At 48.3% G+C, this 137,424-nt stretch overlaps 4 protein-coding genes, 1 long non-coding RNA gene, 1 other non-coding gene and 3 pseudogenes across 6 annotated transcripts; 4 read left to right on the top strand and 5 right to left on the bottom strand.

Annotated features, from left to right (window-relative positions):
* Positions 1-206: 206 nt before the first annotated feature.
* On the top strand, positions 207-278 carry TRNAS-ACU (transfer RNA serine (anticodon ACU)). The gene has a single exon. It is a non-coding gene; the product is annotated as a tRNA-Ser (tRNA).
* Positions 279-1,467: 1,189 nt separating this feature from the next.
* On the top strand, positions 1,468-2,430 carry LOC144118705 (protein D1-like). The gene has a single exon (XM_077651552.1). The coding sequence runs from the start codon at positions 1,646-1,648 to the stop codon at positions 2,297-2,299; it is 654 nt and encodes a 217-aa protein (XP_077507678.1). The 5' UTR covers positions 1,468-1,645; the 3' UTR covers positions 2,300-2,430.
* A 14,513-nt stretch (positions 2,431-16,943) lies between these two features.
* On the bottom strand, positions 16,944-18,293 carry LOC144118333 (uncharacterized; annotated as a pseudogene).
* Positions 18,294-18,295: 2 nt separating this feature from the next.
* Positions 18,296-20,084, bottom strand: LOC144118330 (uncharacterized; annotated as a pseudogene).
* A 3,454-nt stretch (positions 20,085-23,538) lies between these two features.
* On the bottom strand, positions 23,539-78,685 carry LOC144118706 (membrane metallo-endopeptidase-like 1). Its single transcript, XM_077651553.1, has 15 exons — positions 78,526-78,685; positions 69,613-69,678; positions 65,528-65,652; positions 64,243-64,489; positions 56,213-56,311; positions 52,625-52,705; positions 50,140-50,249; positions 46,239-46,300; positions 46,110-46,164; positions 44,505-44,572; positions 42,000-42,115; positions 39,207-39,281; positions 38,288-38,395; positions 36,636-36,715; positions 23,539-23,820 (listed from the first exon to the last, which is right to left on the bottom strand). Exons 1-15 carry the CDS (start codon positions 78,631-78,633, stop codon positions 23,673-23,675), a joined length of 1,548 nt encoding a protein of 515 aa, XP_077507679.1. The 5' UTR covers positions 78,634-78,685; the 3' UTR covers positions 23,539-23,672.
* A 1,195-nt stretch (positions 78,686-79,880) lies between these two features.
* Positions 79,881-92,227, bottom strand: LOC144119801 (uncharacterized). The gene is made up of 6 exons (XM_077652338.1): positions 92,205-92,227; positions 90,679-90,761; positions 87,701-87,880; positions 84,523-84,606; positions 81,131-81,339; positions 79,881-79,910 (listed from the first exon to the last, which is right to left on the bottom strand). Exons 1-6 carry the CDS (start codon positions 92,225-92,227, stop codon positions 79,881-79,883), a joined length of 609 nt encoding a protein of 202 aa, XP_077508464.1.
* A 2,578-nt stretch (positions 92,228-94,805) lies between these two features.
* On the bottom strand, positions 94,806-106,060 carry LOC144118704 (uncharacterized). Its single transcript, XR_013312114.1, has 3 exons — positions 105,972-106,060; positions 97,492-97,547; positions 94,806-94,912 (listed from the first exon to the last, which is right to left on the bottom strand). It is a non-coding gene; the product is annotated as an uncharacterized LOC144118704 (long non-coding RNA).
* Positions 106,061-112,391: 6,331 nt separating this feature from the next.
* On the top strand, positions 112,392-113,038 carry LOC144119800 (uncharacterized; annotated as a pseudogene).
* Positions 113,039-115,713: 2,675 nt separating this feature from the next.
* On the top strand, positions 115,714-116,962 carry LOC144118703 (uncharacterized). Its single transcript, XM_077651551.1, has one exon. It carries the CDS (start codon positions 115,913-115,915, stop codon positions 116,960-116,962), a length of 1,050 nt encoding a protein of 349 aa, XP_077507677.1. The 5' UTR covers positions 115,714-115,912.
* Positions 116,963-137,424: the final 20,462 nt, after the last annotated feature.

Genomic DNA, 137,424 nt, shown 5'->3' with positions numbered 1-137,424 from the left:
CCTTGCCGCGGTGGATCAGTGGTTAGGGCGCTCGACTACTGATCCGGAGTTCCCGGGTTCGAACCCGACCGCGGCGGCTGCGTTTATATGGAGACCAAACGCTAAGGCGCCCGTGTGCTGTGCGATGTCAGTGCACGTTAAAGATCCCCAGGTGGTCGAAATTATGCCGGAGCCCTCCACTACGGCACCTATTCTTCCTTTCTTCCGCCGCGGTGGCTCAGTGGTTAGAGCGCTCGACTACTGATCCGGAGTTCCCGGGTTCGAACCCGACCGCGGCGGCTGCGTTTATATGGAGACAAAACGCTAAGGCGCCCGTGTGCTGTGCGATGTCAGTGCACGTTAAAGATCCCCAGGTGGTCGAAATTATTCCGGAGCCCTCCACTACGGCACCTCTCTCTTCCTTTCTTCTTTCACTCCCTCCTTTATCCCATCTCTTACAGCGCGGTTCAGGTGTCCAAAGATATATGAGACAGATACTGCGCCATTTCCTTTCCCCAAAAAACCAATTATTATTATTATTATAACTAACAAACCTAACAGATGATAATAATAATTGGTTTTTTTTAGGGAAAGGAAATGGCGCAGTATCTGTCTCACATATCGTTGGACACCTGAACCGCGCCGAAAGGGTCGGGGTAAAGCAGGGAGTGAAAGAAGAAAGGAAGAAAGAGGTGCCGTAGTGGAGGGCTCCGGAATAATTTCGACCACCTGGGGATCTTTAACGTGCACTGACATCGCACAGCACACGGGCCCCTCGGCGTTTTTCCTCCATAAAAACACAGCCGCCGCGGTCGGGTTCGAACCCGGGAACTCCGGATCAGTAGTCGAGCGCCCTAACCACTGAGCCACCGCGGCGGGGCCCTAACAGATGGGCCACCTGCGTTTTAGTGACGCGGACGGACAGGACGCCGCTGTTCTCGTCAACGGGACCCTAAAATACTATCAAATTAAACCTAGTCGGAGCTGTAGTTGGCAGAGTTTCGTCGCTGAATGCTTTTTAAATACATTGACAGTTTTTTTAGCTGTTAATGTCTGCTGCACCAAGGAAAATTAGCTGTTCATTAAATTTTTTTATTTCTAGCCTGCACCGTTGGTTAAAATCTGTAGTGGGTAGTAAACATAAATAACATTTTTCTCACGTCCTGGTCGCAAGTGATTTCCAGCGAATTCTCATTTAGTTTTTCTTTTTTCTTAGCATGAGCCATTGTTGCTTTGAGCCCTCAACAGCATTAGCAGCACTGAGAACAAAAAAAAAAAAAGAGAGCGGCAACACCAAGAAAATCAATGCGAACTATCCATTCACGATTCTTTACCATGAAAAGAGTCTGGCTGCAGTTAAATCTCCGTAAAAGGCGCGCCGAAAAAAAGTTTATTAGCAATCCACATGCGTTGTCTAGAAACTCATAACAGCCCAGATAGCATAGTGGGCTCCGGCGCAGCTGTTATTTGAAAAGCTTCAGGAAGAGCGCATTAACTGCACCAGCAACCGACGCCAGCTTCACGGCAGCGACTGCCTCGAAGACGCCTGGCGGAGAAGCTGAGGTGAATTCGCGGCGCTGTCGGCAGCATTACTAATCTGCAGCCTCCTCGCGGTAGGTCCTACCGCAGGTTCTCTGTTGTGCACTAGTGATCAAGGTACTTGAGGATGATGCCCGTTCTGCCGTCGACTCTGCTCCTGTTGACATTGTGGAGCGGTACAGAAGCAGAGGCGCCTAGCAGCAAGCCTGAGCCCCCGTCGAAATCCAGGCAGGGGTTGAACTCTGAGGATGACACCTGGTTGAAGCCGGTCTCCGAGGATGTGTGGAAGACATCGGAGCTGGCGTACGACCTCTCTTTGCCCGATACAATTTACGGCGAGCTCAAAGTGAGGTACGGGGACATGACGGTGGCCCAGGACACTATGGTCATGCCCACCGCTACATCGGAAGCCCCAGAGGTCAGCTTGAAAGGTGCCGTCAACTGCATGCCACCGTTCGCGCTGGTCATGGTTGACCCTGACGTGCCAAGTCGCGAGCAGCCCACGGAACGCAGCAGGGTACATTGGATGGTGCTCAACGCCAACAGCACGGAGAGGCTGCACGAAGGCGAAGAGGCGGTGCCTTACAGCGGTCCGAGCCCGCCTGAGGGAACGGGACCCCATCGCTACGTGTTTTTGGCGTACTGCCAAAGTGGCAAGTGGGTGTCGAGCGACGACATTGCGCCGAAGCGAAGGAACAAATTCGAGTTGGGAGATTTTGCAGCGAATTTGGACGCTGGTAACGCATTTGGAGGCACGTTCTTTTACGCAGAGAACGCCTGAAAGGTAACCTTCGAACCAGTACGGCAGGAATTTATGAATATGGGATGAAAGCTCCGAAAGTTTGCTTAGTTGAAGACACCTGTTGGCTCATTGGTGAACTTTGATGAAAGCAGGAAAATGCAGCCAGTAATGTGAATGACGATAAATAAATTTGATGAAAACACATTTCAGTCGCAGCGTTTTTTTTATTGTGTCAGCATCTCGTTCAGCGCTATTTCTTAGCGAAATAGCCTGAGCGTTGCAGAGCCGTTCCGGCGTCCTGCAAATAGATTTTAGGGGTTTAAAAAAAGCCCAATTAAACCTGACCGCAATATAATGTTTATCTCGAAATAAATTGAAAATAATTTAAATTAGTTTGGTTTGCGGGGTTTTATCGTCCCAAAGCGACTCAGGCTATGATGAACGCCGTAGTTAAGAGGTCCGGAAATTTCGGCTGCCTTGGGTTCTTTAACGTGCAGTGACATCACACTGTACACGGGCCTCTGGAATTTCGCCTTCATCGAAATCCGGCTAATTTAAATTATTGCTTGTGATTGTGTAATTTGCGCCCGGGCGTTTAGGCTTATTGTTGGATTTCCTTACGCTGTACTTACGCTATACGTACGTTTTAATAAACCCCCGCCTTACATTTGGTGGAGGTGCTGGGTTACAGCCCTGGAATTGCGCAACCGTACTCTCCCGCCACCTGCGATGCCTCACGACGTTGTGACATTCCTTGTGTGCTACGAGGTACATTCCTTGTGTGTGCTACGAGGTACATTCCTTGTCTGTGCTACGAGGTACATTCCTTGTGTGTGCTACGAGGTTCCACGTTCGACGGCGCGGCGTAGACGGAGACCCAGATGACAGGCATCATCAATTACCCAGCCATGCTCGTTGAGAGTGACAACCAGAACGAAGGGGTCTAAGCCCAACCGGACCCAACCGGACCCGCCGCCGCCGCCGCGGGGAAACAGGCTTTATCCTCCCCAATTGGCGTGGCGGTTCCAGGGGCGGCCCTCCCGGGCACATTCCAGGACAAGGGAACTGTCAGCGATCCAGAGCGCGCCTTACCTTGAGGAGCGAGTGTCAGTTGATGGATGAAGAATGGAGGCCGGTGACCCGCGGGAACTGTCAGCGGGCCAGAGCGCGCCGTACCACAGCCGACGCTATGCGCTACCGCGAAGACAACCTTCTTTCCCTCGGACTCAACACGTGAGGGGGGCGAGACAATAAGTGCGGTGGTATGTTTGTGCGCCCAAGTGAAAGCCCTAGCCCCCCTCCTTCCCCTCCGGCGTGGACGTCCTAACCCTAGGGAGTGTGGAGAAGAGGATATAAAAATCGAGAAGCAGTACGGAAGAAGCACGCTCAGGACGACATCGTTCGCCAAGAGGGCCTTCAGCGCCGAAGCCCGACGGCGTGCAGCTTCTGCCAGCAACCGCTCGAGCCCAACTCCGGAGCCACTCCATCGCCCCCATGAAGTCGTCGGCACGTAAGCTCGGACGCCCCAGCCTCTGATGTATAATCTTAATCATGTGTAATTATTGAATATACCTGTTTGTTTAAACTGAGCCATACGGTGTCTCTTTGCCTCTCCGTCCCGTGTGGACCTGCGCATTATGGGGGTCATCACACTGGTGTCAGAAGTGGGGTCTCAAAAGCAAATGTCCTCTGAATGCTGCGACATTCATGACTTCAAAATTGTAATCAAAAGGGAATCACGGGACTGATTGTGGGACTTTTACGCCCATTTGAGAGGCTTGAGGCACCGGAGGGCTTGAAAAAAAAAAGTCTTTATCTGAGGGAGCTCCCACTCCACAGCCGTCGCTCGGAGCAAGCATGCTGGCATTAGGAAGCGTCATTCCGACGTTTACGGGAGATAAGACAGGGGTTCCAATCTGCGATTTCTTTTCCATGCTAGAAGAGATTGGGAAAATGGGGGGATGGTCCGATGCTCAAATGCTGGGAATGGCGAGGTGTAAGATGGCAGGAGCTGCTCATGATTTTGCATGGCGAGACGAAAAAGTAAAATCCACAAAATCATTTGCGGAATTTAAGAAGCTCGCGTTTGAGCATTTTGACACTGAACCACGTCACGTGCGAGTACAGAGGTTCCGTGACGCCGGACAGATGGTAGGGGAGGACGTGCGAACGTTTGCGTCGCGGCTTCAGCGCTTAGCGCGCGATACGTTAAGCAGGGAGGAGGAAGGAGACCAGCTTAAGAAGAAATACGCGGAGGATATACTTAAAGAGGAAATGACCGCTTTGTTCGTGGCTGGTCTGCAAGAACCCGTGCGCCGGTTCGTGCTCTCGCGCAAGCCGAGCAATTTCGACCAAGCCGTGGAGGCCGCATTGGATGAGGAACAAAATGAGGCGTTAACGACAGCCGCAGAGAGAGTACGCGTCATAGAGAGAGCGGTGCTCAACCCTGAGGTTGCTCTCTTGACAGAGCGGTTAGATCGCTTAGAACAGCTGCTATCTCAGCAGGTAGAATGCCAGGTTGAAGCGCGCGCTCAACAGCGCCCATTCGCTGGAAACCGGAGACCGCCACAAAGCTACAGGCGCGGTATGCGAGATTTTGAAGAAATCGTATGCTTCGCTGGCCAGGGTCGCGGACACATCGCCAGGTTCTGCCAAAACGTGCGCCGTGGGGAGCCACAAAGAGAAGCAGGCGAGACACGCCCTAAGCAAGCCTACAGCGGGGCTCCAGATACCGAGACAAAAAACTAGATAGTCCTCCCCAGCCTGAGGAGCGTGGGGAGGGAGCAGTAGATGATGAGGTGGTGGTAGTTTGTGTGGCCGACGAGGCATGCCCTGTTGTGCGTTGCAAGTTAAATGGTTGTTGTATGGAATTGTTGATAGATACGGGGTCAAAGGTGACATTGCTTAAGGAGAGCAGTTTTAACACGCTTCGAAGGAAGGGGGACCGCGAGGTGTTGGAAGCGTCTGGTGGTATGGCAACCAAATTTGTAGGCATAACGGGGGATCCTCTTGGCATAAGTGGACTCTACCGGTTACACTTCTCTCTCGGCGGAATTGCATTGGAGCACCCCTGCTACGTATGCCCGGACACGGTGTCTCTGCCAAACGGAGTGTCAGGTATATTAGGGCAGGATTTTTTGAGAAAAGGGAAGGTAGTAGTCTCATTCTCTGAGGAAGAGGTTAATGCGGGCGGCTCAAAAGTTCCGTTTTTGAACAGGAGAGGGGCTGAGATTCGCATTACCGATATTGACACCCGTCAAACAGTGGGATCATTGGAGAAGGTATATTCGCGGGTTGCCGTCCGGCTGGTCGAGGAGGCGGTCGTCCTTCCTTGGTCGGAGCACATTTTGTACGCGTTTGTGCCTTCAGATGTAGAGAGCGGCGCCGTGGGAGTGCTTGAGCCGGTCGACTCTCTCAGCAATGGCCTGAAGGCAGCCGCGTGCCTCGTGACAGTTAATGACGCCCACAGAGTGCCCCTACGGGTGGTTAACTGTAGCCAGCAGCCACTGAGCCTTCCCAAGAACAAAACATTGGCTTTCTTCACCTCTGCGATAGAGCAACGTGAGCCCAGCGATACGGTACTCGCAACTGTAGAGCATGCTAGTCCTTCGGCTGCTCCAAAGGTGTCGTTCGATCTTTCTCACGTAAAATCCAGGGAGAGGGAGGCTCTGGCTGGTTTGCTGAACGACTACTCGGAGGTATTCGCCGCGTCCAACCTGGATTTGGGCTGCTGTGGCGTTATAAAGCACAGGATAGAAACCGGCACTTCATCGCCCGTTTACCAGCGTGCGTACAGGATTCCTTACTCCCAACGTGAGGAGATGGAGCGGCAGGTGCAGGACCTGATTGATCGCGGCATTGTCGAACACTCAAAGTCACCCTGGGGAGCACCAGCACTATTGGTGGAAAAGCCAGATGGCTCGTATCGATTGGTAGTGGACTACCGCAAACTAAATGCCGTAACTCGCATCGATCCATACCTCATCCCCAATATACAGGAGACGCTTTCTCAGCTGGGCTCTGCCAGGTACTTCACGGTAGTGGACATGGCGGCGGGATTCTGGCAGATAGCAATGGATCTGGCAGATGCCGAGAAAACGGCATTCAACACGCCCTCAGGGCACTATGAATGGAAAAGAATGCCGATGGGTCTGGCCAACAGCCCTGCTGTCTGGCAGAGAACCGCTGATGTTATCCTGGCAGGTCTTCTGGGGAGGCTGTGCTTCGTGTATATGGATGACATTATCATATACAGTGACAGTTTTGAGAACCATTTGCGCGATATTGAGCAGGTTTTGGTGCGACTAAGAGGAGCGGGTCTCAAGCTGAAGCCCTCTAAGTGCCAATTCCTCAAAAACGAGGTGAAATACCTCGGGTACGTTGTTTCAGCTGACGGCGTGCGACCAGACCCTGAGAAACTAAGGTGTGTCTCGGATTTTCCATCCCCGACTAGCGTCCGCCAGGTCCGGCAGTTTCTCGGCCTGATCGGTTACTACCGAAGGCACATAGAGGAGTTCGCCAAGCTCGCTAAGCCGCTCACCGCCTTAACAGCCAAAAATGTCGCCTTTCGCTGGGACGAAAACGCGGAGAATGCTTTTGGGGCCCTGAAAAGGAAGCTAATGAGTGCACCGCTGTTGCGCCACCCGGATTTTTGTTTGCCCTTCGTTATGGCCACAGATGCGTCAAAGTTCGCAGTTGGTGCCGTGCTATCTCAGGTTATCGAGGGCCAAGAACATCCCGTTGCTTTTGCTAGCCGACAGCTGAGCCCCACAGAGCAAAAGTACGGAGCTACGGAAAGGGAGTGCCTCGCCGTTGTCTGGGCAGTAAAGCACTTCAGATGCTACCTTTACGGCCGCAAATTCAAGCTAGTCACAGAGTGCCATCCTCTGAAATGGGTGATGAGTGTCAGGGACCCTAGCTCGCGACTCGCTAGATGGAATCTACACCTGCAGGAATACTGCTTTGAAGTTGAGCACAAGTCAGGAAAGACACATCTGAATGCTGATGCACTCAGCCGCACAGCTGCCGTGGCAGCTATAGATGAGTTTGTCCCCGTAGTCGACCCCGCCGAATTACGCACAGAGCAGTGCAAAGATCCTGACCTGAAGCGAATAATCGAAAGCTTAGAGGGCGCACGGTCTCACCCCGAACAGCTAGGTTATTTCATTGACAAAGACGGCACCCTGTGTCGGCGCACGAGGCCAACCAGGAAAGGGAGATTAGAGAAAACCGCTTGGGAGAGAGTCGTCATACCTCGGTCGTGGACAGAAAGGGTTCTTCGTGCGTTTCACGATGCGCCATGCGCCGGTAATTTTGGCGTAGCGAAGACACGCAGGCGTGTGGAGCGTTTGTACTTTTGGAGTGGCATGCGATAGGATGTTAGAGACTACTGTGCGAAGTGTCATTCCTGTCTCGAAAGAAAAACACCCAAGGGACGAAGACCAGCTCCAATTCAGCCGTTCTCTGAGGTTTCGGCTCTCTTCGAGCGGACAGGTATGGACATAATGGGCCCATTGCCCACGACCACTTCCGGAAACAAGTACATTTTAGTATTTGTCGACCACCTTTCAAAATACGCGGAAGCGGTAGCACTCCCAGATCAGAAGGCAGACACGGTTGCAAGAGCATTTGTCGAACAGATCGTGCTCCGACATGGACCCCCGAGGCAACTCTTGACAGATCGGGGAACGAACTTCGTGTCGCAGCTAATGAGGAGAGTTTGCGAGCTGCTTAAAATCGCTAAGAAACAGACAACACCGTACCATCCGGCTTGCAACGGCGCGGTGGAGCGACTGAACCAAACCGTGGCCGGGTTCCTGTCGCATTTTGTTTCGCGCGACCAGCGGGACTGGGACTTGTGGCTCCCGTATGCAATGTTTGCCTACAATTCCGCAGCACACGAGAGCACGGGCGAATCGCCATTCTTTCTTCTCTACGGCCGAGACCCGGACCAGCCTAGTGAAGTGCCAGAGGGCCCCCGTCGTGTCCCATACGCTTCACTGGACGACTATAAGGTGGAGCTAGAATCGCGCTTGCAAGTGGCGAGGGACATCGCAAAGGAGGCCTTAAAGAAAGCGGCGAAGCGCAGGAAGGAGGTGCACGATCGCAGTGCTAGAGACGCGCCGTTTAATGTGGGGGACAGCGTGTACATTGAAAACTGCCAAAGGCAGATTGGGCTAGCTCGTAAGTTCCAGACGAAGTGGAGAGGACCGTGCGAGGTTGTCGAGAAGCTTTCTCCGGTAAACTTCAGAGTCCGAGACGTGAACCGGCGCTTGATAAGGATACACGCAAATCGCCTCAAGTCGGCACCGGTTCAGTATTCACGAAATGAGGAAAGGGAAAGCGCGGATTTTGATGGGGACAGAAGTGAAGCGGAGCGCGCAGATAGTTCGCAAGAAACGCCCTCTCCTGCATTTGTTCGGCAGGCGCCAGAGGTGACGGCCGGAATGCCACCGGATTTACTTCATGCATTGCTAGAAGAAGAAGCGCGCGAGGTTGCCGCGCAGATAACGCCAGGAGAGGCTCCTGCCACGAGCCCTCGCGAGTCCCAAAGCAGACAAAGGGTCACAGACTTACTTAGTATGACTCATGAAGGCCGATATCCGCTGCGAAATCGGAAAGCTAAGTCGGACTAATGGTGTAAACAGAGCGGAGTTGTGAACTGGTCAGAATTGTGTAATGCCGCAGCTCATAACATTGCTATATGCGTATGTGTTAAGTTATCGGAGTTAGTAGTTAAACCTTTCTGTCATTAAGTAACACCTTCACAGGAGAGCATGCGGAGCGCATGCAGAACCTGCCCTACTTCCTTTCGTTATCTATATTTTTGTCTGTGCCGTGATCGTGCTAGAAGTGGGAGCTCCTTTGTAACTGTGGTAAATTTATTTCGTCCAGTTTGGACTAGAAAGGAGAGGCTTGGGTGCTGAGTTTCATGTTTATCTGTAAAAGAAGATCAGTGCTGCCCCTGGAGACGCCAGTTATGACAGCGGAGGCATATGGTGTTGTGCAGTGGTGTTGAGTGCAGCGAAAAGTGTTTTGTCGGACGCACTGTGCGAGGCGATTCAGAAAGACAAGGGGAGCTGCAGGGACTCAAATGTTCGGAGAACATTCTTCTGGAGGGTGAGCGAGTGTGACATTCCTTGTGTGCTACGAGGTACATTCCTTGTGTGTGCTACGAGGTACATTCCTTGTGTGTGCTACGAGGTACATTCCTTGTGTGTGCTACGAGGTTCCACGTTCGACGGCGCGGCGTAGACGGAGACCCAGATGACAGGCATCATCAATTACCCAGCCATGCTCGTTGAGAGTGACAACCAGAACGAAGGGGTCTAAGCCCCAATCGGACCCAACCGGACCCGCCGCCGCCGCCGCGGGGAAACAGGCTTTATCCTCCCCAATTGGCGTGGCGGTTCCAGGGGCGGCCCTCCCGGGCACATTCCAGGACAAGGGAACTGTCAGCGATCCAGAGCGCGCCTTACCTTGAGGAGCGAGTGTCAGTTGATGGATGAAGAATGGAGGCCGGTGACCCGCGGGAACTGTCAGCGGGCCAGAGCGCGCCGTACCACAGCCGACGCTATGCGCTACCGCGAAGACAACCTTCTTTCCCTCGGACTCAACACGTGAGGGGGGCGAGACAATAAGTGCGGTGGTATGTTTGTGCGCCCAAGTGAAAGCCCTAGCCCCCCTCCTTCCCCTCCGGGGTGGGCGTCCTCACCCTAGGGAGTGTGGAGAAGAGGATATAAAAATCGAGAAGCAGTACGGAAGAAGCACGCTCAGGACGACATCGTTCGCCAAGAGGGCCTTCAGCGCCGAAGCCCGACGGCGTGCAGCTTCTGCCAGCAACCGCTCGAGCCCAACTCCGGAGCCACTCCATCGCCCCCATGAAGTCGTCGGCACGTAAGCTCGGACGCCCCAGCCTCTGATGTATAATCTTAATCATGTGTAATTATTGAATATACCTGTTTGTTTAAACTGAGCCATACGGTGTCTCTTTGCCTCTCCGTCCCGTGTGGACCTGCGCATTATGGGGGTCATCACAACGTTCAACATCAAGCCATGCAAGTGGGCCCAGCTGTTACCTGCGCCGGCTCCCTTCGCCAACGGGACCCGTCCATCTTCAGCGGGAACGATGAGCAGGATGTCGAAGATTGGCTCACGTGAGCCTTTACAACCAATGGGACGATGCGAGAAAACTAAATAACGTAATTTTTTATCTCACCGGCGTGGCTAACCTGCGGTATCGGAACCACGAGGTGCACATCAGAACTTGGGCTGCTTTCAAGACAACCTTCTCCGAAGTGTTCGGTCGTCCTGCTGTCCGGAAACTCCGCGCCGAACAACGCTTGCGCGAACGGCCTCAGCAGGCCGGCGAATGTTTCACAAGTTACATCGAAGATGTGCTTGACCTATGCAAGCGTGTCAACCTCAATATGTCGGAAGCTGACAAGATTAAACACATTTTGAAGGGTGTTGACGACGACGCCTTTCAGATGCTGGTAGCGCGCGACTTGCGCACCGTTGCTGAAGTCGTCACCCTCTGCCAAAGCTTCGAGGAGCTGCGGAAGCAGAGGCTCCCGACTCGACAGCACCCTCGACAGGTTGAGTCGCTTGCTGGACTGACACCAGCACCTGACACCTCATCGCTGCTGCTACAGATCAAAGACTTTGCTTGGGAAGAAGTGGCGCGTCAGCTATCTCTTCTGCCGAGCCCTACAGAGCGAGCTCCGTATTTGTTCCGGCTCTTCAACACGCCATCCAAGAGCAGGTTGCCGAGGCTCTTCCACCCGCCCATCCGCCACCACCTGTCGCCGCTCCACTGACATACGCCGACGTCGTCGCCAGACCTCGACCGCCTACCTATCCTTTGCCTCCAATACCTGCGCGAGCGGCGGCTCCTCTTCCGCCGGCTTCGCGAGTCAGCAATCCCTGGCGCACCATCGACAACTGGCCCATCTGCTACAATTGCGGCTTGCCTGGTCATGTGGCCCGGCTTTGCCGTCGTCGTCTCCCAGTCTACGCACCACCTCCGCAAGCTCCCGCGTAGTTGCCTTCCACAAGTCAGTACTCCGGGCCTGCTGAGTCGCCGCCAAGTCGTCCTTTTTCTCCTGACCGTTCGGCCCTTTCTAGATCCGTTAACCTTCACCGAGGCGCCGCTCCATTTCTCCTATGCGACGTCGCCCCAATACTATTCAGGAGGAAAACTGGGTGCCGCAGTTCCTGAGGCGAGAACTGCGTTCCCGTCGAACTTTCAGAGGCCTCGCATGTCCCCTGCTAATCCGATCGAAATTTCTGTCGAGGGCATTTCTGTCTTGGTCGTCCGCAACGTATACTGCTCGAGTTCTGATTCAGGACTCCCTCTACACGATGGGATTCGTCGTGCTGCCTTCCGGTTCCCATCCTGTTATTCTGGGCTGGGATCTCCTCTGCCACCAAAAGCTATCATCGATTGTGCTCGAGCGGAAGTCGGGTTCTCTTCTCTGCCCAATCCTTTGCTGGACGCTACTCCTTCTGTTGCATGTGTTAAAGCCCTCGCCGCCGAAGACATCGACATTCCCCCATGCTCACCCTTTCTTGTTCGCCTTTCTTGCAATTCTAACGGTGACGACTTTTAGTCTCTAACCCGTTTTCCTGCCCTACCGCTCTGCGCGTTGCTGAATGCCTCGGCAGTGTGTAGCCCATCGCATCTCTGCTCACCCGCGAGGAGGCCGACTATACGCCGCCCCTCGCCCTGAACGCGCTCAGGCCACCTGCATGCCTCTACGCCTGACCCTCTTCTATTTCATTGCTCTTGCGCTCCATCGACGCCGATCTTCCCCCGCCGCAAAGAACACAGCTTCTCGCCCACCTTCATCAATTTCGCTTTTCCTTCGATGCTCACCAAAGCGCCTTGAGCCGAACTTCCATCGTCACCCACCGCATCCACACTGGTGCCCACGCGCCGGTGTGACCGCGCCCCTATCGTGTGTCTCCAACCGAGCATTAGCCTATTACAGAGCAGGTGTACCAAATGCTTCAAAACGGCGTCATTCAGCCCTCAAGTAGCCCTTTGGCATCGCCTGTTGTCCGTGTGAAAAATAAAGATGGCGTCATACGCTTCTCTGTCGATTACCGCCGCCTTAATAAGATTACGCGCAAGGATGTCTATCCCCTTCCACGCATAGACGACGCTCTGGGCTGTTTGCAAGGGGCGGAGCTCTTTTCGTCCCTCGATTTACGTTCTGGGTACTGGCAGGCCCCCATGAAAGCGGCCGATCGCCCCAAAAGAATATGTTGGTCGCGACGAAACATACCGGCCGTTACATAAAATTTTAATTCTAACCGCACTGCTAGCCACGAGGCATCCGTCGTCTCTCCTGAGGAGAGCAAAGTCAACCTGTTCCTCCGTGATGCTGATGTGTGCAATAAGATGCTAAGAAATTTAGGTGATGAATAATTAGACTCTTAACAGAATATATTGGAGAAGTTCGGAATTAAGGTAAGCTTCCAGAACAATGGAAGACAGCCAACATTATACTCTTACCGAAGTCGGGAAAACCCCTGCAGCTAGACAACCTAAGGCCAATTTCCCTTACGTCATGCGTAGGGAAATCGATAGAGCACGTCGTGCAAGCAAGTCTGACGGGCTTCATGCAGCAAAGCAACCTGTGGCCGCACGAGATGGTCGGTTTCCGGCCACACTTGTGCACGCAGGACGTGATGCTTCCACTTAAACAGAACATCATAGACTCGCGCTCCAGAGACGCGAAAGTAATTTTGGGACTAGGCCTCACAAAAGCGTTTTTAAAACATGACGCGATCCTCCATGGGCTACACGAGCTGTGAGTGGGGAAGAGAATTTACGAAGATATCAAGGACTTCCCATGGGGCAAGAAAGCCTGTATGACATTCCAAAGCTTAGAATTATCCCCCCCCCCCCCTTTTGACCTGGGAAGCATGGGCACGCCGCAGGAATCGGTATTGTTGCCGTTTCTATTCGACGTGGCAATGAGAGGCCTCCCGAGCACATTAGATGAGCTAGCAGGGATAAATTTCAGCATGCACGCGGACGATAAAAATCTCTGAGTCAACCGAGGGAGTGATGCACACACGGAAGAGCGGTTACAGGCCAAAACATATAGAGTAAATGAGTCCGAAAGAAGCAAGGACGCCCCGCTCCAGTAATGTATCGCGTGTAGACAGGCCACAACAAAAATAGGGTGGGGCAGCCAAAAAAGAATGTAAACCAATAGGCCCCTGCCTGTGCCACTTAAGTATAACAGGCTTAACCCAATCGTAATATAGATGAAAAGGCCCGAAGGCAATGTTGTGCTTTTGCCACCCGTAGGTGGGAAAATAAGAAAAATGAGGGGGGAATGCTACTAAGCGACCCACAGCCGGGGGTGCGGGTCGGGGGAGACTCCCCTGATCTTCCCTGGGACGTAGCGGAGGGGGTGGGACATAGGTTGTGGGAATGGGAATGAGGGAAGGGTTGTGGGTAATGGGATGGGAACTGGGGACAGCGAGACATTGACCCTCATTTTATCATTGCTCGACTCCTGTCTGGTCAGGACAGGGAGGGCGTCGATGTTGACCAATGGTGCGGCTCCACTCACGGGATGCCAGACCACCCAACGACGCAACAGCTCCGACCCGGAGCGGGAATCCTAACAGAGGCAGCTGCCTCGGGCTCCTCCACGACTTTAGGGGTCCGGTTCGGACTTGCGAAACGCTGCCCAGCTACTAACCGTCAAGTGCTTTTCGCGGTTTTTCAGACTCCGGAAGTATGTGTGGTGGATCCAGCCAATGGAATTAGCTTCCCGGGGTACCACCTGTGCTTCTTGCACTTATTTCCTCCCCTAGCTTGCTCCACACCTACTGAGGAGGGAGTGTTCAGGGCCGGGCTGACCAGGCCACAAGCCAAGAACCTGGCCGAGGGTGAGATAACCCGGGCCTACTCCACCGCTACTCCAAAACTCCGACGGTTTTCGCATTGGTCGTACTAAGGTCCCCTGTACCTCGGCGTCCCGCGCTCCGGCCTCACGGCCCCGCGGTCAGCCATCCCTGGCTGCTTCCCCGAGGACATCGCTCCGGAGGAGCCCTTCTGCTGAAAACCCCCGCGCGGACCTGGCCTCTCCGTGAACAGAAACCGACGCGCCAGCCGGTAGCCGCGCACGCCCCCGCGTGCAGAGGCCTTTTGATTTTCGAGCGCTTTTCGAGCCAAATTCCTTGAGTCCAACCTGATTGTGAAACCAGGCATGCCTCCGCACTGGCACCGGACCTCACGTGCGCGACTGGCCCACACAGTCGCCTGGGAGTCGCTGCCACTCCCATGGGGTTTTGCATCCCCAGAGGACGGGTTCCGGCAAGCCCATCCCCACCGCTGGCGTTGCATCGGAACAAAGCCTAGTAGCCGAAACCACACCGGCCCGTATCCGGTGGAAGGGGGGGGGGGGCACGAGCAGGCCTCGCGTGTTCACCGCAAGTCACAACTTTTTGCATAAAATCCTACACACCGCCGATGTAAAGAACGCGGGGATATTAAAATTAAGGTGGCGGACATGCGTGTGCTAAGCTAAATGTGCATAAAATAAAGATTTTGGGTTTAATAATCCAATCCCATGGCTACAACGGGGAGGTCCTTACCAAGTTGGAGCAATACGCGATGCGTACTGCAGGCCTCGATCATAAGACGAATCGCGTTGAAAGGTAGGGGAATGAAAGAGAAGAACTTGCGGAGGCTAATACAGGCGTACGTAATTAGTAGAATTAGTTACGCGACGCCCTACTTAGATTTAAAAGCCTGAGAAAGGAGAGGAAATAGATACTCTCATTCGAAAATGTATTAAAGAGCCACTAGAGCTACCCATGGGTACCTCGATAGAGAGACTGCTTGGGTTAGGGGTACGTAACACGTGAATAGAAGTAGTGGAGGCGGTGCGCGCCTCTCAAATTGAGAGACTCAGCACAACGGAAACAGGCAGGGTTTACTAGCAAAAGTGGGAATAAATCCCGGAAGAGGGATTGAAATGAAAGTTGAATTCAACAAAGAAAAAAGGAACGCCTTGGTGGACCCCCCTTACCGAAAAATATGCACCCGGAGTTCAATGTAGAACACAGGGCCAAGTGAGCCGAGGCTCTATAGGTGAGGTTCGGTAATATCGAGAAAGTGGACGCAGCGTATGTTGATGCGGCGGGTGGCAGTAGCTTAATTCGGTCGTGAACGGCCGAGGTGGAGTGTACTAGAAATGCCTGTAGGTTGAGTGGCCCGAGCGTGGCGGCGTTTTCGAGGCGCGGCATATGGAACGAATAGAAGGCGCTGCGAGCAACCTGGCTTGGTGCAGCCGACCTTGCAGCCTGCGGCGTCGCACGTATTAGTGCGTTTTGGTAGAGTTGCGGTGGCAAACTAGGTTGTACATAAAGGACGTAAGTTTACAATGACATTGTCAAATCAAACGATGAGCGGTTCGGCGCGCTAATCGGCTAAGTGTCTCCGGTTGTCACCTAACTACTGTCATGGGTGCTGCTTGGCTGGAGCGTCTGCTACGGTGACAAAAGTTACGCGTCTACGCGCAGTCTTTCTTCTTGGTTTAACCGTAGTGGCAACCCAGACGAGTCTTGTTGCAAACGCAAGTTTGAATTTAATGTGTGTAGGAAGCGGAAGCTACAAGGACTGGCAATTTGTTTTATGTCGGCTACGTAGTAGGTCGTGCGCCATGCTACCCTGGTTTACACGGCTGTCGCCTTTCTTATTATGTCGTGCCATGTATTATTACTTTTATTATAGCACAGTTTAAATAAGTACGGACGAAAATTTGCATGGATATACTTTAAATAACAGTCTGCATGGTAACAGGCTAAATGTGCCCGAGATGCAATCAATTATTGTCGAGGGAATTGCTTGGTCGGAGCGTCTGCTGCGGGGACGGATTACGCGCTGCGTAATCACTACTCCTAACTTGTTCCGACCACGGTGATCACCTAGACAAGTCTGTATCGATAACGGCATCATGTTGAAAATGGAATGCGCCGAAAGTCCAGCAATGACAGGCGTTCCGTCGGAACTGTAGAAGCTGGAATTTACTCGACCGTCGCCTTCTTTGTTACGCCAGTGTACAGCACTGAGTCCAATACAATTTAAGCCTAGTGTCGAGCGTGAAGTAACGCGTGAAACCACGTAACATCTCATTCCGACCGCATCAAACCTTGTAAGATGTTGGTGCTCTCTTAATGCGGTGGCTTAATTAGTTTTACGTTTCCGTCACCAACCTTTACACTTTCTCAAAGGCCTAATATGGAGGCCGAATTTATTGTTTTAATAAATATTTATGCTAATTCAACTGAAAACATTCATTAAATTCAATCACAGAACTCCATTTTTATTGACTGTTTCACAAAGCATAAGCAAACCAATGAACACCACAAACAGCATGTGTATTTTTCAACATAACATCAGCATGTGTAAAAAACACACCTAAAGTACCACAAAGAAGCATTTTGTTACAATAGAGTGAGTAATTACATTTCAGAATGTTTAAAATGCAGAAGATTTTCCATTGCAAGATAAGAGACCTGGGAAAGAAAATGGGATATCATACATTGCGCATAAAACAGTTGACAGCATTAACAATTCTCTGAAAGAATGTGCATGGGTAAAAATACAAAAGCAATGTGGCAGCCTGAATGGTAAACAAAACAACAAACGAAGTTACACACACCTACGTATTTTCAGGTGCTGTAGTATCTTGCGCCACTCTTTTTCGGCCTTATTTATTCCCTTCACGAAGAAGTGCAAGCGGGTGACAATATAAAATTTCACTATGCCGGCATTCACTTCAGCCTCATCCAGAATGCAGCCAAGACTCCATTCTTCAGCCTTAACCAGAGCAAACACATCTAAAATGCTTGCAGAGTGAAGCTTATTCACACTGAAGCAGTCAGTGAGTGCACTTTCCAAGTGGCTTACAAAGTAAAACAGCTGCTTTGACGGCTAGAGCAAACCACCTTTATCAGAGAAAAGTGTCAACCCAGAGCATTCACTTCTTTTGCCCTCTGCTGTAGCTACAAGAAGAGAACAAGTTCACGGCCAGACTTTTTCACACATTTTCTGCTAACATGTCCAGCCATATAATGTACTAAGTGGGCATCACTGCCTCTTGTGACAAGGCTGGAGTGCTCAGTGGGGAGACACTCACAGGCAGCACTTTCAGCCCTGGTGAGATTACCTTCAGAAATATGCCCATATATTGCTTTAAGCATGTTTGTATCCTCACTACAGTGTGCATCTGTCGTGTCAAGAAGTGATGTCAGTACCAATGCTTCAAAAATTGTGCCATGAACTGGTTCGGCTAGGCTGTAGAAGCTTAGACTGTTAACAGAAATCTAGAATTGCTCAAGGGTTGGGTGATCATTACACCCTGATGACTGGCGAACAGCACCAAACAAGTTCTCAAAGGGATCTTGGCTGAGTGTCGACATCATTAGATATTGGTAACCAAGTTCCTTGGTGACATAGATTTGAGCAAGCAGAGCACTCTAGAAATAATAACCCTCAGGCCGGTAGCTGTTGGCTTGCTCAAGAATTCTCAACTGTCGATAGTGTGCTGCTCCCACTTGGGGATGTAGTCGAAGAAGCCCGAGAGCACAGAAGTAACATGTGAGTGCGGCCAAAGGGCTTCCGACCTGAACCGTGATGTCATGGATTTAATGAGTTGATTCATCATCCTGGGAAAAAAAGATTACTACAGCGATCAGAAGAAATTGATTCGAAAATCCCTGTAAGGCTACTGGATGGCACACGGAATCTAAATATTTCACTACCTGAAGAATGATTCCGTTCCATCGATAGCCCCCTTTCTTTAACTTGCCTCGAGTTTATCCTAGTAGTGGTGCAGGCCCCGCAGAACCAAGTCGCAAAACGTTGGAAAGCCAGTGAAACTCTCATTTGTTTCGAAACCATTCGGGTCAAGGTGGCTGGTGTTTAACGTTGGCATCGCCTTCAAGGTGCGTTGTCTTTGTCAAGATTGAATGTTTCCTGGACAAAATAGACAGACACCATGGCTACACGGATGGTGTGCATATTCGGGACGAGTAAACTGACCAGTTTACAAAGCCTTGCAGCCGTACACATTTCTCCACAGAAAGATGGTCGGAAAGTTTCATCTCGTCGATTAAGATGCCACAATGACGGTTGAATTTGTCCACAGTGCTTGTTTTTTGCTTCAGCGTTTCGAGAACTTTGCTGCAAAAAGCGAATCCATTCCTGTACGAAGCAGTGTGCTTCCTAAGTGTCGCACCGCCAGGAAGAACAACGATGTTATGTCTTCTAATATGTCTGTGCAGCATTGGACTCTTCATGTTCATCAAAATGCACTCAAACATCCATTGATTTGTGAAGTGCAGTCCATTGGGGCTTTTTGTTCTTGATGCATCAAAACAATGCCGCACGGTCTCCTGCTGCTTCGGTGGTAATTTAGAGATTTTTCTCCTTGAGTACATCTTCTTCCACTACAGCATTCTGGGCTCGCATGCTTTCAATTTGGCCTTTTGACTCAGCACCTTTTTGGAAAGCCGCCGGTGGTTTTGCAAAGTCGACCTCAGCTTCTGGGAAACTGTTTTAACCCGTTTGCGTCGATGGCTCTTCAGCCAGGAGAATCTCGGGAGGAGAACTTTTCGCAGGCAGCGACAGGGTAGGTAGGGCACTCCTGGAAGAAGATGCAAGTGCCATCTTGTTAGGAAACAAATATGCTGCAACAAGGGACCGCTAATAAATTAACTGAACCAGTGCATCTGTCTCTAGGCGGGAAAGGCACTATAATTGTACGATTTGATCTCTATAACAGGAGGCAATGTTTGCAGCTTTCACATCTTTTTGAGCCCCCTACGGAGGTATACATGAAGATAATGTGCAGGTCCATGCAATTGATAGTTTATAAAAGAAGTAATACCTACCTTTCCTTGCTGTTGTCACCATGCATTTTTTGCTGGGAAAGTGCCCTGCTCGACATCTGTTTTTTTTTGTAGAATCGATTTGGTCAAGTCCTCTATCACAATTGCAGATGGATAAATAGCACTAGGGCACGTAACTAGACCTGAGGCATGAAGGAGTGCTTCTTCCGCTTCCCTCAGAGTTTTTACAATTCTTTGAAAACCAATTTTCCCCCGAGAAATGTCTTGAAGGAGACATGCTGCATTTCATCGAGACTAAAAAGGACCACCCTGTCCGAGCGCACCGTTTCAGTGCGTGCCTCGAGGTGTGTGAGCACGTAGACGGTTCCTTCGAAGTTTCCAAAATGATGTACGGACCACGTGGCCGACGGAGTGCTGAGATTATTCAAATTTCCCGCATCAATGTTTGGCGAGCCCATCACGTAAAGTGCATCGACTCTCTTCCCTCTTCTTTTCCTGTCTTGCACCATGCAACTGTTCAAACGCCTCCCGTTTACGAGATGCACGTTCGATCGGGGCTGTCTTGATGAGGTACTTGGGGGCATTTGGCAGTATTGTCGGCATGGCATCACTCGCAAGCGCCGGCACTGGGGGCATTTGGCAGTATTGTCGGCATGGCATCACTCGCAAGCGCCGGCACTCCGCGAGGAATCCTAACTTCTTTCCTGGCCACCATATGCACGTACTCACGGAGAATATAGCGCTCCTCAAAACTTAGTTCACACACAGCAAATTTTTCATCCAGCGGTTTGTCAGCACGATGCAGCTTCTTTTCCCATACCTTCCTACGAGCTTCATCCTTAGGAACGCCGAATAAAGAAAGTTTCCTAGTGGGCTTAACACCAGCGTAGCCGGTGCGACAGCCAGGCGCATAGGAGTACCGATGCCGGTCCGTCGGCATACTAACCACATCACAAGCACAGCCGCGCGGTGAGGAAATTCCACGCAAAAAACAACGTACGGTGCATCACAATCGTGCGGCCATCGGCACTTCTTTCCGACTGGGACCCGGTGCTTCCCAATCCACCTCGACCGCAGCGCCCCCGCACCAGCTTTCCATGAGCCGAGCGCCACGCAAAAGTAAGGGCAGCGGCGGGCGTTCGCGGCACTCAGCCTATTTCTTGTGCACTCTAGCCGACGGGCTGCAGTCTCCACGGCAGCCATCCGGGGCCGCAACATAAAGACTGCGGAGGAAGTTGCTATAGCGCTTGTGTGTGTAGGAAGAAAAGCAAAATTCGTACTAAGCGACGTAAGACTGTTATTCCAAATTTTGGAACATGCACGATCTTACCGGAGGCGGCCAAGATGCTTCGCCAACAGCCCTGCGATTCTAAAACACATAGACCCAACTTTTTCGGGGTACTGTAAATTTTGTGAGTTGTGGCAGACGCATATCATATGGTATGGGCCTGCCAGAAAAATTCGCGAATAAAGAGAGGAAATCAGCCAACGAGAGAGGGCTGGGAGGCGACCTTGTCCGGCTGCTTGGACCTGGAGTCCCAGGAAGCTCTGGTACAAAGAGCGCGGGCAGCGGCTACTGCCAATGGTGTCCCGGAATAAGGACTACCACCCAGGCACGGGAGTGGTGAAACTCTCCACTCTCCTCTAAAACCCGCCCCAGTGCATTGAATAGTTTTACCACCACCACCACCACCCTTTTAGTTTTTCAGGTGACCCCAACGAGTTCTACCAGGCCATCTGTCGCAGCTCCCCATGCGGAAACAGTCTAGCCGCGACGGTGGCTCAGTGGTTATGGCGCTCGGCTGCTGAGCCGAATAACGCGGGTTCGATCCCTGCCGCGGCGGCCGAATTTCGATGGAGGCGAAATTCTAGAGGCCCGTGTGCTGTGCGATGTCAGTGCACGTTAAAGAACCCCAGGTGGTCGAAATTTCCGTAGCCCTTCACTGTGGCGTCGTTCATAGCCTCAGCCGCTTTGGGACGCTAAAGACCCATAAACCATAATCCAATCTTTTCATGTCCATGTTCACAATCTTTCCACTCTCCCACCCCTCGGATTTCGTTCTGCTGGCCTGGAGCATTTATGAGAGTTTTGGAGGCAAACCAGCGATTCCTCTTCAGCAGCTTTCCCGGCTGGTCAACACATTTAAACTTCACGTTTATCCCCTTACCCCACTTGTCGCATTACATCTTTGTTCTTCAGCAGCTTTGCCGGCTGGTCAACACATTTAAACTTCACGTTTATCCCTTTACCTGAGTTGTCACCTTACACCTTTGTTCTACACCGGAGCTTGCTCCTAGGTGCGAAGGGCCTATTATACCCCATTAATGATAAACGCTTTACCTAGACGAGAGCAAGCCATCTTGTCGAAACGCCGGCTAAGCACCACCATGAAGCTCCCTCCACCATTGTTCGCTCTTTTTTCGTTCTAATAAGAACAGTTTATAAACTTTTGCCAGTAATTTGTAATGCAATGAATTACTTCCGTCCTCTACAAATTAATAATGTAATAATTAATTTGTGGTGTAGGAAGGTATTAAAATGCCCCACTGTTCTTTCTTTCGGCAATGCCTCATTCCTTCGTACGCACCTGGGAAGCAGGACCGACGCGAGGAAATTTGGGGGAAGTTAAGGAGTCTGCAACTACAAAAGAATTGAGTGAGAACATGAGTTCGAGATCGCCGGTGCCCTCTGTTGTTGGCTCGCCGCCTGCGGATACATGTCCAACATTCTTGGACAGAAATTTTGAATATTGGAAGCTGTAGGGTACTGATACGGAAATATTTTCTTCTCTCCGTCCCTGCTTTATCTCTTCCCTTACGGCGCGGTTCAGGTGTTCACTCAGATGTGAGGCAGATACTGCATCATTTCCTTTCCCCAACAGCCACTTTAATTCATTCTAGCGATATGCACTAAAATCTTCGCTTTGTAGTGTTAACATCGCTCGCATCGAGTAGTTAAGCGTGTCATAGAAAACTAAAAGGAGAGCGTTTTTGACGATAGCAAAAACGTTATTAGCAAAAAGAATGCAAACCTGCCGACGTGAGACCTGTGGATATATTGATTGTTATAATGAAATCTTACAAAAGATAAAAATTGCGTTCATAAACACTTTCGTATCCAAAATTGCTTTTGTCCAGAGTTGTTAGGTATGTATGAGAGGCAGGAAGAACCCAGGAGAGCACATGCCGCAAGCATCCCTTAAGCAGCAAGATTAAAGGTAGAGCATGTGGCGCAGAAGAAGCAGATTAAAAAAAAAAAAGCCAGGTGCGCGGGCAGAGACACTCCCGTGTTTTCGTCGCCCAAGGGTACACCGGTGCCAGATTACTCTCGTCGCCAGAGAAGGCTGGAGAATAGCCAGCAATGCGCATGGCAGCAAAATTCCTGACTGCAGGCTGCCGGAGTACATTCACGGGACTGCCGCAGGAATGAATAACCTGGTTTGCAGTCTTCAAACGGTAGAGACAGGTTCTGTCAGCAAGGCGTTCTGTCAGCAATGACGCCGTTCGCCTAACAACCCAAAATAAACTAACCCGAACTAAGTATCAAATACTCAACAGAACAGATTCGCTATATTCTCAATAATTTTTCACCGGATCAAACTTACATAACAGGGCCAGAGGTGATGCAGTGGCTCCGGGCCGGTAAATGCGAAAAGGTCCATCATTAAAGACGCTGCTCGCAGTTTACACTGGCCTTCATGCGACGGTTCAAAACGAAAATAAACTTACGACAGAGCGCCACTGCCGTGTTCTCACCGATGCGCACTTGCGCCACATCGCAGCGGCGGTTTGGCCAAACGGTCTGCCTCCGTATAGGCAGCGCGCTGCTTGACGTTTGCAAACAGACGAATGGGTTCTGCTATTACCTGGCTTTTATTATATCCAGATGAGATGCATCCATTCCACTGAACCAATGAGGTTAACGTGAGCTTGCCTCGGTTCATGTTTCGGTGACGTTGCTGAAGGAACGACGGCATCGTGTTCATTTTTGCTCATTTTTGAAATTTTTGTACCCGGCAGTATACTTCGGGACAGAACATTTAGCAATGTTTAAAAATGCACTGGTTGTATGTATTTATCACGGACGACAGGATAGACTGCAATTCTTACATAGAGCTACTTTCCTGGCACCACTGACCCGTCCAAAGCCGTGTCTAAATCACTCAATGAGATTGAATTAATTTCTAACAGAAATGTCTTGCACAGCATTACATTATTTTATTGATCTCTGCTCTATTGTTGGTATTCTATTGTATCTTTCATGCTGTAATCAGTTTTTCTACTGCGTATCCGTAGATATTAAACTTCAGTTCCCCCCTCTCTCTCTCCTGCATGAGCCCCACTATGAGTGCACTATGGGAAAGTAAATATGGACATGAATAAAATGAAACCTCATTTTGAAATTAAAAGGAGGAGCATTTTTTTCGCGCATATCACGATTAGAATCTCTTCAGTAAAACAACAAAGTAAAGCTGAGGTCAAGGAACTCTAGCTGGAGTGAAATGTCGTTATTTATGCGTGCAAACGGCTATTTAAACAGTATGCCAGAAACTTCGTGATGCCTCCTAGCTTCATATATAGAGCAGTTGAATTTCTTGGCCCCGCTCATGCCGTCGGTGCTTTTGCAGTTGAAGGCGTCGGCGAACTCCCGAATTGTTGAAATGGACTTCGTCAGTCTGCAACAAGAGGACAGGAAGGCTCTCAGCTGCCACTGAAAAGAAATGACTTCTGATGGGACGGACAATAATGTGCAGACTGAGTACGAAAAACTGAATCGTGCAAGTACGAATGGTAATTAAAACCTGGTTTGGTTTTTACGTAGTTAAACATAGTAGACGTGCGGAAACGTGTTTAGCGTGTTTGGATCCACGTTTTGCTTTGCTGGATCGCCGGCACGTCTGGTCTGGTGACGACATTATACTCAGGATAAGTTCTGATTGAGTAAGCTGATGTGATTTGTTCGCGCCGCAGATGGAAGTTGGTGAAGACGATGATGTGCATTGCACAGCACGAGACTGTGTTGCAGTTTAACACGAGAAGTGATCGGCAGCGGCTAGAGCATAGTGGTCTCGTGTAGTGGCCAGAGACGCTGATCCGTTCGCGCCACTGCGGGTTCGATCCCCAGGCGCGGCAATGTTTTATTGCGAAAGCACTATATCAATGCGTAAACCCCGAGCAAGATCTCGCAAAGTTTGTGGCTTTTTTTCAAGTGAAAGAAACAAATAAAAATAACTCAAATGTATATTCCCGACTGGAATTCGAACACGCGGCGGCGCGAACAGGTCAGCTTCGCTGGCCATTGCGTGAGAGCTCTTGGCTATCGCTGCAGCCAGACACGCCTCCTGTTAAAGTGCAACATACTCTCACGCACTGCGTAGCACATCGCCTTATTCATCAACTAATGCTGCTATCAAAATAATATTCGCGCTTTGAGCTATGTGCCACTGGTGACAGAGATGTCCACTGCATGCATGCGTTGGCGTGGAGAATGCTGTGGCAGAAACAGGTGAATGCAGCAATACTCGCAGGCTTTGACATTTCTGCAGAAACGCGGCGCTGGTGGATAGGCCGCCGGCGTGCATTGGGTAAAAAGTTGAAGGCGCTCATAACTGGTGCACTGGGTAAGAGGAAACATCACGTTTTTATGGACGTGATCGTGATCTCCACCTGCAAACACTGCGCTTTCGTACAATATTTTGTACTAAGGAACGCTAAACTACCAGTCATTTTTATATTAATTTTATTTCTGGATGGCCTAAAGTCGCCCGCAAGGTCAAGCCAAGGTCCAGCCTCGCACGAAGTGAGCCGGCTACACTTCGTGAAGTACTTGTTTCGCACTAAAACAGAGCATTGCAAGTCAGTGTTTGTGCCTTTCAATTACTCAAAACAGGCCCTAGGGAACAGCAACATAGTTCAGTAAGGGCTAAACAAAAGCGAGATGCATAGCTTGAATATGTATCTCAGCATACAACATGCAGCATGAAGCAAAGCACGGCTCTCGATAGACAGTCGCATTTACAGCACAATATTTTCTTTTCGATGAGAAAAATAACTGGTCATGACACCGCTCTCTTAAAGCGTTCTCAACTGTAATTATCGGTTACAGCCATTATTACATTGATTTCTGCTCCTAAAATAAATACTTCACGCCTCTAGAGATCTCCCAAATACTTCATATGTTTTATTTCTAATTTTGGTTTGCGCCTTTCAAATCCAGTGAACAATGGGCAGCGAACAAAGGAGTAAAATTATCGACTTCAGCTAACAAAAGAAAACATGCATAATACTGCGCCTGCGGGAAGAAATATTCCTGGAACAACACAAACGATAAACAAGTGCACTGCGCACCTTCATTGGTAGGTCAAGCTTATGTCTTCTAAGTGTGTCGCATAATATTTGCACATCTTTGCTACAGTACATGGTGCTGGCGATATGTAGAACGTATACTGATGAAGCAAGTTTTAGTCTTAGCTGGTTTGCATAAAAAAATGGCTACTACTAGCATCGCAGTATTCAGCTAAAAAAATCAACGTTGGAGGTTTCCCCTAAAGCAGTCCAGCAGAAGGCGGAAGAAGCATGGTTATGATACCAACATCTTCACTTATTTTTTGTTTGCAGGTCTGAAAAGAGGAGTCTACATGACGCACAAATTACCGTAAAACCGTGGTCGACACACGAGTACAACCTACAGACTACGCAGCATAGTGATTTACGTGCATGTTTAAGTTGCTCAGATATTTCACTGTAACTCGTAAAGTATGTACGTTATTTTCGAAATGTAAAAATTGCTAATTTCAGAAACGCTTTCCATTGTTTAGGGACAAAGATGCAGGGCGCTGGTTTTCAATTATCAAACACTATTCGGCTGCGCATAGAAGCGCCGTTATACTTGGTTCATAGCTACAGCCTAATAAAAAAATGGACAGAGGGCGTGAATGCAGAGGCGCAATAAAAAAAAGGCCATAAAAGATTGAACAAATACTCCGTGGAAAGATCGCAACTTCCGACTGAAGAAAACTGGCTATGGCTCAACTCATCTCAGCCAAGGTATAAAGAGCCAAAGGTCTGTTAAGCATGATTAGAGACGGTTTAGCTTTGGTTCATGTTTATTTTTTCAAGACATCAACAATAGCAAATTGTTCCAGCGAGAGCAAATGACGCGCCAGAAGTCCAAGAGCGAGCGTCCAAAGCGGCGGTTGGCGTAGGGGCGGTCGTGACTGTCAAGCGCAAGAGCGAATCACGTGACAAATCACATGCCACAAATGGCGAGGAAGAGTGACCGAGCAGCAACCAGCGCAGCGGCGGACGTGACTGCCAAGTGTAAGAGTGAATCACGGGACACATCACATGCCACAACTGGCGAGAAAGAGTGACCGAGCAGCAGCCAGCGCAGCGGCGGACGTGACTGTCAAGCGCAAGAGCGAATCACGTGACAAATCACATGCCACAAATGGCGAGAAAGAGTGACCGAGCAGCAGCCAGCGCAGCGGCGGACGTGACTGCCAAGTGTAAGAGTGAATCACGGGACACATCACATGCCACAACTGGCGAGAAAGAGTGACCGAGCAGCAGCCAGCGCGGCGGCGGACGTGACTGTCAAGCGCAAGAGCGAATCACGTGACAAATCACATGCCACAAATGGCGAGAAAGAGTGACCGAGCAGCAGCCAGCGCAGCGGCGGACGTGACTGCCAAGTGTAAGAGTGAATCACGGGACACATCACATGCCACAACTGGCGAGAAGAAGTGGCCGAGCAGCAGCCAGCGCGGCGGCGGACGTGACTGTCAAGCGCAAGAGCGAATCACGAGAAAAATCACATGCCACAAATGGCGAGAAAGAGTGACAGAGCATCAGCCAGCGCAGCGGCGGACGTGACTGCCAAGTGTAAGAGTGAATCACGGGACACATCACATGCCACAACTGGCGAGAAGTTGTTGCCGAGCAGCAGCCAGCGCAGCGGCGGACGTGACTGTCAAGCGCAAGAGCGAATCACGTGACAAATCATATGCCACAAATGGCGAGAAAGAGTGACCGAGCAGCAGCCAGCGCAGCGGTGGACGTGACTGCCAAGTGTAAGAGTGAATCACGGTACACATCACAGGCCACAACTGGCGAGAAGAAGTGGCCGAGCAGCAGCCAGCGCGGCGGCGGACGTGACTGTCAAGTGCAAGAGCGAATCACGAGACAAATCACATGCCAAAAATGGCGAGAAAGAGTGACCGAGCAGCAGCCAGCGCAGCGGCGGACGTGACTGCCAAGTGTAAGAGTGAATCCCGGAACACATCACATGCCACAACTGGCGAGAAGAAGTGGCCGAGTAGCAGCCAGCGCGGCGGCGGACGTGACTGTCAAGCGCAAGAGCGAATCACGAGACAAATCACATCCCACAAATGGCGAGAAAGAGTGACCGAGCAGCAGCCAGCGCAGCGGCGGACGTGACTGCCAAGTGTAAGAGTGAATCACGGGACACATCACATGCCACAACTGGCGAGAAGTGGCCGAGCAGCAGCCAGCGCAGCGGCGGACGGGACTGTCAAGCGCAAGAGCGAATCACGTGACAAATCACATGCCACAAATGGCGAGAAAGAGTGACCGAGCAGCAGCCAGCGCAGCGGCGGACGTGACTGCCAAGTGTAAGAGTGAATCACGGGACACATCACATGCCACAACTGGCGAGAAGTGGCCGAGCAGCAGCCAGCGCAGCGGCGGACGTGACTGTCAAGTGCAAGAGCGAATCACGTGACAAATCACATGCCACAAATGGCGAGAAAGAGTGACCGAGCAGCAGCCAGCGCAGCGGCGGACGTGACTGCCAAGTGTAAGAGTGAATCACGGGAACATCACATGCCACAACTGGCGAGAAGTGGCCGAGCAGCAGCCAGCGCAGCGGCGGACGTGACTGTCAAGCGCAAGAGCGAATCACGTGACAAATCACATGCCACAAATGGCGAGAAAGAGTGACCGAGCAGCAGCCAGCGCAGCGGCGGACGTGACTGCCAAGTGTAAGAGTGAATCACGGGACACATCACATGCCACAACTGGCGAGAAGTGGCCGAGCAGCAGCCAGCGCAGCGGCGGACGTGACTGTCAAGTGCAAGAGCGAATCACGAGACAAATCACATGCCAAAAATGGCGAGAAAGAGTGACCGAGCAGCAGCCAGCGCAGCGGCGGACGTGACTGCCAAGTGTAAGAGTGAATCACGGGACACATCACATGCCACAACTGGCGAGAAGTGGCCGAGCAGCAGCCAGCGCGGCGGCGGACGTGACTGTCAAGTGCAAGAGCGAATCACGAGACAAATCACATGCCAAAAATGGCGAGAAAGAGTGACCGAGCAGCAGCCAGCGCAGCGGCGGACGTGACTGCCAAGTGTAAGAGTGAATCACGGAACACATCACATGCCACAACTGGCGAGAAGAAGTGGCCGAGTAGCAGCCAGCGCGGCGGCGGACGTGACTGTCAAGCGCAAGAGCGAATCACGAGACAAATCACATCCCACAAATGGCGAGAAAGAGTGACCGAGCAGCAGCCAGCGCAGCGGCGGACGTGACTGCCAAGTGTAAGAGTGAATCACGGGACACATCACATGCCACAACTGGCGAGAAGAAGTGGCCGAGCAGCAGCCAGCGCGGCGGCGGACGTGACTGTCAAGCGCAAGAGCGAATCACGAGAAAAATCACATGCCACAAATGGCGAGAAAGAGTGACCGAGCAGCAGCCAGCGCAGCGGCGGACGTGACTGCCAAGTGTAAGAGTGAATCACGGGACACATCACATGCCACAACTGGCGAGAAGTGGCCGAGCAGCAGCCAGCGCAGCGGCGGACGTGACTGTCAAGTGCAAGAGCGAATCACGTGACAAATCACATGCCACAAATGGCGAGAAAGAGTGACCGAGCAGCAGCCAGCGCAGCGGCGGACGTGACTGCCAAGTGTAAGAGTGAATCACGGGACACATCACATGCCACAACTGGCGAGAAGTGGCCGAGCAGCAGCCAGCGCGGCGGCGGACGTGACTGTCAAGTGCAAGAGCGAATCACGAGACAAATCACATGCCAAAAATGGCGAGAAAGAGTGACCGAGCAGCAGCCAGCGCAGCGGCGGACGTGACTGCCAAGTGTAAGAGTGAATCACGGAACACATCACATGCCACAACTGGCGAGAAGAAGTGGCCGAGTAGCAGCCAGCGCGGCGGCGGACGTGACTGTCAAGCGCAAGAGCAAATCACGAGACAAATCACATCCCACAAATGGCGAGAAAGAGTGACCGAGCAGCAGCCAGCGCAGCGGCGGACGTGACTGCCAAGTGTAAGAGTGAATCACGGGACACATCACATGCCACAACTGGCGAGAAGAAGTGGCCGAGCAGCAGCCAGCGCGGCGGCGGACGTGACTGTCAAGCGCAAGAGCGAATCACGAGAAAAATCACATGCCACAAATGGCGAGAAAGAGTGACAGAGCATCAGCCAGCGCAGCGGCGGACGTGACTGCCAAGTGTAAGAGTGAATCACGGGACACATCACATGCCACAACTGGCGAGAAGAAGTTGCCGAGCAGCAGCCAGCGCGGCGGCGGACGTGACTGTCAAGTGCAAGAGCGTATCACGAGACAAATCACATGCCAAAAATGGCGAGAAAGAGTGACCGAGCAGCAGCCAGCGCAGCGGCGGACGTGACTGCCAAGTGTAAGAGTGAATCACGGGACACATCACATGCCACAACTGGCGAGAAGTGGCCGAGTAGCAGCCAGCGCGGCGGCGGACGTGACTGTCAAGCGCAAGAGCGAATCACGAGACAAATCACATCCCACAAATGGCGAGAAAGAGTGACCGAGCAGCAGCCAGCGCAGCGGCGGACGTGACTGCCAAGTGTAAGAGTGAATCACGGGACACATCACATGCCACAACTGGCGAGAAGAAGTGGCCGAGCAGCAGCCAGCGCGGCGGCGGACGTGACTGTCAAGCGCAAGAGCGAATCACGAGAAAAATCACATGCCACAAATGGCGAGAAAGAGTGACCGAGCAGCAGCCAGCGCAGCGGCGGACGTGACTGCCAAGTGTAAGAGTGAATCACGGGACACATCACATGCCACAACTGGCGAGAAGTGGCCGAGCAGCAGCCAGCGCAGCGGCGGACGTGACTGTCAAGTGCAAGAGCGAATCACGTGACAAATCACATGCCACAAATGGCGAGAAAGAGTGACCGAGCAGCAGCCAGCGCAGCGGCGGACGTGACTGCCAAGTGTAAGAGTGAATCACGGGACACATCACATGCCACAACTGGCGAGAAGTGGCCGAGCAGCAGCCAGCGCGGCGGCGGACGTGACTGTCAAGTGCAAGAGCGAATCACGAGACAAATCACATGCCAAAAATGGCGAGAAAGAGTGACCGAGCAGCAGCCAGCGCAGCGGCGGACGTGACTGCCAAGTGTAAGAGTGAATCACGGAACACATCACATGCCACAACTGGCGAGAAGAAGTGGCCGAGTAGCAGCCAGCGCGGCGGCGGACGTGACTGTCAAGCGCAAGAGCGAATCACGAGACAAATCACATCCCACAAATGGCGAGAAAGAGTGACCGAGCAGCAGCCAGCGCAGCGGCGGACGTGACTGCCAAGTGTAAGAGTGAATCACGGGACACATCACATGCCACAACTGGCGAGAAGAAGTGGCCGAGCAGCAGCCAGCGCGGCGGCGGACGTGACTGTCAAGCGCAAGAGCGAATCACGAGAAAAATCACATGCCACAAATGGCGAGAAAGAGTGACAGAGCATCAGCCAGCGCAGCGGCGGACGTGACTGCCAAGTGTAAGAGTGAATCACGGGACACATCACATGCCACAACTGGCGAGAAGAAGTTGCCGAGCAGCAGCCAGCGCGGCGGCGGACGTGACTGTCAAGTGCAAGAGCGTATCACGAGACAAATCACATGCCAAAAATGGCGAGAAAGAGTGACCGAGCAGCAGCCAGCGCAGCGGCGGACGTGACTGCCAAGTGTAAGAGTGAATCACGGGACACATCACATGCCACAACTGGCGAGAAGTGGCCGAGTAGCAGCCAGCGCGGCGGCGGACGTGACTGTCAAGCGCAAGAGCGAATCACGTGACAAATCACTAGCCACAAATGGCGAGAAAGAGTGACCGAGCAGCAGCCAGCGCAGCGACGGACGTGACTGCCAAGTGTAAGAGTGAATCACGTGACAAACACACATGCCACAAATGGCGAGAAAGAGTGGCCGAGCAGCAGCCAGCGCAGCGGCCGACGTGACTGTCAAGTGCAAGGGCGAATCACGTGACAAATCACATGCCACAAATGGCGAGAAAGAGTGGCCGAGCAGCAGCCAGCGCAGCGGCGGACGTGACTGTCAAGTGCAAGAGCGAATCACGTGAAAAACACACATGCCACAAATGGCGAGAAAGAGTGGCCGAGCAGCAGCCAGCGCAGCGGCGGACGTGACTGTCAAGTGCAAGAGCGAATCACGTGACAAATCACATGCCACAAATGGCGAGAAAGAGTGGCCGAGCAGCAGCCAGCGCAGCGGCCGACGTGACTGTCAAGTGCAAGAGCGAATCACGTGACAAATCACATGCCACAAATGGCGAGAAAGAGTGGCCGAGCAGCAGCCAGCGCAGCGGCGGACGTGACTGTCAAGTGCAAGAGCGAATCACGTGACAAATCACATGCCACAAATGGCGAGAAAGAGTGGCCGAGCAGCAGCCAGCGCAGCGGCCGACGTGACTGTCAAGTGCAAGAGCGAATCACGTGACAAATCACATGCCACAAATGGCGAGAAAGAGTGGCCGAGCAGCAGCCAGCACAGCGGCGGACGTGACTGTCAAGTGCAAGAGCGAATCACGTGACAAATCACATGCCACAAATGGCGAGAAAGAGTGGCCGAGCAGCAGCCAGCGCAGCGGCGGACGTGACTGTCAAGTGCAAGAGCGAATCACGTGACAAATCACATGCCACAAATGGCGAGAAAGAGTGGCCGAGCAGCAGCCAGCGCAGCGGCGGACGTGACTGTCAAGTGCAAGAGCGAATCACGTGACAAACACACATGCCACAAATGGCGAGAAAGAGTGGCCGAGCAGCAGCCAGCGCAGCGGCCGACGTGACTGTCAAGTGCAAGAGCGAATCACGTGACAAATCACATGCCACAAATGGCGAGAAAGAGTGGCCGAGCAGCAGCCAGCGCAGCGGCGGACGTGACTGTCAAGTGCAAGAGCGAATCACGTGAAAAACACACATGCCACAAATGGCGAGAAAGAGTGGCCGAGCAGCAGCCAGCGCAGCGGCGGACGTGACTGTCAAGTGCAAGAGCGAATCACGTGACAAATAACATGCCACAAATGGCGAGAAAGAGTGGCCGAGCAGCAGCCAGCGCAGCGGCGGACGTGACTGTCAAGTGCAAGAGCGAATCACGTGACAAACACACATGCCACAAATGGCGAGAAAGAGTGGCCGAGCAGCAGCCAGCGCAGCGGCGGACGGGACTATCAAGCGCAAGAGCGAATCACGTGACAAATCACTAGCCACAAATGGCGAGAAAGAGTGACCGAGCAGCAGCCAGCGCAGCGACGGACGTGACTGCCAAGTGCAAGAGTGAATCACGTGACACATCACATGCTACAACTGGCGAGAAGGAGTGGCCGAGCAGCAGCCAGCGCAGCGGCGGACGTGACTGTCAAGTGCAAGAGCGAATCACGTGACAAATCACATGCCACAAATGGCGAGAAAGAGTGACCGAGCAGCAGCCAGCGCAGCGACGGACGTGACTGCCAAGTGCAAGAGTGAATCACGTGACACATCACATGCTACAACTGGCGAGAAGGAGTGGCCGAGCAGCAGCCAGCGCAGCGGCGGACGTGACTGTCAAGTGCAAGAGCGAATCACGTGACAAATCACATGCCACAAATGGCGAGAAAGAGTGACCGAGCAGCAGCCAGCGCAGCGGCGGACGTGACTGCCAAGTGTAAGAGTGAATCACGGGACACATCACATGCCACAACTGGCGAGAAGTGGCCGAGCAGCAGCCAGCGCGGCGGCGGACGTGACTGTCAAGTGCAAGAGCGAATCACGAGACAAATCACATGCCAAAAATGGCGAGAAAGAGTGACCGAGCAGCAGCCAGCGCAGCGGCGGACGTGACTGCCAAGTGTAAGAGTGAATCACGGAACACATCACATGCCACAACTGGCGAGAAGAAGTGGCCGAGTAGCAGCCAGCGCGGCGGCGGACGTGACTGTCAAGCGCAAGAGCGAATCACGAGACAAATCACATCCCACAAATGGCGAGAAAGAGTGACCGAGCAGCAGCCAGCGCAGCGGCGGACGTGACTGCCAAGTGTAAGAGTGAATCACGGGACACATCACATGCCACAACTGGCGAGAAGAAGTGGCCGAGCAGCAGCCAGCGCGGCGGCGGACGTGACTGTCAAGCGCAAGAGCGAATCACGAGAAAAATCACATGCCACAAATGGCGAGAAAGAGTGACAGAGCATCAGCCAGCGCAGCGGCGGACGTGACTGCCAAGTGTAAGAGTGAATCACGGGACACATCACATGCCACAACTGGCGAGAAGAAGTTGCCGAGCAGCAGCCAGCGCGGCGGCGGACGTGACTGTCAAGTGCAAGAGCGAATCACGAGACAAATCACATGCCAAAAATGGCGAGAAAGAGTGACCGAGCAGCAGCCAGCGCAGCGGCGGACGTGACTGCCAAGTGTAAGAGTGAATCACGGGACACATCACATGCCACAACTGGCGAGAAGTGGCCGAGTAGCAGCCAGCGCGGCGGCGGACGTGACTGTCAAGCGCAAGAGCGAATCACGTGACAAATCACTAGCCACAAATGGCGAGAAAGAGTGACCGAGCAGCAGCCAGCGCAGCGACGGACGTGACTGCCAAGTGTAAGAGTGAATCACGTGACAAACACACATGCCACAAATGGCGAGAAAGAGTGGCCGAGCAGCAGCCAGCGCAGCGGCCGACGTGACTGTCAAGTGCAAGGGCGAATCACGTGACAAATCACATGCCACAAATGGCGAGAAAGAGTGGCCGAGCAGCAGCCAGCGCAGCGGCGGACGTGACTGTCAAGTGCAAGAGCGAATCACGTGAAAAACACACATGCCACAAATGGCGAGAAAGAGTGGCCGAGCAGCAGCCAGCGCAGCGGCGGACGTGACTGTCAAGTGCAAGAGCGAATCACGTGACAAATCACATGCCACAAATGGCGAGAAAGAGTGGCCGAGCAGCAGCCAGCGCAGCGGCCGACGTGACTGTCAAGTGCAAGAGCGAATCACGTGACAAATCACATGCCACAAATGGCGAGAAAGAGTGGCCGAGCAGCAGCCAGCGCAGCGGCGGACGTGACTGTCAAGTGCAAGAGCGAATCACGTGACAAATCACATGCCACAAATGGCGAGAAAGAGTGGCCGAGCAGCAGCCAGCGCAGCGGCCGACGTGACTGTCAAGTGCAAGAGCGAATCACGTGACAAATCACATGCCACAAATGGCGAGAAAGAGTGGCCGAGCAGCAGCCAGCACAGCGGCGGACGTGACTGTCAAGTGCAAGAGCGAATCACGTGACAAATCACATGCCACAAATGGCGAGAAAGAGTGGCCGAGCAGCAGCCAGCGCAGCGGCGGACGTGACTGTCAAGTGCAAGAGCGAATCACGTGACAAATCACATGCCACAAATGGCGAGAAAGAGTGGCCGAGCAGCAGCCAGCGCAGCGGCGGACGTGACTGTCAAGTGCAAGAGCGAATCACGTGACAAACACACATGCCACAAATGGCGAGAAAGAGTGGCCGAGCAGCAGCCAGCGCAGCGGCCGACGTGACTGTCAAGTGCAAGAGCGAATCACGTGACAAATCACATGCCACAAATGGCGAGAAAGAGTGGCCGAGCAGCAGCCAGCGCAGCGGCGGACGTGACTGTCAAGTGCAAGAGCGAATCACGTGAAAAACACACATGCCACAAATGGCGAGAAAGAGTGGCCGAGCAGCAGCCAGCGCAGCGGCGGACGTGACTGTCAAGTGCAAGAGCGAATCACGTGACAAATAACATGCCACAAATGGCGAGAAAGAGTGGCCGAGCAGCAGCCAGCGCAGCGGCGGACGTGACTGTCAAGTGCAAGAGCGAATCACGTGACAAACACACATGCCACAAATGGCGAGAAAGAGTGGCCGAGCAGCAGCCAGCGCAGCGGCGGACGGGACTATCAAGCGCAAGAGCGAATCACGTGACAAATCACTAGCCACAAATGGCGAGAAAGAGTGACCGAGCAGCAGCCAGCGCAGCGACGGACGTGACTGCCAAGTGCAAGAGTGAATCACGTGACACATCACATGCTACAACTGGCGAGAAGGAGTGGCCGAGCAGCAGCCAGCGCAGCGGCGGACGTGACTGTCAAGTGCAAGAGCGAATCACGTGACAAATCACATGCCACAAATGGCGAGAAAGAGTGACCGAGCAGCAGCCAGCGCAGCGACGGACGTGACTGCCAAGTGCAAGAGTGAATCACGTGACACATCACATGCTACAACTGGCGAGAAGGAGTGGCCGAGCAGCAGCCAGCGCAGCGGCGGACGTGACTGTCAAGTGCAAGAGCGAATCACGTGACAAATCACATGCCACAAATGGCGAGAAAGAGTGGCCGAGCAGCAGCCAGCGCAGCGGCGGACGTGACTGTCAAGTGCAAGAGCGAATCACGTGACAAATCACATGCCACAAATGACGAGAAAGAGTGGCCGAGCAGCAGCCAGCGCAGCGGCCGACGTGACTGTCAAGTGCAAGAGCGAATCACGTGACAAAAACATGCCACAAATGGCGAGAAAGAGTGGCCGAGCAGCAGCCAGCTGTCAAGTGCAAGAGCGAATCACGTGACAAACACACATGCCACAAATGGCGAGAAAGAGTGGCCGAGCAGCAGCCAGCGCAGCGGCGGACGTGACTGCCAAGTGCAAGAGCGAATCACGTGACAAATCACATGCCACAAATGGCGAGAAAGAGTGGCCGAGCAGCAGCCAGCGCAGCGGCGGACGTGACTGTCAAGTGCAAGAGTGAATCACGTGACACATCACATGCCACAACTGGCGAGAAGGAGTGGCCGAGCAGCAGCCAGCGCAGCGGCGGACGTGACTGCCAAGTGCAAGAGCGAATCACGTGACACATCACATGCCACAACTGGGGAGAAGGAGTGGCCGAGCAGCAGCCAGCGCAGCGGCGGACGTGACTGCCAAGCGCGAAGCTATGCCGTCGATGAATAAGATCGAGGCAGTTACCACGGGCGATTTTGCACATGCGGCGTGCCAGACGCTAAAGGTCAAACTAAGAGCCAGATGACGTTTAGGCTCAGCATGAGAGTAGAGCTATTCTCTGTAAAAAGTGACCTGAGGATCCTCCTAACTTTCCGCTGTCCATGGTGCCCTCTAATTCCCACCTAACTTCGTTTTGCGTGTGCCTGGTTAGAAAAGGTGTCAACGAACTCATACCCACCTCAATCGTGCTGGCACTCCTTGCTGAATCAAGATCTCCTTCGACACCTCCGGTGGTCCCGCAGAAGACTCGCATTGAGACTGAAAACAAAACAGGCAGCGCCGCAGCTGTATTATGAGATGATGGTGTCGCTAGCTTTAGTGATAGGAATTCAGGGTATGAGACCGTTGTCTCGCTTACTGGAAATGAACAAAAAAGCGTGAAATTTCGAAAATGATCAATGAAATGCTGACTTTTGTTCGCAATTGAAGCTTAAAATACCAGCTTTGACATTGGAGGTTGCAATTTTAACATCGGAGGTGGGTCCAAAATAGCCACCCTTTCAGCGGAACTACGTAAGAGAACAGCTAGCGCTTTCTCGGGAGCGCGAGGAGCATGCTGCGGAGTGGAGATAAGCCTTGTACTTCACAGCGATAATGTCACAGCAGTTAACACAGATAGAAAAAAGTGGAGTTCAGTGGCAGCTTGGCGCATTTACGCCAAATTCGTATAAAATTCATGCAGTGCCAAAGAGCTGCCGGTCAAACTGTGCATGGAATGGTATTTAGTTAACCAGAGCTCATGTACTTGTACGATTAAATTGGCATAACTGCTTTTACTCTGCTAAATTTGGATCAATAAATATATTTATCCAACCTATACTACACTTGCAATAATACACAGTGTGTACTCGGGACGGCGCAAAGGGCACTCACGAACCCTCGCGAGAGTGTGGCGACAGGTGAACGCGAAGGAAATTTATCAGGGACACGTAAATACATTATTTGTTGGTGGTGCGATAGCGTAATAAGCTGTTGATGCCTTTACCAGAAGGAACGTTACTTACGGTTTGGTGAAGTCTCCAAACCAGAATCAACATGACTTCTGGTACAGGCATCAATAGATTGCAATGGTATCGCATTACCGACTCACAATGTAACTAGGGGTCCTTGTGAATTGTTTCTCTTCACGTTTTCCCGTATTTTGTCACTGGCATTATTTTGCCACTTGCACTTGCGCTGCATGGAAGGAATGCGAGCAGCCCGAGGACTACATATTGTCCGACACGAAGACAACCTATATGCACCGTTGACTATGCGATAGGAAGGAAGAAATTACGGAAGACAGGCAGCAACTGTGAGGAAGCAGTGACATTAATTCGCTATCCCTAAGGTATGCGAGCGCCCCTCTATAAGCTAGTGCTCGTAAACACACTACTCTTGGTTAGCAGATATGATTCTGTGCTCAAAGCCATTCTATCGTTGGATCTACCGAAGTTTTCCGCTCTGGCTTAGCAGAGCATCGTTTATGGATTATGCACGCTGGAGACTACAAGCCCAGTCGGAAGCAAAAGACGAAAACATAGTGGTGCTCGGCTGAAACTTCATCACGGTGTGTATTGTCTCTTCTTAAGGCACTCTAGCCTGCGCTACAAGCAGACAAGCCAGTACTGACACCTGGGTTCACTAGCTACACACGTCCTGGTGACGGTAGAATGTAAAACTATAGTGGTAAAATTGCCATCTGCGGCACTGATCCGAAGAAAAGAGAATAAAGCCGTTGTAACAAGCTAGGTTTCCAAACCCTCTGCTTCATTTGTGTTTTACTGGAGAATAGCAACACTATTAAAGCGACAGCTTGATAAGCATCAGCTAGGACGCTGCTGTACTCACCTCGATGAGGAAGAAATAAAAGAGATGCAGTTGCCGATATCGACCGAAGCCTCTCTCCCAAAGACCTGGGTCCGTCCTGCTGATCTTCGATTTTATCACCTCGTACATCTGTACAAATGGAACAAATTACGCGCCAGTGCAACTATGTAATCAAGAGGCACCTACACTGGAAAGGTTCTGTTACATGACTGTCGAGGACGTCATTTGACACTGCTACTACAGATCTCAGTGCAAAGCATCCCCCAAGGTTGGTTCGTTCCGTGACAAATCGGTTTGCGTGCAACTTTGTATTGTCGAATTCATAATTATTCTTGAGAAAACGTAACAGTGCGGACAACTCCAGTTCGCGACAAGCTCAGAGAGAAATTTTAAAATTACAAGTGTAGAAATAAAAATGAATTCTTATTTTCGATGTTCCAACCGCCAAGTCTACATTTTACTTGCAACGTGAGCGAATATGGTTTGTATTCGTACAGTAGGCGTTACGAATCTTAAGTGACCATTGTTGTTTTCAACGGCACGACGCCGTAAATCGGGGCAAGGAGGCCAAAATCTTCCCGCATCACCTGTGAACCGGAACACGAACGTCACTATATACTTTTTTACGATCAGTAAATTATATGGCGTTATTTCCGGTGACCAGTGGTTCTTAATGTGGAAGTGCACTAAAGATTAGATTGTCCCTTTTCTACACCTTTAAGAATGTTCTTCGCAGACATTTTCAGCTGCAGGATCTTGATTCCTGCTTTGCATGCCATTCGCATCAACTTTTGCACGCTACGTTGCTCGTCAGTGTATACGGCACTCTATAACACTATTAAAGGTTACTCAGTGAGGCTACGCAATGCAACACAAAGGTTACAATGCGCTTCAGCCTGCTGGGTAACGCACAACTTGATTTATTCTCAGGGAGCCATACCTGTTGCAACGGGGCAATCATCGCGACTTCGGAGAGCAGGGGTTCTAGTATGCCCTCCATAGCCTGCTGCGCCACCTGTAGAGGAGAAATATTGTTTGCTGTATCATCTTGAGAGGCTGTTAAGAGGCGATAGATGGGAAGCGCTCGTATGCGATGTGTATCCGAATTAACGCATTGATAATGTCGATTTCTGTAATGCCCAAGCATTTCTTGCGCTTCAATGGCGTGTAGAAGACCTGCCATCGAAGCCTGTCCGCACGAAAATGGCCATTCGAAAAAAATCACATTCGGCGGCATTGCGGTTCGAGCCCAGGCCCTCTGTGCGCCAGGCGGGTACGCAACGCATACGCCACGAAGGGTCTTTTTTTGTCTTTATTGCTATACGCCACGAAGGGTCTTTTTTGTTTTTATTGCTATACGCCACGAAGGGCCTTTTTTGTCTTTATTGCTATACCCCACGAATAGTCGTAAGTATTAGATGGGCACGAAGTGAACGCATTGTGGTGTGTACGACGGTAAGGTTAGTTGAAGATGTGTACTGATGTCAGACAACAATTACTCGCGAAGAAAGTTGCTGAAGTAATCCAAGGGTCAAGTGATAAGTGTCACGTGACAACGATGACTTGACTTGCAAAAAGAGTTGTTGATGTTCGAACGCAAATGCTCTCGCATTTCTCCTATGCAGAAAACTGCGGTGCTCTACATTTTCTTTATAAGTGCAACATGATTACTTATACAGGTTTTTTTTCACATTGCAGACAGGTAACGCTGCCAGGTACTTTAGGCAAATATTACTGTCTTCTTTTTTAGTTCTTGCTGAATTTTGTTCGTTCTATTGAATCGCCGCCTCTTGGGGCCAGTATTGGCCTTTCCCGAGATGAGTTTAGGGGAATCCTCGATGCTCGTGTCAAACCTCGGGACAAATAGCACATTCAGTTGATTGACACCATACACCTGCGGGTAGAAGACACATGCAGCTGTCTTTATGTCTTTCAATTAGAAAACTATGTTGTTCCAAAGACCACTACCAACTTTTTGAAGTCCATCTGCCGAATGAGGTTACCGCAGATCAAGCGGGATTCACAGTCATGCACTCCACTAAGACCAACTTTTTTTGAGCTGTGAATATTGCGAAAAGAGAGACTAGAATTCGGAAACTGGAGAGACAGGCGCATTTAATCTTTGAATGGAGCTGAGTTTTACATTTTTGCAGATGAAATGTTCTGGATTGGCTTTTCAAGAAATTATGTTTTTAGATTTGCTGTCTACACGCTGTCTAGCAGCTAGCTACACAAGAGGTTCAAAAGAGGTCATCACGAAGGTACTGCCTCTCTGCTACGTAGCTTGTACAGCTTCATAACAAGAAGATTTATCTGCTACTTGCTGTGGAACTTTACTATCCGTTATGAAGCCCGCTCCTATGAGTCCTTTCTTTTGATGTGTTACTGTTAAGGTTGACATTCAAAGACTTTTCGGCTTCTCCGTAACGAAATTCCCTGATTGGTCGAGAAGGCTGAGGCGTCATCACCAGAGCGAAATTTGAAAATCTGAAGACTAGAATGTTCGAGTATTTTTCATTGAATTTTCATACGGAATTGCGCTAAATCGGTCAATATATCGTAATGCACCCATTTATCTACTTTGACGAACCTTAATCCACCCACATTTCATTGAATTATCATATGGGATTGCACTAATCCGGCCTAATAGATCGTATTGCACCCATTAATCTACTTTTATCTACCTTAACCCACCCATAAATTTCACTAATACACATTATTCCACCCCGCGATTCGACAAATTCACCATGGTCCACGCACTAATCTCACTGTTAAATCTTAATCTATCACTAATTCCAACTAATAAATCTTAATTTTATTTTCTGATAGCAACGGTATTGACAAAAGCTGCGCGCAGTTTTGAGCCTACACACGCTCAGAAAGAAGTAACAGAAATCGACATGTCAATTCACTATACATGTGGTGTTGCGAAAAATAGACATCGTACTTTACAAGACAGCCACTAATGGCATCGCAAGCGGCGTAGGCTCCCAGTGGCTCTTGCATCCGGCTGCCGATCCCTAAGGTCAAGGAATCGAATCCAGACCGTGACGGCTGCGTGTCGATGTCGGCTAAAAATGCAAAAGACGGCCGTGTGCTGCGCGAAATCTGTCTTCAGGCGGTCGAAAATAATTCAGAGCCTTCCACTACGGCGTCCCTCATGGCCAGGCTTTCGGACGGTGAATTCCGCACAGCTTAAACGATCCCATGTTGATGCACGCCGACCGATTATCTCAGACTACTTTGGTGTTTGTTATTCTTCAAATTGCTCTCTGTTTTTTGTGAAGAGCGATAGTAGTTTGCATGACACTTGCAGTCACGGATGTGAAAGGCAATGTGGCTTACCTCCGCATACATGTGCACGTTTCTGCGCATGAAGATGGCGACTCATGTGCGTGTTCATATGCATGGACATCGTCTCCGAATAGTGGAAAGAATACGGGGTGCGATGTATAACAGGTGTGGTGCGGCTTCAAGCTTCTGTCAGCTTACGCCTAATTTATAAATTGTGTTACGAAAAAGTAATATTTTTCGGGGGAACAGAAGGTGCTCCCACGACCTATTATCTTCTTCACATTACGTGTGATGTCGCGACTGCACGGCTATCCTATGTTACAGGTTGGATAATGGCAAACGCTGTTACCTGCTCTTGTTATACTATGTTCTAGGTCGGCATAATGATAAAGCATGTCAGTCAGAATCATGGAGAAAAACAAAACAAACAAGGGCTTACCTCAAAATTGACGTCACTTAGGATTTGTGCATAAAAGTGAAACATGCACTTCTCCACATCTGAGTAATTTGCAGCTGTGTCATTCGTCCACGATGTCTTATTGCCGGACAAAAAGCCTGAAAGTGAGGGTGTCAAGCGAGCGTATCAGTGACACAGGCTGTTCTTCATGAGAAAGAGTTTTCAACTCAGGGAAGAAACCGTACATTTCATTCGGCCACTTTAAGCATACATTTGCTATATAATCGAAATCTTGGTGTGGTTAAGCTGGTTGCTCAATAAAATTAAGACCCCGCGGAAATACGAGGATGCTGCGATGGCGTAGAGGTAGAGCATCCGCCTGCCGTGCAAGAAGATCGGGCCACGAATCACGGTGCCACGCAGTTGTCCACGCATAAAAAAAATGCACCTCGATGGAATGGTATAAATGGCCTGGCCTGAAGCGCGGCCTGGAAAATGAAATGGAATTGAAAATAAGAGGCGTAACGTTAAAGGACAAAAAGAAAGCAGAGTGGGTTAGGGAATAAACGCAATTAATGACGTCCCAGTCGTAATGAAGAAGAAATGGGCTTGAACGGGACATGTGATGAGAAGGCCAGACAGCCGGTGGTCGTTGAGGGTAACTTGATGGATACCAAGAGAAGGCGACCAACAGAGGGCGACAGGAAGTTTGGCGGGCGGATGAGGTTAAGAAGTTTGCGGAGATAAGGTGGCCGCACTTGGCACAGGACGGGGTTAATTGAAGTGATTTGGAAGAGAGGTTTTTATCCTGCAATGGGCGTAGCCAGGGTGATAATGATGATGGCAATAAGAGGACGATGGAGAAACACAGGAAAGGTAAAGAAGTAGTGGTGGATGTGCAGTGCTAACGATGAGGGTTTTGTGTTTCTTTGTTGTCCCAAGTTTTTCTCGTGGCTTTACATTTTCTAAAGGTGCAACCATAGTTTTCAAAACGAAAATTGGTTACAACACACCTAAGCCGGTGTTTCAGGTTTTCCTAATGCCTGTCGACAGTAGAAACGCCTCTCCGTAATGTTCTGTCAAGATCATGACACGTAATTCAGTTCCAGCAAAGAGTTGCAAATAGGTAGGTATGCATGAGGACCACATTATTTTTCCTGTTAATACGCGAAACGTACCTGAAGGCCGCTTAAAGAACGCTAGAAGAAGACACTTGAATGGGACAAGCATTCGGGAGAGTCGATATTGCATCATTTTTTTTCTGTAGTGCGCTCCTACACAAGGACGGAACACGAAGGACGGAAAGGGAGGCACAGAAGGTCTCCCTTCAAAGACGCCGAACGATCGTTCCTCGGTGGGCGAGTGGTAGCACGCCCGGCGCACTTTCGTTTTCCAGTTGTTTTTCCTTTCTTCAGAGACATTACGTAATGGTGGTGGATTGACATAACGACCCTGTAGGCCACTGAGGAATTGTTTAGTGAGGTAGTCACTGGTGCTCTGTGTAATCGTTGTGGGGTGGTGTGTTTCCAAGGTAAGAAGATATAAAGTGGCTTGCAACAGGATAGCACCATGCGCCACACCAGTTTCGCGATCATAGAGAATATTGCATGTTTTAGAGCTGGACTTTTCTACCACGCCAATCGTACTTCTCGCATTAAGTGCCTTCAGACTTCGACCTCTTTTTGCCCATAAAAGATGGAGAACGAGGACAAAATTTTCCAGTGTAGAACGCTGTCGCAAGGTAGGATATTTGCATACACACCACTGTCCAGCTAATTCAGACGCGAGTGTCAATTCTTCCCATATTAGCCGGAAGAAAGCCAACTGGAGCGTTCTGTTGTTGTCGTGGCAACAGTGTTCAGAAAAAAACAACAAAAAAAACAATTTATTCGCGAGTAGAATTTGAGCTTTCTGCCCGCGAAAACAGAGCAGCTTCGTTGTCCAGTGGCTCAGATAATTCGGCCACCTCTGCTGTGTGTGGCGCAGCTTGCGTGCAGATGATTTATTTATATTTCGCGGTCCATTATCGTACAGTGGACAGGGTGCGCTGAAGTATTGCAAGCTCATTAAGAACTCAAGTATTCCGATATCTTGAGATCCAGTATTTCTAACTGGACTTTTCTACCCCTGGGATCGCAGCTGCAGGAAAATGCCTTGCCTATGCTGGATCCAACTTTCACTATCACGCCATACGGGCTCTGGTTGTTCACTGGAGAAATGCAAAACAAATTGCGGCTATTATGCGGAGAAAGACTTTGTGTATCTCAAGCTTTGCTTTGTATTGCTTTATGAAGTCGATATGACGATAAATAATACGCACTGATTTCATAACGTAGCTAAGCGGGCAAAAAGGAAGCAAGCTGAAGCCGCATTCAGAACTAAACAATAAACCTAATATTGTCGGGCGTCCTCACATGGCTGCGTATCGCGCTTAGAGCAGCGCTATATAGGGTCGACAAAACAGTAGATTTCTACTTGCAACTCTTTGCAGTGGCATCGTTTTTTTTTTTTAATTTGAAGAAGAACCAGAAATGCAAGGCTACTTACTGCTCTTCAAGAACACCCGAACCATTTCCCGTATGACATCTGGCAATATCTTGAAGATGTAAAATATCCTGAAAAGGAAGGAACAACAACTCCTGTGAAGCGTCTTCACTTTCTTGACAGACTGCAGTCTTAATCACATTCGCGAGTTTTAATACAAAATCATTACTAGTCCCATTACGTAAAAAACCAGCGGCGTGTGTTATTGGGTGTAGTTACAACCGGAACAGAAAATCCTAGCGTTGACAAAAATAAAATAAAATATAGGGCGACGCCATCAAGCGCTCGTATGACACACCAAGCCGAGCACCGCCATTTACCCCGCACTGGCTGGCCTAATTGGGGAGCCAGTTGTCCATACTATATTCGTGCCAAAATTACGAACCGTTTGCCGTAACTCGTACCGGGTGGTGGCATACCATTTATCGTTGCACATAGCTCACATGTGCTAGTCAAGTTCGAGGCTAGCTTGCGACATGGATTCGAACTAACAGGGCATGCACTTTCAGTTCTATGCCTTCCCGGACTGTATGCCTCTCCCCTTGAGGCGCGGGTGAGGTGTCCGACGAGATGTAAGAATTTACAGCGCCATCTCTTTTTTCAAAAGCCAATTTTAGTATCAAAACTGTGAAGCAACCGTTCGTCGTACAGCCTTCTGGGTGGTGGAATACGCTCGCGCGTGTGTGGGTGGGTGGGTGTCAATGCACCTACGTACAGTAATGCTTTCGCATTCCTACACGTAAGAAGTCTTAAGTGTCTCGGCGGAAAGTTTCATTATAGAATTTCTTTTGCACAAAAAAAGGCTTAATCGGCTATTAGAGATAACTATTAAGAAATTGAATTGAAATTATTTTCGCACATCACGTGCACTTGTTGACGTTCAAGGACGGACCAAAAGCTGCTATCAAAAGTTTGAAAGTGTCTGATGCCTACAAAGATCCTGTTGACCGCTAGCTTTTATATTTATATTCTCTGCTGAGTTGCCAATCTAAGCAACAGTGAGGAACTCTTGCACGTGCTTAGAGTGGAAATTTGAGTAGGAACCCATATCCATAAAACATCAGCGTCGAAGACGAGACAAAAGCGAAAGCCAGAAGAAAAAGTAAAATAATTTCCCATTTCTATCACAACTATTTGAATGAAGCACATGATTGACAGACTAAGATTTTTCACTTAAGAGCGTCTGCCATGGCACTGCCTGCTAGGAACTCACGAACGCGAGGAACCCTCCACTACGGCACCTCTTCCTTTCTTCTTTCACTCCCTCCTTTGTCCCTTCCCTTACGGCGCGGTTCAGGTGTCCACCGAGATGTGAGATAGATCATTTGCCATTTCCTTCCCTCAAAAACAACTAACGAAAAACACAACAAAGGAACACGGCTTCTGGTTTTGACGTACTTAATTACAGACAACTCTGGTTTTCAAAAAAAAAAAGAAATCATGCGTGCAGTGAAGCGCTGAAGTAAACAGAAATGACCTCCCCTTACAGAAGTTTTCTGTCGCCCCGATTGAGCAGTCTCTCTCATTTTCCAAGTCATTAATATTAAATTTTACGGCAAAATTCAATGTAGTGTTGCGCCAATACTCTTGGGAATGTTAACGACTTACTTCGTCTCCTGTCTCTTCGCCTGTAATATCTGTCCGAACAGGCCCATAGGAACGTCTGGAACAAAGAAACACACCAATAGGACTTTCTGTCTCATGAAGCACAAAAATACGAGAGCATTGGACACGCACATAAGGAGTTTTTTTCCGGGTTGTAGCTGGCCGCAAATTCGAAATTGGATACAACTGGAAGCCTGCAAAAGAAAAAAAACCAATAAGCAGGAGCAGCGCTGTTGGTTCAAGGAATGCTTTGAAGTAGGCAGTAAAAATTGACAAGTTCATGAAAAAGAAAATTCGAGAGGCAAGGTGAAATGTTCGTTTCTTACAAACGAAGGACAGACGACAGCTAAAGACGCTGCGCATTTTCCAAACTTTAGTTGTTTGAAAATGAAGCCTTTTTTGGAGCCAGCGCAGTAGCGGCGGCGGCAGAAAGTTAGGTGGGCGGCTGAGATTCAGAAGTTTGCGGGCATACGGTGGGCGCAGCTGGCAAAGGACAGGATTAATTGGAGAGACATGGCACAGGCCTTTGCCCTGCAGTGGACGTAGACAGGGTGATGATGACGATGATTTGGAGATGGCGCCTTTTCGAATCTTCGACGGAATAGGGGTGAGCAAGGGAGCTGGTAATAACCGCTAATGCCGGGCTGGTCATATTTACTAGTTGGTAAACTTGAAAAATTATTCTGTATTGCGCTTATTTTTTGAAAGGACCCTTTTGATAATACTGGAATGACAATTGCTTTAACGTCAAGCAATTAATTGAGCACAGCCGGCAAATAAGGTCGGCTGTGCATAATGGCAACAAAAGTAATTAAAATATGGGAATCGGCAACCAGTGAAGAAAGCGTGAAGTTGCAAAAACGATCAAGAAGAAATAAAGCCCAGTGAAAGTTGTTCTAAGGTTTCAGCTAAATTACAATGCTGCAGTAAATTCAGCTGGCAAAATTTAAAGCAGAGGAAAGAGCAGAAGGAAAAACAAAAATTATCCAGTTCTCCAAAAGAGAGAAAAATTTAAAACCTGTATTACAGTGCACTGTGTCTAAATAACAAGTTCCTTAGCGGCATCGTCTGTGGTACCCGGCGCGAAAAATCGCGAGCGAAAGAAACAAGTGGCGGTTTAACTATGTCACACCGAATGGTCGAACGATAGCTATTATTGCTAGTCCCTCACGAGAATATTGTTAAACAACATACTTTGAATTCCGTTTAAATGCCAAGGCTACGCAAAGGTCAAACCAAGGTCAAGCCAACAGTACGACTCAGGTCGAATTAGGCTGGACATGGCTAGGTCCAAATCGAAAAAGGAGAAATTTTGGGGTATGTGGAGGCCAAATTTTGTTAGTGACCCGTGTCAAATTTGGACATTTTCATCCTGATGCCCATTGTTAAATTACTCTTGACATCGATTTTGGTCCAAATCGAAGGAGGTCAAATTTCCAAGGTGAGCCAATTTTAGGAGTGGCACGGGATAAATTTAGAGACCACTATCGCATAGAGCATATTCAAATTAGCCTAGACATCGATTTCGATCCAAATCGAAGCGGGTAAAATTTCGAAACATCTCGGCCTCAGCAACTACAACCGGTCGCCGATGGAATTTCGGCTATTGGGGTTAGTAATGCTCTCGCATTAAAAGACTTTCTTTCCGAGGTGAGATATCGATTTCTGCGCAATACGAATCCAAATAAGACGATTTCATTTAGGTGCACTTCCGTACTGCAGCAGGCGACGCGAAGCACCGCCTCCTGTCTCCTGTGCGCATGCGCCTCATAGCTTCGATGCGCTGACGCTCCGCCGAGCGCGGCCAGGCTTCGAAGTGTTCGCACATATTTTGGACGGCCCTGTACGTTATAGAGTTGGTAAGGCCTCCAAAACCTTAAGATTTCTCCGTCGAAATACGCGTCCCTTTCCACAAGCCACCCGAGAATTTCTTTACAAAACACATGTAAGTACGGTCAGTTCTGGGCAATGCTAGCACAGTATTGGACCCACCTACCACAGATGATAAATAATAGCTTGAGAAAGTGCGGTCCTTGGCGGCTCGATATGTACTTGTTGAGTCAATCATCGTAACATCAGTGCGACAGTAGCTAAAAAGGTTCTTGCTTGAGAATCATTAAACCATTGCAAAATCAAGGTAAAGCCCAAACCTTCTATAGCATATACTACTTCCATATTTGCATTCCACGCGAAACATGCATCTTCAAACCATACTACGCATCCGCACGCCTTGATCATGACCAAAACCACGCGGATACAAATGCGGGACGCCTGCATACAGCAATTATTTTTCCTTAAAACCACTCGTCAGTGGAACCGTTTGCCAGCCTTTGAAACGGCTCTCGTATAAAGAAACGTTGAATTCCTCTTTGAGTCAGGTCACATCGTTTCATCGTCAGATTAGAAGCTCTTATCTGTGCGTAACTGCGATGCTTCGTATGTTTCGTTTTTCACAGTGTATTACACTTTGTTTTCCTCTGTGCGCAAAATACTAGCCTGAAATACACCTTAGAAGTCATATTCCATTACTTGAACATTTACGTGTGTACTGAATTGATATGTGAATATAAATTTAGTGTGTTTTTTTTGGGGGGGGGGACTACTCAGTTGGGGCTTTATTTACCATTAGTTCTGCGTAAACATGTGTACTGCGTTGATGTTTGTTATTCTTTTCGATTATTTTCTACATCACGGTGCCGCTTTTACCTTATACGCGACATTTTTTCTTCTTCCCTCAAACTAACTACCTTTAAAAAATTAACGCCGCAGTAGAAACACCTTCTCGTAATTTACTGTTCTGTGAAATCCTTCTCCTCCAATGACGTTAACTCTTTAAATATTGGGCATGAAAAGGCCATTCAACACATATTGAAATTGTTTGAGAAATGTAATGAACGGCGCCTACATCGCTGAAATGTAATTAGAACTTTAAAATTTGGTGAGAAAATATATTTGGTGAGAAAAGGCGCCCGTGTGCTGTGCGATGTCAGTGCACGTTAAAGATCCCCAGGTGGTCGAAATTATTCCGGAGCCCTCCACTACGGCACCTCATTCTTCCTTTCTTCTTTCACTCCCTCCCTTATCCCTTCCCTTACGGCGCGGTTCAGGTGTCCAACGATATATGAGACAGATACTGTGCCATTTCCTTTCCCCCAAAACCAATTATTAATTATTAATAAATTTTTACCGTACGGTAGAGGAGCGAATCACACACATTTTAGGACGCCTGATAGATATCGAACTACATGCATACCTTTACGCGCATGCAATAAATAAATGCTAAAATGCAAAATCAGACCTTCACTTACTCATGATGCTTTAGGCTCGATGGAATTTTATTCCTTTCGACTAACCCTAAGGGTTAGTTTCCAAGTAAGCTATAACTTTCAGCAGAATCTCTGCACTTCTTCACTCATTGAGCTGACCCAAATTTTCTATATATTGATAAGTACCGAAATCTCTTTTCTAGAATACTATTAGGACCTGACATGCTTCAGCGAGCCTTAAAGATGACTCTCCTGAGCCATCTTTAAGGCTTTAAGCGCTCGTTAACCTGTTTTTGCGTCCCTTATTCTGTCCCTCGTCCGGTATTTTGCGCTTCCAACTTTATAGTTTAATGATCGCCTCTGGTTTGGTTTGCTTTATGAGGGTTTAACGTCCCAAAGCGACTCATGCTACGAGGGACTGGCATGCGCTTATTTAATGTGAACTGACAATCCCACAGTACACGGGAATCAAGAATTTCGCCTCCATCGAAATCCAACCGCCACGGCCGGGATTGACCCCGTGTCTTTCATGTTAGCAGTCGAGCGCCATATGAGCCACCGCGGCGGCTCAGGTGTCTTCCGGAATTTGTTACACCTGTATCGTGCGTGATTCGTTGTGCATTACAGGGTTAAAGGGAATGAGCCAGGTGGGCTTTTTTCCGTTTGGGCATTTATTTTTGTTCAAGCTGGTTAGCGACGGTTATATGAGAAACGTTTTCTAGGTATTATAAAGCGATACAGCATGACTACCTGGGGAAAGTACTTACATAAGAGGTGCTTTGCCGGTCTTCAGCTCACTCTTCGAAGCATGGGCGCTGCTGAACATCGCCTTCACGAAATGAGTTATGGGGTCTTCCATAAATAGATTAGGCTTATACTGCAAAGGTAAAGAGGAAACCCATTCTACCAGTTTTTTTTTTTTCACTGATAGGTTGAGATACATGCCACTCTTCTACTACAGGAAGAAACTGTCCTCTTATCAACTGAAGTCACACTGCTAGGAAAGAACAACACACTCTTTTATTCATGTAAGACGAGCATCTTTTGCATGACAAGTGATTCGTTTGTTGCATTTCTTGACTTTGGGAACCATTCGTTCTGAAACATCGAGATAATTTGCTAAATATATTCCAGATATGAAGCCGCACTCCTCTACCGCAAATTCTAACGCATATACGAGCACCGATCTGTGAAGTAAGCAAGATGTGCTGGCCCTGCAGTCGCCGGGTGGGAGAAATAGCTGGGAGAACGGCTTGTAGGAATGCATGCGAACAAAAATTTTAACAGCAGCGTTTTAAATTCGCAGTGCAATCGTAAGGTCCTCCCTTCGTTATCGAAAACCTAATGCATCTTGAAACAGAACGAGCAGTTATAGAACGCTACTTCAAAGCAGTAGTATTAAAAAAGCACAAAATATGCTTCTCGATGCTACGCCACAACGTCTAAGCGCCCGGTAAGCTGGCTGTTTATCCCACTGTACAAGCCTCTCTCATATTCCAACAACTGCCCCGTGCGCTACGTTTGCTTGTAAATAGAAAAATATTGTGGGACTCCAAAAATAATGAAGAATAAAGTGTCCCTGCCCGTACGACTAAGTATAACGGGCTTTGCTTGTAAATATAGTCGTACATTCTCGACAGCCTAGAAAGCTAAACACGGAAGGAAGTCCTCAAACGGCAGGCCGGGAACACAAACACTTAAAAGGTTCAAATTCGCTATACCCTCTCAGGTAGCGAACAACTGAACTTCCTCAAAGCACCAGGGTACAAATTAGGGCGCAACCAGTCCCGAAACGCATGTATAAAGATTTCAACGAGGGCACGAGAGAAGCAGAATCGAAATACCTATCCAAGCGCTGAGATAATGGGCAAGGTACATTATGCGTAGACGGAGGAGGCACCGCGAACGGGATACCCGCAATATAAATAACAACGCCCGAAGGCTCTCATATTAGCGGCGAAGTGATCATAGTGGAGAATGCAACGGAGGCGTTAGAGGCAGCCACAGTCCTAGCCATCTGTTGGAATTGGAATACAGTAGTGACGCCCGACACTCAAACTGCAATGCGGAATTTCAGCAGAGGGGGAATTGGCGTGCCCTGCTGGAAGATATTAAAATAAGCAGAACCGAAACATGCATTACTTATCTGGACCACTGGGCACATGAACATGCCCGGGAACTAGGCAGCCACTTCTGAGGCTCGAGCCACATTTTTCCAAGCCTTGAGTACGCAGTCGTCATACCCTCTGGACAACCCTGAAACCGTGCGACCAAGCTACGTAGACTTCACAGAACATTATAGGTCCAGCAGAAGAGCTTTTTCCATGCCTAGCAAGAATCTCAGTAAGGGAGGATAACTCAGAATTAGGAGAGTAAAAGCTAACACTCTGCCCAATACCGTCATTATGAACAAGTAACCTACCGACATATATGATCCGGACTGCCCCTTATGCGGAGAACAGGCACAATATTTCACATGACTTGGCTATGCCAAAGAAACTTCAATTCAGAAGAAACGCTTGACGCAACCTGCGAGCGTTGGGAGGCCACCCTACGCAACAAGAACCGTTATGTCCAGAAGAACCTGGCGCAGAGGGAACTAGTAGCGCTTCAGGCCATTGGGCTCACGGAATGAGGCGAACCAACTTTTAAGCTCCCGATAAATGTTTTCCTCCTTCTCCCCAAACTGCATGATGAGCGAACCATGCAGAGCTTCAGACGGCGGCACAGACGGCCCCCCCGGCCGCCTCCGCTGAGCGCGAACGCCTCCTTTGTCAGTAAGCATGGTTCTGGTCTGCGAGTTCCAACGTGTAAGACATGCAAGGGGCTCTTTTGGTCTCCTTTCAGAGCACACATTATGTACAGCATACCCAAGAATTCTGGAAAAAGAATTTTTGAAAGGGAAAGAGTTTATGAGCGCATTTTTTGCATGTAAGGTAAGACTTCACTAAAACAATCAATATAACCGCAGATCTCCCGTCGGCTGGCTTGCATTTTTTTGCTATTAACGTTTTTGCTATCGTCAAAAGCATTCCTATTGATTCTTTATAGCAGTCTGATGGGAGCGATGGAAACCCTGTAAAAGAAAGGATTTGCCACATATCGGAAGAATGGATAATAACCTTAAATATTGCTACACCAGAATGTCACACTTCTTCAATAATCAAAATTTTTGCGTGAGAATGTTGCACACGGGTACTTGGAATGGAACCGCCAACGGAAAGGAAGGCTGGTGCCTCAGCAGTTACTCACGTCGCACTTCAGTTCCTTTGTAGTGCGTTTCCCCTCCATAAACGAGTTGGGAAATATTAGCGACACTTCCATATTTGTGATCTGAAATCGAAAAAGCAGAATTAGGGCGCTAGGATTAACTTTGCATTTTGTTTTGTGGGAGCATGAAAACAACGCGCTAGGTGAAAGCTGCGTAAACTTAAGCTAGCCGTGGAGACACAATAGCCGAAAAACGGTCGACACGTTTATTTTAAATGAGTGCAGCTGTGTTTGAATGAGAATGAGCGCTGTTAATTAAGGCGAGGTGAAAATGAATCGGAGAAAATAGTCGCAACTGTTAATTGAGGATGATTTCTGCAAGAACGTGTCTGATTCGTTTCCTATAATGTTCGGCAGGAGGCAGCCGTGTTCAGACAATCTTCTTTTCTCGTTAAGCGCTGATAACTATCACAGCATCAGCATAATTGGTAACACGCCAAAAAGAACAATATAGAAAAGACAACGTGCACAGAAACGTAGAAATAACTTGGGAACAATGATCAGGTGCAAAGGCTAATCTTTGAGGTGAGGTTATTCTAACAGAGGAGAGCAGACATAATATATGTGACCAGCACTATATGCTTGGATGTATCCTTAATTATGAAGTTAAGCGTCACGACGTGATACCTTGGCAATGAGAAGCACTGCAGTGTATTTGGTTTCATTTCATTGTCGGATTTCCAAACGTTTTCAAAAAGCTTGAGCATCATCCCACTCGACCAGATGGAGTTCCAAGAGCTACAAACGGATGGTTTGAGCATGATTTCGGACACCAAATGATCATCAAATAGCGATCTGGAAGCATGTTGCAAAATTCGCCCGTAGGAACACGACTGCTGGTGGAACTCGCACTGTTGTTGCTTCGGCAGTTGCTGAGTTCAGCCGTACCAAAGGCTGACGAGATGGATAAACACCGTTCTAAGAGACCTGCCCATCAGAGAAACCAGACTCTATCTGGCTCAGAGTTCTCAGGGCAGGCAAAACCAGTGGCATTCATACATTGGAATCGTCCACCGTGTAAAAATGGATATGGCGAGTTCTATAGGAGCACAGTTTTAAAGGAGTTTTGTAGGAGCAGAAGCGTGAAAATAGATCGTGTGATTTTTACTTTTTTCCCTCCACGTAAAGAATCTGTCGTTCAGGGGTTACGGTTCGGAAACATTTATCGCGTATTTAACAAACGCTCGACAATCCTCAACAGGAGCCATAACCTCAGAAAAATGCTCCGATGCAACTTCGTAACGAGTTTTTGGAACAAATGTACCAAAAAAAACAATAACAAATAACAGGCAGAGATATGCCCTTTGTGCTGTCTTATATTGGTGCGTTTTTTTTTTTGTACAAATGGCAGTGACTAGGCGTTAATGTAGAGCAAAAATCAGGGTTCCAATGGTTGGCCAAGGCTTTTCAATGACTTAATTAAGCTGTATGTGAGCGACACTATATGGTGAGCGACGCTGTATGGTATTGATCCCTTTGTGGCAGTGCCAAATAAAGAACGAGTTGTTTGCAGAGCAAGGCTCCTTACGTGGCAAGAGAGGGAGAATATTCCTTCCCAAGCGTGCGATGAGTTTGAGCCTGCATTTGCTAGACCATGCATCAGATCACGCTAAAGAAAATTATGCCGCCACCATCTGGAAGACGTTGAAGTAGCGAGCGTAAGCTGTTTGGTTGTCGACGTCTTGGATGTATAAGTGGCGTCTCCAATCAATCACCAATTGCGCTGCTATTGATTTACTATGACGGCCGCCATTTTGAATTTATCGGTTACGTCATCAATTGGCGGTCATCTTGGATATATCACTGACGTCACCAATCAGTCCCCAATTTAATATATTAATGACGTCTCCAATAAATCACAATTTGGGTTGCTATATCGATTTACTATCCGGGCCGCCATCTTGAATTCCTCGGGCTTAACATATATTATTTCACGCCAAAGGGAGGTGGTGGCAGACCCCAAGAAATCGAGAAACGTGATGAACAAGAGGTTTTGCTCTTAAAAAACACTCCAATGCTACAGTACATGTGCCATACCCAACAAATGAAACGCGAAGAACCAAAATGAAATGTCAACCTGTTATCGCTACTACAGAAATGCAAGCGAGTACGGCTAACAATTCTGAAGGACAGTCTTGGCGTCTTCGTAAAGACGTTAACTTCATTTCTTCCATAATAACGGACTGGAGTAGCTTGCCATCACACATTACTACTGAAGTTACCTTGCAATCTTTTCAAAATTTGTTGTAATGAAACGGTGTCCGCTAGCATTTTTGCATTGCATATTATAATATTATGTGAATTATACTATTTTATATCAACTGTGCCGTGAAAAGGTGAGTATACACTCTATACAAATTTTATTTGTATCCTTTGCGATTTCATTGAAGTGAAATATTAGAATCCACGCTTCTACTTAATTCGCTGTTCTTTTATTTCTTGCTGTATTTTTGAAGTATATGCGTCGCAACAACTTCCTCCTATGTAAAACCGTCGCACAAGGGCCCTTAAGGGCACTGTAATTAAGTAAAAAATAAGGGATTGAGTTTCCCCAGCCTGAGATCTTCTGATGTCGTTGTTCGTGTTTCATTCTATTGTTCGAGTTTTATTTGTTGAGCAAAGTACTTTCAGCAGTTGAGAAGGACTGTGATTTCGATCTGGGGAGGAAACCTTCACGCTGCTAGAAGAGCGTAAGCAAGAACCGAGCAATAGTATCCGCTGGTGAAACCAGCAGAATGTGAATATATAGGTGACCTAAGTCGCACCGAATATATTAGCTGTCTTCTCTGTGCAGCAGCCGGCATGTATAGTAAGCGCAACTAGTAAACACTGAAACAACGAGTGAGTCCACTGACCCCATTCCGTCTACTTAGTGAAGATGGTGACCACTGATCCGGATCATAAGAGGGAGATAACTAGAAGAATAAGAATGGGGTGAAGCGCACACGGCGGGTTCTCTCAGTTCATGAATTGCAATTTACCAGTATCCCTCACGATAAACGTATACAACAGCGGTATCTTACCGGTACTCACCTTTGGGGCAGAAACATTGAGACCAGTGAAAAGGGGTTCAGCTTACGTTAAAGGCAACGCAGCGAGCAATGAAAAGATAAATGGTACGTGTAAAGTTAAGAGACCGGAAGCGGGCAGAGCGGGTGAGGGACCAAACGCGAGTTAATGACATCCTAGTCCAAATCAAGAGGAACAAATGGGCTTGGGCAGGGCATGTAATGCGAAGGCAAGAAAACCGCTGGATCTTAACGGTAACGGAGCGGATTCCAAGAGAAGGCAAGCGTAGCAGGGGACGGCAGAAAGTTCGGTGGGCGGATGAGATTAAGAAGTGGGAGGAAAATACGAGAGGCCTTTGCCCTGAAGTGGCCGCATTTAGGATTATGATGATGATGACGACACCTCATCAAGGAATTCCGCAGAGTGGAAGGCCTGGCCTTCTCGGGTGCACTAGCTGCACTGCTCATAGTTTGGCATGATGCGCAGTCATCTCTCCAGCATTAAATTTGTGTTAAGCATTTCAGTTATCTCTCTCTGAATAGAACGCAGTGGAAGAGGTACCTTTTCCTGGACAAGCTTCACTTCGTTCTTTCCCAACCAGGACACATTTTCCGCAAAGAGTTTCATCGTCGTCTTCAAAGGTTCAATCCACCATGTGAGCTGCACGAGAAACATGTTCAGAGAACCTGCTGCATGACAGTCGAATAAACACGAATACAAACTGGTTATTGTGTTCTTTCTAGGCGTTCAGTCGTCGTTGAGCACGCATATCGCTCTTGTAGTAATCGAACTTCGGCTATGTATCAAGGGGAACTGCGTAAGAGCAAAGCTGCCCTGCAATCATGAGGCTTTGTTGGAAGGCGGACTTGGGGCAATTCAGCCTTGAAAGGCTGACTTCACAAATTCACCAACGCCAAAGATTTGGCAGGCCCGTTCACCTCTTGTTTGCCATCAAAAAATGCTACGTATTGGGATTTCATGGTATATTCTTCTTCACGACTACTACAAGCAAGTACCTGAGATTTATTTCACTCGTGGCGCTGTAGCAGACCATATTTTCGTTGGATTATTCGCAGTGCTAAGCCATATTTCAGAATCATGACGTTTGTTTCAGAGTGTTGATGAATTTCGTTTTTGAGGAAATGTTTGAACCACACTGTCAACGTTAACATCTGCGCAGTTTAAAAAAAGGAATTTTGTGCGGTTTTGTTCTAATTACTGCCCTGCACATAAGCTGAAATGCGAGGAAATCCATTGCACAGTGTTCAGGATTTGTCTAATCGCAGAGCAAACGCAATTGGTTCAGCTTCATAGCGTTTAACGTCCCAAAGCGACTCAAGCTATGAGGGACGCCGTAATGAAGGGCTCCGGGTAATTTCGATTACCTGGGTTTTTTAAAGGTGCACTGACATTGCACAGTACACAGGCCTCTAGCATATCGCCTCCATCGAGATACAAGTGCCGCGGAGGGGATCGAAGCCGCGCCTTTCGGGTCAGCAGGAGTTTGTTGATGTTTCCGGAGCCCTTCGCTACAGTGTCCCTCATAGCCTGAGTCGCTTTGGCACGTTAGGCCCCACGAAACCATGACGATATACAAAGCGAAAGCTGTCAACGTGCATTGTGTTCATTGGCATTGCCAACGTTGCAGACGCCGATGATTTTGAGGAAAGGGAGGGCACATGTGCTATGCTCTTAGCGGGTGCGCCGTGGCGGAGGTTATAAGCCGCGGAGCGGCCGCTCGCTTTGGGAGAAGGCGCAATGGCGGAATAAGATGCATCTAGTGGCCGCGTGTATAACAAGCGGCATCCTCAGAGCCTACGGGAAGCTGATTCTTTCGCCCCGCGGTCATTGCCTGGCCTGAGGCTGCCCATCTACTAAGAATGTATCGGAGGTACGTAAAGAACGTCTCGCCAAGCGTCTTCATCTTCCACTAGCCGCGTCTTCTTCTTCTTCCATTGCACCTTCTCCCAAGGCGAGCGGCCACTCCGCGGCTTATATCCTCCGCCACGGCACAGCCGCCAAGAGCATAGCACATACTTAGTGAGGCGCATAGCTAAGCGATCGCTGTAACTTCTGTCTTGAGAAAGGACAGGCTCTGTCCGAAACGTCGACTCAAAATAAATATATGGTTAAATGAAGGGTTTCTCAAATTTCAGGCTGTCCGCACTAATCTCTTCTGCGCATACAATGAATTAATATGAATGGCCGTGTTGCCACGCTGTGGTGACAAGCGAAGTGCATAACCAAATGGCCGAGCTCGGTAGACTGCGAATGGAGTCAGGGGATTCATCCTCAAGAGCTTTCACGTTCCGACAAAGGGCCATGTATAGCGCACGAGTTTTTTATGCGGATTTTGTTGGCCTTTACACGGATAGGTATGAGTGCCTGTCTTTAAGTCTCAAAAATACCTTACACTCCGCTCGTTGCTCGAGATTACTACTTTCAACCCACATGGAGACAGAAGATGTAAGTATATTTACATCAAAATGAAAAATATCTCACCTATTATAACTGTTGCTCGTTTTGGAAGAGAGGGGTGTTTTTTAGCACTCCCATAAAATTGAAAGTTGGTTTCTAGATAAAAGAAAAGGCGCAGTATATGTGCCACATCTCGGCGGACACACGAAACGCGCTGTAAGGGAATGGATAAAGGAGGGACTGAGAGAAAAAAGAGGTGGCGTAGTGGAGGGCTCCGGAATAATTTCGACCACCTAGAGATCCTTAACATGCGCTGACATTGCACAGCTCACAAGTGCCTTTTGCTTTTCGCCTCCATCGAAACGCGGCAGCCGCGGTTGGGTTCGAACCCGGGTACTCCATATCAGCAGCCGAGCGCTCTAACCGCTGAGCCACCGCGGCGGGTAAACAATTCCAGCCGCCATTACGGAGTTCGCCAATGGCAGTCCGAAGTCTACGCACCGCGTTGGCTAATTAGGGCACTCGGCTACTGATTTGGAGCACCGGAATACCCGGGTTCAAACCCGACCGCGGCGGCAACGTTTCGATGTAGGCGAAACACGTTATCTCAGTGGTAGGGCACTCGGCTACTGATTTTTTTTAAATTGGTTTTTGGGGAAAGGAAATGGCGCAGTATCTGTCTCATATATCGTTGGACACCTGAACCGCGCCGTAAGGGAAGGGATAAAGGAGGGAGTGAAAGAAGAAAGATAAATAGGTGCCGTAGTGGAGAGCTCCGGCATAATTTCGACCACCCGGGGATCTTTAACGTGCACTGACATCGCACAGCACACGGGCGCCTTGGCGTTTTTCCTCCATAAAAACGCAGCCGCTGATCCGGAGTTCCGAGTTTCGAATCCGACCGCGGCGGCAGCGTTTCGATGGAAGCGAAACCCATAGGCGTCCGTGTGCTGTGCGATGTCAGTGCACGTTAAAGATCCCCAGGTGGTCGAAATTATTCCGGAGCCCTCCACTACGGCACCTCTTTCTTCCTCTCTTTCACTTTATCCTTTACACCTTCCCTTACGGCGCAGTTCAGGTGTCCGCCGATATGTGAGACAGATACTGTGCCATTTCCTGTCGCCCCCCTAGAAAACCAACCAAAACGTTAACCCGCTCGTGTGCTGTGCGATGTCAGTGCACGTTAAAGATCCCCAGGTGGTCGAAATTGTTCCGGAGCCCACCACTACAGCACCTCCCCCTCTCTTCTCTCAGCCCCTCCTTTGTCCCTTCCCTTATTGCGCGGTTCAGGTGTCCGCCGCAATGTTGACAATTACTGGGCCATTTTCTTTTGTCAAAAGAAATGGGATTGGAAATTTGTGTTTGGGGAAAGGAAATGGTGCAGTATCTGTCTCACATCTCGGCTGTCACTTGAACCGCGCCGCGAGGGAAGGGATAAAAGAGGGGGTGAAAGGAAGACGTGTCGTTGTGGCGGCGGTGGAGGAAACGCTTATTGCCAACGATGATGTAAATGGTGGGGGCGAAGCCCCCTTCATGTGACTTGGGTGCTCCTTCACTGTTAGGAGGCACCCCTGCAAAGCGAAGGATAGCCCTCGGAAAGAAATCCTTCTCAAAGCACTGGAGATGAGCCGGCTCTGGTCTTGAGAAATTTCGGTCGTAGGAGTCTCCCAGTAAGACTCCGCCGCGGGCGGTGAAAGGGGATGAGGGAAGGTGGGGCATGTGAGCAGGGTGTGTTGTGAAGTCTCCTGGTTTGCTGCAAAGTTTCAGGACGAGCGGAATTGGTCTGGGTATCGTTCATGTAGTAGTATGAGGTGGAGGACTCCGGAATAATTTCCACTAGCTGGGGATCTTTATCGTGCAGTGACATCCGAGAGCACACGGGTGCCTTTGCGTTTCGCTGCCATTGAAACGCTGCCACCGCGGTCGGGTCCGAACCCGGTAACTCCGGATCAGTAGCCGAGCGCCATAACCACTGAGCCCCTGCGGCGGGTTCTCCCAATAGTTCACTTTGTAAGTGGCCCAGGCTCCGGAAATTTAAAATTGAAATCTTGTTTCCTTCCCCAAACGACCAATATTCAATTTTCAATTTCCGAAGCCTGGGCCACCGAAAAAGGGAACTATATAGCTATGCGCCGTTCACCCGCCGCGGTGGCTCAGTGGTTAGGGCGCTCGACTACTGATCCGGAGTTCCCGGGTTCGAACCCGACCGCGGCGACTGCGTTTTTATGGAGGAAAAACGCTAAGGCGCCCGTGTGCTGTGCGATGTCATTGCACGTTAAAGATCCCCAGGTGGTCGAAATTATTCCGAAGCCCTCCACTACGGCACCTCTTCTTCCTTTCTTCTTTCACTCCCTCCTTTATCCCTTCCCTTACGGCGCGGTTCAGGTGTCCAACGATATATGAGACAGATACTGCGCCATTTCCTTTCCCCCCAAAACCAATTATTATTATTATTATTATAAGACTGTCTTATTCGCTTCCTGCACGCGTGTCCCAGCACTCTCTCTCTCTCCGTGATCTTGAAGATGGCACGCCGCGCGTGCCATCTTGAAGGAAGGCGAGATAGAGATGCCGTAGTGGAGAGCTCCGAAAAATTGGCAGTGGCTGAGCTCGGCTATGCCAGGATATACGTAGCAAGAGGTATACACGTTTCCCTTGAAGAGCTTGTTGCGGTCACTGTATGCTTAGAAATGAGAGACATTGGGTATACACATATTTTATTCATTTTGCTTGACAGAGACTGCCCGATGATCTGTGAAGCAGCATGCAGCGGTCACAATTTTGTCGATACAGTGTTTCGATTTGGTAGAGCCTCTTTAGTATACAAACTCTATTGTAGCTCCCCATTGTGTAGTCTGGACGTGAGGGTCCAAACGTAAATTAAAGTCAAACTTTTCTTTCATACACTGGCTATGAGAGTCCTGTTTCCTGTTGAAATCACCCAAATTCACACACACCTGTGAAACCGTGCCGTAGGCTGGTATACCACCTCAATCGTCTGCTTGACAGATGTTCCCGGTGCCGCGTTGACTCCTTGGATTATACTGACGCTTTCCAGAAGCCGAACACGGCAGGCTTCACCATTATTCACCGCAATCGAAGGGAGGTAGATATCTGACAGCAGTGATACCTTGTTTCACGTACACACAGACTCTAACGTTCTTGTTTAGTTCAAGCCAACTGCCAGGCGGCAACCTCAGGATTGGAAGAGTTAATCTTCTCTTTTCTATACCACCGTTTATCAGCGGCTGGACTCTCCTTCTCTGCATGCATGTTAAACGTTGGGATACAGACGCCCACTACATCTCTGCCTTTTATAATAATAATAATTGGTTTTTGGGGAAAGGAAATGGCGCAGTATCTGTCTCATATATCTTTGGACACCTGAACCGCGCCGTAAGGGAAGGGATAAAGGAGGGAGTGAAAAAAGGAAGAATAGGTGCCGTAGTGGAGGGCTCCGGATTAATTTTGACCACCTGGGGATCTTTAACGTGCACTGACATCGCACAGCACACGGGCGCTATAGCGTTTTTCCTCCAAAAAAAAAAAACGCTAAAGCGCCCGTGTGCTGTGCAATCCTGCGCATGCGAGGGCTGGTTCGGGTGATAGAGCGGCGTGCGGCCAGGCGGCGACGAAGAACGCGGAGCAGCTTTTGGCTCTCCCTGGTTACCATGGTATCGGCACATGCGCACAACTGCTCATCCGCGCGATGGCACGCTCGGCTTTGACGGTGCAAACGGGCGCGCAGCAGCGGCGACGGCGAAGCGCACGCCGCACTTTGCCCCTCTTCGGTTGACATGGTAATGGCGCATGCTCCACCTCGCCTCTCCCATGTACTGCGAAATGCTCGACTGGTAGCCTAGTGTAGCTCCCTCTACAAAAAAAATTGATATGGATTAGCCCAGCTAATCCAGGATATACAAAGCGAAAAGCGAGATTGAGGTCTCCACTGACCCACGGAGCCGGTTTTGCGCCTTTCATTTCGTGAAATGAACGGAGTTTGCAAAGCGGTCAACGCCAATGAACTCTATGAACGCCGTCGGCTGACTTGCTTTGTTTGGTTTTTGATCCTTTTGCCGCCGTTTAGCAAGGCGTGCCTCTCGTGATTCTGGCGTTTCAGCCGCTTGTCTATACTTGCACTTTTCATATCTTCGCTGCTTTTGAGCCAACTCCCACGCTACCACTTCTGGGTCTTCTTCTCCCCCTTCCATGGCGAAAGGTCAGACGACGGAGGCAGCCCGCGGTGGCTACGACGGCTGCGGCAGCAGCGACCACCTGCGCTCCGCGTGACGTTACTCGGTTTCGCGCATGCGCAGCTGTGACAAATCTGTAGTGTGGCTCACGCGAAGTCCGGCGTTGACGAGCCTAGTGAAGCTTTTCGCTTCAAAACTTAAAAGGCACGCGCGTCATTAGTGTTACTTTGAAAATCGCCGGATGGTCGAAATTATTAACGCGACACCGTTAAGGGCCCCGTGTCGCAGAAAAGCTGGAATTGTCGGCGTCGTCAGCGTTGGCCGTGAGCGAAAAGTCCCAGAAGTATTAATAAATAAAACCGAGTAGGTAATTGGTCAAGTTGGGGAATCAAACCAGGGTATCCCGAGTGCGAGACGAGCACGCTAACCACTCCGCCACGCCAGCTCGATGGTTTCGAATGAACAAAGGCGCGTCTAGCGTATACGATGTTGTTTTGAAGCGAAAAGCTTCACTACGCTAGTCAACACCGCGCTTCACGTGAGCCGGCGTATGTCGGAGCACGAGTGACGTCACGCACGTGCAGGTGACCGCCGCCGTCTCCGCTGCCTGACCTTTCGTTTCTCTCTCTCGCTCCCTAGTCACTACGGCCACTAGTAGCACCGAGCCACTGGTGTTCCGCCGCAGCTCAGCGCCACGCCTTTACTCGAAAATCCAAATTTCAGTTTTCTCTTTCTTCTTTCCTTCCCTCCTTTACTCCTTCCTTTACGGCGCGGTGCGGGTGTCAACCGAGATATGCGATACTGATACTGTATCTATGGCAGATGCCGGGGCTAGCAAAAATATTTTTCTTCCTTTTTACTATCATTTTTAATAAAACCACTACCACCACCATTTCCTTTCCTCAAAAGCCAAATAAAACCAGTGAGCTGACGGCGTTCATAGAGTTCATTGGCGTTGACAACTTTGCAAAGGCCGTTCCTTTTCACGAAAGGAAAGGCGCACAATCGGCTCCGTGGGTCAGTGGAGATCTCAATCTCGCTTTCGCTTTGTATATCCTGGATTAGCTGAGCTAATCCACATTAATGTTTTTCCTTCCGTTACGGCGCGGCCCGGGTGTCCACCGAGAAATGTGAGACAGGCATCATTTCCTTTCCTTAGAACCAATTTTCATTTCATTTTACTTCCCTTACGGCCCGGTTCGTGTGTCCACCCAGATATATATGTGAGCTAGGCGTCCTTTACTTAAATGGTCCAACGGGCCACGCGTCGCGCCCAAGGGGCGATGGCGTTCCGTGGACACCATGGCAACGCTGCAACAGGCTGTCGCGCCTCACGTCTCACTCAAAGACGAAGCTTAAGCGTCCTCCAAATATTTAATGCAAAAGCATTACTACTACTGATCCGCAGTTCCTGGGTTCGAACTCGACCGCGGCGGCCTCTGTTCGATGGAGGCGAAACGCAAAGGCGCCCGTGTGCAGAGCGATGTCAGTGCACGTTAATGGTCCCCAGGTTGTCTAAATTTATCCGGAGCCCCTCCCCCCTCCACCTACGGCACCTCTTTATCTATTCTTTCACTCACCTTTCTCCCTCCCCTTACTGTGCGGTTTGGGTGTCCACCGAGATAAGTGAGACAATTACAGCACCGTTTCCTTTCCTCAAAAGCCAATTTTCCATTTTCAATCACTGGGGCAACCCGTATTGGGGAAATGCGAAAGCGCTGCGTTGCCGCGACATTGATCGCTCCACGGCGACTTTTGTGACTTTCTCTGCGTGACTTTGGTGACTCGAAGCGTGCGTTGGCCTTGAAGAGGATCTCCGTGAGCGCTCGGAGCGAACTCACGCACCTCACATGCGTTCCGTATTTCCAGGCAAAATTCCGCGTTCCTGGCCACTTATAGCCTAGTGTAGCTTTCGCTACAAAATACGGCGCCACGCTCCTGTCGACTGAGCAGGCGGTGGTGTTTTTAGGCAGCACTCACGTTCTTGGTGACGTCAGCCAGGCTGGTGGAGTTGGCGAACACTTGCGCCAGCAGCGAGGGCACGCCTTGCGGGCATGTGTACTCGCTGCGGCGCAAGCAGATCTGCGGCCGTTTCAGCATGCTGGGCGGCGAGTGAACCTTGGCGCCGATGAGGTCCTTGTCCTTGCCAAGTGCGTCCGGGTAGAAAGGCATCAAGTAGATGAGGACGTAGAAACCAAGATAGTTCAGCGCCGCCCGCCTGTGCTGGCTGGTGCGCAGTGGGGAGACAGGATAGCCACCAGAAGGCCGGTCAGCATAACATGTATGCAATTGCACAATTTTTTTTTTATGGAAACTGAAGGAGATGGCCATTTGCTTCTCCCGTGGGGACTCGGCTCCTATGCATTATTGACCCTGTGTCATCTCTCCAACTTACCCCAAAGAAAAGGCTGCCACATGGAGACTACAAACGGGGTCATACCCAAACCTAAACACGCTAAGTAAAATCCACCACACACTTTACGAAAACAAGTGTCCGTGGTGCCATGAAAAACCTACACTATATCACATAATATGGGAATGTCAAAACGTCGACGTCGTTCCAATTATACCAAACCCAAGTGCGGAGAAATGGCAGGGTATGCTCTCCAGCGACTGCCGCGATGACCACATCTGTCTGATACGGCGAGCTCAGCTGACGGCAGCATTCAGCGGAGCCCTGGAACAGGGGCAACCGACCGTTGCGTAGATGGACTAATCTGAACCGCATAAACGCACTTGCGCTAGAGCTCAATAAAGTTATCCTATCCTATCCTATTCCGTTCACCACTCCGCACCCCTACCGCAACACCATACAACCCACACTTAACGGCACGTGGACAATGGGATCGCCCCCTCCTGTTTCCTGCCTAGCCTCTGCTGCATTGCCACAAAAAGTTGTCCGCGAGTACAAGGTTCGTATCGTGATTGGTGATGCTAGGTGCCCTTGGCGCAAGGGCAACCGTGGGCAACGAACGGGGTTAATGGTCCACACAGGTGTTTGAAAGGACGAATTTATTAACTGACTTTAGCTCCTGTATTATTAACTGACTTTAGCTCCAAAGCCACAGTATGTTGCATAGGATTTGCATAGGATGCAAATCTTTGTTTGGAATTTCCATTATTTTTTAATAAATAAGGTCTGTACAGAAATGGGGTGTTGCTACATGCAGGAGAACAGTGGAGTAATCAAGGCGCGCAACCATTAGCACCTGACGCCAACGGAGCCGCTGGTCCCAGGATGGATGGTTACGAACTTTGCACTCACTTTTTTTCTCCAATGAGGGAAATAAAAGCGTCGAAGAAAGGCCGGTTCTTAACAATGACCTTACTGTCCTCGATGAATGTGTGGATATCTCTGAACATGGCATTCAGGTACGCCACCCAGCTCCACTGGAAAAAAGTAGTTTTTTTTCTTATTTCGTTTGTTATATGAAGCGAATGTTACACTGGCATTTGCAGCTGTAAAATATATTGTAGCTGAGCCGTACACAGAAAACGGAAAATGTTGGTCGACCATGCTGGCATGTTGTCTATGTTCTGTCAGAAAAAATTTTGGCATGCTACTATTGCTCGTGTTCACTTACATGTGCACTACCTCGCCCCCCCCCCCCCTTAAATCATGCAGATACAACGATGCACGCTCTCTCAACGCAGGTTTTGAAGGAAGTTGGGTAGTTTACAGCAGCTACTCGCGGCGTTCATGCTGCGTTAAATTTCAATAGTTTTTTTTAATACAATATATAATAAAATACGGTCATGTGGCATGTGTTTAAAATAGCTTTCTGGCCTCCTCAGGTTACCGTATGCCATATTCGGGATGTTTTTTGCTTTTTTTTTCAGTTGCTTTAGGAAGGCTAATTCGTAGTCAAGGTGGGGAATGTTGTCTTTAGCCGGAATTGATATTTGGTTCTTAAAATCAATACTTTTTCACTCTTGAATTTCGAAGAGGGATTGGTAAGCAAATCCCTGAAGCATCTGTTATATTTACTACAGATGCCAGGACATGCACATGTTCAGCATCAGTTGCGCTCGAAGATAGCAGAATCGAGGCGATCACGCTTGCGTGGTGTGGGGAGCGGCGGGGCGGTACTCTTAACCATTCAAGTATGACATTTTTTTTCCAATTTGAATGAAAGTCTGTGTACAAACATCCCGTTGAGAAGACTGTGATAAACAGCTGCGGGTATCGCCTTGTGTTGTGAGCCGCTCTTTCCTTCCGTCATGTTTTGTAACTCTGATTGTAGCTTGCATAATGAATACCAAGACAGGGATTAGAAGGGCTAGTTGGTTCATGACACAAATATTAGAAACGCAACACATGGGACAAGAAGAGAGACACAGACACAAACTCTGACTAGCAACTGAAAGAATTTTATTGCAGCAACGGCAGTATATAAAACAGGGCGCGCCAACATCTCGAAAACACACACACGCACACAAAAAAACGTTAAAACCAAGCAGCAAAATTCTCCGCATTTTTAGCCATCAAGAATATTGATCTCTTTTCTTTTCAGGTGACAGAATTGCTGACGCACTTCACTTCTCTTTTTTGAATGACAGGCGGTTGAAACGATTCCCGCACAATCTGGTGCCTGGTCACTCCTCAGAACCTTGCTTTTGTCCAAATCTGCGGTGCGATGACAGTTGGCCACGTCTTCAGGTAAGTTCTTTTTCGCGCCGTCTCTGATGTCTTTAATGTGGTCTCTCAGCCTATCATTTGAACAGCGCCCAGTCTTTCCTATGTACGATGGCCCACATGATAATGGTAAATCGCAGACAACTCCTTTGTTACATTAGTGAAATACTTTTCGTGTTTTTTTTCGCACAGTTTTGGCGGCCGGTCTTCTCAGTGGTCCACCTTGAAAAGTTTTTACAGTTTGTTGAGCGCAGAAAAAAAGCACCCTATCGTCGGACCGCCCGAAATCTTATTGAGGTGACGACTGGCGCCGTATCCGTACGGGATCACAACTGCTTCTTATTGCGAAGCAATACTACTTTAGGTCGCACTTCAGCCCGTTCCGTGGCGAGGCGGTGGTAGGCACCATTGACCTTTAGCGTGACCTCGCTGCGTGACGTCACACCACGTGACCTAGAGTGACGTCACACCAGCTGTGTAAAAACGGGGCCCCATCTCACGCCGTCACGAGGCGAGGCGGTAGCCACCAACGGCGGCCTAACTCCCGCTCCTCTCCCCAGGGGCGCTACGGTCAGAGTGACGTCACACCAGCTGTATAAAACAGCTCCGCTCCTCTCGCCAAGGCAGTCATATTACGATGGTGCCTACGAACAAGGCAGCTCGGCCGAATGCAATGAGGAAGCATCAGCGAGCTACGGAGACGGAAGAACGAGAAGAACGACTTTCTAAGCGGCGTGCTTCGCAATCACCAGGCTTAACCAAGCTAAGCCACGGCCGTTTTAATTTTTTGTTCTTCTTGCCCTGTGTTGTGGTCGCTGATCAACAGAAATCTTCCACAACTTTGCAGCGCGATGCGCAACCGTGACATTTGGTCCTTGAAGCTTTTCTCGGTGTGATGAAGACGTGACCTGTAGAGGGCGTTCTTCAGAGCAGTTGGCAGCGTGTATTAGGGCTGTTCCTACAAGACTGCTTCTCGCTGATAGCAGTGGATGACTCCTTCTTGATAAAAGAAAAAAAAGTTTCAAGATATCGAAGAAAAATGCTCGCAAGAGCCAAACATTTTCCCGGTCGACTTGAAATAATATTATTACTCTGTACCGCGCAGTAAAAGAAAGCATTGAAACAATTGGAACCGTAAGAATTCAAAATGCCTGCGGCATTAACTGTGTGAGCTTCCTTGAAGCCTTGGCGTTTTATCTGCGCCCCCCCTGCACAAATTTTAATGGTGGGATTTACATCCAGAAAAAAAGAGTATGTCTAGGGGTCGTGCGTAGAGCCGCTTCTTAGTGACCTGCTACTCGGCCGCTGACAGAAAACTAAAAGAAGCCCTGGAAGAAAGCTGTTCGCTGAGCGTGTTCCGCTATATGGGCGATTTATTGATCGTCTGCAAGGCTTCTGGTTCAGGACCTCAGAGATATGAAGGAGACCTTTTCAAGATCTTCGCGGAGACTATTAAAGATTTCACTCTGACGAACAATTACATGAAGGCGAACAACTCCAGCTCATGGACAAGCGCCTGCTCATACGCCCAGTGCCGATCTGTTGAGGCTTCCCTCCGCGCTCAAAGAGAGGCGTCACGCCATACATTTCAGCTCACTCGAAACTAGTAAAAAAAAGCAGCAGCGGTAAGCGCGCGGAAGAACGCCTTCAACAGGGCACGTCCTCATCGCACTGAGGAAAGCTTCAAGGTCCAACTGCAAAGGTTGCGCATCCCTGGATTCACGGACGCTGTTCGTTGAAGTGTTGGCTGCAAAATCCTGAAAGATTTCCGTTCAGCAGACACGACGGCACAGGACCAAGAAGAAGGAGAAAAAGCAGTTGTGATCCCGTATGCGCACGGCATAAGTCATAACGCGAGAAAAGCTTTAGGGTGGTACGAAGTAAGGGTGTTTTTTTTTTTCTGCGCCTGACAAACTAGAAAAACTTTGAAAGATGGTCAAACGAGAAGACCGACCGCCAAAACAATCAGAAAAGAAACATGAAAAGGCTTTCAATGAACGCAAAAAAGAAATCTGCGATGTATCATTTTCCTGTGAGCCATCATACGTTGGAAACGCTGGGCGCTCCTCAAATGATAGGCTGACAGATCATAATAGTCATTAAAGACAGCTTGAGAACGGACTAACCTGAACAAGTGGACACCTGCCAGTGCACCGCATATTTAAAAAAAAGACATTGTTCGGAGGGATGACAAGCACCACCTTGTGCCAGAATTATTTGAAGCGCATGTCATTCAACATACAGGAGTGAAGTGCGTCAGCACTCCTTATGTCAACCTGAAAAGAAAATGGATTATATTTCTTCATGCCTAAGAATGCGAAGAATCTTGCTGCTTGGTTTTAACGTTTTTATGTTTTTATGCTGTGGGCGTGGCCTGTGGTATATATTGCCGTTGCTTCAATACAATTCTTTCAGGTGCTACTCAGCGCTCGTATTTGCCTCTCTTGTTGTTCCGTCTGTTGCGTGCTAATTTTGTATAATGAATACGCTTAACAGACCCCAGCTTCCGTAAGTGAAAGCGTAGTTTAGCGATATTTTGGTGACTGCATCTGTGCCATAAGGTTACTCGAAGAAGGCATGTTTCCATACAGTTTCTTAACTTAAGAACGGTGTTTAAAATAATATTATCTTCCTAGGGTTATCTGCAAATATCTTCTAAAAGTCGCTTCTCAGAGCTCGCTGCTGTAAACTGCTGAAGACCTGGTTTCACTTACCCCTTCCGTTGCCTTCATGTCCTTCAAAGGCGTTATATTTTCATCGAGGGACTGGCTGAGAGAAATCTGCCAAGGAAAACGGAGCGATGTTAGAAACTGAGGACTGCTCTCCCTTTTAAAAAACCCACTCATCCGACAAACTATAATCGTTATTCTTGAAATTGTGTGAGCTAAATGTATGCCCTCATGCCTCCAATCTACAGCACCGATATAGAGAACAACTGTGATGCTGTTCTTAAGCTAAACGCATCTGGGCTTCTGTACTTGCAAGGCATAACTATGCGTTTATAAGCACCATATGACAAGCGAGAATAATGCTCTGAGATCGCCAGAATCCGCACTAGATCGAGATTATTTTCGCAATTTTTAGCATCACAAATTGAATAAACAGACCAAAGAAGTGACGCTCGTCTGATGCCATTGTATCGCGCGTGTATTCCACTCAGCTTGGAATGCGATTTGCAACAAAAGAGTGGTGATATGCACATAGGCTCTAGACAAATAATTTATTTTTAACACACAATCAAATCATCCAAATCAGCTTTCTGTGATGTCCTTAAATACTTAAAAGACAACCGAAGAGGTTAGAGAATTAAGCGAGCTTAAAGTGATATAATGTGCAAAACTTGCAGGTAAAGCATGCAAAGTCTTTTGGCACTGAAGCATTTTAAATGATGACATAATAGCCGCTTAAACCCAAGATGACGTCAAGGCTTCTCCACAGCGCTTCGCGCTAGGCAGAGCCGCATTATTGACGTCATATACGGGGGCGCTGCATTTCGAACGTCGAACGAAAAAGCTGCTAGTTTTAAGGAAGAAAACCAACGTCTCAGAAGGCAAAACCCTTGCAATCTTGATTGGCGGCATCGGACGATGTACGGAAGGATGTGGGAGAAGGCAGCGGAAATCTCAGGCTTAAGCAACAATGGCATCGTAATCGATTTTCTCCGTACCCCTGACACGATGAAGCTTGATGATCGTCGCGTCATTTATCGGCGATTACCGTCTTCATTTTAAATGCTTGCGTAAAATTACTTGGCGCGCTTTACCTAGAAGGTTCTTGATTTCAAATCCCTTAATATCGTTGCATCCTCAAAAAACCCCTTAAAGATTGCGTTTTGGTTTGCGCCTGTGAGCTAAAAAAACTTAAAGATAACTTTTCCGGACTGCATTGCAGAAATGAGAAAGCATTAGGGTCTTCCGGGACGTTGGTGGCTCCTAGTCGACGCCTTTCTACACCTTTAAGATCCGACCGCCACTCTTAGATCTCCGATGCTACCACTCGACGATCCGTACTTTTCTGTTTGCTGTACTCTGATTGTTTGCAGGCGTGACATCATAAGACGTGGATGACGTCACGCTCTTGTGACATAACATGGTCTCCCTAATTATCCCCCAAAACGAATCCGATTACCTATCTCATGAATAATATTTGTCGATTAGCATCATTAATTAGTACAATTAAGTGCCTTATTTATTAGGACAATTAATCATGGCAATTAGAATAACTAATTAATAAGTAATGTTAATGACCGATTGATACTGATATACCATTTTTATATCAAGGGTCACACACATTCGGTCATGAACGCTGAAGCCGCCAGCTGATGTCACATCAGGCGAGACATTCTGCGGACACATCTGGCGTCCACGTTTTGCGGACACTGCCGGTGCCGACGTAGCCTAGTAATGCTTTCGCATTAGTAATAATGCCACATGCCTAGCACCGCGCGGCCTCCGTGCTTAGTCGAAACGACGTCGAAGCGGCGGTTGGTTCGTGACGAGCCCTCGGGCTAGACCTGGCTCTGCAATTAAAAAGACCGACCTCATTCTTGGGCTCTCCTCTAAGGCTACCTGCACGGCTCTCCTTGGGTCGTGGCAATATATATCGCCAGAGAAAGTCTTGTTTTGAATCTGAAGGTACATTATTCTCTTTTGGGCTGTTAAGCCTCAAGAAAGTACTACTCGGGACAAAAGTTTCCGGGACGCGAGTTCTAGGAAAAACGTTTATTGCAGCTTCCGTGTCGCCTGATATTGTATGAAGGCAATAAAGGCCTAAATGCTCCTTCTTCTCTTCACATTATCAGGCGACTGGGTAGCAAGGTGGAGCTACAATAAACGTTTTTCCTAGAACTTGCGTCCCAGAAACTTTTTTCCCAAGTAGTACTTTATTAATAGCCTTCCCGCCTGAAAAATTGAGCTCCGCGTTCGCATTTCTGCCAAGTTTCACTTTTTTTCATTTACTTTGGGCAACAACGTCAGTAGAGAGCATCAACGTTTTGTCTGCATCGCGAGGAACGGCCAGACTGCATTCGAACTATTGTGACTTTGCGCGTAGTTTCGGCGATGATCGTCACGCTGCAGTCATGGAATATTGCCGCGAATATTTGCAGTGTTTGTTCGTTTTTCAAATCTGCCGCGACGCCACTTTATCGTTTTGTTTGCGACGCAAGACGCGACTAGATTTATCTCGATTGATCGCAGCCAGGCAAAGCTGATTCTACGTTGTTCCGGAATGTTCAGTAACTTTGCGCCCTTTATCTCGAATGTTCGCTATGAGCTTTAAATTGAGCACGGCGGACAGCGGCGGGCATTCTGTTCGACGACCGCCGAGCACGCTTGTCGCTTCGCCGCCGCCGAGTGATTCAGTCCATTTTGGGTGCAAGTCAGCCCAATAAACAGTTCTTTTACAAGACCCTTTCGTCCGTCTTCATCGCTGCTTCGACTGCCGTCACCCCTACGTGACATCTGGTGGAGTTGCTGGGTAGCCTTCCATGTTCCGGACGCCCCCTTCAAGTCGTGAAGCCAGCCCTGAGCGCTTCGCACCCGAGGACGAACCAGCAGCTCAGCGAGCCAGCCGACGTCTCCAGGGAGAGGAGCCTGAGTTTGGGAAACTGCCGGACCGCACCAGACAGCGAAAAGACGCTGCTACGAGCACCGCAACCTCGCCGAAGATGTCGACACCGATCATACTGCAGCAGCGGCGGGTGCCGCCAACTTTCAGTGGATCCCTAGTCGAAGACCCTGAAGAATGGTTGGACCAATTTGAGCGCGTGGCATCATTCAACAAGTGGGATGATGCGGCTGAGATTGGACACGTTTTTTTCTCATTGGATGGCTCCGCACGCACGTGGTACGAAAACTACGAGTCGTCCCTTACGACATGGGAGCTATTCAAGAGAGAAATATTGAAGGTATTCACCAGTGTCGTGAGGAAAGAAAGAGCCGAACGACTCCTCGAGTCCAGGATCCAGCTTCCGAATGAGCCCGTCCGCAGTTACGTCGAGGAGATGAAGCGCCTATTTCGCCGCGCCGATCCCGGGATGACCGAGGAAAAGAAAGTTCAGTTTTTAATGCGCGGCGTAAAAGAACAACTCTTTGCAAGCCTCGTCCGCCAGCCGCCAAAAACAGTCGAGGAGTTTATGCAAGAAGCCGGCACGATTGAGAAGACCCTCGACGTTCGAGCTCGGTAGTACAATCGCCCTTCCTCTGCCTGTGCAATCCGTTCGGACACGCCGGCCACCACCAGCGACAGCTTGCGGGAAGTTATCCGCGAAATCGTCCGAGAGGAGCTACGCCGATTACTGCCATCTTCCCCACAGCCACAAGCAGCGACTCTGATGGATGTGGTACGGGAAGAAGTGCAACAGGCACTTGGCACCCCGACGGCCACAGAACCCCAGACCATGACCTACGCCGCTGCAGTAAGTACTGCTCAGCCCCAGCGACAACCCCCACGTCCTCCCCGAGATGAGCCACTTGTTCCACAACGCCGCCTCCCAGCCCCCGCCCGCCCAGCCTATGACTGACGCTCAAGCCCCAGGAAATGCGGCGACTGGAGGACTTCCGACAACCGGCCGTTGTGCTTCCATTGCGGTGATGCCGGCCATATTTTTCGTCACTGCCCGTACCGACGTATCGGTCTTCGAGGATTTGCCATTAACGCCCCACGACCACGCTTCGGGCAACGTCCGCAGGAAATTGACGAGTACCTGCGTCGAGAAGAGTACACGCCGAACCGCTTTTCGCGCTCACCATCGCCGTCAACCTCGCGCTTTGCGTCGCCACGCCGCAGCTACGCAGCCGCGGTACGAGGAAGGTCTCCCAGCCCCCGTAAGGGAAACTAAAGGCAGCAACCTCTGGAGGTGAGGTTACTCACGAGCTAAACGCCGAAGATCCTCCACCGACCACGCCCCATGAAGACGCTGCACTTGCGACGCCGCATGAAGAACCGACACTCGCTGCACAGACGCCGCACACAATGAGAACCTCGACCACGACGCAAGCTACCTTGAAATCGACGCCGCCACCCAGAGGAGCTTCGACCACACGCCCAACCCGTGACTCGCATACGCGACGAAGCCGTGACCCGACGCCGAGAGCGACATGCCATGCAAGAGCCAGGACCTCCGACCTAGAAGTGACTATCGACGGCCGGAAAGTTACCGCTCTAGTCGACACAGGAGCCGATTACTCGGTGATGAATGGAACATTCGCTGCGCAGCTCAGAAAAGTCACAACGGCTTGGGACGGCCCACAAATTCGCACCGCTGGGGGCCACCTCATTACGCCATCAGGACGATGCACAGCGCGAGTGACGGTCAAAGGACATACCTATCCTGCGACCTTTGTTGTGCTACCGCAATGCTCCCGCGAAGTGATCTTGGGTATGGATTTCCTTAATGAGCATCAGGCGATCATCGACCTGCGATCCAAGCTGATCACGCTTCCGACGGACGAAGCCATCGCTTCGATGAAAACTCGGGAAAATCACATTGCCCTAAGTGTCCTGGAGGACGAAGTGAGCGTCCCACCCCGTTCAAGCGTTATCGTGACCGTAGGCGCCACGAAAGCCATAAACACTGAAGCTATCATCGAGGGGAACATGCAGTTGCTACTAGACCGAGGAATCAGCATCGCAAGAGGCATCGCACATTTCCGCAATGGCAAGGCCGAAGTACTGCTGACTAACTTCAGCGAAGAATACCGGCATATTAACAGAGGAACGACGATTGCTTTCTACGACGAAATATCTGACGTACGAGACTCCTTCGCCCTCTCCGACCCCTCCGCAGAAGATCCGCCTTACCAAGAGAACTCGCCCACTTTCGACATCAACCCAGCCCTGCACCGGAGCAGACAAGACCAGATCCGCAATCTGCTTCAAAACCACAGTGAGTGCTTTTCGACATCGCCGAAGGTGCGACAGACGCCAATTGCCAAGCATCGCATTATAACGGATCAACACGTCCGACCTCTCCGTCAAAGCCCCTACCGTGTGTCTCCGCGAGAACGACAAGCCATCCGGGACCAAGTCGAAGAAATGCTTCGCGACGACGTCATCCAGCCTTCAAACAGCCCATGGGCGGCACCGGTTGTTCTAGTGAGAAAGAAAGACGGCGCACTTCGATTCTGCGTGGATTACCGCCGCTTGAACAACATAACAAAGAAGGACGTCTACACCCTCCCCCGCATCGACGACACACTGGACCGCCTCTGTAACGCCAAATATTTCTCATTGCTGGACCTCAAGAGCGGCTACTGGCAAATTGAGGTCGACGAAAGAGATCGCGAGAAGACAGCATTCATAACTCCGGATGGGCTGTTTGAGTTCAAGGTGATGCCATTTGGTCTCTGTTCCGCACCAGCGACGTTTCAGCGAGTAATGCATACAGTGCTGGCAGGCCTGAAGTGGCAAATTTGTCTGGTATATTTAGATGACGTCGTTGTCTTCGCCTCGAACTTTGAAGAGCACCTCAAAAGACTTCGAACAGTACTAGACGCAATCAAGTCGTCTGGCCTAACCTTGAAAGCAGAGAAATGCCACTTTGCCTACGAAGAGCTGCTGTTTCTAGGCCACATCGTTAGCAAGGAAGGAGTACGCCCATAACCGCAGAAAACAGCTGCTATTGAACAGTTTCAACCGCCGGCCGATAAGAAAGCAGTGCGCAGATTTCTCGGACTATGCGCATATTACCGACGATTTGTGAAAAACTTTTCGCGCATCGCCGAGCCCCTGACCCAACTGACGAAGGCAGACGTGCCGTTTAAATGGGAAGCGCCGCAAGCAGAAGCCTTCAAGGAACTTCAGCGTCGTTTACAGTCCCCACCGATCCTTGCGCATTTTGATGAAAACGCCGATACTGAAGTTCATACCGACGCAAGCAGCGTGGGACTAGGCGCCGTTCTCGTCCAAAAAAGTGACGGGCTGGAGAAGGTCATCGCGTACGCTAGCCGTTCCCTTTCCAAGGCCGAGGCTAACTATTCGACCACTGAGAAGGAGTGCATTGCCATCATCTGGGCTACGTCGAAATTCCGCCCCTACCTCTACGGACGGCCGTTCAAGGTGGTCAGCGACCACCACGCGCTCTGCTGGCTTGCCAATTTGAAGGATCCCTCTGGCCGACTCGCTCAATGGAGTCTGCGTCTCCAGGAGTTTGACGTCACCGTCGTTTACAAGTCCGGACGCAAGCACACTGACGCCGATTGCCTCTCACGAGCCCCTGTAGATGCACCACCGCTGGACGACGATGAGGACGCCTTCCTGGGACCCATCAGCGCAAGCTCTTTTGCTCAGAAGCAACGCTCGGACCCCAAACTAAAAGGCCTCATCGAGTACCTGGAAGGCAAGGTTTCTTCACCCCCCGCTTCATTCAAGCGAGGACTGTCTTCCTTCTGTGTGCAGAATGAGGTCCTTGTGAAGAAGAACTTTACAGCGAAAAAAACAGCCTACCTCCTTGTTGTACCTACTTGTCTCCGCGAAGAACTTCTACAGGCTTCACACGACGAGTCGACCGCTGGACATCTCGGGTTTACTCGCACCCTCCGCCGCATTCAAGACAAGTATTACTGGCCCCGACTGTCTGCCGATGTCGCACACTATGTGAAAACATGCCGAGATTGCCAGCGACGAAAGACTCCTCCCACACGACCAGCAGGATTTCTGAACCCCATTGAACCTCCCTCAAGGCCCTTTCAGCAGATTGGCATGGACCTGCTTGGCCCTTTTCCAACGTCAACATCTGGAAATAAGTGGATCATCATAGCGACCGACTACCTGACCCGCTACGCCGAGGCGAAAGCCCTACCGAACGGAACAGCAGCAGAAGTGGCCAAATTTTTCGTGGAGTGCATTCTTCTTCGACACGGCGCCCCCGATGTGCTCATCACGGACAGAGGAACAGCATTTACGGCGGAACTCACGCAAGCCATCCTGCGCTACAGCCAAACGAGCCACCGGAGGACAACTGCATACCATCCGCAGACCAACGGACTGACCGAGCGCCTGAACAAAACCATCGCCGATATTCTCGCTATGTATGTCGATGCCGAACATAAAACCTGGGATGTCATCCTGCCTTACGTCGTCTTCGCCTACAACACCGCAGTGCAGGAGACCACCCAGATGACGCCTTTTAGGCTCGTCCATGGCAGGGATGCCACGACCACGCTAGACGCCATGCTGCCCAACGTTACAGAAGAAGAGAACGTCGACGTTGCCGCCTACCTTCAACGCGCAGAAGAAGCTCGAAGGCTTGCCCGATTACGGATCAAAGATCAGCAGCGGTCCGACGCCAGACGCTACAACCGACGAAGACGCAACGCGGAATACAAGCCAGGAGACCAAGTCTGGGTGTGGACGCCCATTCGCCGCCGTGGATTGAGTGAAAAGCTCTTGCGCCGCTATTTCGGCCCGTACAAGGTTCTTCGTCGGCTGGGTGAACTGGATTATGAAGTCATCCCTGACGCAATGACTGCATCCCAGCGACGCCGCGTACGACCAGAAGTTGTCCATGTAGTCCGCCTGAAGCCGTATTATGCGCGCTAAAGGCCGCTGCATTTCCATGCTCTATTTTCGCAAGATCCGTTTTTTCCCTTACTAGTCGCATTATTTGTTTTAATGCATCGGGTCGATGCTTCTTTGAGAGGGGAGTAATGCCGCGAATATTTGCAGTGTTTGTTCGTTTTTCAAATCTGCCGCGACACCACTTTATCGCTTTGTTTGCGACGCAAGACGCGACTAGATTTATCTCGATTGATCGCAGCCAGGCAAAGCTGATTCTACGTTGTTCCGGAATGTTCTAGTAACTTTGCGCCCTTTATCTCGAATGTTCGCTATCAGCTTTAAATTGAGCACGGCCGACAGCGGCGGGCATTCTGTTCGACGACCGCCGAGCACGCTTGTCGCTTCGCCGCCGCCGAGTGATTCAGTCCATTTTGGGTGCAAGTCAGCCCAATAAACAGTTCTTTTACAACACCCTTTCATCCGTCTTCATCGCTGCTTCGACTGCCGTCACCACTACGAGACAATATCGTAATCAACACGCCCAACAACTTACCTTGCCTAATCTTCGCCGCCGGTCTTAATCTCTTCTGTCCTAGGGAAGCTGTTGTTTAGTTGGCAGCAAAGTCTTTACATATTCTGTACTAGTATAGCTATGTTGTTTGCCCGACATCCACAACTCTAGAAAACTCCTTCCACTCCTTTTTTTTTCTGAGAAGAATACATTGACGTCTATCTATAACAGCACGCATTTGGTTCCTGACGCAGACTTGTTTCTCCCTAGCTTCTTTCTGGCTTCTTCCATGCATTATAACGTTGATTTTCTCCATGTTATGCACTCCAACGCCGCTGTAACTGTGTTCAGGGATCAATTTTTACAGTGATGTTGCATCTACCTGGTTTTCCCGTAGCTTTAGATTATTTGTTTTCTGTGAAGCACATTGTGCAGCTACAGCGGCCAGGATCACGTTAATCGCCCTGCCTCTGCATTAAGTTCCTGTTTATTGGCTAGGGCGGAATAATTTTATCCAATGTTCCTAGACTGTAATGTATGCTTCGGCAAGCTGACCTTCTTTATCTGCGAGTAATAAATGAAATGAAACTTTTAATTGTCGAAAGGCCTCACGTACCTCGCGCAGGCGGGTGATGAAGCTGAAGGACTCTTCAAGGATGGCGTCAGTCATGTTGGCCAACAGTGGGAAAAAGGTTGCACAATTCGTTCTCAAGTCCAGGAACATAACGCGGACGTTGTCTGTTTTCGCGGACTTGGTCTTTATCTTGAACTTTATAACCTCGCTGAATAACTGAAAGCGTTAATCAGAAGTGAACAGCTTCATTTCACACTTCGTCTGATCGGTATTTGGGTTTCTCACATTTCTCGCATCACTGCTGTTACCACTGAAGGATATGCCCCTCTCGGCGAATGTAATGATAACACCATCTAGTCGGTGTGCCTGTGCTTTGGTCAGGGTTCCGAAGTTGTTCTCAAAAACATAAAACCACACTTCTGAGTTTCGTAACTGGCGTAACTGGACTGGAATTGTTGAACTGCGAATAATATTCGTCTTCCTTTCGAGTCACGAAAGGAATTCATTCAGCGCAGTCTTCCAGCGTCGCATGAATTTTATCGTGCATGGGAAAAGAATCGCTCTGGTTGCTATTAAAAGTGGTCAGCAATCAATCATTTCGTGAGCACCCCAGTATATTAAAAAAGATATTATGCCACTAGCATCATTACAGAAATATTAGTTATCAATGCAGAAACGCTTTTTCGTGCCCAACTACCGCCTTCTGATAACGCAGAAACCGTTAGTTTTCGTGTTCTTCGCCGCACTGATTCTGAACCACATGTTGGGCGCGCAAAAATTCGGCAATTTATCTTTTCTAATGCGCTGAACAAATGTGGTTATTATGCTCATTACTCGGCGATTTTATATTTACATGCAATCTGCTGCTTGACGTCCCTTTTGACAATGAAAGACGCAAGTAAATTATATGAAACCACCTTGTTAGAACACGAACCTTGTCACTGGCCTGAAAAGCAAGTCAAACGCAAAGTGGTATTTACTTGTCCACCACTTGTCACAAATGTTGAATGTGTCTACAGCTAGTAAGTCTAATGCACCAGTCATGGATTGGGAATATGCGGAAGATTCGTCACTGCCGCTACCAAAGCGACTCCCAGGTTATTGTCTATGTTACCTAGACCGTCATCTAGACCGCAGCGGTGGCCTAATTGAGCATCCGCCTCGCTTGCGGGAGGGGTTGGGTTAAATCCCAGTGCAGCCGGGTACAAACCGATTATACGACGAGTACAAATTTTCTTCTTGCCTGGTGCTCGGCTTCTTTGGGCTGATATGCTTGGAAAATGAATCTCCGATCACGTGTTGTGTAAATAAAAATAGATTGTGCCATGGCGCCGCACGGCCAAAAACTGCCCTTGCGCCGCTAAAAATCTGCACCATCATAATCTACGTTACCTGCTTCAGCTATCACACACCACTGCTTTTGTAATCTGGGTGTTGAAGTTAGTGAATAATGAGGACAGACGGTCAACAAAAATGAGTGAATTAACAACACACTTACTTGAGTTTGCCGACAATCTTGCGCAAGCTGCATCCGCACCGCGTTTATGCTTCAGTAGAATTAAGCGGAGTGCAGCCCTGTTGATATTTCTTTTTCACCCGCTGGGTATCTGTCATGCATGCCTATTAATTGGCCCAACACGTATGCCTGACAATTTTGGACAAAAGCATTTTTGAACGGGTTACATTTTAAGAATGCATTTTTTTCAAATCTTTTAAAATTTCGCAATAGCAATCAATATATTCGAAGATTTTCCATCGGCAGGTTTTTCATTTTTTTTCTTGCTGTTAACGAATTTTTGTGTTTACAAAAACGCTCCCCATTGGTACTTTATGGCAGTCGTAACTGCTCGATGGGAGCGATGCAAATATTCTTAGAAAGATTTTTCTACACATTGGATGAACAGTCCATTACCGTAAATACTTCCATACCGGAACCTTACAATTTTCCAATATTCAATAATTTTTATCCAAGAATCTTGGACATTCTTTAAACTATACCCGTTATACGCTGTGCTCACAATGCTTACCAGATTTAAAAAGGCTCAAACTCTCGTTGGATAAAGCTTTGAGGCAAAATACTGTATTCACTAGTCTTCCATAATTGTTCATAAAACGGTTTTGGGCGTCAAATGCTGAACTTGTAAAGAAAATCGGCGTGACCTAGTCGCCTGTGCTATTTGTGGGCGGAATATTTGCGTGCTTTTTATTTGCGCTGACGTCACCGACAACCCGGTTTGTAGATTTTGTGCAAAAATTTTAAGAAATTTTTTAACAGTACTGAGGCCTTTACATCCCAAATCCCTTGGTATTTTTTGTGCCCGTACGAGCGAGGTATGAGACTTATTATAAGCTAACGCGGTACTATCCATTATCGTTGTCTTTAGACCTCTTCACGAATAATTAATAGCTTGTTTTGGCGCGGTGTTGGCAGTCGATTGAATGATTGAAAAGCATAGGGCAAGGACAAGAAAACTATTCCTATTTTAGTCCGATACTGAATCTCTCCTGCTCCTTAACACAGCCCCCAGGCAAATTCACTTAAATCAAGGACATATAATGAGGCACAAATAGGAACCTCGGACACTACAAATTATTCTCCTGCTTATTGCGGTGCATATATTCCCCTGAAGGAGGCATATATACTCACCTTTGCATAGACTTTGGTGCTTGTGTTCCCATTTCTTTTGTGCGTAAGGCTGACGCGAAAGAAGGGATAAATGAACAGGTTGCTAAGGCCTGCTGTTGGGACGTCCAGGGACTGTTTGGTATCGTTGTCGATGAAAGGGAAGCCTTGAAGCCCGAGATTTTGGAAGACGCTTTTGAAGATGGACTTTTTATATACTTTTAGACGGTCATCTGCGAGGGAATATGCGCAGAAGATAAAATTAAAAAATCAGTTAATGTTAATAGGGGTCATTAGTTAAGTTCAAGTCGACGTGTGAAGAAAACATTGCAGTCGTTTATTTTGTAATAATTACGAGCATACCAACGTGATAAAAGAGGCGTTTTCTGAGGTTCAGTGGTCTCATAGTTAAAAAGCTTTGCGCATTATAACACAGGACGGGAGGGATAAACACGCACACACACACAAAGTCCGCTAGGCACTGCAAACCAGAAAGGAAATAGAGAACATTAAAAAAAATCCCTGCAAAACCGATGGTTACCTATTACCTCTGCCTTGACGCTTCCTTCCCGGCAGCTTTCGACACACGATTCTCGGGTATTTGTAACCCTAGGCCCGTCCTGATGTGTAAGTTTTCATTACACTTGGATTGCTTTTCCCGTTCGCAAGGAACCAGCGTGGAGTGGGGATCGAGTGGCCGTGACAGCAGGCTGGTCAGGAACAAGACTTTAAGTTTGGAACGCCTTGATTCGGATTTTCGCACTTTCTCGGGGGAGAAATATGGCAGCTGTGCTATCACTGTAGATATTTTACAGCATCTTTAGATATGCCTCTTGCACAGCCTGGTTAAGGAATTCATGCCTAACTTGTGGAATTTCGGCTGAATAAAATGATGCTTGATGACCTACGGAAGCTATCTAATAAAATGTGTTGTAGTCATCCAGTGCGCATTAGTGTATCACCTTATTGTTGGTGCGAATGTAATATAATGTCGAGAACACTTTCGAAAGCCGACCTGATCCTTTGGTCGACTTAAGTCTGACGCTGCTGTCTTCCTTTGTAAATGCATTGGAAGCAAAGCACAATAAGTTGGCATGCCTTACTTCCAGACATTCTCCGCAGCGACGGCAGCCAGCCAGCGTAGTACTGCATCACAGCGCGTACTTGACAACAGGACTACTCAGTGAAGAATGTAACATGCTGAAGTGGGCAATAAGAATTTGCTAACTGTATTGTTTTTTTTTTTGCACTGGCACATCTGCATTCGCGGACAAGCAATATTTAGTTTTTCGAAGCTGATAAAAAGGGCCTTCGACTTACTAGGAAGCTGTGCATTTCCTTCAGAGCTAAGAGCTCATGGCTACGAGTATAGATGTAGAGTCGTATTAGATATTAAAATCGGATGGGACACTCAAGCTCCGCCTTAAGGGTACGACGCGATAGCGTAATTGGTTAATTCCCATATATGCAGAAGGTCATTATACATTTTACAGTCATAGATCCCTGGAACTTCTCATACCTTTCCTGTCGAAGTGATTCAGCGGTCAAGCGATGCGCCACTGCCTAGCAATGACAGGTGCTCCCAGCGATCTATCATTAATTTAGCTTCCACCTGCCAAAATGGGCTGTTTGCTCACTATCCGGTGGGCAGGTTGTGATGACGCCACAAAGTCACGTGACCTAGGTGGTGCACCTGCCCCTGAGGCTGCTCTCTGGGGACCACTTGCCAGAACCATGCCCGTGATTACTGGTGAACATTTCCCATTTTCGCGCCTTTGACGACGTCACACTTTTTCGACTAATCGCGAGTTCTGTAACAACGTCACTTTTTGGGTGACGTCAGGTTTTTGTGCCGATGAGCCATTTAATGCTTTAGGATAAAAATTATTTGCATTTGGATATTAAATTGCTTGCCACATATTAACTGAAAAAGCCCGCCTTTAAACTCTGCACTCCTGCTGCACTAACTTCTCATCTGGTGGTGGTCTTCGAAGCTTGATGGTAAAATTTCGCCTTCCTCGCTGCCGCTCAGCCCAGTTCTCTTGAAGTTATTTCCTCTAAGAAACACAGTCCAGACACGAAAATCCGGTAATTCAGTGACGGTGCACTTCCCAGCCGCATTGAGGCATGCCAGGCAGATATACGCACTGGCACCATGCGCAGTCGTCTCCTGTATGGTCGGGCTGGACGCGCATTTTTAATCGCAACCTCTCTGTGAGCAGCTTAACTACTGGTCCTTTGGCTTAAGTGGTCTGTTCGCGCAACTTTACCCCTTCAAATGAAGCTATGAAGGCACGGAGGAAGAACAGCCACTATATAACTTTCCATCGGCGTCTTGAGCAAGGGCGTTGTATTCTTAAGGAAATTATGCCACAATCAAGCTGGAAGTAAACAATTCAGTCACAACATGCATAGCGCCGCTGGGGAATCTATCCGTTAATGCCAATCGAACTCTCACTGAAGTTTTTTTTTTCTTGAGAGGTACAATGAAATACTCGTTCTGCACTAAACGCCTAAGAAGAAATGCGTACAAGCGTTTTTATACCAGCAGCTTGTGCCATACCCCCGCAGTGCCGGCGAAGCTTCGTGGTCACCTGCCTCACTGCTGCGCCCCTAGCGGCATTTCCTGTCCCGGTATCAAACTTCGTCGGAAGCTCTATGGCCATTAAAAAAGGTATTTAAGGACTCATATAAAGAAATTCGCAGGTGTTGAAACAAGCAGTAAAGATCCAGAAGAGATGCTCATAATCGATTTCTAATCATGGCTTTGGAACATATAAGAGAATGACTATTAAGCGAATGACGAACGCTGAATTACTAATCCCGACGATAACAAAGAAAAATTTAAATCGAAAAATAGTTCTGGGCACAGCTTAGGAGAATGGAATATTAATACCAATCAAGGAGTGCCAGCCATTCCGTATTCTTTAGGCATTCGCATTTTTTCTCGCTTAATAAAATTGCACCTGAACGAATAATAACTGGCCAAAAATGCTGCAGCCTAAGTGAAAAATTGCCTTAACTAGCTTTAGCGTTCCTGACAGCTGAGGCTACTGCAATCAAAACAGAAGATTAATTGTACTTCGGCCAGCAACAATATTTCAAACATTGAAAACCAAGTAATTCCCTGGGTACGAGCGCTGCCCGTTTGTACACACCTAATTCGCTACTCTTCATCTTGAAACGAATAAATCCTTGCACGAAGCCATGACCATTGAAACCGGAGGATACCAGATTATGCAGTCTCGACTTCGAAACGCAGAAGTGCCAATTTCAAGATATTGTCAGCGCGAAATAAAACAGAAGTAAACTCGAGATGACGAATATCCTGACGCTTTCTGAGGTGCAATTGCTATGTGAACGAAGACCCAGAAAAGGAAGCAGAAATCTGTTTGAAGCGGGAAGCTGCATCTCACCAGAACTGGTGCAGTTTTTGACAAAAATCATTGTCTGGACCAGGGCACTGTCTTGAGGATAGCCGATGTCCTTGTCCACTGATGCTGAAAGGAAAAACAGAAAATGAAAACTTGAACTTCGGACGAAACGAGCAGAAGGACGCGATTTCCCGCCACAGAATATCCGAATTCTAGATTGGTTTCAGGAAGGCTTAGGTCTAGTGAGATTAATATTACTGTAGTGGAGATAACGACAGCCGACGAACTTATACGCTCTGATGTTCAACTTCCGCTCCAGTACTCTGCAACATTACTGACTGATTATGCACAAAGCCTTAGAATCCTTAGTGTGACTAATTTCACGCAAAACTCAAGGGAGCAAGTACTGGGGAGATTTTTGTTTACTACCATTCCAAAGTAGGCGGTTTCATCATCTCCACTGCGTGCGGCAAAAAACAAACAAAACGGTTGCTTCAATACGGACAAGGATTTCTTAATGGAAAAGAAGAGCAATCGGAGCATTTAATAGATCGCTTTACCCCTAAATACAGCTTATGAATTTCTTAAATAAAAACCCTCGTAAGGAGAGGAAAATAACTTGCAATTCCGTCAAAAAATGTGCACCGGCTGAACAGCAGCGACTATTTTCAAATCTTGGTGTCAGGTGGCATTCGTGATAAATACTGAAAAAAATACTCGTCGATGAATCAACCTTTTCCTTATGCAATACAACTTATCTGCGCTTTTAGGGAACAGAAATTAAAGTGAACGGTGATAGACGGGAAGCCTGAGTTCGTTAGCCAACGTTGCGGCAAGGATACTTTTCTTAGCCTTCATGTCGAAACGTTGACTAGCAAGTCGAGGCTCTCTCTCGACCATGGTTCGTTTTGTTTTGTGTTATCAAAAACTCCATGTTCCTTACTTCTGTCTGTCTTGGGGTCTTTTTGAGTAGCTTTGAGGTGGGCATTTTGTAGCAACAAATTATACTTCAGAAAGTGGTTACTTTGTTCGTGCAAAGATTGCGGTGCTTCACTATGCGTGAAGATAATTGCAATCAGCACTTTATTTCTACTGCGCCACCTACTCTTGGATTGAGACCAAGCGGGCAGATTGATATTTGTGTCTGCGATTTTTTATGTATTCCTTAGTGCAGTAAATTTAAACGAATTGATCTGCACTCTCAGCTCAACTAGGAGCAAATACTTCTGCTTTCTTCCTAGAACATTTGAGCAATGCGACTGAAAAAAAAACTATAAATGATTCGCTAAGTTAAACTAAATGCGACGAAGCTGAACTGACACAGTCGCTCCTTCGTTGGTACGCTACACCAGCTATACCCCACTCATAATGTGGTTGTCCCCTGTCTGCTTGAATCTAATCATGTGACTAGAAATAGCGTGACGCAAACGTTCGCTTTTCTTGTTAGCGTGACGCGGTTTCCCGCTTTCAACTTAGCTGTAGCTTCCGCGTAACCGGAGCTTGAGATCGACTAGTGTGACATGAATTTCTTTTTTCCACATTGATGCAGCAGGTGTGACCTTTGGTTGCAGCTGCCGCGTAAGCGGTTTCTTCCTCTCCGCTTTGTAACAGCTGACGGGACACTCGGCCGCAGCTGTCGCGAAACCGGTTGTCCTCCTTTCCACTTGCTACCTGCCACGGTGAGAGTTGGCAACCTGCCCACCGGGTTGAGGGCATCTTGTCATCTTCAGGCTTCAAACGCAGGCAGTATAGCTTTTTCGCCAGCGAGGAATCTAGTCCTGGCGCGCTAAAATTTTTTGAGTGAAGTTACCCGCTAAACGATTACCTAACGTAAATTGTAAGCTTTGTTTTAGACATCTAGCCTTGCATTTTACCCTGGAATCTACATCGTCAGCCGCAAGAGAAAGCCTAACTGTGCTAATGAGAATCAGCGGCATGCGATGTGGCCACCCGTCGCCTCTCAGCCTCTCTCGTTCTTCATTATCGCACTTACCCTCACTCTCTTCTTCCTTAAACGTGGAGGGGAATTTTTCTCTCAACTGGGGCAGGCGGAAACTGATTGATATTAAATTAAACAATTAGGGTAAATAAATTAATGAACTAAGTAATCAAAGTCTTAAAGCTGATGCTGCAGATTCCATGGTAGAATGAAGTGCTATGTGTCTAACCAAGGTTAAAGCTATAACAGCTTTGGCTTTTATAAAAAAAAAACCGCCCAGTTAGCAGTTCAAATGCTTTCACGTAAGAAAGTGGATATTTTTTTTTATGTCGGTGAATTTTCTCAAAAAAACAGTGCGCTTTTTCAGGGACAAAGTAATGAAGGCATCGGATTAATCTGACCGACTAGCAGCTTGCCAACCCTGACCAATTGCTTATATGTTATGTCAAGGCGGGTCATTATTTACACCATTTAAATTCATGTTGTGCTCCGGCAGGCTGGTTTTCAGACGCACGGCTGGCATATGGCGGCTCTTGGTTCTCCTGTGAGTGCCCTTCGAAATGACAAAAAGGGCTTTGCTGAACTGGAATATATACTTGATTAAAATTCACTGGGAAAGCTAATTCTCTTATATGTCAACAATGCGATAGAAAACAGCCGTTACCGGAAGTGAAACGCTTTCCCCCAGCCAATGGTAACTAATCACTTTGATGACATCACTTTCGTCAAGCCGACGGGAATTATCGGGCCCAGCGACGCCACTTACCTCAAGAGAATGGGGAATTCTATAACCGACAACACGCTTTTTGCCCGACGTCTGTTTTAACGCTATCACACTAATAAATAAATAAAGGAAGAATAAAGGAAAGGTATTCTAGAGACCCGTGTACTGTGCGATGTCAGTGCGCGTAAAAGAACCGCAGGTGGTTGTAATTCGCCGGAGCCCTACACTACGGCATCTAGTCACTTCCACACATCAAACTCATGGAGCAAGGAAAAAAAGAGAGAAAGGAAAAAAGAAAGATAGAGAGAAAGAAAGAAAGAAAGAAAGAAAAAAGGAAGGAAGAAAGAAAGAGATAAGGAAATAAATAAAGAAACAGGGAAATACATAAGTCAAGAAAGAAAGAAAGAGAGAGAGAAGGAAAGAGAGAAAGAAAGAAGGAAAGAAAGAAAGAAAGAAAAAGAAAGAAGGAAATAAAGAAAGAAAGAAAGAAAGAAAGAAGGAAATAAACAAAGAAAGAAAGAAAGAAAGAAGGAAAGAAAGAAAGAAAGGGACCCTACCGTTGATAAAATTCATTATCTTGTTGATGATAAAATGCAGCGACTGGAACCGCATGGGCTGCACGTCGACGCTCGATTTGACGTACTTCTCGGTGCACACATGGCCGTACATATCGGCGCAGGCTGATATATCTGGAGCCATTTTTCCTTTGGGAAAGTCCTCGAAAAGATTCTCCTCAGCTGCACATTAAGAGAAGTAGAGAACGGCAGCATGAAGCATTTTTTTTCGAACATACTCTTAACTACATACGTGTGATTACAAAGAGCTTCATTAGTAGAGTAGGCAACAGAGAAGGCTTTTGCATGAAATTGCAAATTTAAATTACTTTTAATAAAATTGCACGGGCCTCCACCAGGAGCAGGCCTTATGGCAGCAAACTGACACCCATAAAAGACTCTGCTGATGCACATTCAAGTCAAAAGGGCCAAAGCTACTTGTGAAAATTACGCTGCAATGCCAGTATGCAAAACTAGATGAAACTGCACGTGTGTGAAAAGCCTATATAAATGCTGTTGAATTGAATCAGTTCAGATCTGTAAAAGACTACATTTTACCGAGCAGTGGGCTTAAATAAAGTCTGACTTAACTACTCAGCTTGCAGAGTGCAATTCAGCTGCCCAGCCCGGCTCAGAAAAGGAAGGGCTTTATTCATGCTGGCTTGCAGCTCACTCCACGAAAATCGAGGCATATTAGAGCGAAAGCTCTACTTTTCCCGTACAAAGCTGAAGGTCATGTGGCTATGAAATTTCACCTTCAAACCAGGAGGAGTGGAGGCTGGGATCTGACGTCATGCCACGTGACTCGCCACGCCTCGCCGCAGCTGCGCGCGTTGAGCCGAGGGCGCTCACTCGCCTCGCAACTATCGAATCACGTGACTCGCTGCGCCGATCGCCACAGCTGCGTGTGCGGAGCCGACGGCACTCTCGCCACTGCGGGAAATCGCGTGACGCGCCGTTCGCTGTGTGAAAGTGTGGGACCTGTGCTTACATTCACACGAAGCCGTGGATGAGCAACGTGCCGGACTAGTGCTTCGACGATAGTGAGTCGCCGTCCAAGCCAAACCACTGATATGCAACAAAGTTTAATCAAAGCTAAACCATGTCTTACCATGCATAACAGAGCTTTCGCTCGTCTTATTAGATAAGCCGGGGTAAACCAAAGCTGATTTTTTTTTTACGAGACCCGGACGTACTAGTACGGCACGCCCCCTAAGTATTGTTTTGTATTTTACGAAATGCTTCAAAGCCTAAAATATGCGCTTCGAGCTAACCGCGTGAATTTCTTGTCATGTCCAACATTCTCGGACAAAAATTTTGAAAATTGTAAAATTGTACGATACTATTATGGAACCATTGAACGTAATGGTCCATTCTTCTGAGATGTAGCAAAATCTTTCTTTTAAAGTGTTTTCATCGATCGCAACGAACAGTTCAGACCGCCTTAGAAAACCAATGAGGAACGCTTTGACAATAGCAACAACTTAGATAAAAAAAGCAAGACTGCCGTGGGGCGATCCACAGATATATTCATTGTTATGCTAAAATCTTGCATTATATGAAAAAAAAATTGTTCATAAATGGTTTCCCGCTCAAAACTGTTTTTGCTCAGAATTTTCGGGTATGATCTGTGCAGAATCTGAGTATCATCGTCTTATGAGATGGAGCGTGCGTTGGCCTGAACACAGGTGTTTTCGGAACACCTGGTGGAGGCTGCCTAATCTTCGACCAAAGTATGCTGGAAGCTCGAAATTCTACATAGGCAGGCGACATCGGGCGAAAACACAGGTACGTCTCGTTGTTGGCGTGACTTATGGCATCGTGCGTAGCTTCACGCTCCGGACGTTTCACTGTTTTGTAGACGGTTCGCGGGAACACCCTACTGACTTGCAGGGGGTGGTGGCGAACATCGGCAGAGGCTGTCGCCAGCCACATTCTTTTAGATACGAACACAACGGGAAGTCCTTGTCACTCCCTATCCCAAAAGTTTTCCAACTGGTCTGCGACCAGAAGCTTTTCGGCTGGACACATTTATCACATTCATTAGCAATCTCTTGGCACATCCACGGCGAATTACTGGTTATCGTAAGCGCTCGCGCTTAATTTTCAAAGTAAGGAACTGTACTGAGCCGTCGTGGAGGCTTTGTTCAAAATAGACATATTGGCGAAATGTATTTACACACAACAATCAAGCAAGACAAATTGGTTGGAAAACGGAGATATTTTGCCTTTCACTTATCATGCTGTTTCCTCCTCAGTTTACGTTTGTTGGTGTTGACTTGAATTTAAAAAAGATTGTAGAGCAATGCAGTCTGCTGCAATGGAGAAATGCCAATGCATTTGCGTTTGAACGTCAGCAACTTTTTTTTTTGCAACTCATCGTTGTTGTCTAGCACTCATCACTGATTGATTGATCACGCAGGCCACTTTTTTTGCGTCATTGTTGTCAGGGGACATTTAATAAGTGACTTTTGGGGTTACGTCAGCAACTCTTTTTGCAAGTCATCGTGTCTAACATCAGTACACGTCTCCAATGCACTTTCGTACACAGCACAACGCGTTCACTCCATGCCCCTCTCACTTGGACCGACGACCCTTCATGGCGTATGCGTTCCGCGCCCGCCTTGCCCACAAAAGGCGTGGGTTTAAACCGCAATGGCGGCGAATTTCTTTTTCGAATGGTCATTTTCGTGTGGACAGCTCTGATGACACGTTCTGCTGACACGTCGTGTACACGCCACTCATGAGACAAATATTTTTGCATTAAAATGTAATGCTGCAAGCTCACGACAAACATTCATGGATGTATGTGGTGTCGTCACTGGATCCAAGCCGATGTTTATTTCGTTCTAATGCACACGAACTGGGCTTGCGTTGCATGACTTCAATATATTGTTTCCCTCCATTACCCCATCTCCCATCCCGCACCTACTTGACAGTTTAGTGAACGGCGGAGCGCGATCACAGTGGAGGTAGCTCACCTTCCTTGAGGCATGCTTTTGTTCCCACGCACAGCGGGTTTTTCGCAACCGGAGAGCCTCCACTTCCCACTGGTGTTGGCTTCCTGGAACAAAAAACAAAAGTAGAGAAACCAGTTACTGAGGTGGAAATTAGGTTCCGAGGACAGCATTTTCCCTAGCGCGCAAAAATATTTTGAGAAACGGCAGTTGAAATAGAAAACCAAGATAATACGAACAGAAGCATTGCGGTCTACTTAGAGCCACAAGATTTTATATCCCCTTTTGGCTCGCATAGTTCATTAGCAGTGTCGACCGCTGTGCGTTCAAGTTAACAAAGCAATCCCTACCGACCGGACAAACGTTATCCTTCAAACTCAAATTCCCCCCCCCCCCTCGAAAAAAAAACCAACTCTAGGAGATATCTTTGGCTACTGTGGACTGCCAGGAGCAAAAGTGGTATAATCCACGAAAACTACATCGCAGTGCCAACCACAGACGACATCTGAGATCGCGACACGATCAGGGACCCTTTCTAATCTGCAGGCATGTCGCTTGACTCATCTGGTTGCATAGCGCTGCAGCACGCCGAAATGTCAAGCGCATCGCCGATGCAGTAGCGATCCAGAGATCTTTCTTATTATTCTTTTTGTTTTCCTTGCGCCTTCGATTGTAAGCGCCAGCGCGCCTCTTCGCGAAGATAAAATTCTTGCGCGCGATTAACCTGTCGTGGAAGCAACTGATATCTTGATTGGATTTCGCGACAGACCGGAATCACTTGTAGGATCATTGCCGCAAAATCTGTTGCCAGGCCGAATGAATTAAAACTTTTACTGATGTTTTTGCATTCACTTTCCGACTTGATTAAAATAGCATTGATGGTACCAGTGAACGGCAGACAGCTTGTTGTCGAGCTTAATATTGAGGCGGTGTCAAAATTTATACGTTATTGCCTCGTCTTTAGAAGTCAGAGTAAAGTAGATAAAATCACCATGCCGCTAAAGAAAAGACAGAGCGCTTGTGGCTGACATAGCGACAAAATCTTTAGTACAACTTTCTTTTAGATTTAAGGCCTCTCTAGGTTGAGCCGAGATTGTAATCTTACAAGTCATTGCTGTCTATCAGGAGTTACGTTGAAGATACCAGCTGCTTCCATATGCAGGGTTTGCGTGCGAGCGCACCGAATGCCCTGGCTAGCGCTCGTATGATATCCCGAACGCAGAACGGAAAAAAGAGACAGAAAGAAAGAATTGAGACGCAGGTCTCCTGGATCGCTACAACTGCTGTTCTCGGCCTTTCCGTGAGCTTCAGTGCGCTGCTATCTGAGGACTCAAACGACATGCCTGCAGATTAGAAATGGTTTCCCATCGGCTGTCTGGAACCAGAGGTCGCCTATGATGGCACTGCGATGCAGTCTTCGCTCGCTCCGTCACGCGCCGAGCGGAATACACTACTTTTGCGCCCTACAGTAGGTATAGCGATAAAGAAAAAAACACAGCTGGCTTAAAGAGCTCTGCTTCAAGGAATCCGGTCTCTGGCGGATGACGAACTCGTCAATGTCAGTGAGTTCCATTCTGCTAAAATTGATCATGTTTTTCGGAATTTCTTCACAAACCGCGCACATATTTTGTGGTGTCCGCGCTTGTTTTTTGTGCTGTCAGTCAGCTGCGTTCTGCAAGTATAGTAAATGAGCGCTGGCGTTATTGCGCAGACTATGTGGCAAGGTGGAGTCTGCTCAGACATGCGGGCGTGTGTGGGTGCAGCGGTGCGCTGCGGGGGGCCCACATGCGTGTTTTGACATCATTTCCAGTTTTGTCTTTAAGGCACCGAGTCTGTTGTCAGGCATACTGCCATGAAAGATCACTGCCTTGTCTCTAAAGACCTTAGTTAAAGCAAAATAAAGAATAACTAGATCAGATTACCGCAGAAACGAATATACAGCATCTTAATCAATGAGTTCTCGGAGAGCAACATAGAACTTCCCTGAAGGGGTTTTTCGCTTGGACAGTGCCGCTATTCTTTCCCACTATCTCAGCACACGATGGAAGAAGCTAAAATCTAGACCCAAAATGATTAAGGGGGATTACGTCACAAAGACTCCTTAAATTCTTAAATCCGTCACTGTTGACCTTCTTACTTCAGCTGCGGATCTTTCTCCTACTAGCAAACAACAGGCTCATGACGAGAGGCCTTTTGAACGCAAGAACAATCTAGAGATCGATTTTTCATTGCATTTTCATTTATTTCCCAGAGAATTCTAGCTGGCTGCCTGGACTAAAAGCTGTGGGTGTACAGCTTGACGAGGCCCAGGATTTCATTATACACTGCTTCACTGTTTCTTTTCTGTTAAGTGCGACATTGTTGTGCGTGGCAGGGAATTATTCGTGGGAGGGAAACTGAGGACAACTGTATTTAGTTTCTGATGTTCGCAAAAATCGATTCTCTGTTTACTTTTGTGTATGTTGATGTTTTCCCGACCGAAAAAGACGAATTCTTTGGGGAGGAATTTGGATTAAAAAGTTATCCTTCCGCTCGACTCAAAACTCGTGACAAGGGACCCCGTGATCACAGTTTTGAATTATAAGGTGGTGTAGCCTAGCCTCCGGGATCCGGAATTACTTGTAACCACATCGCAGTTCACTTGCAAAGTCGGTCATTGATGGCGACACCTGTATCTCAATTTTAGGATTTTATAGCTTATAAAAAACTCCGATTTCCACGACTGTAGCATCTCTGTCGTGAGAACGCTGCAATCCATTGAGACAGCCCAACCTTATCTCTAGTGTCCTTTTAATATGCTCACTAATACTTCAACACTGTTCGCCAATACTTTTTGCCACATATTTTTCGCTGCACGATGATTGAACCACTCGATCACTGTAAGGCTAATATTTCTCGCATGTGAAAATGTTTTTTGCACATCCTTGAAAAACGTATTCTGACTGTAACATTCGCATTTCTCGTTATTGAAAGAATTAATGAGAGAAAGTTGTATTTTGCAATACTTACATAACTGTTAGAAGGGAAATGAAATGCCATTTTACAATGCATATAAATAAAAAGCCAAAACTTTATGACACGATTGCTGTAACAATAAGCACTTGCGATAATTTTAAAGGCTTTCCGAGGTGAAATTCTTTATTTCTAACAATAAAACATCGTTTTTCATGCTAAATTCGGCAATTAGAGACTTGAGCTTAACCTCACCGGTTGTAACTGCTCAGCTTAAAGAAACCACACCGCTATTAGGCTTAGCGGCAATAATTTAGGCTTGCGTGTAATTAATGCGCTCTTTTTATTTTTTATCTATTAGTCGCCGTTATGCGTGGGGCTCTTGCGCAGCAAGCAAAGTTCAGAAAAAGAGGACTCGTCCATCAGGTCAAAAGTCCACTCTGCACCTACTTTTATCGTGCTGCACGAGTGGACTCGGGGTACCTGATGACAAAATAAGAAAACAAAATAAGTAGTGGTAACTCTTAAAGACAGACGTTTCGAGCACTGGCTTAGCAAAGTTGTGTGCAGAGTTTGTTGGTAAAGCATGCCGAATTTGAAAAGGGTAGGGCAAAAATATTACTACGCTATCAAGCTACTCCTATTCTTCTTTCCTGCTTTTCTCGGAGCTCACTTCTTTTGCTATTCGTTCTACGCTAGAAATCTTCACGTCATCCCTGTACAAGAGTTTTTATTGAAAGTTTGCGCGCTTATTTTTTATATATTGAGCTATGCAATGAGGCACTAAACAAAATTGTCCAATTTCTTTTACTACTGGTGCGTTTTTTCTGGAAAGATGCGTATACGGAAACCATTGTTCTTGGTCGTTCCCCAATTACACAATAAAAATGTATTGGTATCTTAATATTTTGGTTCATTGCGCAGCTCCGTCTTTATGTGTATGACAGCAAAAACAATTTGGCTTGCGATGAACTAAATTAATGTTATGACTCTTGGTGTCAGGTGTATATTTAGCACATTACAAAAATAAAAACAAAATAAATGTGTTTTTTTATCAGCTTTGACACCTTGATTAGTATAAAACAGCGTTCGTATTAAGTCAGACAACTGATTTTTTCTTTTTATCGGCTATTAAAACAGTGCTGAGGAAACGATTTTTTTCTATTACACCGCCAAGGGGAAAATTTTGCTCTTACTTTGCTGGGGTCCCAGAACACTGTAGACAATTATTGCCAAGATAGTTATGCCGACTGTTATGATGACAGCGCTGACAGCGATTATCTTGAATGTCCCTTCTTCTTGTTCTCTGCAAGATATCGAAACCAAACATTTTATTTTAAGGTAACGTTTCTCACATTACGGAAGTTTTTCGAGCAAAGGAACGCACACTGGAGTTCATCCGGTAACATTTTCCAGAACTTTCATTACGCAGAACCCTATTCATTTTAACTTTCTGTTTTCATCTGGAAAAGATGGGTTGTTCGCTACCAGCAATGGGTCAACGACAGCAGTCATTAACTTTACAAAACTTTATTCCAGCGGTGCAATGCAATGAAAGAAAGAAAAATGTCGCTGCTGTTCTCATTAATACTCCTGTTTGAGTATTTAATGGGTTGCGCCTTTGCGGAAGAGAGAGAAAATAATTAATTTTGAACCCGGAATCTACCACTGAGGGTGTCACCAGCCTGATCATCCCGTTGGACCTACGTCAGCCAAATACGCCAAGAATATGGGGATGGGTTCGGAGAATAGGCGTACTGAACAGCGCCGGCGCAGAAGAACCGACAATGTTCTAAGTTCGCATATAGAAAAGGGAAAAGGGGTGTGAACCTGGAGTGCGCGAATATTCGGAAATTTCGAATATAAAATTAGATATCCTCCTATTCGATTTTTCGAACGAATCAGATAGTATGCGTTCAAAACTATTTGAAATAAATCGAATATGTCCTCAAGTTTTCGAATTATTTTCGAATAAATGACGTGAGGTTGGATAAGGCATACCTTATTTTTCGTCCGCGACAGTTCCAATAACAGGGGCCTTAAGCTCCGCGTAGCATGCTTCCGCGATCTGTATGCGCGGAAAGGAGAGATCAGCGCCACTGTGCGGTCAATTCGCGTGGCGGTGATCATAATACTCATACATGGCCTCAGTGATTGGATGACGCGCCAGGGCGCAGCAAGGTTCAGCAAACCTGGCCTTTATGATTGACCTCGGAGGCCATGCCTCATATGTATAGCTATCGCCCGCCCCATGCACTGAGGGGTGGTGATAGTTTTCGTTATAAACAGCAAAAGGTACTTTTCCTAAGGGCATAACATGCGAATGACAAAGTTAATGCATTGCCTTTGCGTTGCGACCGCTCAAATGAAGATCAGTGTCGCGTCTTTTAACAGATACAGCTACAAGTGGGAAAGCAGCACTTCGCTATTTCTCACAATTGCTGTTTGAATATTCGCTCAGGTAGCGAATAGTGGTAAAAAATATTCTATTCGTTTTCGATCCGATACCGCCGCGGTGGCTCATTGATTATGGCGCTCGGCTGCTGGCCCGGAAGACGCGGGTGGGATCCCGGCCGCGGTGGTCGAATTTCGATGGAGGCGAGATTCCAGAGGCCCGTGTACTGTGCGACGTCAGTGCACGTTAAAGAACCGCAGGTAGTCGAAATTTTCGGAGCCCTTAACTACGGCGTCCCTCAGAGCCAGAGTCGCTTGGGCACGTTAAACCCTCGTAAACCGTATTCGATTTGGTTTCTAGCTAACTGTTCGCATTCGATTTGGTAGCAAACCTACAGTATTCGTATTCGAATCTGTTAAGGAAAAGTACCATTTGCACACACCCAGTCTGAACGTAGGCGGTACACGTTGATACGGGCAGTAGCGATGAGGGTGCTTGTCAGGATTTTACTGGGAAAGTTCGATTCAGATTGGTGAGGTCAGGGTGGGGCACAGAGAGGTGGGTGATGTAGAAACTAAACGGCTTGTAAGTGTTGCAGATGATACCTTTGTACGCTAAGCCTCAGCCCAAGTAGGTGGGTCGACACAGAGGTTTACCGGCACCCTGTACTTAATGTAGTGAAATAAATTATATGTCGGTTCGTCGCGAATGTCCCTGAATAGCCGGGGATCCGCCTAAATGTGACGGTGGCTGGGCGGGTAAGTAAAAGGGCTTCTTCGAGATCTTTATTAGGTCTTCGAGAGAGGTACCACACATTTAAGCTCTTCACATTCACTATCAAACATTCCCGGACTTGAGAAATCTAGACTGCGCTTCACCGATGCTGCCCAGGTCGTGAAACTCAGCACGAGAAATTTCAACGTTTCTGCGTTTTAACTCTGCCCTTTTCATCTCTTCCTAGATACTTTGCTACGCGGTGCGGAACAGGTGTTGTAAGCATTTTACTGAACCTTTCCTTACAACTACCTTCTACTGAACCTTTCCTTACAACTGCTCATAACTCATGCATAAGCGCCGAAACAAAACGTCCAAGAAGCTATGAGAAGCGTTTTGCGGCGTCTTACGACCGCCCGTTCCATCAATTCAATACAAAGGATCCTCGACATGTGAGGCAGGGGCTCCAATCACAGGGTGGTCACCTGATCACGGCGAGGAGCTAGGCGTGGTCACGTGATCATGCGTGAGTGCGTGCCTTAGCCGAAGACTCCAAACTCCAAAGATAGCGCAAGGCAGGCGTTCAGGGAGTGGTCACAGGATTGCGATAACACGTATACGAGTCGGCATCGGGCATCGTCTCAAATACAGTTCTCGCTGTTAAATAAAATTTAATTTGCCAGTATCAGGTAAGTATGCTGGTGTGGCAGCGCAGAAAAATACGCTTAAAAAATACGCTGAAGAAAAAACGGATAGCTACTCAAAAGCTTACGTACACCGAAGGCTGGAGAATTTGGTGGTCCATTCGGGCACGCCTTTGCTTCTGGTTCACCTGAAATAGTGACAGGACATTGTCAGGGCAAGGCTTGGTGGAAACAGTCTAAAACATAAAACAACAAAATGCGAACACTGGGCAGGAATGTTTGTCAGAAAAGATGATGTATAGCATACGCCGAAAGCTCATAAATGTTGCCAACATTTTGCAGTTCCCTTTTAAACAAAGATGGCAAAAACGCGTGTCGCAACCCGTTCTCTTCACCTATGAGCGCATCAACTGCCAGTACCTGCTCGCATGTCGGGCAGGCTCACCTAGGCGGAATTCTCTTTTTTTTTTTTTTCACTGCGGAAAGGACCCAGATTATACTCGTACAAAACTGCCCCGCCGACACAGTCTACCCTGGTGAAAGTGCCATTAGATGGCACTTCACTGCGTCATGTAGAGGAACAAAATAGCACTAATGTGAACGGTTAGATGGGCAAAATAGCTCATCACTACTAATTGATCAAACAACGCAAAAAACTTCAATGGCGCTTGCTTCGGCGGCACGACGCAAATGCGCGAGCAGGCGCCGTTATGAGCTACGCTCATTGTGCACACAACGATTTATTTTTAATCTGTCTCATTTTTCGTTATTGGTCTTTCTTCTTCTTCTTCTTCTTCTCCTCAAGTAATATGGCACATACCCACGTGGGGGGGATTGGCCAAGGTATAGGGTAGAATGCCAAGGAAGCATTTGCGCGGGGAAGGAAACGTCAGAAGACTGAATCAAGATAAAAAATAATTGGGAAAAATAAAATGAATTCAAGAGGTATGAGTCATCCGGAATAGAATCAATCTAGCCTTTTTTGGACGTGCGAAAGAATTTTGTGTATAGCTAACAAGATAACCGATTAGTTGCACTTATGTAATCGTGAAGGTGGCCGCATACACTGCTTAACGGGAATCCCTTGGCACTCGCACCGAACGATAGAAGAACTGTAAGAGACAGAGGCAGTCCTAGTCTCGAAAGAGGAACCTCCAGATATTGCTTTCTCTGAACCGCGAACCGCCGGCAAGAGAGGAGAAAATGATCGATTGATTCAACTTGCCCACATGATACACAAAGGTTTGTCGCAGCGAACCCGCACCTGCATAAGTACAAGTTTAAGTGAGGGATTCTACATCGCAGGAGCGTCATGGACACTTCACAAAGCCTTGACTTACACCACCGGATATTCCACTGGTACTTTAGGTGTTGAAAGTCCACGGTATTCAGCAACGGATCACTCAAAGTGGCTGAAATATGTTGGAACCGCTGGAAACGTGAAGCTGCTAACAGAATGAGGTGAGGGACGGGATATATTACAGGTGCGCTGAGAGCTGACCTTGCCAATAAATCAGCCACCTCGTTAAAATAGACGCCTGAATGCCCAGGTACCCAGACCAAACGGATCTCGCGCACTGTGCTCGGAACAAAAAACCTAAGTGAACGAGTCAAGAAAGATTTTTCCGAATTTTGGAGAGAGACAATAACTGAAAGGCAGTCTGTGAGAATAAGAACCCGTGCGACATGTCTGGGAATTTTGAGAAGAGCCAAACCAATGGCCAAAAACTCTGCGAAGAATATAGGAGTATAATCAGGGATACGAACGGAGTAGCTCCAATCTAGATCCTGCGAATATATGCCAATCGCCGCCTTCTCACAGCTGCCGGAGGCATCAGTGGAGAGAACAGTATGATGTGGAAAATTCTGGAGGTGTTCAGAAAGAAGACCATTTAGGGTATGTGCGGGCATATGCTTCGCATGGGACGGGAAAATAAAGTCGTAATAGAAGACGGGATCAGCCTGCATGTCAGCAACTCGTTGCAAGGAGATCAGATCAACCTGAAGCGGAGCTAACAGATTCTGCTAACAGGTTCTCGTCATCTTCTTTTATCACCGCGACATCGGTCTTTTTCTACTTTACATGCATAGACGCCTGGGAATCCTCACACGACTTCTGGCGCTGTGGTGCAGAGTTAGAGGGATGCGCCACTGGGGCTGGCACCGGGAGCTTGTGCGAACCATGTTGCTCTTTGCGGGCAAACTATCTCGCGACCATTCATTAATTTAAGATCACTGACTTTACCGCGACATGTCGCCTGTAATGTTCATGCTCACGCATTTAAACAGTGCAAGATGCTCTCTTTACAAATACCGCACATATGAAAGAAGTTTCTAAGACGGACAAAAAATATGGAGGCCACTTAAGACTACTACGCGCTGTGAATGCGAAAGCATGCATGGTGTACTGCTCTAATGCATTGGCCAACGAATGTGATCCGAGTTAATGCAGACGATACCCAAACACAGCCCGAGAGGCTGGCAGTTTAGTGCGCGGCGTTATGTCCTGCGGTGATGGCGTTGCCCTAATGAAGTGTCCAGCGAAAGTCATCTGTTCGCACCAGTATGGGTTTGAAACCGACAACGAATAAATTATTTATAAATAAAGTTCGTTTCCTTCTTTCCTGATGATGTAGGCACTGCCGATGACGTCATGAGGTCAGTTGGTTTTAGGTCCGTTTCTCCTGTACGGAACGCGGGATTTTCTGACTAATGAGACACAATTGCTTTCGCATAAATAAAAGTGAATAAGGAAAATCCAAAAGCATGGTGGTTTGTGAAATAGAGCTGTAGAGAAGTACTACGGCAGCCAAATTGGTGCGTATTATTTAGACGCGGGGGGCCCTATACGCGAGAGGGCATCTGCACCGTCGAGGTCCCACGCGAGGGAAAGCAGGTGGATGGCCTCTCGGTGAAAACAACTAGTAAAGTTGCGTTAGCCGACGACGTGGTGATAGCGCTGGCGGCTAGTCACTCCGACGCTTCGCACATAATTTGATTGTCAGCACGCCTGTCGAAATTATGTAAGAGAAAGATAGCGCCGCTGGCCAGCAAAATTTTAGGAAACGCGCAACATAGCTGGATTCAGAGATCAAAACAATCGGTATGAGTGCCCGGACACCAGGGAATAGAAGGGAACGAGGCTGCGCACACACCCGCCCTAGAGTCTCTCCCCCGGAGTTCCAATGAATTCCCAGACTCTGTCGGGACTCCTGTGCCAAATCCGCTTAGGACTTACGCGGACATCACAACATATCTGCGCCTCAGTTGGCAGGCGTTCCCATAACCCAACAAGGGCGTAGATAGAACTGAGGAACGACACCTCAGAAGGCTGCAAACGGGGTCGTTTCTAAGCCCTGTGATCCTAAAACATATTGACCAGACTTTTTTGGGCTACTGCTAATTTTGTGACACGTGGTAAGAAGTGAGCCATATGGTACGGGCCTGCCAGAAGAATCCAGGAATACAGAGAATAACTCAGCCAACGAGAGAGGGCTGGGAGGCAACCCTGTCCAACTGCCCGGACCTGGAGTCCCAGCGGGCTCTGGTCCAAAGAGCGCGGGCGGCTACGACCAGTGATATCCCGGATTAAGAACTACCAACCAAGCAAGGCAGCAATGAAACCCTCCACTGTCCCCTAAAGCCCATCTCCGTGCACCAAATAAGGTTTTTACCACCACCATGCAGTTCGACGCGTACAATCAGGTTGCAAGTCAGCGCAGATCTTTTTTGTTTCTTTCGTTCCATTTTGCTTGCTATTTTTCTGTAAAAATTTCAAATTTCGCCTCCATCGAAACGCGAAAGGCGCCCGTGTGATGTGCGATATGAGGCCATGTTAAATATCAAAAGTCGGTCGAAATTATTCCAGAGCCCTCCACAACGGCACATCTTCCACTTTTTCTTTCCCTCCCAACTTATATCCCCTTCTCTGCGGGTTTGGATGGTAAATGCGCCATTTCCTTTCCTTAAACCAAATCTTCGGCCGCTAGAGTACTGCGGACATTAGAAAATTAAAATTCGTCTTTATGAAAAGAAGCGGTGCAGGAAGCCGCACCTCTGAGTGGACATCTTAAGCGTGCCACAAACTAAGGGATGAGAAGGGGGTGAAAAATGAAACAGAAAAATGTGCCGTACTAAAGCTAGGGCTCTGCAATAATTTCGACAAGTTGGGGATTTCGACTAAACCACCCGCGATGGCAATAGCAAAACATTTTAATCCCAATATTGATGGGCGCTGCCCTCACTGTGTCCGAGAACTTCCACATGGTTTCGGCCTGTCCGAAGAATCCCTCCCTTCTCCGAGACCCTTCCCGTCCCCGAGAGGCATGGGAGGCAGCCCTGCTCACCTGCTCGTGGCTGGAATCTCAAAGGGCTCTTGTAGGGTTCGGCGCGCTGTCGCATCTTTTTGTACCTGTGTTGCGAATATTCCGCGAGAGGGCAGTGACCTAGGCTGCGCGTCCGGTTTTGTTTTATTTTGTTTTGGTGCACGCCGTTAGAAGGGGACTCATGCCTTTTTGGTTAGTCTCCCCATTCGTCCTTGCGGTTTCCTTCGCCGCTCCGGACGGCGGGGCTATCTGCCAGCCTCGACCTTGGACCCCTCTTCCCTTGGCGGATTGCGAGACCACCTAGGGAGCAACTCGTGGGTGAGGGAAAACGCTGACATCAGTTCTGAGCTTTCCTATTCGTCAAAACTGATGAGCCGCAGTTAGCAGTTTTTTTTTTACGTGTGGAAAGGGGCGCGGGTATCTTCGGGGTGTACCCGCGAAGGGAGCCGCGCCCGTGTGCTTTTGTCTCTAGCGACTCCGAGCTGGCAGGCGCTCGGTCTGGCCGAGTGCGGAAGGAGTGACCGTTGAGAGCTGGTGCGAGGCGCGCCAGTGTGACTGTTGGGACGCGGTGTCCCTCGCCTCTGTGCCGTCGGTCGGTTAGGCTGGCCGCGGATAGTTGTGGCCGTATACTGACTTTTGTTTGTACCCATCTGTAAATAGCCTGTATAAAAGTTCGTTTCTCACTAAATCTCTTCGCCTGCAAGTCATATCATCGAGAAGCCTTCAAGCGGTGCATCCAGTTTCTGGAAATCACCGGACCAATACCACCGGCAAACCTTTACTGGCGCAGTCGACAGTACTGGTGCTCTGCAGCGGCCCGGAGGAACGAAGACATCCACGGAGAGAACGACGAAGTTCGGCATCCAAGGCGAGATACCGAAAGGACGACAGGCTACGGGGGTACGAAGGTGCGAACCGCATCGGGCGTGAAACGCCGACGACAAGGCCTTCAACAGACACAGAGTGGTATCCCTGAGCAACGGCGCCAGTTGGAAGATTCAAGCGGACACAGCCTTCAGCGGACAGAAAACGGCATCCCCGAGTAAAGGCAGCAGCTAGCGGCTTCAGTCGGCACCTGGTCCGAGGTCGCCGCCATTCCTGCCCGAAAAGAGCACCCTGAGCGCAGCTCCGAGTGAGTTTTCTGGTTCCTTCGTTTTCTTAGCGGTCACTGTTTGACTAAGGCTTGCGTAGTTGATGATAACTCAATTTGGTCATCTTAACCCCGACAAGGCATCTACGATGGACAGCGGTAGTGACAGTGGTGACAGGGGGGACGGTGGAGACAGGGGCAGCAACGAGGCGTCGGGGTCATGGCATGGCCAAAACAATGAGTAAGAGTTGGAATTGTATGAAAAAAAAATAAGAGCCTTAGAGCTCGAGATGCAAATCATGCGTGCTCGAAGCCAGAATGCGGAGCCTTCCGAGGACGAGCGGTTGAGACAGTACGCTAAGCTACTCGCCGGCGCGTTCCCCAAATTGCCGGCAGACGGTGAAGTACCCGTCTGGTTTGAGTCAGTGGAATGCTCGCTCGTGGCTTACAACGTGCCGAAGGAACATTCGGCGCAGCTTGTGTTCCCGGTGCTGGCTGGGCGGGTAACCTACTTATCGACACGGTTCGCCGCAGAGCAGCACAGGGACTATGACAAGTTGAAGGCGGTGGTCCTAGACGAGTTGAAACTTTCAGCCGCAGAGTATCAAAGGCGGTTTTCTGGGGCCACCAAGCGCCGCGATGAAACCTGGAAGGGTTTTGGCACACGCGTCCAGAGTTACTTAAATTTTTATTTAAAGTCACGATGCGTGTCGTCTTTTGACGGATTATTGAAGCTACTGGTTGCCGACCAGCTCGAGGCGGGGCTATCAGAAGAAGCACATAAATATGTCAAGCTGCGCGAGGGTGAGAAATGGCTGAATGCGGATAAGATAGCTGCACTGCTACAGACATACAAGGAAGCCGCCGGGAAGGGAAGAGCTCAGAGGAAACCCGACAGCTTTAAAAATTTTGACACGCCCCCAAAACCGAGAACAGAAACCACACCTACGCAGAAGCATGGAGCAGAGCGAGGAGACAGAATAGCCGCAGTCAGGCCAGGAAGAGAAAAGAAAAAGGTATCGCGGTCGGGTGGCTGTTTCCGATGCGGAAGCTGGAGACATGTTGTCGCGAACTGCCCATTTGATGGGGAGAACCCAGCTGACAGACGAGAGAATCCACCGCGCGATGATAGGCTAACGGAACGCGTGTCCACCCATGCCTTGCAATCCACGCGTCCAGCGCTCAGGGACATTAAAATCCGTTGTCGGGAAGCGGTAATTGGCGCTATTGTGGACAACGGTGCAGATATCACCGTAGTGCGCGAAAGCCTTGTACCTGGGAGTTCGTATAACCACATGGGACGATCGATCTCGTCTCCGCTTTCGGAGAGAAGGTAGAGGCAAAACTGGCAGTAGTTCCGTTGGCGCTGTGTCGTGGCGCTCCCCTGATCGAAAATGTGGACGGTGCGACACCGGTGTTGTGTGCGCTCACCGACAAGCTCACACAGGCCGACTGTCTAATTTCCGCAGACGCATGGGAACAGCTGCACGACTCGGGCAAGACGGGCAGTGTGATATAAACTGCTCGGAACGGTCTTTGTTTGCATATTACAGATGTTTGAGTGCCCCGAGAATGATGTGCTGTCTTAGTTACAAGATTGAGAGTATTTGTCATTGGCACTGTCATTAACATTGTCATTAGCATTGTCCTCGGGATGGGTGTGAGTGTGTGACGAAGGGTCGCAGCATGCGGGCTCGCAGGCTCTGGTTGCTTGCTCGTGAAGAGGTACTCAACCGCCACTTGCCGAACCCTTTTTGTTGTTTGTTGCCTCGGCTTATCTCTGAATAGATTAGCCGAGTCTTGGGGGGGAGGTGTAGGGTTCGGCGCGCTATCGCATCTTTTTGTACATGTGTTGCGAATATTCCGCGAGAGGGCAGTGACCTAGGCTGTGCGTCCGGTTTTGTTTTATTTTGTTTTGCTTTGGTGCACGCCGTTAGAAGGGGACTCATGCCTTTTTGGTTAGTCACCCCATTCGTCCTTGCGGTTTCCTTCGCCGCTCCGGACGGCGGGGTTATCTGCCGGCCTCGACCTTGGACCCCTGTCCCCTTGGCGGATTGCGAGACCACCTAGGGAGGAACTCGGGTGTAAGGGAAAACGCTGACATCAGTTCTGAGCTTTTCTATTCGTCAAAACTTATGAGTCGTAGTTAGCAGTTTATTTTTACGTGTGGAAAGGGGCGCAGGCATCTTCGGGGTGTACCCGCGAAGGGAGCTGCGCCCGTGTGCTTTTGTCTCTAGCGACTTCGAGCTGGCAGGCGCTCGGTCTGGCCGAGTGCGGAGGTAGTGACCGTTGAGAGCTGGTGCGAGGCGCGCCAGTGTGACTGTTGGGACGCGGTGTCCCTCGCCTCTGTGCAGGCGGTCGGTTAGGCTGGCCGCGGATAGTTGTGGCCGTATACTGACTTTTGTTTGTACCCATCTGTAAATAGCCTGTATAAAAGTTCGTTTCTCACTAAATCGCTTCGCGTGCAAGTCATATCATCGAGAAGCCTTCAAGCGGTGCATCCAGTTTCTGGAAATCACAGGACCAACACTACCGGCAAACCTTTACTGCTTTAGTCCAACGGGAGCGAATAGCGGCCTCGTCCAGCGGGGTCCCGGACTAAGAACTCCACCTATGTAAATGACCATTTTTGGCCAGCAAACTCTCTTCACCGAATAAAAAGTTTTCACCACACCACCACCACCACGGTGGTCAGTGGTTAGGGCGCACGCTACTGAGCCACAGTAACCGGCTTCGAACCCGGTAACGGCGGCCGCACATCAATGGAGGCGAAGCGTAAAAGAAGCCCGTGTACTGTGCGATACCGGTGCATGTTAGTCAGTCCTGTGCTCGCCAGCACTCCAGTTTTGAAGATTGAATATTGGTTTTGAGGAAAGGAGATGGCCCAGTAACTGTCTCACATGCCCCAGCGGACACCATAACCGCGCTATGAGAGAAGAGATAGAGGGACTACGAGAAGAAAGAGGTGCCGTAGTGGAGGGCTTCGAAATAATTTCGACCACCTGGAGATCTTTAACGTGCACTGACATCGTACAGCACACGGGCGCATTTTGCGTTTCGCCTCCATCGAGACGCGGCCATCGCGGTCGGGTTCAAACCCGAGTACTCCGGCCCAGTAGAGGAGCGACTTAACCACTGAACCAGCACGGCGGGTCACTGCATTTTTCATACTTAAAAAAATAGCGATGTACACTTACGGGTTGGAAAGCTAACTGCAGTGCTGGCAGCCGCGTTCTCCTACTATGACTACTGGCGACGACTTGCGAGTTCTTGATGAGCTGCAGCGGAACACGTTTGGAACCATCGACAGACTTCTTCTTCTACTACTAGTAATGCGGGCGGCGGCAGCCCCACCCTGTCTTCGTCTTTCTTGACTGCATAAACTGCACAGGCGGGTTAACAACAGGTTAGTTTGAATGGTGGATGTAGCCGCGGTTTTCTTTAACTAGATTCTACGACGCGCACATTGACTCTATTGAATCCTTGAGACAGTTTCGTCCCCATCTATGGACCCAAGGTGCCATGCTCCAACTAACGCATGACGTCTTTGACCCCTTCATCCCTGTTCACACCAAAGCTGCCTTGGCCTTGAATATCTCCTAGATTTTCCACCGCGCTGAATACCAAGCGGTCATGACCGCTCCTTATCCCCTCAATATAGGCGCACGAATGTACGCCCCTATTGAGGCCTTCCAGTTCGGGCGCACAGCCGAGGTCCACATGGGCTCTCACGCGTCGCCATCATACACCCTCAGTGGGGTTAGCACCCCACAGGGCTCGGTCCTGTCACCTGTTCTATTCAACGCCACACTCATGTCACTTCCCACAGCCCTCTACGCGATCCCCCATCTTCGACACACCCTCTATGCGGACGACATCACGGTGTGGACCCCCACGCAAGTGATGGAGCAATAGAGGAAACCGTACAAACTGCCCGTAACATGACACAACAACACATGAGAAACATCGGACTTTCATGCTCAGCTGAGAAGTCCGAATTCCTCCTCATACGCCCCACACCTCGCTCTAAACCCGCCGCTCCCATCGCCGTTGACTTAGACGGACGACCCATATCGGAGGTGGATACCCTCCAGCCCTTGGGCCTTTACATCCAAAATAATGGACACAACCGCTTTATCACCCGGAAACCCAAGCGGGTAACGGAAACTATCTCGCACCTCATTAGACGGGTCTCCGGAAAACACTATGGCATGAAGGAGCACGACCTATGTAGTCTTACCCATGCCTTTATACTGAATCACTTCTCACACGATGCCTTATCTTCGCTTCAGACGGGAGCAGATCCTCACCTTGGTTGCCAGGCTACAAAAAACACACAAGGTGGCTCCCCCCCACACACACACCCAAACCGAAAAGCTGCTACAGCTGGGTCTCCACAATGCATCACACGTACTCATCGAGGCTCACAAAAAAAGCACAATACATTCGGCTTTCCCAATCCTCCACTGGACGTCACATCCTCGACACCCTGAAAATCCGTATACCCGCTACAAACCACTGCTTCGTCCCCATACCACGACCCATATACTCGCAACTCCTACTCAAACCTCTTCCCCAAAACACCCACCCTACCTACCACTAGGCACGCCGTGCGACCCATGCGTGGGCACTTCACAATTAGTACAGGTGGGAACCTTACGCCGTATGGGTGGACGCGGCCTGTATGGTCTCTGAAGCAGCAGCAGCAGTTGTAGACCACACCCTACAACCTATTGTTACGATTCTCCTCCCACCTTTTCCACTCCAGAAGCCGCTGAGGAGGCAGCGATAGCACTCGCGCTTACTCGCGCGAAAGCTCGCTAAATATTGAGCTTATTTTTTGTGGCGCAAGGTAAGAACGGGTAAGGTTAACATTTTTGGGTCTGTGGTTTCTGGACATTTTGTCATGGAATGTTCACGTGTCGAAACTGGCGGCCGAGTTATGCAACGTAGTATGCTGTCGTTATAAACTAATCCCATTGGTACCAGAGTGACTTGAAATGTCACTATATTAAACGCTTTTCTACTAGAGAATATGTTATTGCTCGCTAATATGGGGAACAACCACGCAGGGCACTTTTCATCAGCTGATTACAGAAGCGAGTCCTGCGTATATTTGAAAAGCTACCACGGGCATCCACAATATTTACCGACAGATCCACTATGAAACAATATTCACGGATAAAGGCTTACAAATTATACGGTTATAAGCTTTTACAACATGTCACAACAAACTTCACAGCGCAGCAAACTCTCCTGCAGAGTATTGCTTCCGTACATATAGCAGAAAAATCGAAATCCCAAAAGTCAGTTTCAAATACGTCTCAACTAAATCTCACTGAGAAACTACTAGATTTCAACAAGCCAATTCCCAAAAAGAAAGTCAAGAATTTAATATTGCGAAAAAATATTGAATTCTTTTTATTTTTTAGCAACTACTCACCACGTTTGGAGATTTCGTAGGGTCTCCCACCACATCTAGTGTTCCTGTATATGCTCCCGCAGGGAGCAGAGTTGCGCGACTGTTTTCCTCGCGCCGCTCTTGACGCCATTCGCCAAGTGGCCGTCACGTGATTCCGCAGACGACGTTTGATCCATATTAAAGTGGAAGAGCCGACTTCCAGGCGCAACGCCGGTTCCTCGCCAGCCCCAGTACCCTCTCGGCTGCCATCGTGATCGGACGCGTCCGGTGCAGTGTGTTCCCGCCTTTTCCGTGCGCTCCAGTTGTATATATTTTGATAGTGTGCAGTGACGGCAGCCTCCAACTATGACGGGGTGCAGTGCGCCAAACTGCAAGAACCGTACCGAAAGCGGCAAAGCTTTTTACGCAGTGACGTCCGGACGGTCAGTCATACGTCAGCGATTGCGCTGGCTTTTGCGTATGGGACGCGTGAAAGCAGCTCCGAAAGTAACTCAAATATGCGAGATAAGAGAATAAACAGCACAACTTTACCGTATTTGCATAACTCAATTAGCCACATAACCTCCATTGTCTCATACCTCCCTCCGGCGTTGAAACCATCATTTGGCTATGTGCCTAGTCTGATAAAAATTACAGTTCAATATAAATTATAAATTGTTCAGCAGGCACGCTCAAACTTCATGCGGCGACTCATGTTTGCCATCAACAAATTATCTTCATTTTTCCTGCAACGCTACAAGTTCCAAATGAAAATGTGAACAAAGGTTCTGTTCCTAACCTGGTTGCACGTGACAGAGCATTTCTCATGTGCAGCCGCTGCCAGCCCGTCTGCTTATTCTGCTGCCACCTCCAACATTTTGCAGAAATGGTTTGTTTTGTGAAATAAAGAATGTTTGACAAGCAAACTGTATGTGAAATTTTGTTCTAGTCCCAGTTTACTACACAGAAGTGGGAGGCCAGTCTCTCAGCATGAGAACAAGCTTTGCCTAGGCTTTTTAAGTATTTTATTTGTTAAGAATACCCCTAAGGTTCCACTGACAAGGATGTTAACACTGGAGGAGAGGGGAACAAAAATAGCATGAGATACTTGAAAAAGCAAAATTGGATATTCAGATAATTATTTTTCCTTGAGTAAAAGCATAGAGCAGTCCAAAACAAAGATATTTCAGAATGCAGTGAAGGTACATATAATTCAAGTAGGTCAAGAGAAAATGCAAAAGTGCTTAGAGAAATACGAACAATTAAATAACAGCACTAGAAAGATATCACTTTTCGAGATCCTTGGAAACTCGTATACCACAATTCAGCTGCAGTGACTTAAGGCAGGCTTCTCTAACTTTTCGATATTAAAGAAGTACGGCACGTGATGTGTTTGGCTTGAAAAGATGACCATGGCATAGGAAAAATGCAATAGAGGGCTCGAAGTCAGAGCGACAAATGACACGTATATTTTGTGAAAGATAAGCGCGCGAGTTCGCGATATCTGTGCCTTTGGTTGGTTAGATTTACTTGCGTGCAAAATGCATAGCTTTAGACTGCCCGCATTCACATCATATGCAGCGTGTTTTCACAAGCTTCGTACCACATCGGCGGTCGTAACCCTATAGAATAATGTATTTCAATGTGGTTCTTCAGGGAGATGCATTACCGCACTTCTCTTCATCGCACAACTCACGCAGGTTTTTCATTTCCAAGCATTTCTGCGCCATTATTGTCCGTACTGTGAGCTATCGCTGTCAATCCGCGATCTTCCTGTCATGCTGTATGATATTTTCGGCAAATCAGATTTTTTTCCGGCGTTTTTTTCAACGAAGTATGATGGGCTTAGTATCGATCCCTGAGCACTGAGACAGTAAAAGGAAAAAAGGATGCCCGCAATCGAGCGCCGTTTGTAAGCATTTTAAAAAAAAAAAGCGAACTGCTCTACAACGCCAGCCCCGTCATAATCCCAGCGCCTGTGCGCTCGAGGAGCTGGTTTCCCGCACAGCTTAGAACAAAATGGCGGACCTTCGCGCAACTATGCTCCCTGCGGGAGCATATACAGGAACACTAACCACATCGAGATCAAGGCGCCATCTGTGGCTGCAACTAGAAAACAGCGCATCTCGCATTGAGACTTGTAGCGCCATCTACAATAGCAATGTAGAAACAACCACCTGCCGCGTGCCAATGACGACGTAACCGACCAATATGGCGGATAGAGGTAGAACTATGTGGGTAAGACGTCAGGGGACGAAATGGCGGCATAGTTGCGGTTTCTTGAATCCAAAATGGCGCTCATTACAATTTGTTGTGCGCTCTCATCCCTTCTCCCCCATAAAAAAATACTCGCATACTGTCCCGTCCGTGCTGTGGCGATCGCAGCTGCTCACTTCTCCAGCCCACACGGGAGAGAGAAGGCCATGTGACGCGCTCGCCACGGAGTGACACTCTTTTGGGGGCGTAGCTTTTCGAAGCACGCTCTTTTAGCGCGAGATGGCCAAAATTTATTGATTTAAAGCGCACTGGGTGATCGCATTATGGAAATTGCAAAAAATGATAAGGCTACTGCTAACGGCCAGCTGCAAACCTCAAACCGCTACCAAGCGCCTTACTGTTATAGTTAAGTGGTCGGCTATCACCAGTAGGTTAAAAGTTGTCCGTTTTCCGTTGTTAATGTCGCGGCGATTCGGTCCTCTTTCTTTGGCGACTTAGATATACCTGCGGCTTTCAAGCGTCTGTGACAAGAGACCCCGCCATTGGGCGGTGGACGATCGGACCTCACCATTGGCTGCATATCGCAGCTAATGGAAGCCAATGATCAGGTCCGGTCGAATGCTATTCATAGAGGGTAGCGATGCACCTCAGCACTGGATGCATATAGCATCCAATTTCAGCCAATGGTAAGGCCCGGTGTTAGGGCAATCTTTATGGGGAATGCCCCAAAATGAGTACATTTGTAATAAACGAGTAATTACTCATGAGTAATCACTCATGAATCTCTTTGGGGATTCCCCTAAACATTTGACCAACACTGTTCCCACTTCCAGTTATTGGTCAATTCTCTCTCGCCCTATCATAAGCCTACCTTCCAGGTAAGATCAGTTGGTAGAGCGACTGCTCCAGTGAAGCGGTGGCCCGTCGTTCGAACCCCGCACCAGGACAAATTTTTCCTGAACTACGAAGTTTCTGAGAAAGCTGTGGAGCATTCCTTCTTAGCCCTATGGATGAGCTCGCGTGGATGCCAATGAATAATTACTTCCTCATTTCAAATCTACTCCAAATTGGGGGATTTCCCTAAACATTTGACCAACACTTGTACCACTACGAGTTATTGATCAATTCTCTCTCCTTACCATAAGCCTGCCGTCCTGGTTAGCTCGGTTCGTCGAGCGAGTGCTCCGGTGAAGCAGTGCTCCCGGGTTCGAACCCGGACGAATTTTCGTTTAATTACGAAGTTTCTGTGAAAGCTGCTGCGCTTCACATGGTAGCCATATGGCTGCGCTGGGGTAGGTGCCAATGAGCAATTACACCTTTGTTACAAATGTACTCCACCTAATGGGATCCCCTTAAACATTTCACCAAAAATATATTACGTGCAGCCTCACGACGTTGAAAATACAGAAAAAAAATGATACAACGGTCCACACAAAGGTTCCTGCTCGAGTACATTGAAGGGCATGCTACCGAGGTGATTATTTTGCGAATCATTATTTACGCGCTTGTAAGGACATATAATCGCATAGCTTAAACATGTAATGAGCTCCGCTCGCCAGTACTGCGCTGGCTCTATTAATACAGACAGTGGCGCCGTCTATACGTCTGCAGTTATGAAGAATTGTACGAAACGAGTGCCTGCCCAGGTCGCTGGCCAAAAAAAGCAGGCACAAAGCAACCCAGCGGCCACACAATTTCCATCCGCGTCTGTGGTATAGGATTCCATTTCCGGACGCCGAGGCGAACGGACGTGTGTGTCACGGGCTCCGTAGGAGCGGCTTCAGCGGCCCAGGAGGGCCGCGGTAACAGGATTTCTGGCTGTGATGACCCGGATTATCAAGTGCTTTTGCCTCAGCTACCTACAGGGCGAGTTGTTTTGAACACTCTTTTTTTTTTGCATGCCGATGTGCGTGAAAGGCCATACCATGTGGAAGACTTCCGCGACACACTGGCTAGCCTAGGCCTACTGTCTGAAGTTATCGCCCTGGGGGCGTATCAGATGAGTCATGTATGGGCGGTAACCTTCAAAAACGGAGACGGCGTGCATAAGCTTTTGGCTTTGAAGGAATTGACCGTGAAGGAAAGGAGGTGCGTTGTGATAGATCCTAACAACCACGCTTTGCGTATCAAGCTTCACTGGATGCTTCACAACGTACTGGATGATGACATACGGGCGGCGCTTTTGCCGTACGGCAGAGTGACGGACGTTTTTCCCGTGAACGTTGGCGTGCTCAAGGTGTGCAAGACAAAGCGTCCTCGACACGCTTGGTGGCCTTAAATTTGAAGACGGGCGTGACAGTGGATGACCTGCCCCATCAGATCCGTGTTGCAGGTGAACTGGCGCTTGTTGTGGTGCCCGGTAGGGCCCCGCTATGCTTGCGCTGTCGCAATACCGGCCACATTCGACGCGACTGCCGCGTGCCACGCTGCCCACTATGCCACCGATACGGCCACGGAGAAGAGCAGTGCGTGAAGACGTATGCTTCTGTCACGCAGAAAGCTGCGAGGGTTCTAGACGTCAACGACCTGCTGCAGGATGAAGCCGAAGTTGAGGAAGCTTCGAAAGGAGCAGAGGAGAAGAGCGCCGAGGACGCGAAGTCTCCAGAAGAGAAGTCCGGAGGCGACCCCAAAGGCCAAGGCCAGTGATTCTCCGTCTCTCACCGCTTCTGAACCGGAGCCCACTGCGACGAACACGACTACGGGTGCAACCTCTCTAAGCTCGCACGACGGAAGAATTGCTACGGATAAAGCTGAGGCAATGGACGCCAGCGAGACAGGCACAAGTGGTGCGGTGGTGAAGAGAACTCATGACGAGTTAGCTACCCAGGATGGACAACCGAGCGAGCCGAACAACGATGAACCCCCGCCAAAGACGCCGAGTGTGCGTCGACCGACGCTGCGCCCGCAACCGAAAATCTCGCCGGATAGGAGTTCGGCGGTGACGCCCACTTAGCACACAATCTTGGTGTCGTCGAAGGTGCCGGGCCACTACGGATTCGAAATGGACGGAATCACTGAAGCTACGAGCGACACATTCGACGTACGGCTGAAGACGTTACTGGACTTCTTTTTGGTATGTCATGTTGCTATTTTTTACCTTAGAAGTGATAGAAAAGTGTCAGTCATGTTTGTAATGACATCATTGGTATCATGCTGCTTGATTCAAAATGGCAAATAACTTAAATTATTCGCTACGCATAGCGACAATCAATGTTAGAGGCTTGGCTGCAAGGCGACGGCAATACCAGCTTAGTCGCCTTTGCATGGAGAATGAGCTAGATCTAATTGCGGTACAAGAAACAAAGGTGGAAAAACAAGAGCAGACTGATCATATGGTGTCACCTTTCACAACGATTTATAATGTCTGTGTATGCCATGCCGTTGTAAAATCTGCTGGCTGTGCTGTATTGATACGAAAAAGTGTGGGGATTATTGAGGAAATGATTACTGTGTCTGAAAATGGTCGCCTCATCGTCTTGGATTTTTCGTCGTCGGGAGAAAAGTGGCGTCTGGTGTGTGTCTATGCCCCGAACAATGTCAGTGAGAGATGTATTTTCTTTGAACACCTTAATCAGTATCTGCCTTGTGAAAGGCATCTTATTCTGCTGGGAGACTTTAATTGCGTTTGCTTTTCTGAGGATAGATCTAGAGTAGCATACGTACATGATAGGAGCGCCGAGTAACTTAGCTCCTTGGTGGAGGACTATAACTTGGTGGATGTGGGTCACACAATAACAAGCGGCGGGCGGCCGCAGTTCACTCACACCCAACAAGGTAGTCAAGCAAGGCTTGACAGAGTTTACGTGTCCCTCGCTCTAATTCCCCTTTGCAATAGTTACAACGTTATACCTGTTTCATTCTCTGATCACAGCCTTGTGAGTTTCAACATTGGCAATAAGCAAAAGCAGCCACGATTTAACTGGCACCTGTGGAAGTTGAACGCTAAATTGCTCAATGATGAACCTTTTGTTGAAGCAGTTGAGGAAAAACTAGGGCGGCTAGTGAATGATCAGCCAGAAAACTATTCGACTGCCTGGGAACAATTCAAAAATGAAGTTAAAATGGCAGCGATTGAAAGAGCAAGCATCAAGCGTCGAAATGAGATGAAGAATGAAAAAGATCTTCAGCGCCAACTAGAATACTTGCTAAACGCAGTGATTTTGGAGACTAAAAAAGTGGCAGACGAAATAAAAAAAACCAAAAGTGAACTTGAGTTGATAGACAATGAAAGATATAAGGCAGCTATGATTCGCGCCCGGAGCGAACGATTATGGCTTGGGGAAGCCCCGAATAAACGCTCTCTTAGTGACGAGAAAAGGTATGCATCAAAAAATGAAATCAAACAGATCCGCTATAAGAACGAGGTGACGGGCGAGCAGAAAAAGATAGAGCAGGCGTTCGTGGAATATTATCGCGAGTTGTTTAGCAACGTTACTCGTGTAAGTGACACTTTCATTACTGAATTCATGACTTATCTGCCAAAGATAGCACACGATGTCAGAGACAGCCTTGAGGAAGAGATAAGTGTTCGCGAAATCGAGGCCGCTATCGGCGAATTGCCGGCAGGAAAGTCCACGGGACCAGACGCCTTGGGAGCCACATTTTACAAGGTTTTCGCCCATTAACTGGCATGTGTGTTACACCGCGTTATCAATGGGGCGTATAAAACAAGGCAAGTGCCACCGTCCTTCAGAGCTGCTCATGTCGTTTTGATCCCTAAGACGGATGACCGTGACAAGCTGCTGTCAGTAGGTTCATACAGGCCTATCAGCCTTACGAACACCGATTACAAAGTGTTTATGAAAGTGTTCGCGAAGCGGCTGCAAAGGGTGATCAAGCACTTAGCTGGGCCGCATCAAACATGAGGCATCAAAGGGCGAACGATTTTCACGAACACTCACGTAGCAAGAAATGTGTTAGAATGCTGCGACGACATGGACGGCCAAGTTGCCATGTTGCAACTAGATTTGGCGAAAGCTTTCGACAGGGTGTCACACGAGGTCCTCTTCTGCGTATTGAAGCATGCAAATGTAGGCAGCACAATTTTAGACGGTGTAATGATGGCCTATCGAGATTGCTGTACCCAGCTCATAATAAATAAGTCATTAACAGAAAGAGTCCCAGTGCAATTTTCAGTAAGGCAAGGATGCCCACTGTCTCCCCTCTTGTTTGCTATATATGTCGAACCCTTTTGTTTAGCCGTAATTCACCAAACATCAATACGAGGCTTCAAAGTGCATTCTACGGAGGTAAAACTGTTGGCGTATGCTGATGACAGCCGTATTTTGTCAAGATCGCGAGAGTGTGTTAGAAGTGGTCAACCTTGCTAAGGCTTTCTGTAAGCTAACGGGCTCAGAGATAAACTGGGAAAAGAGTGTTGGTATATGGCACGGTAACTGGGACATCAAGCCAGAAAGGTTTGCTTGTACGACATGGACAGGCACACCTACGACGTACCTCGGTGTGCCTTTCGAGCACTACCAGGAACCCGCAAGGTACTGGAGCGACGCAACAGAAAAAATGAAGGAGAGGACAGGAAACTGGCAGGGTCGCGGCCTTTCAATGTTTGCGCGTGCCTCTGATTGCAATTTGTTTTTAATCGCTAACGTTTGGTATATGTTGCAAGTGCTGTTTATGTCCCGCACAAATGTGCAGAAAATGCATCGGGTTTTTGCTGTGTTTATATGGGGCTCAACATGGGAGAGGGTGAGTCGTGCCAACCTTTTTCGCAAAGTCCGCGATGGAGGCCTAGGTCTTTCTCATTTGTTTATCAGACAGATTGTGTCACGTTTTTTTTTTCTTCGGGACCAAAGCGACAGTTTTTTGCGCACAGTCATACAAGTGCGACTTGCGAAAGCGCTCCCTGAATTTATTGTGGCTACAAGTGATATGAGATGTCGCCGTGTGACTGGTTACTTTCATGAAGTTGTTTCTTTCCGCATGTTGCATGCAAGGTTTTCAATGAATTACCTATGTTCTGTCACGAAAAAGAAACTGTACGCGGACTTAATTGCAAATCTACTGCCGACACCATTGTACAGGTCTGTTTACTGTGGTGGCCCAGGAAAGGACGTTTTAAAACGGGTTAAAAAAATGCCGATAAGACCTTCTGTCAAATCCTTTTTCTTTAAGCTGCACACGAACACATTACCTGTAAAAGCGTGGCTAGATCAGAAAGGGATATTTGTACCCTGGACAATCAACTGCTTACTCTGCAAAAAAAAACCAGAAACTATTGAACACGTATTGATTGACTGTTGGGACCCTATATTCCACTGGAACATTCTGCAGCGAACCCTTAAGAAACAACTGCCAATAACGCCATACGGGATCCGGTTTCTCCCAGCTAAATGTGATGAAGGCATTCCCTTTGATATGTTGATGCTACTGGGCCTCCACAGTCTGTGGCAAACCCGAATGGCAGTCCGCCATGCTGATGTTACTGTTCACTCTGTACGCGAAAACTTCATCCAGCATATGATCTACATGAGAGAAGTCTATCAGGCGTTACCTGACCCCCCTGAGAGGATTAATGTATTTAATGATTTGGTGTGCCTAAAGATATTTTAACCCTACTCCTCCAACCGAAGACTGGCTGGTGTGTTTTGTCTGTACATTGAATGTGATCATACCGGTAATAAAAAAAAGCGTCTGTGGTATAGTGGTTGGCATAGCTGCTTTCCAAGCAGTTGACTCGGGTTCGATTCCCAGCCGACGCAGTTTTTTTTGGCAGCGCAGGATTGGCAATGTGAATGGCTTTATTATTTCTTTTTTTCATCTTTTGGTCAGGCAATGCCTTATAAAAAAATCTCGCATATACAACTGCATACGAGATTATGGCGTATGTATCTAACGGGTCATACGAGGATACCTGACAGCACAATATAACGTTAACAAGGGTCGAGGGGGAGCCCCTGTCGGCTAAGCGACGTTTCGAGAAACCGGAGAAGAACAGTTCTCGTGTCGAAACGTTGGATAGCAGGCTAACGCTTCTCCTTATTTCTTGCTCACTCAATTTTAGATTGTCTAGAATATCATATTCCTGCCTTTATTTCTGCCCTCGGTAGAAGTACGTGTCATGTGAGGATACATGGCGCATGACCGAGACAAAATGAGGGCTGGAATAAATAAAAATTTCAAATAGCAAAATAGCTTGCCAAACGTTTAAAAATAAAACGGCGTAAAAAAAGAGTAAAGAGCGCGAACTTAAGTTACCCGCGTTAGGCTTCGATGCAAGAGCCTGTTGATCACTAGCTTTGATACGCTGCCTGCTTCGCCATAGCTCCTTTCTATTTTTCTTTCTTCGTGTTTATTAGACGTGTTAATGTACGCCATCTGTATACTCTACTTAATGGAAACTTCAGTGCTAAGGTAGGCAAGAAGCAGGCTGCAAACCAGGCAGTGAGTGGCTATGGCATAGGCTTTAGGAACAGCAGAGGGGAGTCGTAAGTAGGATTCGATGAACGAAATAATTTATTCATAATGAGTATCTTCTTGCGCAAAAAAGAGAAGTGGGAGTGGTTGTGGAAGATTCCGAATAGGGAGACTAAAAATTAATAGACTTCATACTGTACGCGCTCACCTTGGTGTTGTGCAGGATGTGCCACTCAAAAAACGAGCTCCCTTCCTATTCTCAAGTTATGGAGCACTCAAATGACATTTGGGCATTAGGCGCCCACCTTGCTGTAAAGAAACCTGGTGATTCTTTGATCGTCTTTACAACTGAAGGAGCATGGTGGACAAACACACACGGAATTCACTGGAGAAAACCTGACAACCCTTGCCTGAATGAACACACTGCACGTGACTAGTGTGGATAAGCAGACCAAGCATAGTGGCACGGGAGGCTGCCTTGTTGTCTTCATTAAGTGACTGCAGTGTTGAGTGAAATATTAATTATGGTTTTGACAATCAAAGTTGCACACACACATGGAAAAGATGATGTGTTGAACCCCATTCGAATTTTGTGAACAAAAATTCATTCCTAGCTCTTCCTGCGTGTCAGGCTCGCTAAGCATGAAACACTTTAATCTCCTATAAGCCGCAAATTCTGTGGAACATTGTCCCGAAATTTCAGCGAAGCTGAGGCCGCAAGCAACGGTCTCCAAAGCTGAATTTTCCCTCCGGAAGGTTTTACCTAAGAAAAAAAAATGACTAAACAGAGAGAAGGCGGAATTATAGGTTAAAATGGAACAATTAATGAAGCTTGAAACTCGAATTTGCAGCTCATCATCCGGTGTGGCGTATCAAGAACGAGAAGACCGTGATTGAGAAGATACTTTTGGATACAAGCAGTATACTTTATTAGTTTTAGACACTTGCAGTGCCTGGTGAGAACAAAGGGAAGTACATCCTGAAACGAAACTCCACTGTTTCCAATTGGCACCTAGGGGCCTACGACACCCATAACCCAGGCTGAGAAGGTCATCATCATCATCATCATCATCATCATCAATCATCATCAATCATCATCAATCCATCAATCAATCATCAATCATCATCCATCATCCATCATCCATCATCAATCATCAATCATCAATCATCAATCATCAATCATCCATCATCCATCATCCATCATCCATCATCCATCATCCATCATCCATCATCCATCATCCATCGTCAATCGTCAATCGTCCATCGTCAATCGTCAATCGTCCATCGTCCATCGTCAATCGTCAATCGTCAATCGTCAATCGTCAATCGTCCATCGTCCATCGTCCATCGTCCATCGTCCATCGTCAATCGTCAATCGTCAATCGTCAATCGTCCATCGTCCATCGTCCATCGTCAATCGTCCATCGTCCATCGTCAATCGTCAATCGTCCATCGTCCATCGTCCATCGTCCATCGTCAATCGTCAATCGTCAATCGTCAATCGTCAATCGTCAATCGTCAATCGTCAATCGTCAATCGTCAATCGTCAATCGTCAATCGTCCATCGTCCATCGTCCATCGTCCATCGTCCATCGTCCATCGTCCATCGTCCATCGTCAATCGTCCATCGTCAATCGTCAATCGTCAATCGTCAATCGTCAATCGTCAATCGTCAATCGTCAATCGTCAATCGTCAATCGTCCATCGTCCATCGTCCATCGTCCATCGTCCATCGTCCATCGTCCATCGTCCATCGTCCATCGTCCATCGTCCATCGTCCATCGTCCATCGTCCATCGTCAATCGTCAATCGTCAATCGTCAATCGTCAATCGTCAATCGTCAATCGTCAATCGTCAATCGTCAATCGTCAATCGTCCATCGTCCATCGTCCATCGTCCATCGTCCATCGTCCATCGTCCATCGTCCATCGTCCATCGTCCATCGTCCATCGTCCATCGTCAATCGTCAATCGTCAATCGTCAATCGTCAATCGTCAATCGTCAATCGTCAATCGTCAATCGTCCATCGTCCATCGTCCATCGTCCATCGTCCATCGTCCATCGTCAATCGTCAATCGTCAATCGTCAATCGTCCATCGTCCATCGTCCATCGTCCATCGTCAATCGTCAATCGTCAATCGTCCATCGTCCATCGTCAATCGTCAATCGTCAATCGTAGGCTTGTGTGCGATGCCAAGCGTCAGTCACCAAGCAGTTATGCTTTCTTCAGCCCCCGGTATTTTTCTTGCAGTCACCCATAATCCCATAGTTATAGCAACAACAGTATTTGAAAGCCTAAAGAACACCACCCCGATTTAGAAAAAAACGAGTTTCTTCAGGTTCAGACTCAGCTTACAGCAGGTCTCCGAAGCGTGAGCACTTGAGAAGGCAGCGTGAACGATTATCTGGTTGGGAAATTAATTTTGCTCGCAGAGAGTTCCTAAATAGTACCATCGTCCATCGTCCATCGTCCATCGTCAATCGTCAATCGTCCATCGTCAATCGTCAATCGTCAATCGTCAATCGTCAATCGTCAATCGTCCATCGTCCATCGTCCATCGTCCATCGTCCATCGTCCATCGTCAATCGTCAATCGTCAATCGTCAATCGTCAATCGTCAATCGTCCATCGTCCATCGTCCATCGTCAATCGTCAATCGTCAATCGTCAATCGTCAATCGTCAATCGTCCATCGTCCATCGTCCATCGTCCATCGTCCATCGTCCATCGTCAATCGTCAATCGTCAATCGTCAATCGTCCATCGTCCATCGTCCATCGTCCATCGTCCATCGTCCATCGTCCATCGTCCATCGTCCATCGTCCATCGTCAATCGTCCATCGTCCATCGTCCATCGTCCATCGTCCATCGTCCATCGTCCATCGTCCATCGTCCATCGTCCATCGTCCATCGTCAATCGTCAATCGTCAATCGTCCATCGTCAATCGTCCATCGTCCATCGTCCATCGTCAATCGTCAATCGTCAATCGTCAATCGTCAATCGTCCATCGTCAATCGTCAATCGTCAATCGTCAATCGTCCATCGTCCATCGTCCATCGTCCATCGTCCATCGTCCATCGTCCATCGTCCATCGTCAATCGTCCATCGTCCATCGTCAATCGTCAATCGTCAATCGTCAATCGTCAATCGTCCATCGTCCATCGTCCATCGTCCATCGTCCATCGTCCATCGTCCATCGTCCATCGTCCATCGTCCATCGTCCATCGTCAATCGTCAATCGTCAATCGTCAATCGTCCATCGTCCATCGTCCATCGTCCATCGTCCATCGTCCATCGTCCATCGTCCATCGTCAATCGTCAATCGTCCATCGTCCATCGTCCATCGTCCATCGTCAATCGTCAATCGTCCATCGTCCATCGTCCATCGTCAATCGTCAATCGTCAATCGTCCATCGTCAATCGTCAATCGTCAATCGTCCATCGTCCATCGTCAATCGTCCATCGTCCATCGTCCATCGTCAATCGTCAATCGTCCATCGTCCATCGTCCATCGTCCATCGTCAATCGTCAATCGTCAATCGTCAATCGTCCATCGTCCATCGTAGGCTTGTGTGCGATGCCAAGCGTCAGTCACCAAGCAGTTATGCTTTCTTCAGCCCCCGGTATTTTTCTTGCAGTCACCCATAATCCCATAGTTATAGCAACAACAGTATTTGAAAGCCTAAAGAACACCACCCCGATTTAGAAAAAAACGAGTTTCTTCAGGTTCAGACTCAGCTTACAGCAGGTCTCCGAAGCGTGAGCACTTGAGAAGGCAGCGTGAACGATTATCTGGTTGGGAAATTAATTTTGCTCGCAGAGAGTTCCTAAATAGTACCAAGCTCGCGCCACCGTCTATGGGAGTTTCTAAAAGGGCACTTCATCAACAGTGGGAATGCCTGGAAGACAGAGGTATCTTACTTGACTTGCTTAGTGTTAGCCCTAAAACATAGCTACGACTGCAGAATCAGAGATTTTTTAAAAAAAGATATTCCAAGGAAATTTTATTTTGCAGAGAATATATGCTATAATAAAATATATTTGCTGTGCATTGCAATAAATGAGCAGGAAAGTAGATAGTCGTGAACGAGTACCGAAAGTGCCCATGGTGAGAGAGGGCTTTCTTTTCATCTTACCAAATAGAGCTATCTGTCGAAGAACTTTCTTACGTTTATAGTCAGATAAAACTCAACTCTGCAGTGATGCTTCGCCCACATTGACGACGTTCGAACCCGACCGCGGCGGCTGCATTTTTATGGAGGGAAAACGCTAAGGCGCCCGTGTGCTGTGCGATGTCAGTGCACGTTAAAGATCCCCAGGTGGTCGAAATTATTCCGGAGCCCTCCACTACGTCACCTCTCTCTTCCTTTCTTCTTTCACTCCGTCCTTTATCCCTTCCCTTACCGCGCGGTTCAGGTGTCCAACGATATATGAGACAGATACTGCGCCATTTCCTTTCCCCAAAAAACCAATTATTATTATTATTATTATTATTACTATTGACGACCGCTGAACAGAATTCCTCTGTGACAAAAACAGACTGTTAAAGCTTTTCTTGCTACCTAAACGGGAAACTAATGACGAGACGAAATTATAAGGTAAACAATTTTAAAGCCTGTGGCTTTTTTGACACAGTCAAACATTAAAAAGCTGCTTTTGTTCAAAGTTGTGATTGGTCAGCGTAGTAATTACAAGACGTCGCGGACTGTGGACCATTGTTACAAACTGCTGCTTCTTAAAGTTTCATCGTACTACAATCGACACATTCCCCCGAACAAATATTACTTTAAAAATTTGTAACCGCTTATAATAGAAACTTCGGTTTTCTCAATGTTAAAACTGAAACGGTGTATTGGTGTCGTCTGCTATTACGAATTCGAGCCGTGTGTCCGTGCATAGGAGCCCTATATATGGTTAATGCTATGAGAAACTTGTCCTCAACCTCACCCTACTGTGAAAAACTTCTTCACCATGCAGTGGCGCTGCGTTTAGGGATTTTGTGAAGAACACTAATTAGGAAGAGAAAACCTACCTGCCACAAGTAAGTGACGACTGTGCTAATGATGCTGACGACAGCATCAGGCATATATTTCCGTCAATTAATTCATTAAATGGGAGTCGCTTTATCGTGCAATGCGCGGCCACCGACAGACTTCGAGATGAAACGAATGCAGTCCTCGACGAGTCCGGTTGAAGCAAGTGGCGGTTGTCGAAGTACTTTACGCTCCTGAGAGTCAAGTGTCTCGGAGGGTCGTACAAGAAATGTGCACAGTGGAAACAGTAGCAAGGTGTTTGGTTAAAGTCGCACAAAATCCGTGCCCTTCTTTTCCCTTTCAAAGCAGAGGCACGTTCCTGCTGGAGAAACCACGCTTGCTGCGTAAATGGCTCCAAAACAATGGGGCAAACGGACTTCAAGCTCAGCAGGCACCTGACACTACATGTTTAGCTCACTTCGAGTCAAGCGCCTTCAGCTGCTTAGGATAACTACACGATCTCACCATCACAAAGCGGCCAAAATTATCACTGAAAACGAAACTAAACAACCAAAAATGCAATCTGCAGAACAACCAAACAGCCACCAGATGTCAATCCTAAGCTCTATCTGGCATGTCTCGGTCGCCCTTGGTGGATAAAGTGCAGGCCTATCAGCTTAACCTCTAGTCAATAGGAAGAAGCCCTACGAGAGCCACAACTTGTGCGCAAGCTTAACGCCGCCAGAAAGTAGTGATCTGCAACGAACGCAGGCACAGTTAGGGCTGCGTGTATGTCCACACTTGCAAGTTCGCCTAATTTCGGTGACTTTTTCATCGATTTTAGTTAACACTTTGGTATAAAAACTCTAAGTACATAGCGACGCATATGACATTGTGCATAGTAAAGTTGGTCATTCAATTACGTTCTGCCAGTATGCTGTAAGGCTACTGTGGATTCTCTAGCACCGAAATATATATAACGAATCGCGTATTTGCATCGCTCGCCGTTCTAAAATGTAACTGCGATTTTTCCTTCGTGCAATGTATTGTGCAGCACACAACTAGCACTTGTATGTCATATCGACTGCAGATACGCCAAAACAACATGAGGATGATGCCCTAGCACATGGCACAGTGTTATTCGCAAAAGCCACGGTAAGGCACACAGAAACGCGAACAGCGAGAGCGCAATGACCTCCCTTAATTCTTTTAGAGCTTTTGTTTCATGAGCAGAGTATAACGATAAAACGAAAGCAAGCTACAGAAAACAACACCAGATAGTGATCAATCAATATGCCGTTATATAAAAACTCGAACAGAGGAATGTGCTTCACAAGATTTGTCATGCTGGATCTATATCGGCCTGTGCGGCCTCATGGAAACAAGCTAACATGCGAAATGACTGTTACAAAGCGAGACAGTTTGCGTTTGATTCCAAAACGCGCACGCTAGAGAGAAAATGGAAACATAAAAGTCATCACTATGACGGCGTGCCACCTTCGAAACTGCATGTGCGCCGATGTCCTTCAGTTCTGCCTCGCATCAGCGCCCCCTATTATAGGGCCTCGACCCTTCAGGAGATGTAGTCGGTCCATCGCTGCTTTTCCTGGAAGACGTGTGCACTAGCGTGCCCGTGTCACTGCTGGACGTGTAGATGCGGGCGACCACAGGGATCCCCAGCAGCGAGTCCATCGAGCTCCCGAAAGAGCTCCACGGGGTGCTGCTTGTGCCGAAAGCCTTCGCAGCAGCAGGACAGTAAGAGACACCGATGTTAGGTTGCTCACGGCATCCCTGGACTTGGACGTCAGCGCTCAATACTACGCCTTCAAAACCAGTTGGTTTCTTCGATTATTTATTCTTACGGAAAGGACGCAGTAGATTAAGACAGAAGCTTTTTAGGTACAGTTATCTCGCCTTACGGGTATACTCCGGTCAAGAGTTTTTCTAAACGTTAAATGAAAAACAAACTAACCTCAACATTTGAGGGAGGAGGAGGAACAACTTTATTTTAAGAAGAGAACAAAACGTCCTCAAGGGGGAGACCTCTCTTGATGTATTATTCATTTAGGGGCCGATTTATATAGAATTTTGAATGCTTGCGGAAGTTTACGTCCTTAGTCGAAACCGCGAAAATTTTTTATTAATGTAGCAGGAAATTTTTGACATATCAAGGAAAGTGTGTCTTTTGTTTGGAGGCTGCTTGATTAATTAACATGACATCCGAGTGGAGAAATGTTTTATTTATAATTCATATAGACTCACCCAAGAGTGCAATAAGGCATAAATAAGCATTATAGGAAGATTTGGATGAAAGTTATAGCGGTCAAACTTGTGTCCTAATTAAGCGATATTGAATATAATAAACGCACTGGATAATTTCTAATATAATACATTACAATACAAAGCTAGTTCTTTATTGACGCCAGACCTGAAAAGTCTCCCATCTAGCTTAAATTGCATCTGCATTACTCATTAATCCAACCATGTTTTTTGTTCCACACTGGAAAAACTAACTTTCCGTGTATATATTTGGTAGCGCTACATTCGGGTGAAACTGCTCCTATAGTGCCTGTCAAGCCATGCTGCGATTGCCGGTACAGCGACATTAATTTAAGTTAATGAGCACTGCCGAAACTTCAAATGGAGGGCGCGAAACATCATTGATGCCCTCGAAGAAAGTACTGTTTCTTTTTTTTGCGAGTTAAAGCGAACAGTTTCGTTTTTTTAAATTCGCAGTTTGCCGATATAAAACGCCCTCATTCTGTCAAGTCTAGCAAATCAGTAAAAAACACTTTATTGCAGCACTTCAGCAGTATCAAGATAATACTGTACACCTGTAAAACCAGGCTTTACTTATATCCGAATTCATGCTTGAGGAAGATGCGCAGGGCTTTTATGTACTTCAGTATTGTCCTCTTTGCATCCATAATAAGCTTGCCGGAAAACGCGCGTTCTTATGCTTTCACGCCACTGTCCCCCACGGCATATTTCATTATTTCCTTTATAAATGTGTGAAAACGTCTTTTCGGAAGAAATGCGGAAAATAGATTTTTTTTTTTTACCGGCAACCACGGCAAAGAAGACTCAAAATATCTGGGGTGTATCTCGATGAAGACACACGGCACAAAGAGTCTTCGTCCGAGCGCCTGTCTGGAGATGACGCCTGAAGCTGCGCATCTATACTGAACCTTAACAGTTTTCACTCCTGTTCACCAATCACAATTCAGCCTATGTCTACTGCGACATTAAAGGCCTCTCCCGTATCACTCACATTAACCCTGCCCAGCTCCGGGAGCGACCGCCTCACCCGCGGAAACTTCCGAATCTCATTGGCCCCTCGGACACGCTCTATTGCGCTTTCTTCACCTGGAGTACAGCCGGACATCTTACAGGAAAATTGAGGGAAAATGTAGGAATAGGCATGACAGGCACATTATTCCTCGAGAATACTAACGGCGTTTTTTTCTGTGCGTAAAACTGCCTGCATTGATGAGAAAATCGCATATGAAACTCACGATATTCGTACACATTCATGCCGCCGGTGAAAAATGAGCTCAGTTACGTCATTTCTAAAGTGGATTTGCAATGGAACTCCCCGCCTCCGACCGATCAGAGGCGCCGCATTCGGAGAGCGGAAACACAGCCGGAACCCAGAAAAGTGAGGACATCACAGCGCTCCTATGATACCCCGACCCTCATCGAAAGGCACGTGATCTCCGCGGCATCGCAGGCGGGCGAGGCTCGTTGCAGCGCATTTGTATGGTAGAATTAGGCTCCGTAGGTGCGAAAGAAACTACGTGAATTGATCGAGGCCAGACGCAGACTGCAGAACAAACTCCTAATGGCGCTCACGTGCGTTCACAGCGGTGGCGAAGACGTCAGCGGTGGCCCTAGGTGCGCTGTGCGCTGGGGTCAAATTTATAGTTAAGCTACGGGGATACTCAAAAGCAAGACCTACTAAACTAGAGACCCTGCACTTGGCACTGCTCCAGCGCGCACCTTCTAGTTCATGCCTTTTGCCGCTAGGGAAGGGCACCTACGGGCGGCGTGGCGCTACAATTAACCTGTTGAGAAAGATGGCGTCAGTTATTTTAATTCAAGGATGTAGTAGTTTTGTCATTTGTCTACGTTTTGAGTATTCATCATTCGTCCATTGCCTTAACAAAGATGACAGAAAGTCTCACGCATGCATGCGCGCAAACAGTATATTCACCGCTAGGATTTAAAGAAATGTCATATTTGCATCGTTCATTACGTGGGTTCAAAATATTAAGACAGGACGGTAGACGAACAGGGAGCCAGCGAGAGGAGAAAAATCATTTGTGAAAAGCAGACGATGATGATGATAATGAGAAACAGACAGGTCAACCGAGCGCCCTCAACGGCCAAAAAGTTAACGAAAGTTGGCGCACGCAGTCCCATAGGACCCCGCTGACCCCGCCAAGGGTGCAGGTCCCTAGTTCAGTAGGTCTTGCTCAAAAGCACGCAAGCAGCAGGCCCGCACTAACGTATTTCGTGTGACCGAAAAATTGCACGCACATTGTGCATAAAAACGGCGCGCTGTGCAGTCTATCGATATTCGCGTGTCTGTTGAACTACGCAGGAAGTATGATTGCAGACGCCCTCGATCGCGTGACTCTGCTGTACTAGTTGCGATTTGTACGCTCGTCAGTTGCCTCCAGCTGTGAGGTGGTTTAGAAGAACTTCTTGTTGGTCTAGTTGGTGCATTGCTTTGTTCTTAGTACCTGCCCTGTTCTTACGAACATATTTTTAGCCGCCATTGACCGCTCCCTAAATGACGAGTTTGCTAATCTGGGAGTACTGAAGGGTTTTAGATATGTTGACGATTTTTGATTGTTTTATCCAAACAAATAACAGACTCAAACTGACTCAGTGAGTAGAATTTTAACTGTCTTTAGACAGCATGGGCGAGGCTTGACCTTTACGCATGAACTTCCTTCTAATGGGTCGTTGCAGTTCTTAGATATTAACCTTAACGTTGGCTTACAACACACCTGCTGACACTACACGCCACGAGCAAAGAAATAGCTACTGCCGTATGATTCCGCGCACTCGAAGATAGTCAAGAGAGCAATTGCAAGCTCGTGCCTGGAATCTGCTCTTACCAAGCCATGCCCGCATGCAATGCATGTCAGCTTTAATAACCAAATTGAAAGGCTGCTTTCAGCCGGCTTCCCCTGCGACGTCTTAACAGCTGTGGCCGGCAATCTTCTTAGGAAGATAAAAATAAGAGATCAAGGTAGCGCGAATGAGCCGCTGCCAAAAAAGAAGATCGTGGTGGTGCCATATGTACACAAAGTGGCGCACAATGTAAAAAAAGTGGTCAAGAGGCATGGTGTCCCTTTCGTATTTTCTGCCCCACAGAAACTCGCAGGCTTGTGCCCGAGAATCAGTAACCAAGGAGCTAGAGGCACTGGATGCGGTATAAAACCTGCTGAAACGTTTGTCAAATGTGCCACGCTCAAGTATGTAGGTGCTCAAGTGTGGAGGTGCCTACGTGGGACAAACAAGCCGTTGCATGAATGAACGCGCAGGGGAACATGCCCGATCAATTCGAAATAAAGAAGGAGCGAATGTGCCCGCTCATTGCCTTGCCTGCAGTGGATGCGAGCCTCTGTTTAAGAAGATAAAAATTCTAGGAAAAAGTAAAAACAAAACAGCGCGTGAGCTTTTGGAGGCCTACCGCATAAAAGAAAACGGCGATAAATGTATAAGCGACACTTCTGTCAAATTGTACAAGAAGGAGAAGTATTTTCTGCGGACATGTTGTTGATCAGGAGATGACTGGCTGTACCCCCCTTCTCCCTCTCTCATTCCCCTTGTTCTTTTTGCTGTGATTCTGCATATATAAGGCACCTTCGCTCAAATAAACTCAGTTGATAGTTTGCGCTCTTTCCCTCTTCTCGGCTTTTTCCTGTGTTTGTCTCTTTTGAATGCGCAACGTGGTTCTTCAAAGCTGTGAGGTGCAAGGTGGAAAGAATCAGAGTTTGTTCCGCCTGACTTTCAGTCAGCCGATAGCTGTCGTCTGGCAATACACGTATGAACTTGACCACATGTGACCTTGTTGAAGCGTTTTCGTCGCGAAAGCGCGTCTGCCATTAGTACCAATTTAGCTGCATATCGCATCTATATGCTACAGCTTCGCCGTACAGAACGATCCACTCGAATCAAAGGCGCTAAAATCCGGCCGTGCGTGCCGGCGCGCTAACGCACTGCATGCATACGACGGCCCGCGCAGGAAGATTTTTTAGTGTGCTAGCACTTACAGTGGCCGTTCCTCGCATACAGCAGCTGTATGTTTGTCTGTTTCGTGGGAGGATGCTATCTTGCAGACACGTAGGTGGTCAACCTGTCGAGGTATGCCTTGCAACCTGCTCACCGTATCAGGTGGCAGCTCTATTAATCGTGAGAGGCTGCACGGGAAGGGCAGCCTGAGTCGCAACCGGAGTCCCGCCGATGGCCGTAGCTGCCATAGGAGAAAAAAACGCGGCAGCCACGCGTCTCGAGCGCATGCGCCTCATTTCGGCTCCGGCAATTTTCGTCCCGGTTACCGAAAAATTCTATGCGACCACGGAAATTCTGCTTCTGCTAGACGAATAACATCTCCTGGCGCCCAAAGATACCACTCTCGACCACGTGGGCAAATGTTTGGGGCTTTTAGGCCAATTTATGTCTTCACCGTGTGGGAGCTCCAGCTATATATTCCGCAGAACTATGTCGAGCATTTGCAGTTTTAAATCCAGAAGGAATTACCCTGATCACTTTCTCTCGCATGTCTTATGGTCCGTGATTAAATGACAAGCTAATGCTAAGGGGAAAAGAATGACAACTCCGAGAACGAAAGTTGTACGCACGTCCCCTAAACATTTACTATATCGCAGAAAAAAGTCTCTACGACGCGTGAGCCGCAAATGCGATAGCGCCGTAGCTGTTGGCTTGACACGATACTTAATTGTAGAGTTGAAAGTCAGACTCATGTACACTAGCGTTGTACTGTCGAATAAATTGATTGCTGCGGGATATTGCGCCGATACAGCTTTTCGCACGTCCTGAATGCACTTATTTTCTCCCTCATACACGTTGCAACTTCCTCAAACGAGAGGCCTGTATCGACATCTTAGAAGAATACTAACTATATAATAATGCACGAGCAACTGTTAAGAAGCATATTGTAATGCATTGTTCTCTGCTCGAAGCCGATGGCACGCGCCTTTTCCGCTTTTGATGTCAAACGAGAGGCCACCAGATTTCTCTGGAATGACTGTAGCCGCGCGCAAGCCTCTCGTCATATTCAAAATTGTCGTAACCGACTTACGCGCCTAATGTTTCCCTTTCCTTGTCACCTTTAACTTTTGCAAGGCCGCCAGCGACCGCCCTTCTGACCTTAGTTGACCCAGCGTTGTTTTATCGTTGCGTCGTTGTTGTGCCCGGACAACCAGCCCGGATCACAATAATAATAATAATAATAATTGGTTTTTGGGGAAAGGAAATGGCGCAGTATCTGTCTCATATATCGTTGGACACCTGAACCGCGCCGTAAGGGAAGGGATAAAGGAGGGAGTGAAATAAGAAAGGAAGAAGAGGTGTCGTAGTGGAGGGCTCCGGAATAATTTCGACCACCTGGGTATCTTTAACGTGCACTGACATCGCACAGCACACGGGCGCCTTAGCGTTTTTCCTCCTTATATAAAAACGCAGCCGCCGCGGTCGGGTTCGAACCCGGGAACTCCGGATCAGTAGTCGAGCGTCCTAACCACTGAGCCACCGCGGCGGATGATCACAAATCTACAAGATGCAAAATTTCTCCTGCGAACGCCCTTGGACAAGCCCGGTGTTGCGCCGCAAGGCAACAGGGCCCTAACGCTCCATTGACAAGCTAAGATGCTGTGCCGCCAGGCAGCCTTGCCCTATGGAGAAGCATCGTCGTCCGACATGTCCAAACACAACGTAACGTTGTGGGGAGTTAGGGGAGTTTTAAAACTTACCCTATCTACTAACGACAGCCAGGCGCCAGTTCCCCTTACCCCTAGATGTCACCGCGCGCGGCGAACTTGAAACCAGCCCGGTCGCTGGTTGGACCTATCGGACGGCCGTCAAGTGCTGGCTTTGTATTGGACCGTTTGAGTGACAACCGTTTCTCGGGGCTTTATAAGCCCCAACGCTGCCGTCTGGAGAGCCCATCCGATCCACAGAGCCCGATCTACAGAGAGACCGACCCACCGTGAGCCGATCGATTGTCGCTCACGGGGGGAGTGCGATGTGTGACGCGTGGGAGCCTCGCCGGACGTCGCCGTGCGAGAACAGTCGCGTTTGATGTTGGCTCTCGGCCCCCGTGCCGACCTTATAATGTGTAATGACTTCTACATAGTGTATAACATCCCCTTCTGTTATTCTCACCGACCCCTGACTCGGAGCCGTCGATCGCTACCGGCTTGAGAGCTGGCAACGCTCTGTCACAAAACGGGTGGCGAGCGCACCGGGATTACCTCAAAGTCACAACATCGCAGAGCTGCTTTCTGTCTGAGGGCACGAGTTCGCCCAATAAACAGTTTTCGAGTGGGACGCAAGCTTTCTTGTCGTCATTCTGGCCTAACAAACGTAACAGAAGCAACCGGTACAAGCAGCGTATGCTGCCGCAGATATTGACGCGTACTCGGTATTGCAATTCCAGAAAGTATGTATGTCCAGTGAGTGACTTCAGCTACCACAAAGAGCGTCATTTTTTGTTGACCACGTATAAACCTGCGGCGTGCCCTGAAGCTGCCTAAAACAATTTGGTTTAAATATCTTTACAAAAGATCACAGATTATGCAGGTGAATGTCCAATGCCCTCTATTCTCTTAAATTAAAGGACTTTTTTATTCACATGTAAGCATCGCAAATGTTAATCTTTAATTCCTTAGATTGTAAGCTAAGCCAGCCGGTATAACGCCCATTGCTGTGAGGTTTAGTGGGGCTCCGTTAGGTTGCGGAAAACCTCTTTTAGGGGCGGTATTTTGTTTCCTGAATGACGTGAGGAAAGTTCATAATTTCGGGAGGTTTATCGTAAGCGATGACGAGGCAGCAGAAATGCAGTAGGATAAGGCAAAGCTGGTAGTCATCGCCTCCCAGATAAGTCGGTTCGTTCGTAAAGGCCGATTTTATTGAGACAGAGCGCAGTTCCGAACTAATTTTGCGTTGCTGGCAGTTAGTTCGTGCTTGCAGTTACTGTCAGCAACTTAATTTCTGCGTTGTCATCGGGTGGGACGGGTGGTCGTGAGACGCCGCCAAACTTCAAAATCCCTTTCCAAGAGATCTTTGGTGTCGCATGCGTGCAACGTGCTCTGCTCCTGCGGCCAAGGTTGGGTTCCGTCTATAACCATTCTTTCGCGAATAACATGCGTTTTTCTTGGGAGCACCATGAATTCTTAATTCCGCTGTTATGCGAAATTAAAGCAGCTGCGCCGGTATTATACCAAACGGCTTTAAATGCATGCTAACTGCATCGCTGGCACCCGCAGCGCTGTTGTGACAGCGTGCCACCCTCCAACCATCGCTGCTCCAACGTTTATAGATATGCTTTAGTTTCGAAACTCTCCCGCCGGAGCCGGGCGCGACTTTCCCCTAGGGAATGTGAGGGCGCTGCAGTCGACGCTTGCGCCGTCGTGGGCGTCGCCCGGTGCGGGCGACAGCTAGTGCTCATATCTCGTTGGATGTGGTGGAGAATGTTTACTCTACGTCCAGTTTTTTTTTTTTTTGTCGAGATGTCATTCCATTCATGCTTTCAGTAACGGCTAACCGTTCTCCTTCGCAGTTTGCTATCTATCAAGGAAAAGTTTGAAAGGTGCAAAAAACGACACTACCGCTCATGCATGTTGTCGCTTCCTGTCATCAGGAAGTGTTATTCTTATTGAACTTCCGAGCGTTTAAGTGGTGCGGCACTGCTTTATCTTCTCCGATTATCTGATATTCAATAAATATCACGGCCTGCTTCATACGCAATTGCACTAGCGGCTGAGGATATGTACGAATGGCCGCAATTTGCTCGCTATGTGAACCTCTGTTCCTGAAAAAGTGAGAAACATGAAAATCCTTGCGCTGTCAGGCTACTCGAGAAAACAAAACACACAATATATGTGATTAAGTTTCAAACAATCACTTAGCGTAAAAGCAGACATCAATGGTGAAGTCGTGGAAATACACAAGACGCACTGAAGAAAAAATCCGCTCTTACGCGATTTCCGATCAGTTCTGCCCACTGATCTCCACCAGGAGGCTGTATGCCGCATCAAGCGCCCGAAAGTTAAGCCACCGGAAGTTGGGCAGCATGTCCCGGAAGTCAGCCTTTGGCAGAGCATGAAATCGGACCTCAGCACGGTTTTTCTGTTTTAGTTTTCGTTTTCCACTTAGCACATTGTATTTTCGACGTTCTCATCTTTTTTTCATGACAATGCCTACCTGTTGCGCCGTCAACTGCATGAGGAGAGCAGCAAAGTCCTCGGGAAGGACGTTTCAAAAATAAGAGTCCATTGCATCGCTATGGAATGACACTATAGAAGGATACAATTTAAAAAAACAGCATTTTTGAACACTGGGCCACGGCCCGCGGCGTATTGTATTACTCCGCCACCCAGTCACAAAAGTAAACGAAATCAGCTTTTAAATGTTTGACTCTATTAAACAAGGCAGGTATCAAAATTCTAGGACTCCTAACTTTTTTCTCGTGATTAGCTACTTCTTTAGGCGGCAAGAGAAGTTTTATCAACGGACTACTTTTTTGTCGTGGAGGAATTCTGTGCGCCGGTCCTGAATGTGGGAGGAGCTTCACTGCAGACTTAAGCTGTATCCGACTATAGCAGACCACAGAACGTCGCTACACACATTACGTACGAGCCTCGCCTGCTCAGCTCTGTGTCGTCCTGTTGCGCTAGCGTCGCCAACTCTGCTCTTTGTTGTGACGCACGTTGTCGCGCTCTAAGGCCATGTTATGCCATCACTGAGGGCTAAATTTAAGAAAGAATAGATGGAAACGTTCATTAGGCAGCCGACTTTGCAGTGACCATTTTACCGAATTATGTTTAGACCGAACCGGAGCGAGGGCGAGGCCACAATCTGGTGAGATGCCGTTGATGTTCTGGTGGTTCACATTACCGCATCCAAAAGGTATATCGGTTCTGCTTTTTCGACGAAGTGTATCAAGTACTGTTTCCTATTGCAGTAAATTATGCCCGAATGGGTTTTATTCGGGATGATTGGTGGAGTTGACTTCTAACAGCGCTTGTCACATGCACTGCTGCATTCGTCGTTCTCGTCAGTCGTTTCTCTCGTGCTGTGTAGATGAAACGTGGCTGTGCTATAAAGTTAGATTGAAAGCACGTACGTCTGGAAGGTAAATGACACACTAAAGCGCTAAGCATCACCTGCCATTGGTGAGAAGCGCCAACGTCCGCCAGGAAACTGAAACTGGGCCTCTTCGATTTTCTACGCTCGGGCAGCCCGCTGGCTGCCAGCAAGTTAGTCCCTGACAGGAAAACGCGTCATGGTCACGTGAGCTGGCAGCCACCGGAAACCGTAAGCAAAGTTTCGAGCAGCCGGATCGCGCGTCGGCGTCGTCTGCTGCGTCGTCTGCTGATCACTTTCATCATGTCGAGCGAAGAGGTAGCTGCACTTGCTGCGCTCACCGATTCTGTTGACCGGAGTGAGACCGTTGACTGCAGCGAAGATGACGACGGTGACGAGTGCGTCGTGCTTGTCTTGGCGGCTAATGTAGAGAGGCAGGACCGCCACAGGGTCCCACTCTATGTGGAGCGAGTCGTTCCCACATATTTAGAATTTGAATTCCGGAAGCTCTTTCGTATTTCGCGAAGCTTGTGCGCAGATATCACTGGCGAATTTGAGGCATCGGCCTTCTACCCGGAAGGATGTCGAGGACGGCGCCAGGTGTCTGCTCACAAGACAATGCTAGTCGCCCTGACCTACATCGGAACTCAAACAACGATGTACCAGATCGCCGACAAATTTTATGTCAGTGAGTCGACGGTACACGCGGCAATAAGCCGCATCTTGGATTTCTTGTTTTCGATAAGCAAGAGGGAGATATGCTGGCCGGACCCCGACGAGCGACAGCGCAGCAAGGCAGCTTTCTGCCAGATCGGCCGTCGCGGACGAGTGCTGCCGGACGTCACCGCGGTGCCATCGACGGATGCCATGTCCGCATTGCTCGACCCTCGGAGTCGGAGGAAAGCTATTATAATAGAAAAAAGTTTCATTCGATCATACTCCAGGGGGTCTGCAATGCTGACATGGTCTTCATTGACGTCTTCGTCGGCTTCCCCTTCAGCGCGCACGACTCCAGGGTTCTCCGCGAGAGCTTCCTTTTCAAAGACGGAGAGTCTAAATGCGAAGGTGAGTTAAAGAACTTCTTATTGTTACATCACTAATGCGTGTTTAATACATGCATTATGCGCGGAAGAGAGTTCAGAAAACTGAAAGCGGCGCGCGCATATATGCAAGAGATCGATCAATCGTCTCGATCGTTCCCGCTTGCTTAATTAATTTAACCAAGCTGAACTGTGAGCAACAGCTATAGATATATTGATGCTCGGAATTACGAGTTTGCAGATATCTACATATGCTACGGTCGGTCATATACGCCGGAGGTTCTCGTTAATTTTTATTTCTTACGTACATATAATATATGTGAATTAATTCGCGCAGGAGGATACCTTTTGGGCGACGCTGCTTATCCGTTGCTGCCGTGGCTGCTGCCACCGTACCGCCAGTCCACGACCAACTGGCAGCCTTGGATGACGGCATTTAACAATTCGCACAGTCGGCAGCGCGTTGTTGTGGAGGGCAGCTTCGGCCTGCTGAAGGCGCGGTTTCAGCGGCTCCTTTACATCGACGTCGCAAGGATAAGCCAGGCGGTGCACATTGTGCTGGCAGCTTGCATGCTGCACAACAAGGCAAGAAGGCGCGGCGACGCGATGGAAATGCTGGAAGAGGTGGACAGCGGAACCAACGTGTCGCCAACCGAGCCTGCCGACGACGACGAAGAGTGTGCTGTCTCGGCAGGAACTTTGCGCGACAGCGTGGCTCAGAGACTGTAATCGTGAAGTATATATGCCTCCTGTGTATGCCTTCCTTCATTTGTTTTTTCATTGCTTGAGTTTATATTATAATGCATGCATTGTGAGCTTCCATCACTCTTTTACATTTAAAGATAAAATTAAGGCTGAAAGCATAGAAATTGAATTATTTGCTTTCAGCAAAAATATATGTTAGCGTTATGTATATATATGTTGCCTGTTGGGACTATAAATGAAGCAACGCAATTGGCACTGTGATGATTGACTTGCAGCCTTTCAATCTTTTCTTTAAATGTAATCGAGTGGTCTTCCTAGATTTTTTTGCCAAGAGTATTAAATTTTTGTCCTTTTCATTTCTGTAATTTTGTATTTGCATGCCATTTCTGTTTTTTTTTTACATTGAAATATTTTTAATATACACTGCAGATAGATGATGTGGTGAAGAATGGCGTATTGTTAATTGCAACTGCGCTTTAATTAAATGGCTGTGACCGTTCTTTCTTACTTTATATCAAAAGATATGGTTTTACCTCATCACAGTAATATCCCAGGTGTTGATTTGCTAATGGGAATTGCTTTTTCTGTGGTTTTATTTGTCCCAGAAGGAACAGTTTTTTTTTAGTGTATATATGGTCCTAATAGGGCATCAGGTGATTTTGTGCTGGGCTCATCTTCTGGTCCGTACTGCAAACTTCTGGCTGAAGTGGGATTTGCTAGCTCCTGCTCAGAACTTTTTGTTGTTGAATTGGCAGCCTTTTCTGTCGTTGATGTTCCTGAACCGTGCACTAACAAAATTTTTTAGCTGAATCTCATGATGTTTCATGCAATAAATTGCATAAATAGTACTTAATTTGAAAAAAAACTTTGCTTATTTATTAACCATACTCCGCTAACACCTGTGGCCTGCCCTTAATGAGGGAGTATATCATGAGCCCATGGTAAATGAATGTGAGCTGTATAAGTTTCTGATATATGTTGTGTGTATTGCAACGCTTTGTTGTTGGTGGACCTATGTTTGAAGCTCTGTGTTCTCACTATAGGCAAATCTAGCTGTGTGGTCCTGCAGGATGACACATTTTAGTGTAGGTTAATTTCTTCTGTTCTCTTCAGTTCTTGGAGTATGCTACTGCCTGCCACCTGCTTAATGTAGCAAGAGATGTTGGTACACAAAATGATGTTCATGTGTGATGCTTGTGAAATAAATTTTCGTGCGTAAATCATGCAGAGTAGCCTTTCAGTTTTGTCTCCATATATGCTTGCATTCTTCCCCCTGGACAGTAAATGACAAGAGGCAGTGTGTAAGCTAAACTGCTGGAATATGAGACCGGTGTGCGACAGAGAAATTTTAGACAGTTATGCTCTACAAGTAATAAGAATGTATATTCAACTAAACACCGAGATCTTATTACATACGGTTGCAGAAGATGAAGCATTAGGATTATTTAAAGTACACACATATTGAAATTCAATATAATTGAGGATAAAAGACTAATTTACAAGTGTGCGTATACACGTGCACTTGCAGCCAATTAGTGGAAATATATGGAACCATACAGGTTGAAGCATGCATACAAAAGCAATTAATGAAAGTAATAAAA

Source organism: Amblyomma americanum, chromosome 2, assembly GCF_052857255.1.
Source record: "Amblyomma americanum isolate KBUSLIRL-KWMA chromosome 2, ASM5285725v1, whole genome shotgun sequence".
Taxonomy (NCBI): Eukaryota; Metazoa; Arthropoda; class Arachnida; order Ixodida; family Ixodidae; genus Amblyomma; species Amblyomma americanum.
Note: the sequence above shows the minus strand (reverse complement) of the source record. Positions and strands in the feature narration are given on the sequence as shown.

Bases quoted from the DNA above. Each gene is read 5' to 3' on its own strand.
- LOC144118703 (XM_077651551.1), top strand. From the start codon at position 115,913: ATGAAGGAGAGGACAGGAAACTGGCAGGGTCGCGGCCTTTCAATGTTT.
- LOC144118705 (XM_077651552.1), top strand. From the start codon at position 1,646: ATGATGCCCGTTCTGCCGTCGACTCTGCTCCTGTTGACATTGTGGAGC.
- LOC144118706 (XM_077651553.1), bottom strand. From the start codon at position 78,633: ATGTTCCTGGACTTGAGAACGAATTGTGCAACCTTTTTCCCACTGTTG. The intron at 64,490-65,527 runs GTGAGTGCAAAG...ACTGCGCACCAG, and splicing joins TCCCTCATTGGAGAAAAAAA to CCAGCACAGGCGGGCGGCGC. The intron at 46,165-46,238 runs GTGCGTGTCCAA...TCTTTGTTCCAG, and splicing joins CCCGGAAAAAAACTCCTTAT to ACGTTCCTATGGGCCTGTTC.
- LOC144119801 (XM_077652338.1), bottom strand. From the start codon at position 92,227: ATGGAACTCACTGACATTGACGA. The intron at 90,762-92,204 runs GTTCGTCATCCG...TTTTTGTTCCAG, and splicing joins GAACTCACTGACATTGACGA to GAAGCCAACACCAGTGGGAA. The intron at 81,340-84,522 runs GTGAGATGCAGC...ATTCCCTCGCAG, and splicing joins CAAAAACTGCACCAGTTCTG to ATGACCGTCTAAAAGTATAT.